Here is a 144179-nt window from a genome sequence, read left to right as displayed (position 1 = left end):
AAATGACGGTTATTAAGATTATTTGTGTTCATGCTGAATAGAGGCAAGCGACCCGCAACGACAATGATGGCTGCACATAGCAGCAAGGTCATTCCCAGCCAAAGAAGCACCCATTGGCCACCGTGAGCCTGCATTCTCTGTCCGTCACCTTGCGCTTCGTTTGCCTTCCAGCAGGGTCTGCCTTGATCTGAAGTGCCCAGACGGCACTTTGTAGACATGGCAGCAACTGAACACACAAGCCGACAGATGGATCTGAATGACTTGAAGTAACCTGTCAATTCAATGAAACAAGTGTTATTGATTTCTGGGTTTTTTCCTCCCCACTGGTTGTTCACCTGAATTGAAAGGGCGTTCTGTGAAATTGATGGCACCAGCCAGTTCTTTTTAGTGTGATAGAGACAAAATGATAGTGTTCCAGAAAATGAATGAATCTGCTCATTAAAGAGAATGTTCATGCGAATAATTTTTTCCTATGACAGTGGCTTTCCTCCTCCGCTCCTTCTGCATAGGGAACCGGGAAGTATTTAAGGGGCTTTTCATTGCATGTCAATATGCTTGACAAGCTGGCTCCCTTTCCATTTTCTTACTGTTCTTGGGGACTGATTAGATGGCAAAAGGAATCCACCAATCTCTCTCCCCACACACAGACTTTTGCCAGTTCTGAGTCACTGAAACCACTGCATTTATATATCTCCCACTACCATCATTAATCAAACACATAAAAGCTGATTTTCAATGTTAAATGAAAATGCAGACTCTCAGGCAAGTCAACAGTATGCCAATTCTTGGGGTGATGATTCACACACCTATGATTTCTGTTTTCTTCCCCGAAGGCTGCTTTTTATGGATTTCAGAAAGCACCACACTTGTTTTCATTGACAGCAATGAAAAAAACAGATGTCAGGACAAGGACTGGAAGGGTAAGGGGATGAGGTGTGTGTAGAATGAGAAGAAATGGAGAGCTGGGTCAGGTGTATTCTGAAACCCTTCTTTGAGTTGCTGAGCCCTTAAGCTTCCCCCAGCCACAGGGAGAGACCGGCTTGCTGAATCCTCTTTCAGGAAATAGATTCTAGTTGAATTTTTATTGACTTTCAAAAAAAATCAATCTCTCTCTCTCTGAGTCTTTGCTGCTGTCATTGCTACCCCAAGGTTGTGCTGAGATCTCAGGGTTATTGCAATTAGCAGTGCAACTGAAATTATCACATACAATGAAAGAGAAAAAGATCCTAAGGACTGGGGTCTCACTCACCATAAAGCTCCATATGTCAGTTGACTTGCAATATGCAATGCGTTATTTTGCATTTTTATGCATTTTATATAGTATGGAAAGTCTCATTCCTGGAAACTCATATATAATACTGTGTGACATCAAGGCTGGGTGGACACAATGCCAATTTTTAAAAATTTGATTTTCTCCTCATATTGACATTCTTTATGGTGCACAAAAGATAAGGCAGGAAATGAGCCTCCCTCATTGAAAACTAATGAGGAACTGTGAATTTGACTATGAGACACTGGAGAGTAGATAATATCTCAGTGGTGTTAGGAGAACATCCCTCAAAATGAGGGATGAGTAAAATGAGTAGGAACACTAAAAAATGATTTAAAAAAAAAAAAAAAGAAGGCCTCTTAGCAAACTAGAAATAGAGAGGAAATTCCTTCAGCTGCTTTTTTAAGAGTATCTACTAAAACCCCGCAGGGAGTGCTGTCCCTAACAGTAATCACTAAAGGCATTCTCTCTGAAATGAGGAACAGGGCAGGGAAGCCTGTGGCCAGCACTTCTTCTCAACATTGTGTTGGAGATCCTGCCAGCAGAGTAAGAAAAATAAAATATGCAAGGATTGAGGACAAAGAAACAAACTGTCATTTTTCACAGTCGATGTGATTGTCCACAAAGAAAACTCGAGATAACTTTATAAATAAGTAGAATTAATAAGCAAGCTCCATACCACTGTTCAGTATCAAAGTCAATATGCCAATATCAATTGGCTTTCTATACACAATTCATTTAGCCGACAGATATTTATTTAGCACTTTCTATGAGCCACTGTTTAAGGTGCTTACGTGTATCAATGAATAAAACAGGCAAAGAGCCCTGCCTTCTTGAGCTTACCAGTCAGAGACACTTAGAAAATGTAATTGAAATGAGCAGGAACAGGAAGGCTAGACGGTCAACAAAGGGTAGGAGCCTCGTGAACATTAGGGTTCTCATCCTTGGTGGTTTGCTGCATTATATTATTTACCAAAATGAGTACCTGCTCTTGGATCATCAAAGACGGTGGTAAGAACTCAGACTAGCACAACAGTCAAGTTTGGCTTTTGTTTAACAGACAAAACATTTTTTATAATATCATACCCCTAAAATTTAATATTGTTTCAATACAGTCATGTGTTGCTTAATAACGGGATACATTCTAAGAAATATGTCGTTAGGCAATTTTGTCATTATGTGAACATCATAGAGTGTATTTACACAAACCTAGATGGTGTAGCCTACCACACACCCAGGCTCTATGGACTAATCTTATGGGACCACTGTCAGATATGTGGTCTGTCATTGACTGAAACATTGTTAGGTGGGACATTGTAATATCTACTGTTAAGCAATCCATATTCAAATTTCCATAATTGTCCTAATAAAAGTTCTTTATAGCTGACTTTTAAAAATCCAAGATCCCATTAATGCTCACACACTCATTTGTTTGTCATATCGTTTTGGTCTCTTTTGACCTGCAACAATCCTCCCACTTGTCCTTCAGCTACGCTTTCTGGGTTCTAGTAACCACTCCTGCTTCTCACCCCCTCAGGTTTCCCGTTGTTTCTAACTCCAGAATACTGGATTATAGATTGTTGATGTTCCTGAACTGTATTCATAAAAAGTCCCATTATTAAACTCTCCTCAAATTACCTGGATTTTTCCTGTCAGGGCCCTGACCAATGCAGGGAGAGACTACGGAGAGAGAAGGGACCCAAGGACTGGGACTCGGGACAGTCAATGTAACAGGCTGAGAAGAATAGGAACAAGCAAAGAAGACCAAGAAGGAGCAACCAGTGAGATGGGAGAAAACTCAAGAAAGTGTGGGCATCCTGGACACCAAGTGAAGAAAACATTTTAGGAAGAATGACCCACTGCATCAGTGGTGTTGGTAAGCCACGTGAGGCGAGGACTGACTGAGAACATGCTATTGGTTTAGCAACATGGAAGTCATTGATCACCTGGCAAGAGCAATTTCAGTGGGATGCTGGTGGAACGCTTCCATGTACAGCAGTCACAGATAGAAAATGAGTGTAAGTTCTGCTAATCTCTTCCCAATGGCAATAAGTAATCATAGTTTCTGAAAAATTAGATAGAAAGCTACATTTAAGCCGTGTTTACTCAGCACAGCACTACCCAAATGTACAGACTCCCAAATAATGATAATGGCCACCAGCAAACCAGCACTAAGAGCCATCCTCAGGGCCAGGTGCTTTGCGTATATTGTTTTGTTTAATCTTCATAATAATCCCTTGAGATAGAATTATTACCGCATTGAACAGATTCATCCAACAGATATTTACTAAAAACATACTATGTTCTAACTACATCAGTAATCGAATGAGGACATGTCTGCTTTAATGTGACTTACATTCTGGTGTTAGGGTTCAGATGAGGGACTGGGACACAGCTAAGCTACATCATTTCTCCAAGTGCAGAGAGCTAGCAAGTAGAGGAGCTGGAATTGAAATAAAACACTGTTCTTTCCAGCACATTTTTTGACCTCAAAATAGCAAACCAATGAATTTACAATTAAAAAGTTTAGGGGCCGGCCCCGTGGCCGAGTGGTTAAGTTTGTGCGCTCTGCTTCAGTGGCCCAGGGTTTGGCTGGTTCTTATCCTGGGCGTGGACATGGCACGGCTCATCAAGCCATGCTGAGGCAGCATCCAACATGCCACAACTAGAAGGACCCACAACGAAGAATATACAACTATGTACTGGGGGGCTTTGGGGAGAAGAAGAAAAAATAAAGAAGATTGGCAACAGATGTTAGCTCAAGTGCCAATCTTAATAAATTAATTAAAAAAATTCTTTTAAGTTCGTTTAAAAAATAAACATTACTTTAAGCTTTCTATATGATAAACAGGATTGCCACCACAAGTGTCAATTCTATATTCAAATATGAAACATTCCATTGCCCAATATTTGTCAAGGACGAAGATAAAAAGCTCAAATATCAAGTAACTCTGTCCAAGAAACCCAGGAGTTCACTGCATTTGAACTTCAAAGGCAGTACAAACACACACACACTCAAACACACACACACATTTCTGTCTCTTACACATACACATGCTTTCATGTTATCTCTCTGGGTGGGATGGGGGAGTGATCCAGGCATCGCGTGTCTTTGAGCAAGTCAGAGGAAGGAGTGGATCCTAGAAGAAAGTACACAAAGGCATCTTACAGAGCTGAAAAGTCCCGTTTAGATATTTGTCTAATGGTAATAATTATAAAACCCACGACTGCAGGATTCCCCAGATTCCTCCTGAAACAGAGCCTAAGGAGTTAGCCGCTGCACACCTGGGTCTTTCCTTCCAGCCACGGCAGGAGGGCCTGCTTGCTGCACGGGAGAGAGGAACAGGCTTGCTCATGGGGACTGCAGGTCTGTGAGGCAAAATAAGAGGAAAGTGATAAAGAGCCTGTAAATTCCATTTTTATGGTTAGAAAAGTCTCAATGCTCCATTTATTTATTTTTAATCTTCTGGGTGGATGTCTTTTTTATATAGGCATAAATGCCCGATTGGGCCTCAACTAATCAACTCTAGGGGTTTCTGATTCCACCCAGGTATGTTGGAAGATAGCACGCTTTTCTAACTTGATTACTGGGCTTTGGATGGACTGCACGTCCTGCTGCCTTCTGGCTTTTATTTTTAATCTCTGTGAGCTCTGTATGCTCAGAGAGAAACTTTCAAAATCATTTATCTTAAGCTCTCCAGCTGCTGCCTCTCATTGTGTGTGTCCAGCTAGAAGATGAAATTCCCACGAATAAATCTGGGTTCTAGGCCTTCAGCTAGCTATCCAATACATCCTTCCTGATAGAATTTGCAGAGTTTCATACTTTCTAGAAAGGGAAGAAGAAAGGCTCCCTTCATTGTTGACCACCTACTGTGTACCAGATGCTGTAACAGACACCTCATAAACATCAATCCCCATTTGTTATTTCTATTTCACAGACAAGAAAACCTGTGGGAGATCCAGTTAGTAAAAGGCAAAGATAAGATTTGTTTAGACTATCAGTTCCTTAAATCGGATGAGCAGTTTCCACTTGTCTGGTAGTCTTATGTGCCAGAGATTGCTCATTATCCCCCAGTAACCATTCTCCCTTCTCTCTCAATTTTAGCTGAACAAATGGTTTCCCAAAACCAAGGTTACATTTGTCAGCCTTCCTTGCAACACAATGTAGTCACGTAACAAAGTTCTGATGAATGGGAAGTAAGTGGAAGTGGTGTGAGCTTCCTCAAGTTTGCTCCATCAAAAGAAAATGGTTTTCCATTGGTCTATATGTCCATCTTTATGCCAGTATCATATTATTTTGATTATTGTAGCTTCATAATATATTTTTCAATCAGGAAGTATGATGCCTCCAGCTCTGTTGTCCTTTGTTAGAATTGATTTGGCTATTGGTGGTCTTTTGTGGTTCTATATGAATTGTAGAAATTTTTTTCCTATTTCTGTAAAAAATGTCTTTGGAATTTTGGTATGGATTGCATTGAATTTATAGATAGCTTTGAGTAGTATGGACATTTTAACAATACCAGTTCTTTCAATCCATTAACACAAGACGGCTTTCCATTTGTTTCTGTGTTGTTTAATTTCTTTCATCAATGTTTTGTAGTTTTTACTATATAAATCTTTAACCTTCTTAATTAAGTTTATTCCTATAGAACACAATGGAGATCCCAGAAATAAATCTACACATATATGGTCAACTAATTTTCAACAAGGGTGCTAAGAATACACGATGGGGAAAGAATAGTCTCTTCAACAAATGGTGTTGGAAAAACTGGATATCCACATGTAACAGAATGAAATCAGACCCATATCTTGCACCATACACAAAAATCAACTCAAAATGGATTAAAGATTTAAATGTAGGACCTGAAACTGTAAACTCCTAGGAGAAAACATGGGGGGAAGCTTCATGTCATTGGTCTTGGCAATGATTTCACATATGTGACACTAAAAGTAGAGGCAACAAAAACAAGAGCAAATAGGACAATATCAAACTAAAAAACTTCAGCACATCAAAGGAAACGATCAAGAGAGTGAAAAGGCAACCTGTGGAATGGGAGAAAATATTTGCAAATCATATATCTGATAAGCAGTTAATATCTAAAATATGTAAAGAATTCATGCAACTCAATACTAAAAAATCAAGAAATTCGATTTAAAAATTATACCCATCACTAGTCCATACCCCTTTTCTTCTCTTATCCTGAACTCTGATCAGGGTCTGCCCTCAGCACTCTCAAAACTCTAGAACGCCCGCAAAACGACACTCACTTGCCTGGACCTCTTAATTAACATCCCGATGACGAGCTGAGTAACAGCGATTTCCTCCTGTCTACTGCTTGCTCTCTTGCTGAACACCAAACAGTGGAAGGGTAGCCACAGGGATCGCAGCTCTTTCATTGCTTCTTGAAAAAGAGACAATATATTTAGGAAAATGTCTTCCTCTCACAAAGTTCACTCTGCTCCAGAGGGTCTATTTTATCCTCTCTTTATCTTGACCACTCCTCCGCGGCGTAATCAGAATGCCCCAAGCTATTCCTAGGTAGAAATGTGTGTCTTTGGGGGAGAAGTCAGGCTTCTGATGCCCACACCTGGTCAGGCAACATACAAAGCATAGATCTACCCCAAGGGCCACCCTACAGTTTCATTAAAGTGCAGTGGACCCACATCAGAAATACAGGACACGCACCAATGGCCTGAAATCACATGGCTACATGTTGTTTCTGAAGGCCAATTGCCTTCTCCACCTCTCCTCCAAATGTTGCCTTCACAAGCTGTGAAATTCAGCCCCTAGACTTGACTTCCTATGCCTTGAATGATGCTTGGCTTTCAAAATTCCTTGCACTCTCTGCCTCCACAAGGCCAGCCATCTGTCTTGGCTGAAAAATTCTGCGTTCACAAAGGATGCATTAAACTCAAGGCGTTCCATTTCCAAAGACATATGCTACATTCTTTCTTTTCCTTTTGTATATATTTTCCTAGATAAATAAAGTTCCAGCTCCATCTGGAAGATCAGAGAAACTCTGCCCTCACTGAGCACACTTCTTGTCTTCATACCCAGGGAGGTCCTTGGCCCCAGAAGGCAGTGTGGCTTGGTGGGAAAAGCATGGGTCTTGGAGCCCACATCCCTGGGGTTGAATCCAGATTCTCCAAATCGCTAGCTGTGAGTTTGAACAAATTATTAATTCTTCCTGAGCTTTGTTTCACCGTCCGTAAAATGGGGATGGTGGTCACACTACTTTGCCAAATTAGCAACAATGCACATATGATATCTGGTACTTGATGTTAATTCAATAAGCAGAGGTTCGTATCATTGATCCTGACAGAATACAGAAGTAGTTAACAACTTGAGATGTTGCGCCAGCAGACCTGGCTCAGCAGCCACATCAATAGTATGATTTTGGAAAATTTGTTTAACCTCCTGAGTTTATTTCTGTGTCTAGAAAGTATTAGTGGCAACTAATGTACTTGGTGAGAGGATTAGAGGTGATTTTGTAAAACACTTAGCATCTGGAATGTGTTATGATCCTTGATGTTGCAGTTATGATTATCTGGCGCCTTCCCAAACACTGACTAGAATGCTTCTTCTCAGCAGAATTACCTACCAGGTCACTTTGAGAGACTACTACATACCTTGAAGCCCATATTTCCATTTTGCCCACCCAGCAGCTGAATCCCGGGTTTGAGGACAAGAAAGAGTTTTCACTTCCTTATTTTCAGTTCATCAAGGATCTTTGTGGGCTCTCTGAAAAATGTCTTGGTTACCACATCCAATCTTCAGAGTGACCTAGAAAGCTGTCAGCCACAGGTGGGAGAGTGGTCCAGGGAAATTATGAGCCTGAGGTCATGGAGGCTTGTAGGGCTGAAAGCCCAGAATAATTCAATGCTATCTGCTTTTAAGGGAACCAATAAAGACTGCTATTGTTTCTCAGGCAATGAAGTCTCTGCCACACAGCACCTGCTTCCTTCGAAGCCTATCGAAATTTCCATTTATAATCTTCATTTTAAGCCCCAAGTAATGTTCACATTATTGAGTAAAACCCTAAATCGTCCTCCAAAAGAATATTGTGCCAAATCCATCTATCTGAGTCCTTGCTACTGAACTGCTCATCTTCTTGCCCAAAGGCAGCTCTTCAATCAATTCCTCTGGCATGATTACTAAAGGGAAAACAGTCAGCTGAGTGAGTACTCAAGATCTGAGGAGGATGGGAGGGGAAGAGTTAGCCATAAAAACACATCCAATCAACTCGCTTTGATTCACTTGAAATATGGGAGATTCTGAAAGGGACCTTTCATGAATAAGAGATTAGAAAAGGACGACACTCAGTTAAATTTCCATGACCACTCATGACAAAAGCCAACCTTATATCCAGCTGAAATGAATATACATAGGGAGACACTACACAGAAAGAGTTGAAAATTAAATTATTTAATTTGGAAAGCACACACTTTGTATCAAAACAGAATTTTATGACTGTGCCATATATGTTCATTCATCAATACTATTTCAAATGATATTTGTGATCATGTCTCAAGAACTTTAAGTGTTGGGCTTTCCACAACAGAGCACTCAAGTAAGAAAGAGATGAAAACAAAAACAAACAAGCAGATGCTCCCTGGCATGGCCATCTATATGGAACGATAAAGAAGGGGAACTTCCAAAAGGTATCCAGGATTCAAGGATTAACGCCCCACGGGTGATTGTGAGATTGTGTCTATGATAAGCAGTCCACAATATGCATACTCATGCCTGGTGCATCTGTAAACCAGAATAATCATCACATATATACATATGATAGTCATATATATACATATAATAATACATATTATGTAATATACATATAATACGTATTATAAAATATACATATATACATAATAAACATATATATCACTATTGCACATGGCAGCCATATATATATATGTGTGTGTGTGTATGTATATATATGTATATGCATACATAGCGGGGCCGGGGCAAAGTCGTCTTAGCACTGACATCCTTGGCAACCTAATTAATAATTAGTATTATATTAGGCAGTGGTGATTCATAGGCAGTGTCTGTTTCTCTCTCCAAACTTGAATATCTGTTAAAATACATTCAAAAGGCCAATAATGGGGACATTTCTTATTAATTTTTTATTTAACATGTAATACACTGGATTTATGGATCTATATCACATATATTCATCTTTTTTAATTATCTTGTTTGAATCACTGTCCTTTGCTTGCTTTAATTGTCAGAGATTGAATGTGGTGTCTAGCAATCTCTAACTCCAGCATCCCATCCTTAGCCATCCCCACTCTACTCCCCCCAGACAAAACAAATCTACCTTAGAACCTGTGTCCCATATTCTTAATTAAGCTTTGTGGCAAGATATAAATCTGGTCAAATAATCCTGTAATGACAGTTGCTGATGATGCTTACAAATAATTAACAGAAGAATTTTAAGAAACAAATTATCACTCCAAATATCTCTGACGAGTGCACATGAAACATGTTTGAAAATCAGTCATGTCATAGGCCACGTGGCAAATCACAGTAACTTTCTCATTAAGTTCTGGTGGAATTGGGACCTGGTTTCCTGTAGGATGGTCAGCTGGATAAAGCATCCTTATACCGGATTTTTCTTGTTTTCTTCATCAGTGCCACTCTCCTACTCCCTGGGTTCCATCCCAAATAAACCATCTGTCCACAAGTCCTCGTCTCAGGCTTTGTTTTCAGAGGAAACCCAATCTAGAATATGATTTTTCTTTTGCACTTATTGTCTCCATCCTGCTCGATTTGGAGTCTACTCCAAGCAGTTTCTCCTCAGTGCGTAGATTTGTCCTGCAAGGGAGAGAGATGTAGTTTGTTAGTTTTGAGAGCTCACAGGATCCATCCACTCTAGCACTCACCTATAAATTGAAGGTTGTGAAATGCTCTCCAAGGGTTTCTGTTCTCAGACCAGTCAGTTGCAATTTCTTGTGAAAATGTGTTAGCAATTTTGAGCTTTTTAGCTCGCAGATTTGTCAGAAACCCCTTTGATTTCCCTTCATTTCCCTGTAGTTGCTGATATCAAGCAGGTTTGGTTACTCTATATAATTCATGCCAACCCACTCATATGTGGGGGTGCACGTGCATACTTTCTCACCTGGCTTTTATAGTAGACGTTGTCTGTTCATTTGGTTTTACTCTCCCAGTGGCATTCCATTTCATTCTATTCCATCCCACAGCCACACAGTGTGGAAAGGATCTATTTAGTAAAGGATCTACAAAATCGGTGATTGAAAAAAAATAGTGATTATCACTTTACAAGACTCGCTAAAATAAGTTATAGATGAACTGAGATAAACGTTAAAATGTAAACATAAGAAGAAGAAATAGTAGGCAAACATGTATCTTATTTGTGAAGTGGAAATTGTTTTTCTAAGCTTAAAACTCTAGAATGCAAAGAAAAATCATGGTAGACTCTTCTATATAAAAATTTCAAAACCTGATATAAAAGAAGGACAAACAAATTAAATGACAAACAACAAGCAAAAAAATATATATTAGTAGTCAATATGGCAGGCAAAGGATTAATATTTTTAATATATAAATGCTATGAAATAAGTCAGTATGGATGATACTAAAACTTACAGAGAAAAATGAGCATAAGTCATGAACATGTAAATTATAGTAAAAACTATAAATGTCTAATAAACACATGAGTAATTTTCAAGCTCCCCAGTAAGCAAAAAGTTGCAAATTAAAACAACAATATAATATATTTTTCCCAAAATTGTCAACTTTTAAAAACCAGGTAATATTTTTTCCTAGCAAGGATGTTGGAGAACTGACATTTTCAAGGACTACTATTAAGAATTAAATTGTACAATATTTCTTTAAGGCAATTTGGCAATATGTATTAAAAAATGTTAATGCCGTTTGGCAAAGTAATTCAGCTATTAAGACTGTATCTTAAGTATACAGTCAGAAAAGCAGACAAATATTTGTGACATGAATGGTCATGTCAATGTCATTTACAATAGCAAAACATTCAAATTATCTAAATATCTAAAATAGAACATTTTGTATTCATTAAAATATATTATGTAACGATTAATTATATCTGTATATCCAAATATCATAAATATATTATTGAAAGCCCAAAGTAATATACCTTCATTTTATTTGAGTTGTGTGGTTTTGTTTTCTTCCTTGTGCTTTTTCCTATTTTTCAAGTTCTCTAATATGGGCAAATGTTGCTTTAATCATAAAGAAGTAAATTAAACAATCAGAATGTTACTTAGTAAAATATAGAACAAGAGCAAAATAAGTAGTCTATGAAGGTATGTTATATTTTCAAGCTGTTGCTAATTTCAACGCACCACCCTTCTCCATTACAAGGATGAACCTGCCTCCACAGAATAAATCTGTCTACTCATCATGGCACCCCCACCCTGGAAACGTTAGAAAATACTCTCCAATTTACCTGTTTCTAAACTCTTTGAGTACTATAGCCCTTCTCTTTGTTCCTGTTAGGTCACTCTTTTTTATTTAAGTCTATTTTCAAATCTTGGTTAATGGCATCACCATGTACTCAGTCAACCTAACTGGATCCTAAGATATCTCTAATTTCTTCCTGTATTGGGTTTTCACTCCCTAACAAGTAGGACCTTGGAATGCTGACTTAGATGTAATATCCAGGAAACTTGAATTCGCCTCAAATAGGGAGCCTCAGCTGTGGGTGGGATTAGCAAGGGAGTGGTCCAAGAAACAGTGACTCAAATGGCTGCACAGACTGTCCAAAGAAGAATCATGTGAAAGGGCTAGGTCAGTGGCTCTCATACATCTGTGAAATGTGTTAAAATACAGATGCCTGAGTTCCCCCACAAGAGATGTTCATTCAAAAACAGGCCCACCAAAGTTACCAGTGACCTTCTTATCACTAAATCTAATGGATACTTTTTAATACTCATGTTGACTGAACTCTCAGCAGAATTTGACACTTGCCAGGAAAACTCTCTCCACTGGGCTTCTATGGTACTATGCCCTCCTGTTTCTTCCCTCCTCCCTGGCTAAGTCTTTTCATCTTTGCCAGCTCCTCCTACACTTTTTATTCTGTAAGTGTTCAGGTTCCTTGAAGCTCACTCCTCTTCTCCTCTTGCTCCACAAACTCTCTGAACACTACCCTATCTTCAATTACTATAGACATGCTAAAGACTTCCATAGAGATAGCTTCAGTTTTAGTACTCTCTTTTGAGCTCCTGGCACAGAGTAGTTGACTAATAAATGCCCATTAAACTAATGAGTGAATAAATAATAAACATTGTTACAATGTATTTGATTGTATTTTTGATGGGTAACTTCTTGGTGACATGGAAATCATCTTTATCTCATAATCAATATCTCTAATTCATTGCTTTTTTCTCTCCAGCTTTACTGACATATGATTGACATACAATTTTGTGTAAGTTTAAGGTGTACAATGTGATGATTTGATACATGTATGTATTGAGAAATGTTTACCACAATAAGGTAAGTTGACACATCCTTTACCTCACATAATTACCCTGTTGTTGTTGTTATTATTGTTGTTGTTGTTATTGTTGTTGTTGCTATGGTGAGAATATTAAAGTTCTACTCTCCTAGCAACTTTTAGGGGAACAATACAGTATTGTTTCCAATGAATTCTTTATACCCTCAGTAAATCCCACACCAGAGTTTGGAAATTTAGTATAAACTTTAATCAAAGAGTTTCTCTTAGATAATCTGTCTTCATTTTGACTTGTGAATTAGCCATCTCACGCATCTTTGCTCATCCCACAGTACCTAGTACAGTAATTATAGTTGAAAGTGTTCATGAAGATTTATTTGTTGTGCATTTGCTTTCGTTTGTCCCTTACTTTCCCTAGAAGAGGCCAAAAATGAAATCTGGGATATTTCCATTTGATGCAACCTGATGTAATTTTGTATGGATTGATCCCACATAATAAAATTTCTAAATTTTTACCTTTTTGCTTTGAACTATTACACTTTTGACTATATTCTATGCAGAAATTACACATATTACAAGTGATATTTGTAGAAAGAAGAGGATATACGGTTTTGATATACTCAGTAATGGAAATCAAACAATTAGAAACTGTCATAATTGCACAGAAATTATATAGAAAATAAACTCCTTAAGAACATCTACATAATCAATGTTTTTGAATGAATTTCTAAGTACAAAATGTGTTTGCTTTATTATGTATCTTACTCTGCTTCTTATCCTTAACTCATCTCATTTCTTCCAGCAATAAGACTCCTTTGTACTTTTTTTTTCAAAGACTTTAATGATTTATTCAGGAAGAGGTCATAATTCTTAACCAGATACACAAAACATATGAAATATGAAATTCCAGTTCTAGTCCTTACAAACCATTGAGATAAAGCAATTTTTATTCCATTTTCTTCTTTTTTACTACCCAAAGAGTAATAGCTAAATATTCTATTTGTACTTCTTAGAGAGTAATTCAGAAAGAGAGATCCTTTCTTTAATAATTTTAAACTGTAGAGATCTCCCCAAAACTACCTCCAACCCACAATCACTCCCATCACTACATGTTTTTTATCCACATCAAGAGAAGTATAATTCCAAAATAACAGATAAAAATTTAGATTGGCTGGTATAATAAACATGAACCCTAACTATTTCAGAATCCTACTTTCTCTCTACGCTCAGTGCACATGTTTAGACTGGCATGAAACAGGGGAGACTATGTATAGATCCCTCCTTCACTTTTTCCTAGAATACAGACTGCCCTGGATTAGTGGAGTCAAAATTTTACAGAAGATTACTCAGATGTGTAAGAAAACACAGCTTCTCTGTCATATAATTGGTTTATCTCTCTCCTGAGCTCCTACTCAATGCAGAAGTACAGGGGAAGATGAGGTGGGTGACTGACGCAGGGACCTAAACTTATCAATTAAAGTAATGTGTCTCACTTGTTCTAAAGAAGTAGCTCTCAATATTTTCCTTCCTTTGAGATAAATCACCTGTCTTCTCCAAATGACATTCTTGATACAGTTTGCTTTTACCTGATAGGATCAACAGCACACTTTCACCTCAGAAATGAGGTAATCTGACTCAGGAAAGAAATGAAAATGAAAGAAAAAAGTCATTTCTGAAATTAAGACTAAACTAGAAGGAATGCAAAGCAAATAAACACAATATAATGAGTTAAAAGAAATAGAAGGTGAAAAGAGGAATTTTTTTTAATTAGAAAGAAATGTAGAGATAAAAAGGACTCAAGAATATGTGACAAATACCGAAAATGGACAAAGAAGACCCTTTATATAGATAAAAGGAGTCATAAAAGAAAAAAATCCAAAACAAGAGAACAGAATAAATACTAAAAAATATAATTCAAGAAAACTTTCCTGAAATTAAAAAAAGAAAATTTGAAGGTACGTACTGAAGGGCCGTACCATGTACCTGAGAATAATGACCCAGAATAATCACAAAGTCATATTCTAGTAAATTACTAGACTTTAAAGAAAAAGGAACAATCCTGTGGTCATCTAGGCAAAATCAGTAAATAACATATAAGGGAAATAAAAGTAAACTGTCATTGGAATTTTGAATATCAATGTTTATGGCAGAAGAAAGCGGAATAACATATTCTAGACTTTTGAAAATCCATGTTTATGGAAGAAGAAAGTAGTGTAACATATTTTAGACACTCAAGGAAAACTGTGAAGCAATTGGTATATAACCAGCTAAACTGACTTTCAAATATAAAGGCAGCAGGCAAACTCACATGGCAAGAACTTAGGAAATATTGTTTCCATGAGCTGTTACTGAAGAATATACTAAAAAATGAGCTTCCAATTGATTAGAGAGAAATCAAATATGTATTAAAGAATGAGTCAGTATGAACTCATGAGATTATATAGCATATAGTATACAAAGCTATATATTAACTCTGCCTCGTAAGAGCCTAGAAACAATTAACACTCAGAGTATGGTCTTAAAATACCCATTCCACCAAAAAAGCCTAGAATTTATTGTGGAAAATGACTGATTCCAAGTCTAGGATAAGAAATTAACAAGATGAGCCTAGTATACCAGACAGCAAGGAACCTACTAAAGTCATGTTAAAAATACTCAGAAACCAACCTGAAGAGGCTCCCACCAGGCAAAGAGGAACAATCTGAGTTTCAAAGGAACAATTGCAATTAAGTTCATTAAGTTCATAACGATTTTAAAAATCTAATTGTTCTTCTAAGAAAGACAGGAAACCAATTTATCATCTTGAAAACTATTAAACAAAGGGAAAAAATATTCATTCTGCCTTTCTATATAAACTACACCACTCAACAGTCAAATTGTAGGTGAATGAAATGTCTCTTTATAAAGAGTTCTACAATAAATAAATTGCAAGAAGTGATAGAACTAAAATATCACTATGTTCAAATCCCAGTGAATTACTGAATCCAGGCATTGAGCATCATCAGCTGCTAACATCACAAAAAAGGAGTGACCAGACGTGACGTGCCTCCTCATGACAGAATAAAGCACCATCCAAAGTGTACAAACTTTCAGTTATAAGATGAACAAGTTATGGGGATCTAATGTACAGCATGGTGATTATAGTTAATAACACTGTATTATACACTTAAAAGTTGCTAAGAGAGTAGATCTTAAATATTCTCATCTCAGAAAAGAAATCCTAATTATGTGATGTGATTCAGATGTTAGCTAAAAGCTACAGTGGTAATCATTTTGCAATATGTACGCGTATCAAATCAACACATTGTACCTCTTGAACTTACACAATGTTATATGTCAATTACATCTCAATAAAGCTGGGAGGGAAAGAACACAGCACCACCTACTGTCTTGCCAAAAGGATTGAATGTGAGTTTGATCAAGATTTTGGATCCAACTACCAATTTGCAGGAAATAAAAAGGATTGAGGAAAGTGTTGAATTGCACCATTATCATGCAATAAAAAATTTCACACTGTAGATAACTCTTCAGGTCAAATGCAACAGATAAATTTTAAGAGAAAAAAGGGATAGAGGGAAAACTTGAGATTAAAAGAGATTTAGTTGTTTGGTTTTTTTTACTTTTGTTTTTGTTTTGTTTTGTTTTGCTGAGGAAGATTTGCCCTGAGCTAACATCTGTTGCCAATTTTCCTCTTTTTGTATGAGAGCCACCTCCACAGCGTGGTCACTGACAGATGAGTGGTGTAGGTCTGCACTTGGCAACCAAACCCAGGCCCACAAAGCAGAGCCCACTGAGCTTAACAACTGGGCCACCAGGGCTGGCCCTAGTTGTAATTTTTTAAAATGTGCAAGACTAAACTTTAGTGTCTAGTGATGTATCTGGATAATAAAAATATTTAAACACAAATAACTGATTACTAGATGAGTTTATATTACCATGTTAATATAGTGTCCTATTAAGGAGGCAGGTGTTGAGACGTGGATGGCCCACCTGGAAGGGCTTCTGGTGTGACCAGCAAAGTGCTATTTCTTGAACTGATTGTTCACTTTATAACTCATTAAGCAATCCTTTTTTTTTTTTTTTTGCATCTTTTGTATCAGGTTTATTTTAAAATATAAAGTGTTTTTTTTAAGTCTATGCATTTAACCACTATTCTTTATTTCCCCCCATTATGCTATTAAGACAGACATAGAGACCGTATGATAAATGCCAAACTGAAACATAAATAAGGCTGCATTTTTTACACTAAAAATTTGAGTCCAAAACAAACTGAACAAGTAGAGATAAAGAAGATGTAAAGTTTTCATGAGAAAAAGTTGGGGGTTTTCTTTTACAGTAAGCTCAGTGTTGTGTTAACCGTGTGATAGAACAATTCCTGACAGATAACTGATCTTTGGCCACATTAACAAAATTGCTAAAGCTAAAACCAGAGAGATGATGGCTGCTCTCCACCCTGTTTGAATGGAAAGTCGAGCATACTTTCACAGGGACATTGACGGCAAGGTTGCTCCGAGGAGCTGGACTAGAGAGTGAAGGTTCTCAAAACCATATTCTACAAGGGATAATGAAGAAACTAAGGATCTTTGCTCTGGAAAGACTAGACCGAAAGACATGTGTCTGTTAACTTCAGACATTTGAAGAGTAACCTGTTGAAAGACAGAATATAGTTGTTCCAATTGGTCCCACGATCAGAAGGTGAAGAGACAGGGAGACAAATTTTGCCTCATAAAGAGTTTTCTGACCATCAAAGTCTGAGGAAATGTGATGAATTGCTTTAGGAAGTACAAGGTTCTTGTCACTGGAATTCAGCCATAGGTGGGATGACCACTTGGGGATGGCTAATATATAAGCATTAAAAGTTTGGCTAAATGAACTCTATAGGTCCTTTTATCTCTAAGGGTCTTTGAATGTGGATTATTCTGCATAGCACAAGGATCACCTGGGACCAGGAGTTAGAAATAATGTCTCGCTTGTTGTCTATTCTTACCTAACTTCCTCACCATGATAAGAGTGAGCCATGAGAAAAAAAACATACCTTTTTTTGTCTGAATTTTAAAATGCTACCAAAACTCTACACTTTATACTGTGTAATAGAAACAAATTTGAGGAGTTTGGCTCCTGGCGAGAAACCTTTGTGTGATTTTTCAGGCCCGAGAATAAGCAATTACAAAGGCTTTACCTAGCAGGAGTCTTGGGGGAAACTGCCCTGCCCACACAATGCTTGGTGTACAGCCAGTGTGTTGCAGGCTCTGAAGGAAGTTGCGGTCAAGGACTCTAGCCCCCCTCGCTGGCCACGCTCTTAGGCATAACTGCATTCCAAGCCCAGGCACCTCCATTTGGAGGTCTCTTTATTGGGAAAACTTGAAGACATTTTTTCTCACACTGACTCAGTATCCAGTACTTTTCCACTTCTAGCACCCCCCTTTCTCCCTCCTTTCAGCCACCAGACTAAACATGAGTCTGATGATGTTTGTATGCGATCCATAAAACTATAGGAGCCATTAAACTGAAGGAGCCTTTTGTTCAGGGCTCCCTCAACAATGAGACGACCCCCACGTCTGCATTGATCCACTTGAATCTCGCCAGCTGCGCCATTCCACGGGGAGTATGGAACAAGGGGATTTGGTACTTTATCTGGCTTTAGCCTCTTGCTTATACTATCCCAGCGAGTGACTAAACACTTCACTGTTTCTTTCATTTTGGCTCATTGCTTTAGTTGACTTCTCTGACTCCTGACAGCTCAGCTCTCTAGAGCTCAGCTGAGCTCCTGACAAAACACACAATCACGATAATCATGCTTTAAAGATATGTGGGGTTAATTTTAGATCAAAGATCACACATCATTAGGAAGCATTCCTGCACTTAATAATAAATGCTTTCATGCTTGTTAAACCTCCTAAGAAGAGCCACTGCAGCCAGACAACCTTATTTTCTATTCCACATCACTACAGCTTTGATAGCTCGTCTGAAATCCATTACCAATGGATACAAATCTTACTACACACATATATGTTAATTTGAGACTCTCTGGTTGTTTATATGTCTTGTCCATTCAACTTCCCTGAGGACCTCCCACAAGCTTCTCTTCCTGTCCTTAGCAGCACCCGGTGAGTCTCATCTTACCTACTATTCAAGCTAGACCTGTAATGGGGGGTGGAAATGCATTACCAATCTGCCTATCACCCTTCCTTCCGGGGAAACATCCTTCTTACATTCAAGTTATCAAGGTGGGGACAATACTGACCACTCTATAGTCCCAGAGATGGCCATGTGACCCAAGTGAGGCCAATAGAGGACTCCAGCCCTATGGCCATAATGACTGTTTCAGAGATTGGCATGTAAGCCAGGCTGAATCACAATCTTTCCAAGGATTTTTCTGCCATGGGTATGAGGAAATATTATTTCTCTTCTTCTGGAATCTTGAGTCGTAAAGTCTATAAGATCAAGCTGCTTGGAGACACTTTCCTTCAGTGGAAAAAACTGGGTGCTGTAGGATTGAATGAGGCCAAGACTCAACGGAAACAGAAGAAGATAGAGAAAGAGATTGAGAAATTGACATTTGGGGTCCAATTGTACCTAAAGTGTACCCCAATCTTGTAGTTACATGACTCCATAAGCTCTTTTTCCTTTGTTTTACGTCAGTGTGAGTTGAGTTTGTCACTTGCAAACACAAGAATTTTGATTAATACATACAGTACATCACAGTTGTATGTTTGTTTAACACAATGTTTTCCTGGATAATTGTGTTAATGAGACAAGATCTGAAACTAAAACTGTAAAGTAAAGATAATAGCATTCAATTAATTCTGTCACATATTCATTTATTCAATTGTCATTATGTAGGGTAAGATTTGGGAGGGAGGACAAGAAATCATTCATACCATAAACCTCTGATATCTGGATTGAAAAATTCTGATCTCTATAAGATGAATATATAATATAGCTATTTCTGCTTGAGAAATAAGTGGTTTCTGCCTAATTTTGAGTTTTTGCCTTATTGTGTGCTCTGAATCAGTACTTCTATGAATGGAAAATATTAATTCTCATCAGAACCCATTTGAATTCCGACAATAGTCGTGATTTGTATTTGCATCTAATTACATTCTACTAAAAGGGACAAATTTGGATGTAGCAGAGACTGGATCCTGTTGAGTCCTGAAGACGTAGGGAGTCTACCACAATTAGAGGAAGAGTCCAGGGAATTGGAAGAGGGTAGGTTCTTGGAGAGCATCACATTTTCACCACCTGAATGTAATACAGGGTATGGATGTAGGACTCAGGACTCAGCATTTCTTGGCCCTGGGTTCTCGCGAAAGTAGGGCTTCTCTGAATAAACACACATGCACATTTGCATGCTTTTCAATACAGCATTCACACACATATACACTCATACACACATGCACTCAGATAGACACACTCACACATACACCCATACTTTCTTTCTCTTTCCTTGCTCCTTAAATACCTACAAGTGACTGGCTACATTTATTATCGAAACAATTAAAAGTATGATTAAAGAAGCTAAAAAAGTGTTAACGTGTCTACAGATTTATTCATTTCATCTATCCTCTTTTATCTGCTCCAAGTCTTCAACATCTTTAAAACAGACACTGTATGGTTTATTAAAACATACCACTCCCACCCCAAATTTCTGATGGCTGCTTTAGATGTTTTATACAAACATTTACAGTATTTTTTCCCACATGCTGCTGGGAAAAAAAGTTTTATTTGAAGAAGCTTCATGGCAGTCCTGATTCCTCTGGTTCTTGCATTAATTAATTTCTAACAAGTTTTTCAATAGCTTTGGTTTCAAAATCCTGCTGCGTATCCACATCCCCTGGGGAGCTTTCTGGGAAATCCAGGTGTGAAAAGCTCTGCTCTACAGGCTTGTCGCTTGCAGTGTGGTCTGAGGACAAGAGGCATGGGCAGCACCCGGGAGCTTTGCAGAAATCTGCACTCCCTGGCTCCACTGCAGACACACTGAATTGAAATCCGCAACAAAGATCCCCCGGTGATTCTCTGCACACTGGTGTCTAAGAAGCATCTACAGAACGTGGTCAACAGGCCCGGTCTCTCTTTTCTCTATTCCTCATATCCAAAATTCTTATTTTTTCTACCTAATTAAGAACATTATGTAGTGCACTTAAATTTGATTTATCCTTCGTCCGTACCTTGTTCCCAAGCTTGATCTTCCTATATTTCTTGACCTTTGCTTCTTATGTAGATTTTACTTCCCAGGCTGTTTCATCTTAGCTGTGACATTGTCATTCGTTTCTTGTTAACTAAATTTTCAAAATCGTTCCTTTGACAGACTTCCCAGACGCTTGTCTGCCTTTCATCTTTCTGACCAGCTTAAATTTTGACTAACATGGAGACCCCATTTCTGGTAAGCTCTCAGCCTAGATGCAATGACCTATTCTGATTTCTAAATTTCATTTCTAGGAAATTGTCAGTCAATATCCACTTTCTAACTGTTTCTACTTGATTTCAAAATGTCTGGATAAAGGTGATTTGTTAATCACTGTGACATTTCATCTTCCTGTTGCTGGATGTTTGGTGTTACTCAAACCTTCTTCTCGAGAATGCTCAATTTTTCCCTTTCCATCTGGATATCTTGATGTTACATTGATGCAGAAGACCGCAAACACAAAAAACAGTGATTGGCTGGTTATAATGATAGCAATGAAGAGTAAGCAATAATAATCAGAATGTGAGGGTTGTTTTGAATGAATTCTGCCTCAGTGTCTTCACTTCCTTATTTCCAAAGATCTTCACCTCCACTCCCTTTCAGTCACCTCTTCCATGATCAGACCCTGGGCTAGGCCATCATCGGGAATTCTCCACCTCTGACACCCTGATTGCCAATTTCCTGCTGTCTGATCAAAAATCTTTCATCTGTCAGACTTGTATTCCCTCGTTCGTGCCTGTTGACCTTGATTCTGGCTAAATGACCCAGAACATGAACTCAGCCTTTCAGCAGGTTCAAACTACTTAAGAACATCATCATTTACTGAGGTGATTACTGAAAATTTTATGGAATCACATGGAAACGTTGCATCACGTATGGTTCAATATTACTGTTCTCCAAAGTCCAGACCTCCCCAAAGAGGTCTCTACACTCCTCACTCCCAGTGCTTAACCCACAGACTCCTCTCTCTGACGCTGCCTCCTCTCCTAGTCAAGATTTCACTCAAGCTATCTCATCCATTGTGCAGGGCAAGTCTATTTGGCTCTGAGCTCCTGCTCCCAAAAAGCCAGAGTATCCATTGACACCATTATTAGTGACTAATATGCTGAAAACGTTCAGAAATGCAAGACAGGAAAACATACGTGTGAGAGATGAGACCAGAAGGCAAAGAATATGGAACAATGGAAGAGCTCATATGAAAAGGTTTTGAGAACAAGTCCACTTGAAATCTAGATGCATACGCACTCCTTATACCTCAGGTTGACCTAGGGTCTTTGCATCACCAGTCCTCAGCGTATGAAAATTGTATGAACTCACTACAACTGAAGTATTACTACTGGCAGACGTCCATCCACCAGGCCTCACAGCATAGAGGTTAGATACAAAGAATTTGGAGTTTGTCTGCCTCCTTACTAGCTCTGAGCAAGCTACTTGACTCCTCTGTGCCTCATCTCTACAACGGGGATGATAAAAGTACCTGCCACCAAGGGTTGTGGTGCAGGTTACATGAAACCATCTGTGCATAGTGCTTGGCACAAAACCTGGCCCAGTGTAAGCACTAGATGCCTTTCAGTTATAGTCAAGATAAGCATTGGTTCTAAACTCTTTTCTGAAGGGCTCACACTAAAAACAGCATCTTATTTTGATAGCTTTCTCTTTTATTTTGACATAGCTTCTGTGTGGACCAAAATATAAAAGAAATAAAGACATAGAGTGAGGTAGAGATAGGAAATTATTGCAGAAATAGACTCTAAAATCATATCAATATTGTCAAGGAAAATGAAAGGTCATCCAATTTACCCTCCTGCCTTCACTCAGGTCCACAACCAACTTATTCCTGGCAGACAAGGGTAAATTTTATTTTCAAAGGAAGTTTTAGCAGAAATTTGGCATTCTCCCTGAGTAATCAACTTCTGACTAGAAAATGCCAATCCTTATATTCTAGAAATGGATGGATGCATAGAATGAAACCTGAATGGTGAGTGGGCACAGAATTGACCAATGTCCTGGTCTTTTATTTACAGTTCTGTTTCCTAATTATCACGCATGATTTGCAATGAATAGGAAACAACTGCCAAAAACACTGTCCTTTCACTCATATGTTCTTGAAAAAAGTTTGCATTGTATCCTTGGTTTGCAAAACCCTTGCTGCTAGTATAGTCTTGTCCATCTAAATTTGTAAAAATGATGTTAATAAATATTAACTATGACTGCCACTTCAAGAACGGACCTTCAACAATTACCCTTGGGGGTGCCAGCCACTGGTAGAGTGGTTAAGTTCACGTGCTCCACTTGGGCAGCCCAGAGTTTTGCCAGTTGGGATCCTGGGCACAGACCTAGCATCACGCATCAGGCCATACTGAGGAGGTGTCCCACATAGCACAACCAGAAGCATTCACAGCTAGAATACACAACTATGTATGGGGGGCTTTGGGGAGAAGAAGAAGAAAACAGAAAGATTGGCAACAGATGTTAGCTCAGGTGCCAATCCTTAAAAAGAACAAAAAACAATCAGCCTTGGTTGTGGGGGGATCGCTCTGGCCCTGGTGTGGAGGAAACATAAGAAGGCATGGGCTGGAAGCAGCAAGACCAGCTCTGAGGCTGTGCGGTAACACAGCCGAGGAATGCTGACAGCCCACACTAAGCAGCACGGTGGGGATGGGGAAAGGGGAAGGCTGGAATGATAGCAAGGAAGTAGGGTGACAGGACATGGTGACAAAATCTTTCTGTCTAAATTTTTTCATTTGTCTTAGTCTTCAGTGAAAAATAGAAAAAACTTCCTATCTTTATACCTGGCAGTACATTATACTGATATAGTCCTTCAGGAGAAGAAGAGGAGAGAACTAATATTTCCCGAATGTCTGTTAGGTCTTTGTACCTCTTCTCTATCTGTACTCACCCCCTTGGTGATTTCAACCAATCTCACAATTTTAAATATCTATACACTGGGGCCAGCCCCGTGGCCAAGTGGTTAAGTTTGCATGCTTCACTTCAACGGCCCAGGGTTCATTGGTTCAGATCCTGGGCACGGACCTACACAACGCTCATCAAGCCATGCTGAGGCGGCATCCCACATAGAAGAACTAGAATGACTTACAACTAGGATATACAATTATGTACTGGGGGGCTTTGGGGAGGGGAAAAAAAAAACAAGAAGATTGGCAACTGATGCTCAGGGGCAATCTGTCTCACAAAAAAGCACACCTTAAAAATAAATAAATAAATATCTATACACTGAGGGCTCCAAATTTCCTACATCTAGCTTTAACTTCTTCCCTGAACTCTGGGCTTACACACGCAGCTGCCTACCTGACTTCTCCACCTGCATGCATCTTAGGCATCTTAAACCCAACATGCCCCTAAATAAATTCCTGATCCTTCCTCCAGCCTGCTCCTTCCTCAGTCTTTCTCATCTCAGTTATTGGCCTATTTATCCTTAAATGCTCAGGTCAAAAAACTTCCCATCATCTCTGACTCCTCCTTCTGTTACATACAGTTGGCCTTTTTTATCCACGAGTTCCAGTCAGTCAGAAAGTTCTGTTAGGCTTACCTTCAAAATATATCCAAGAGGACTCCTTTTTTCCAGTACCATGGGCTATATTATTCAAACCAACCCTAAAAACAAAAAATTTGGAACAAAATACTTTTTAAAAATCTAAGAGCTGAAAAAATAATAGGAAATCACAAAAACTGAAGAGAAAGCTATAATTCAGGAACAAAAAAGGCAAAAAAAATTAGATATCTTTGGCCTGATGATATATGCCTATCCCAGAACATTTTCCTTGTGAATACTATTAACATTATGGGGTTACAATAAGAAACTCTCCCTACAATGTTGGGACCTTAAAGGGTCTACAGAGTAAGGCTGGTCCAGGAATGGATCGGCCCTCACAGGGAACCACACCTGAGCTTTGCTCCTGGGTCATCTAGTGAATCTCAAGCTTGAACTTGATTTCAGTTGATCTCACACTGGTAGCACCCCCATGCCTAGCAGAAGCAATGACAAATCCTATCTGGATGAAGTTTCCTTAATTAGTTATAGGCTTCAAATTATGCCTACTATTTTTTTTCTCAAATAAAACATCCATTATCCAGTCAAAAATAACTAAGCACACAAGGAAGCTAGAAAGAACCGGCAGAAGCAACAGATAACACAGATTCACAAGGCTTAGATATAAGAATCACCAAGGAGTCTATAATGTAATCATGCTTCCTATGTTTGAATAAAAAAAAGACAAACTTGAGGATCTCTGCAGGAACAGAAAAACAAATGACAAAGCAGATAATAACAGGATTTTATGAAAATAAAAACACAACAAAATTTAAAACTATATGGATGGGTTCAAGAGCAGATCAGACACACTTCAAGAGAATTAGTGAACTAGAGGATAAGTCATAAGAAATTATACAGAATGTAGCATGGAGAAAGAAAATGGTTAGTAAGCATAGTATAGAGGTGGCCAGCTGGGATGGCTGGCGGTTGTGTGGAGGTGGGGACGGGTGCCGCCTCTTTGCCTCATTGTCCTCTAGCACTTTCCGGACATCACACAGGTCACCACCACCACGAAGATCTGGACTTCAGAGCATGTCTTTTACCACCCATGGGGAACCATTCCAACAGCTGCAATGCAGACATACCCAAACCCTGTGAACCCAAGTGTGCTTTGGGTTGATGTATTGAACAGACATATAGATCCCTTTGGAAAACTGCATTGCCATAGATTTCTCAGCACAGAACGGAACTGCCTTCCGTTGGGAATTCCTTCCACTTATTGGTGCAGTAAGAACCAAAACACATACTCAAGAACATTCTGTAGTTGATCCTGTAGAGAAAATAATGAAACTTAAATCTACTAATTCATTTATAAAGACAGTTTCAGTATATAAGAGACATATACAAACCACATCCTCAAGACCCAGGAAAAATTGTTTTGACTCAAGAAGTCATAACGACTGTGAAAGGAGTCAGTCTCAGCAGTTACGCAGAAGGACTAGGGGCAAGTACAGTATCTTCCAATGCTAATAAAGACTGACATGCAACAGAACGGGCAATACATAAATTAAATGCCGAGACTGAAGAGTTGATGGCTTCAGCAAGAGGAAGATGAAGACACCTATGGCAGCGGCAGCATTTGTAGAGAAATGATAATGAAAATTGGCATACAACATTGGGTCCCCCAAGTGTCTCTAAGCTGGCAATATATTTGCTATTTTAAAAATACAGCTACATTTTGGGTATAATTTTTTTAATAACCTGAAGAAAGGCTATGTGACTTCTGACCCAAATAAAGAGATGCAGGGCTTTTACATAAAAGGGATCATCCGAAATTAATGTTGTTCACAATGTTCATCTAATTTTGAGGGTTCCAGCATCTATGTGAAAATTTAACAGTTTTTGAAAAAAGTACTTTTAGATTAGTATTGGCATATTTAATCTCCTGAAGGTAGGATTTTAAAGGTTTTCACACATTGCAATCTCTCTGGCTTTGGACCAACCTCAGAACCAAGCAGAGCCACCTCTCACGGACATACGATTGCCCGGCTGTGGTAAACTTCAACAGCTGGCTTGAAGGCATTCACTTTAAAGGGAGAAATTGTATAGTTTTAAGTATTATATGTATTAATTAGTATAAAATAATCTGCTCTGGGGCTGGCCCGGTGGCGCAGCGGTTAAGTTCACACATTCCTCTTCGGCAGTCCAGGGTTCGCCGGTTCGGATCTCGGGTGCGGACATGGCACCGCTAAGCAAGCCATGCTGTGGTAGGCGTTCCACACATAAAGTAGAGGAAGATGGGCACGGATGTTAGCTCAGGGCCAGTCTTCCTCAGCCAAAAGAGGAGGATTAGCAGCAGATGGTAGCTCAGGACTAATCTTCCTCAAAAAAAATTAAAAATAAAAATAACCTGCTCTGTTATAAACCATTAAAAACCACAGTGTTTTGATTTGATGCTTAAATGATATTTTTGGAGTGAAAATTGTGACCAAATACGGTTTTATCATATTAATGAGACTGTATGAATTTGCCAAAATGTTGTAACTTAGTAAAGTTATCACCTTCCTTCAATTTGTACTTCCAAAATCTTTACGATATAGTATGCCATACTGTGGGCTGGTTATGTTAACTGACAATAGTCATTACCTGAGAAATAAAAAGGAAGGTTAGTTTAAAAAGTAACAGAAAAAGTCCGTAGTAAGAAAGTCTCACACACATTAAATCAGAGTTCAACAAAGGGTAGAGAGGGGCCACCAGATGGCCGAGTGGTTAGATTTTCACGCTCTGCTTCAAGGGCCCAGGGTTTCACCAGTTCGGATCCTGGGCATGGACCTAGCACCACTCATCAGGCCATGCTGAGGCGGCATCCCACATGCCACAAGTAGAAGGACCTACAACTAGAATATACAACTGTGTACTCTGGGGCTTTGGGGAGAAGAAGAAAAAAAAAGGAAAAGATTGGCAACAGATGTAGCTCAGGTGCCAATCTTAAAAAAAAAAAGAGTAGAGAGAGTGAGAAAGAAGCAATACTTGAGGAAATTGTAACCACTTTCTAGAACAACAGCAGGACACCAATCACATAGTCAAGGTCTGTGAATCCCAAGCAGGAAAATAAAAAGAACATCTTGCTAAGTCAGAAAGCCAGGAAGCACTTACAGACTAACAGAAGCAACACAAAGAGACACAGGGGCCGGCTTGAAGAGGCTTCCACTGAACAAACCTTGAGACAATGTGAACGTTGAAAAGAATCATGGCTATAATTACCTATAATGCATTTAATAAATAAAACTCCATGAGTGTAGTGTGAGCCCACACTGTGTGTGAGTGAGAGAGAGAGAGAGAGGAGACTCACCGAGAGGAGCCTCAGCCAGGGCACTGGTGGAACCCATTGGGGAGCCCCTGTGTGGTGCTGCTAAACTCACTGGAAAATGGTCCCCAGGGGTGTGGCTGAAACTTGCTGCCGTGTGAACACCAGTGAGTGTCCTGCATGCCAGAAGCAAGAAGAGAGGAAAGCACCCTGGAAACAGGAAGAGAAGTCCCTGGCTTCTGTGTTGTCCCTCCACTGACAAAGCCTAACACTGGGCCACCTGGCAAAGGAGAAACATTTGCAGGATCTGACAACAGAACCACAAAGCAGAGCAAGCGAAGGTGAATCTGGAGCTGAAAGGCAATGAATATATATACATAGCCATCCATATATATGGATATAACACACATGTATATATACACAAAACACAGGTTTATGCAACAAAGTTAACTATATTTAAAACTGAAGTTGAAAGCTTTAAATTTAATATATGTTTATATGCGTATGTATTTTGAAAGACATTGACATATAAAGGTGCATTAAGATTAGCTTTAAAAGTCTAGCAAAAACTAAACTTTTTCAATAAGTCAGAAAAATACTGATCTTTACGTATACATTTTTTTCCAGCTTTAGTGAGATACAATTGACATATAACATTGTGTAAGGTGTACAACGTGTTGCAAAATGATGAACACCATAGCATCATGTCACATAATTACCTTTCTTTTTTGTGGTGAGAACATTTAAGCTCTACACTCTCAGCAACTTTCAGGTATACAATACATTATTATTAACTCTAGTCACCACGCTGTACATTAGATTCCCAGAAATTATTCATCTTATAACTGGAAGTTTATATTTTTTGACCAACATCTCCTCATTGCCCACCTCCACCTGCAGCTCCTGGGAACCACAATTCTAGTCTCTGTTTCTACAAGTTCGACTTCTTCAGATTCCACATATAAGTGACACCATACAGTATTAGTCTTTCTTTGTCTATTACACTTAGCATAGTGCCCTCCAGGTCCATCCATGTTGTCTCAAATGGCAGGATTTCCTTCTTTCTCAAGGATTAATAATATTCCATACACACACACACATATATATATATACATACATATATATATAAAAAATACACACACACACATATATACATATGTATATATACACACCACATCTACTTTATCCGTCCTAAGTATACATTCTTTGGGCCTTTACCACTTTAACTAATTTTAACAAAGTTCTTTATTTATGAAAATTTAAAATTTTTAAATAATCATTGTTTCTTCTTGATGTACCCTGTAAAAACAGTGTCTGTAACTATTGCGCCTTTAGATAATTTTGCCATACACTCATATCTGACCACTCTTCATTTTTGCCTTTTGCCTTGCATTTTGCTCTTTATTTTGCCCTTTGCCTCTGCATTTTCAAGTTTAGGCTTGAATTCAGAATAATAAAAATATTAACATGTCTATATATTTAAACTATCTTTGGGTTTTTTGGGATAGTCACCAGGTAACTCAAAGATTTGCTCCTTCATCTTATAAAAGAAAGGATCGTAGAAATAATTAGGTTTGTTTGACATTCTCCAAATTTTAGATGTCATAACTTTAGATAAATGTATTTCAGTGACTGTGGGGGTTTTATCCAAGTTAAAAGAAATATACTCTTGTTCAATCACAAATATTAGTATAATAAATGTCTATAATAGATGGAAAAGAATAGTCTCTTTGATAAATTGTCCAGGAGTAGCTGGATATCTATAGGAAAAAAAAAATTGCCCTTACTTCACCCATATTCAAAAACCAGTTGTAGAGCTAAATGTGAAAGGCAAACAATATAACTCTAGGAGATGATTTTGGGGAATTTCTTCATGATCTTTGACACATGAGGAAAAGAAATTGATAAATTGAACTACATTGAAATTAAGGGCTTCAGTTCATCAAAAGACACCATAAAGAAAGTGAAAAGGCAAGTCACAGAATGGGAGAAGAAATTTTCAATAAAAATAACTGACATAGGGCTTGTATGCAGGCTACATAAAGAACCCCTACAAATCAATAAGAAAAAAATCCAATAGAAAAAGGGAAAATGACTTGAAGAGGCACTTCACAACATAGGAAATGTAAATATTAAATAAATATATGTAAAAGTGTTCAACCTCATTAGTAATCAGGTAAACGCAAATTAAAACCACCCTGAAATATTGTTACATAAGCACCAGAATGGCTGAAACATAAAAGAATGAAAATAACAAGCGTTGGCAAAGATGTGAAACAATGGAATCTTTCACATGTTGCTGGTGAGAATGTAAATTGAACAGCCACTTTCAAAAACAGTTAGGGTTATCTACAAGAGTTGAAAATATCCATACCACAAGATCCAGAAAGGTGTATATCCTGATATATACAGTCATGCACTGCATAACAACATCGTGGGCAATGATGGACTGCGTATACAATGGTGGTCTCATAAGATGAGTACCATATTGCCCAGGTGTGTAGTAGGCTATACCATCCAGGTTTGTGTAAATAGACTCTATGATGTTCGCATAATGAGGAAATCGCCTAACAATGAATTTCACAGAAGGTGTTCCTGTCATTCAATGACGCATCACTGTATATATGTTGTCATTCATATATGTATATATCTCCAAATGTTATATATAATGTGTACCAATAGATATGTGAAAGAATCTTCACAGCAGCATTATTAGAAGTAGGTGGAAAATGGAGACAATCCCCAAAACCCTCAATATGCAATAGTTTTACAGAATTGGGATCTATTCATGTGATTTGAAGTTGTACAAATATAATACTAAGAAAAATAAGCTGGACACAAAATACATACTATATGAGCTAATCTCTTTAAAATTCAAAAAATAGGCAAAACCAACATCATGCTTAGGTGGAAAAACTACAAAGAAAAGCAAGGAAGTGATTCTCATAAAAGTCAGGAGGGTGGTGACTTCTAGGGGACATGGTGGATTTGGGGGGAGTTGATGCTTCTGCTTCGAGCTGGGGAGTGCTTACACTTATACAATGAGCTGCTACGTCTCTGTTGATACACTTTTCTGAATGTACGTTATATTTCACTATACAAATGATCATTAATAGTCTTTTTATAAAGTCTTAAATTATGTAAGTTACTTCACTTTTCTGAACTTCAGTTTTCTCATCATCTTTAAAAAATATAACAATATCTATGGTATTATAAGAGCTTAGGATTCTGGATATCATAATACCTCAACATAAAGTTGCTCTCAATTTCCCCTCCACATCCAAATGCTGAGGGTGGAGCAGCTCACAGGAGCAAGAAAGGTTCTCCGCACCATCCTTTTCCCATTTGCCTTAATCCTTGGGGCCATTCATCTGTCTGGGGGCATGGAGGAGAGGGGGAAGAGCCTTGACACAGCCAGGGGAAGTGATTTCTCTCTCTCTTTCTCTCTGTCTCTTAGTCTTTCTCTCTCCTCCCCTGCCATCTTCCTACTAGAGTTTGCAAAGACCAGCTTCTTTGAAGTGGGGACGTATGTCCACCTCTACTCTTGCTTCCCTACGCCCTTGGGTTTCTGGTAGAAAATATGATAGCGTGAGATGAAGTGGACAGGTCCGTGGCATCCTGCAAAGCTCATGTTATAGAAAAAAAAAAAAAACCAAGTGAAGGAGGGTCAGCAGGAGCACAGAGATCTTAACTTGCCCTGCTTGACTGTGACCCATACAGGGATCCTTTGTGCTCACCTCTGCTGCCACCAGAAGTCTCACCTCTAATAGGCAGGAATAAAGTTTTACTGTACCAAGTCCCCACAGGGCAATAATAGTAAATGGCCAACCCAAGGGGGACATATGAATGAATTTCAGCTACATTAGGGATTAAGGATTTTGGTGGTAGAAACTATCATGTCTAACATGGTTTACACAGGAAGATACTTTCCAGGTTCCAGACATCCTGACTACCTTACAAATTTCTCTATATACTCATTTTCAAAAAAATTAATATGATTTATGATTGTGCCTTCTAAAAATATTTGGAGTTGTTAACTAAAAGCCAGGAAAAGCATACACATTAAAAATAACCAGAAAAGTAATAATGATTTTAAGAGAAGATAGTAGCTGTTATCAGGTAACTGGAATAAATTGGTTACTGTGGTTGAGGACAAGATCAGCTGCCAAGACTCCTGGCCACTCAGTGTGGTGAAAGGAACAGCTAGCGTTTCCCCACAGGGCAGTGACCAGAGGACCGGGCTGGGAGGAGGGCCCTTGCTGCCAAGGAGCCCAGGGCATCTGCAGGTGCTCTAACATCCCTGGGCCTGTTTTCTCCTCCATAAAAGTGGTGAGATTGACTAGATTACATTAAAATCATTTTTAGTTATACAATGTTGTGATTCATCCTTGATTCACTGATCAATATTTTTAAACGCCCCAGTTCATTCAGAGAAGCAATTTATTTTTCCTGGTATTGATTTGTAGCGGGAATTTGTCACAGAGTTTTTCATATAAGGCACATTGAGTAACTCAACAGATGATGTGCCTACTATCATTTTGCAAAGGATACAGAAATGCACACTTAGTTAGCTTTTTTCCCCTCTATAAAACTTAAGGAAAAAAATTAAACTCAGTATTTCTTAAAGTTTGTTTCATTAGTCCTGCAAAATATAACCTGAAAATTAAAAAAAAGAAAAGCTTTCTGGCATCAAATACGGAGAAAAATTCATAATGCACATTAGCTTACCAAAGCTCTGTAAAGGTAGAGAATAAAGAGATTTTTAAACCTAAGTTTCTCAAAACTTTTCATTTGCATTAAACCAATTAATACTTAATAAGAAATGGACTGAGTGTGTTTTCTCCCAAATTTCATATGGCAAAAGCCTAACCCCCAATGTGCTGGTATTAGGAGATGGGGCCTTTGGGAGGTAATTAGGTCATGAGAGTGGAGCCCTTGTGAATGGGGTTAGTGCCTTTAAGAGGCCAGTGAGGGCTCTCTTTCTGCCATATGAGAATACCATGAGAAGGCAGTAGTCTACAAACGCAAAGAGGGCTCTTGCCAGAACCCAACCATGCTGGCGTCCTGATATCAGATTTCCACCCTCCAGAACTGTGAGAAATCAATTCCTCTGGTTTATAAGCCATGCAGCCTATGGTATTTTGTTACAGCAGCACAAATGAACTAAGACATAATATAACTAGTGTTCTGAAGAACTTGCTGTAGAAAATGCTAATGCTCCATTTCTCTTTTCTCCCTTCCAACGAAAAAGTTCAAGAGATTTAACCACAAATGTTGCCTCCACCTCTTCATCTCCCACTCCAGTGGGGTGTTCAGTTTCTCTACTCCAATGAAATGATTCTTATCAACATCAAGAACAACCCTCACCCTCTCAACCCTGTGGACTGGTGTCTGGCCCCATCTTCCTCAGCTTATCAGCCGAATCCAGCAGACAGCTGCTCCTGCATTCTGGAGGCAGTGTCTTCTATGGCATTTGTCTTGTGCTTTGTAGACTTCATTTTCCATCACTGCTTTCCTTCCCAGCATCATTGTCTGGTTCTTTCACCCCTACAGACTTCTAAATGTGGCATTCCTCTGGGCATTCGCTCATCTCATCTCTGCCCCATTTACATTCTGCCTAGGTCATCTTTTCCTTCCCCACAGTGTTAAATGCCATCTTTGGGCTGATGGCTCCACAATTTTCTCTCCTCTCAGCCCTCTTGGTGTCTATTCTCCCAAGTACTTAGCACTGTGCCAGGCACAAAGCAGGTATCTGATAAATTTTTGTGAAATGAATGGATGAATGGATGAATATGATTTTTCTGGTTTCTTAATCTAATAGAGTCCCCTCACACTGTTTTCTGATGATATGGTTGGGAATACCTAGAGTCTAGAACACCTAGAGAAAATGGATTGTTAACAAAGCTCTTAGATGTCTCTCTGAAGGATCAAAGCTTCAAGGGAGGTTTGGGTAAGAGCTGGATGGGGTCATTCTCAACCTACTTCTCTGAAGAGTGCCCTAAATGACAATTCTGATATGTTGTAATTTCCAAAGATGGCCATAAAAACACTTCCCATCTCACATACTCTTCTTAAAGTGTGATTCTGATGCTCCTCCTCTGGATAGGGAGAGTCTATATTCCCTCCCTCTTGAATCTGGGAGAGCTTACAACATTAGCAGAAATAACGTTGTCTTACCAGGTCTCTTGAACAAAGAAATAAACAAATAAGAAACAAGGCTACATCATAAACGGCAATACAGCTTTCACCTGGGTCTCTTGGGATGCTTGCTCATGGAACCCAAGTACCATGAGAATGCTCAAGTAGCCACATGGAGAGGCCATGTGTAGGTATCCTGGCCAATAGTCTCAGCTGTAGTAATAGATGAAAGCCAGTATCAGCCACCAGACGTGGGAGTGAGGAAGCCTTCTAGATGCTTCTAATCCTCCAGTTATCAGGTACACCCAGCCTTTGAGTCTTCCTAGTTGATGTCCTTATCACATAACAGAGATAAGCACCCCCAGATCTCCCCCATCCAAATTCCTGACCCACAAAATCTGTGAGCATAATAAAATAGTTTTTTGAGGCCACTATGTTTTGGGGTTTTGCTAGCAGCAATAGTAACCAGAACACCAATATTCTTTGTTGTTAGTTATAAAATGACTCCTAACCTCTCAATATCAGTTGGATAGGTGGCAGTATTGACATAATTGTCAAAATTGCAAACAACAATCCTGTTTGGATCAATAACAGTCCTTTCACTTCTGTATAAATGTAACATGCCACAGTGAGCTAGGCCCAGCCCATGCGGGCTTATGATGTACACAAAGCTAGTGCATACATCTCTTCCCCACCAGCCAAGAAGGAAGTATTTATACCATAGAAATTGGCAAACACTGCAGATCAGGGTTTTTTCCCCCATTCCAGAGAAGTGGCTTACCAGCATACCACTGGGAATGTGTGGCTTTACTTCTTGATCACAATATTTCTGCTTTATTGCAAAAAAAGAAAAAAAGTTTGACTTTATTGACAGTTTTCCCTCCAGGTCTGCTTTCAGGCCTGTCTGTGATGTTCTAAGAGCTGCTCATGAGCCTAAGACCTGCAGGTTGGCTCCTCTTGCTCTAACACTCTCTGCAAGGACTTCCACGTGGGCTGTCCCATGCCTGCAGTGACCCTGACATACAGTCATAGGCAGAGGTGGAGCAGGCCCAGATGTTCCGGGAGGGGCTGAATGCCCCATGATTCCCTAGGAGAGAAGGGGTTTCCTCCCTCCACTTAATGTGTGTCCATAGAAAGCTCTCCTGCTGGCCACAGCTGGGCTGCTAAAAGCCAGCAGGCTCGGCACTGCTGCCATTTCTGATGGTAAGGCATGGCAGGCGTCCTCCATACTCCTCTCTGTAGTGGCTGAGGACCACACATGTGACTGAGACATGCACAAAAGGATGAATCAGGCCCATGCATTGAGCCTTTAATAAAGGCTTGTGGAATTGCATTAAAGTCAATTCTCTCAGTGCGCAAGTGGTACTTTCTGGTGCCACTTGAATAAATTACATCTCCAGTGTATTATTTGCATAGCTATTAAATATCTTCATTATTAGGATAGGAAATTGAGCAGCAAGGGAAGAAGTATTAAGCCCATGTTTGATTAACGAAGTGAGAATGCTGGAAGTAAAACCAAGTTTTGCATTCATTCAAACTAGAGTTTGAGGAAGAAATATTTTAAACTCTTGTGTCATACACGCTCACATCCTCATATCAGCAATTCTGCTTCTAACAATTTATCCTACAGATACATTTACACGTGGACAAATTAACAAAGAGGTATTATAAGGATGTTTATTGAGGTATTGTTTGGTTCATCAACAGGTTACTAGTTTAAAATGTGGCAATCTGTGCAATGAAATTTTAAAAGAAAGATTTTTTAAAAGGACGCAGGCCGGTATGTATTCATATATGAACATCTTTGAAACACATTAAGTGAAAAAAATCAAGGCAATGAAATCTGTATGTAAGATTTCAAATTGGCTAGAAATAATACATTCATACATGTGAGTACGTGCACGGAAAATGTCTGAAGGGAAGCAGGAAAAACCACTGGAGGGAGTTAGGTTAAAAGGACAAAAAGTTTGGAATGGAAAAGAGTCTCACTTTTCATTGTGTATGGTTTTGTTCTATTTGAAATTTTTTACCAGAAGCATATACTTTTAAGAAGTCACATCACTAACTCAATAATAATAACTTAATATGACCTAATAAAATAACTTAGTTTGCCTGAAATCCATTTAGACAATTTTATTATCTTCATTTTTACTCTGCCTGAGATCTTTCAGTTCTCAACTTTAGCTATTCAACATGCCCTTGTAGATTCACTTCGACCCCAAGCAGCTCACAGAGCCATTTTTCCAAAAAAGGTAAGTCTGTTTTGTTTATCACTTTATCCCCAGCACCTAGAACAGTACCTGGTGCACAGTAGGGGCAAATAAATAATCAAAATATATAGCATATCAGATGGTGGCTAGTGCTGTGAAGAAAATGAAGCAGCGTCAGGGAAGGGTGAAGTATAATTTTTAAAAAGATGATTAGGAAAAGTTTTATTGATAAGTTGATATTTGAGTAAAGACTTAAAGGATTTAGTAAAGCAAGGCATGAGGCTATTGGGAGTAAGAGATTTCCAGGCAGAAGAGTCGCAAGTGCAAAGGCCCTGAGGTGGAAGTGTGTGGATCAAGCAACCTGCTGAATTTCTTTTAAACTTTACACTTCAAATACACACAGATCATTCCTGAACTTAACACATGACTAGGAATATAATAGATTTGATCTATGGCATCATTTCTTTAATCCCCATGGCTAAAGACACTAACCAAGTAGAGAATTTTATTATCTCAAGCAAAAGGAGATTACTGTTGTAAGGGGACTGGAGCTGATGTTAGGAGCCCAAGAGAATGGGGGTGACTCTCCCAAGAAAGCCTGGGTGATTCCTCTGAGAACCAAAGTTGCTTGTTCACAAGTTGCAGATATGCAGGGCAATTTTGCAAATGACCCTGAGCCATAAGATGTGAGCCCCCTTTTTATGGACATTATCCCAATAAGGACACCCAGTCCACACCCACCTAATAGAGTAATCTCTTAGCTCATTTTCCTGGACTCAGGTTCATATTGCCTAATTCTCAAGCCTGATTTGGGTTTGCAACTGGCTGGACTGGAATCAACAAACCTGTCCAACACCTGCTTCTCCAACACTGACTATGAGGCAGAGCTTCTCCTCATTGCAATGGCACCTGGTTTCACTTTCTGTCAAGGCTTTCTGATTCTCACCTACTTCCTCGCGGATCGCATCCTACTTGACCTCCACATAGTTGACACTCTTGCCGACCAAGCCCCTTCCCAAAACTCTCACCTACTTTGGCTTCCATAACATAGTTTCTCACTAATCTAGGATCTTTCCTAGTCTCCTCCTTCCTGTGCTCCTCCCTTAAACAGCCATGTTCCCAGGGTCTGCTTTAACTCTTTTCTCTTTCCCCCTGGCACTGGCTTTCACTTAAACGCTCATAACACTCTGCCTATATTAATCCACAGGGAGAAGTGAGGCAATTTCCGCCCCTTCCCCACCTCCACTGCAATTGTAACTTACAAATAACATCATCTGCTGAGCATTAAATTGAAAAGCCAATAACACGGTAGATAATGCTAACCACATCTAGAAAAAAACAAAGAGATTGTGGGGAAACACAAAACCGAAGCTATTTGTGTCTGTCCAAGTCAAGTCAAGCTGGCTTGGGAATACCTTCATCTGCAAGAAGCACAACTGGAGTGGGATTTTTAACTAAGAAAGCTGAAATCCGAACAATCATAGTTTGCTCTTCCCAAGGAAAGGCTCTACTAGAAGGACGTGGTGAGTAGGTGGCCTAGAGAAAGAGTAACAAGACAGTGCAGCTCTGTCTACGTGCTCAACACACAGCCCAGAGGAGAAGGAATCGGTGTAGCCTCACCTGAGAGCTCCTCTCCACGGTTCACACTCTGTTCTCACATCCACCCCCACCCCCAGCCCCACAGTTTGCCTGAAGTAAGCAGTCCACAGCCAAGGTACTTAAGAAAAGAATCCCACCTTTTGGTATGTGGGCAAGAAAGAAAAAGTTGAAAAGCCACCAACATTCCAGCCCCCACCTCAGCCCCTTCCCCGACCCTGGTCCTCAGGTGGAAATTCTCCGTGGGCGCAGGCGTATGTCTTCTCAAGCTGATTGTGGCTTACTGCGGACGTGACGTTGTTGGCTCTTCCAGGACCACGGTTCATCAGCTTGGGACTTCCTCTCTCACTTCTAGGGAGAGCAAAAGGAAGAGGTTGGGATCTTGAGACTAGGAATCTGGGAATCAAACCACATGAGTTCAAGTCCCAGCTCGGCCACTTATCGGTCATGTGTCTTTAGCAAGTGACCTGCCTCACCGTACTTCCACTTTCTTGTCCACAACTGGGGATAAATAGAGCATCTAACTCACATGGTTTTAAGCATTCAATGAGTTAATATATTTGAAGGGTGTGGACCAGCGCCTGGCTCAGAGTTAAATTCTCAGTATCATTCTAATGGGCAGGGAGGAGCAGGAGCAAGACCACAAATGTCAGCAGTTCTGAGCTCAGAACATTCCTTGTGCCTCTCCCAATTTCTGCTCATTAGACCAGAGCTTGCTTCTCACTGATTCTTTTCCCCCAAGGCAATTACAGCAGAAGCATGGCGCTTATCTCTCTCTGGTTATTTTTTTCTAAGACCCACCCAGAAGAGAGGAATCAAATGAATATTTGCTAAACTGATTTATCTTTCTGAGGGCAAAAAGTTTAATAAATTAGAACGTTCTTCCAGCTGGTTCCTGCGGAAAGCACAAAGTTACCTTCTGAATTATGATCTATTTTGAGCTAAGTATTCCTGTCGAAATGCTGAACATTTCCATAGGCTTGTGTTTTCCTTTGTTTATTTGTTTGCTGTTTTGTTTTTATAAGGGAGAGAAACCATTTTTGGAAAATAATTCTCATATATAAATGAATCCTTCATTATTCTTATCCCAACCTCAAGTTTAGTTATACACAAACAGAACTTTAAGACACAGCTTCAACAGTATCTGGAAACATGTACATGAATATTCTGGACCAACAATTCAATAAGAATCATTCATCTCACTTCCCTGGCTTGGATTTTATGCTCACCAAGCAGCCTTCTGACTACAGCTTGTCTTACAATAATTTGTCTTCAGGCAGAGAATGTATTGAGTGGTGAACTTAAGTCTTCGGGAGAATTTAGTAGTTATATTTCTCACTCTAAATTAACAAATTGACACATTGATTGTACATCAATCTCTTGTGAGTTAGGTGCATACAAAACAGCTCCTAAAACACTGGCTAGTTCTGGGGACATGAGCAAATTAGAGTTCCCTATCCTCTAAAGCTTCTAGAATGCTGTGGCCACACTCAGATGTGATTGCCATTTTGTGAGTCCCGACCGGAAGACCTCCTAGTTTACCTTTATAGCATCTCCATTTGGTTCTTAGTTACAGCAGCAACGATCACAGTGACATCTCCTGCTTTGATCTCTCTCTGCATCTGCCCAATGGCTCCTAACTTAAATGTCCCACAGACATTTCAAGCTCAACCTTTCCAAGATGTAATTCATAGTCTTGCCCTGCAAGTCCATTCTTCCTGCTGCTCCTACAACTGTCGGGAAACCATAGAAGGGCTTTAAGCAGAGTAGTAACACGATCTGGTATGCATTTCTATAAGAGTTCTCTACCTGGTGCAGAGAATAGATTGTCAGAGGGCAGGAGTGGATCTAGGGGTGCCAGTTAGAAGGCTAACGCAGTCATCTAGGTCAGCAACGATGTTGGCCAGCACTGAGGAGGTGACATTGGAGACGGAGAGAAGGGACAATTTGAGAAATATTTGCAAGGTATGTTTATGATGATTGGATGTGAAAGGTGGGACAGATGGAGGTATCAAAGAGGACTCCCTGGTTTCTGATGGGTGGTGGGATCATTTACTAAAACACATGGAGGCAAAGCAGCAGGTTTGGGGAGGAAGATCACAATTTCTGTTTTGGACGCATCGAATTTGACACATCTCGGAGACTTGCAAGTGAAAATAGCTTGTAAGGAATTGAACTTAGGGTTGGAGAAATGGGTCAAAGATACAAATTTAGAAGTCGTCAACATATTGATAGTACTTGTATTCATGAGCATGCATAGGATCACCAAGGAAATGAGTACAGAGGGAGAAGAGAGAGAGAGAGAGGAGCTAGAGCAGAGAAACTCCAATACTAAAAGTCAAACTGATCTGTGAGATCTGGCAAAGAAATCTGAGAAGCAGCATCCAGAGCATGGGAGGAAAACCAGCAGGGGTGATGTCAAGAGAAGGGAGTGCTCTAGGAGGAAGGGCGTGGCCGCCTGTGTGGGCTGATGCTGAGAGGTCAAGTTGAAGTGTCTACAATCTTTCTCTTGGGAAAAATTCCATGATAGAATTGGAAACTGTTTATTTTAAAAAAACAACTCTCTAGCTAGCCATAGATTATGTTCTGAAGCACAATGTATATCTTAGTTACATACAATAAAGAAACTTTTCAAAAATGATTTATGCAGCACCAAAATAAGGAATTGAAAAAAAAATTGTTCATTTAGAAAGGTTGTTATTGCAATGTCAGACATTTAAATGTTTTCAAATATCTCAATGTTTGGCATCATGTAAACCAAATGGGCAGATGTTTGGCAGTCTTTTTTTTTCATGAATCATTTAGCATCATGTGCAAAACTAAAACTTTCCACAGCTCACTGACCTACATTCCCATCTTTTTAACTTAAAGCCAGTAGTTGCACCTTGATCTTTTTGGTTTACGCACTGTTGATTTCTTAAATCACTTATAACACCATTTGTCAGTGTTCCCAAACTCACAGATAAAATATCACATGCCTTCCCTCCCACCATGAAACCAAATCCAGATAAATTTTGACTCAGTAGCATAAGCCCTCTGAGATCCTCATATCGGGCTTTCCTTGTTTCCTAGGTGACGAAGCTGTGCAGCTAGTTACTATTCCAAAGCACACAGCCAGATTCCCAACACTCTGATACATTCCATTTTCTATTCAGTTTCATCCCCGGGAGAAAACTCGGGGGTTATACGGAATTGCGCATTTAGACTTGCCCTTCTGGCAAACATTAATAGGATCACGGAATCTCGATGCAGAGGGAGACCTAGGGAACTCACTGAATCCATCCACTCGGCTTCAGCGGGGCAACAGTTAACGCAGCCCGGAGGAACCAAATAATCCTCATATTTAAAAGGCAGCTCCTTTCCCCTCCAGAAGAGAAGATTCTATGACCACCAACAAACAATTCTCAGTGCTTAGCAACCTCTACCTTGGGAGAATCCTGGGGTGAAACGGCATCAACAACCATCACAGTAGGAGATTGCTTGTCAAAGATAGACTGGGAAGAATATGACCTAATTCACCTAGAGATGATTCAGATATAATACTTTGAATTCTGGAAAATATTATGGAAAAAAAGCATCATAGCACAGCCAGTTCTCAATCTAATGTTTCCTCATTAGATTACTCAGCCAGGAAGAGTCCAGGGGTCACTTGGGTCAATTCTTGAGGGGTTGTGGGAATTAACCACTGTCACTCAGTGTACCCTTTATTCATGCTTGTTCTAGTAAGTAAATCTCCCAGTGGGATAAAACTTAATTATTTGAACCGTGTCTGCTCTGTTACATATTCTGCCTTGCCCATGATGAATGCTTTAATAAAACTGTAAGTCTTTTTTAAAAAGAAAGTGAACATCTTTGAGAATTTTTCAATTTCCCCCAAGGGATTATAAAAGGCATCAGAACGTTCATAGCCCATGTGCCTATCACTCTTTCAGCAACATTTGCAGAATACCTACTGTGCGCTAGGCGCAGTGTTAAATGCTAGGCATAGATGCGTCTGTTGTAATGACACTCACCATATGTCAAGCACTATTAGACCGTGAAGGCACAATGGTGAGTGGAATCATCTGGTCTTCACAGAGTTTATAATTTAGAGGTGCAAAGAGGGAATGATCAAAGACCCACACAAACAAATATAAAATGGCCACTTTAGGGTCCTCTGAATGCATAAATAGGGGAATCCATCTAGTAGGGGAGGCAATGATGATTAAGAGGTGGTCTGATGACCAAGCAGCAGTCATCCAGGTGAAGATGGGCCAGCAAGAGTATTTCAGAGAGAGGAACTAGCATAGGTAAAGGTTCTGTGCCTGGAGAAGGAGCACAGTTGGTCGTTTGAGGGACTAATGATGGCCAGTGTATTAGAAGCACAGAGAATGCAGAGAGAAACAAGTGGGGGTGGGGGCAGTGGTGACACATGGTTGGTACAATTCTGGTCTCCGTTCTAAGAGCAGCAGGAAGCTATTGCCATCCTTTAGGCTGTGGAGGGGATGACACAGCCAGATTTGCCTCAGAGGAAGAGCTCTCTGGCTACAGTATGGCGACTGGGTGAGAGAGGCAGGAATGGATATGGGAAGCCATTTGAAAGACTAGTGAAATAAGCTAGCCTAGAGAGGAGGGAAGAACAGACTAAGATGACGGCAGTGGAGCTGGAGATGAAAGAAAGATTTCAGGGCACTTCTAGCAAACAGAAATGCCAGCGCCTGGTGAGGAACTGATAAATGGTTAAAGGAGAGAGAGTTTTCAAGGATGATATCTAATCTCTGGCTTGCATACTCGGACAGATGGTGGTACCATTCATTGTTATGAGAACAGGGAAGAGAATCATGGCAGGGGTGAGGGTGGGAGGGTGGAGAGGGTGGGGGTGGTGATCGTGAGTTCAGTTTGTATAACTTTAATTGGCAGTACCTTTGAGACATCCAGGAAGGACGTGTGCCAGGGACGTGTGCACACACAGGAAAGACCACGTGAGGACACAAGGAGAAGATAGCCATCTGCAAGCCAAAGAGAGAGACCTCAGGAGAAATCCACCCTACTAACACCTTGATCTTGGACTTCTAGCCTCCGGAACTGTAAAAAGCTAAATTCCTGTTGTTTGAGCCACCCAGGCTGTGGTATACTTTGTTACGGCCGCCCTAGGAAACTAATATAGGCAGTTGGAGCTGGGAAGATTAGATCACTGAAGGAAAGTCTGAGAATGAGAGGAGGACAGAGGGCCAACCTTTCCAAGTCTAGATCATTAGTATGATGGTGATCCTATTTATGGTGACCTGGCCACAATTCCCAGAAGACATGTCTACCTTCACAGGGGCCCAGAGGGCCGTGTCCTGAGTCTAGGGTTTCATCGTCTTCTTAAATTTCTGCAGCACTTTTCCAGAGGTTTTTGCGCATTCCGTCTCATTTCTCACCCACCCCCCAGCAGCTGGAGGGGAGTCGTGGGCATGTTGTAGGATGTCTGGCCTTGGACTCCAGGTCGCGTCCCTCCACAGGAGGCTGAGAGTTCCTGGGAAGGCTCCAAGGCAGGGCAGCTATCTCCGCTCTCCCTTATCAAAGCGGAGTCATTTATATTTTACTGAGATTATTTTCCAACTCAACAGTTTAGCTTTAGTTTCAGTTATCCCATAGCCATCTGCTCCCCTTATGCCTGCGTGTAAGGCTAGTGGCTTTCTTTGTCTAAGTAGATTTGTCAATAGTTTATAATTTTTCTTGTCATGATCACAATATTTATTTTTCACATCAGACAGACTCTTCTGGAGACTTGGAAGAAAGATTTTGTGCGTGTATCACGTCTCTCTTTAACCTGAAATTTTTGTTTCTGGAAAATCTTTTTTAAAAAAAGAATTAAATAAAAATGAATGAACAAAACTTCCTAAACCAACATGTATTCCAGTTGTTTGCTGTTGGATACCCTAAATTCATATTCCACTTAAAGAACTATATTAGATCAGGCTGGACTTAGAGCCAGTGGTCCAGAAAGTTTAGCCTCGCGCAGCAGAAATGGCCCAGCTTCCCTCTAACTTGAAACTCAAACCAGGCAAACTCAAATCCCACTCCCAGGAGATTTTTATTTCTATCTGTTTTCAATCTCTAGCTCTTAAAGTTCTTATCTTAAAGCTACTTATGTTCTGTGGTTCAAAACCCCTGGCCCCCTCCGAATTATTTTTGACCTTCTTGATAGCCAATCTCTTTCTTTCAACAGCAAAATTGATGCTCCTTGTTTATCATCAGATTATTTTGAGATTTTTTTTCTCCAGCAAAGAGCTTTGATATTCCAGGCCCACCCTAATGGCTGATGGGACCAAGCACCTGTCAGGTGTCTGATGGGGTGTCACGGGGCCCTTTGAGGAAGGTGAGGCTTGGTGGGAAGGCCAGTCCTGTCCATGGGGCCTGGAGCATGATAAAGTGCTCTCTCCTGACCTTGAAAGTGCCATTAGGCCAGCCACTGCTTCTGGTTTGTTCCACAACGTGTCCCTGGAACCCGTCTACCGCCTGGCCCACAGTGAGTGCTCAATGAATAAATGGATGAATGGCCTTGTTTTCTAACACAACAACACATGCAACAATATGAACAAAGACTCAAACGAGTATTGTAGATGAAATACAACATGACAGTGCTGTTCAGACCTGTCTGAGGAAAAGGATGAAGAAATCAGTAACTTCTTGTATTTATGTGCTTCATTGTTTCCGGAGCGCTTTGAGGCTCCTGTGAGATTCATATCAACAGCCCCATTCTAAGGAGGACAGAAGTCTCGCCTGGTTTTCATGAGGATTAAAGAAATCACGTAGGTAAAGCCCCTACCACAATGCCTGACGTGTCGTGGGAGATTTTAAAACAATTGATCATCTATGCTTTTCCTCTAGTGACATGATGGATTTGCACCTAGAAGTCAGGATTCCTGGCCTGTTACACTTCCTGCCATACCTCAGTGTTCCTCCCACTCTGTCCTCTGACTGTGATGGGAAAATCTTTAGGGCAGCAGGCAGGGCACCCTAAGCAGACTGGTGATGCTCCTCTGCCCCCTCCTTACAGGGGTGAGGGAGGAGGGCATTGTACCCCCGTGATGAAAGTGACCAATGCTAACTAGCTGGAAATCGAGCCCGGGAATCATGTAAAGGTGATGGACCAGACACCCACGATGATCACTACAAAGTCCTCATGCCGATTAACTGCTGACAGCTCTTTTACCAACCGTGACGCTCCCGGGGCCTGAGGACTGAAGTGGGAGCCCACGTATAACTAGACTACGCCTGCTCAGAGGGAAAGTGATTGCTCTTCAGACTTCTTTTCCCAATAATAAAGGCATCACTGCCTTGCTATCAGACACTATACTGATGACAAATGACAACACTTGTGTCCCCTGTGGCCGAGGGGACCTGAATCAATGCATCATTTTGAGAGGTAGCCCCGGTTTTTCATCTGGTCTGACCTTTCTCTGGATATTTGAGAAAGACTGAAACAATTTAAGTAGCATCTCATTTCCTGCGGCCTTCCTTCTAATGGCCGTGCTGCTTTCACCCTGTCTTCTCTGGGCTTTTTCTTAGTGCCATCTTCCTGAGGATGTGACTGGCCCACCCTTTAGCCCTCCAGGTAGATGACATGGGCTCCATCCACACTGAATGGGTCACCTGGCTCCTCCACTCACTCACTGGCTGGCCTAGAACAAGACACTTAAGTCGCTGGGGTTTGGTTTCCTCGATTGTAAAATGGAAAAATAAACCCACTTCCCAGATCTTTGTCGAGGATCAAATGAGGTGACAAATATGAATTGTCTCTACACAGAATAGATAAGGACAGGTTCCCTTATGACTGTAAGAATAACAAGATCATTATACTTACTTCTCTGGCCAGTTTTATCACTCCCTTTAATCTGGTTTCATTGACACTGCATTTGTCCTTCTACTTTCCAAATAGCTATAATGGTCTATTGATTTCCTGGAGACGTCACATTTATGCAGAAATGCCTCACTATTGTCCTTGCCGTGCTGCGTTCTACCAGTCACCCAGCTTTCCTTCATCCACCTCTGATCGAATGCTTGGTGCCCTCCCCTGCCTCACAACTGCTGGGGTCTCCACTCAACTGCTCTCCTCACCTCCACCCCCATGCTGGGGCTGCTCCCCTTACAGTCACTCAACACATGTTTATTGTTCTGGGGACTCTTCCAAGTGTTGGGGTTGAAGCAGTGATCAAAACCTGGTCCCTGCTCTCACGGAGGTAACATTCGCAGAGTAGGGTTGGGGAAGGAAGAGCAGGTTGTTAGTAGATGCATCTATTACATGTTGAGTGTTGGTAGAGTTACAAGAAAGAGTAGAGCAGGGTAAGGGGATTCTGTGATGTAGGTTTAGTTGGGACGGGCTCTCTGATGAGGGGCCATTTGTAGAGAGTCCTGAAGGACATGTAGCAGGAGGCTTGCAGAGAATCTGGGAGAAAGTATTCCAGGGAGAAGGAACAGCAAGTACAAAGGCCCTGAGGCAGAGGAGGGCTAAAATCTCTCTGCGTAAGAGAGCTTTCCCTGACAGTCCAATTTAAATTATCTTCTTTCTTTCTCACGGTGCACTATTCTTCATAGTGTTTATCTCCATTTATGCTTTATATATATTTGAATATATAACTTACTTGTTTAATTTAGTCTCCCCCTCTGGATTATAAACTCTATGAAGGCAGGCATCATATCTGTTGCTGTTTTCCCTGACTTGTATATCCAGAATTCACTCTCCTGTCTGATATGTAGTTATTGGATGAATGGATGCATTTACAATGGTCATCAGTGGCATCGTGCAGTAAATCACTCACAATGTTCCTTTTGCCTCATGTGAGAATTTTCTTTTAGAAATCAGTACATACCGGGGAGTCTCCCTTGAAGAGCCAGCATGCTCCTTTCTTTCAGCTAATGAGCACCAGTTGAGTATAATATATCCATTTCTGTTTTGTGTGCGAGGAATTTTACACTCAGAAGGACAATTCAGTTAAGATTTGGCATTGCGTGTTTACCTCTGTTTTTTCTTGATGATAAGATTGCACTTCAGTTCTTCTTTTGTTACTTGGATCCCTCTTTTGTGTAATTTAATTAAGGTGAATCAAAAAGTAGTGATATTTAGGTAGCGAAGTAGGAAGGAAGAATAGGAGGGAGAGGAGAGTGAGAGAGAAAAGAAAATATATTCCTTTTCATGAGATCACCTGTTGCCCAGAATGACACTGCTTTGCAAGTTGAGACTTGGCACATGGCTAACTCATGCTCTAAATGTAATGACAGCTGCCTGTGACCTGTGGTGGGTGTGGATCAGAACCCATGCTAAGTATTTACATAGACACTCTCATTTAATTCACTGCAATGCTACAGGGTAGATATCACTAGCCCCACTTACAGATGGATAAATTAAGTCTCAAAGAGGTTAAATAACTTGCCTTAAAAGAGAAGAAAGTAGAAATGAGTGCCTTCCAATGACTTGTACAGGGCTGTCAGAATAAAACCCAGATTGTTCCGATCCATCTCACCCTACTAGGAGACGTGAGCTCCTCCAAGAGTGCTCATTAACTCAATGACCCTGAGGCAGAGAGGGGTACTTCACAAACATCCTTTATCCCTTACTGCAACATCCCCTGAATGTAGATACATCCGATCATGTTTAAATTATTTTTATAAAAATAGCAAAAGATGCATGACACCGATTGTAAACTGTCAAGTTGGGTGGTGAGAAGCCACTCAGATCTGCGCTGAGAAAGGCGATAATGAATTCAGTGTTGGCAATTCTGAGGAAACTATAAGAAAACACCTAGGTGTTCCAACTGATCCCAGAAGTGACACAGATCCTTCCTCGCCTTCACGGTGCGATGGCGTATTACTGGGCGCTCAGAACCCGGCTCAGGAATTTCGGGGCAATTCCTGGACTCCGAATTCCGGGACTGTGGGCCCAGGGGAGGGAGGCGGCTCCCACGCGCACACACTCACACATACACTCACTCACATACCGCATGCGGTCACAAAGCACAGACGGGCACACGCGCTCAGCACAGACACAGAAGAGAGCACCCACAAATACATACCTCACCCACCCACCCACTTCGCACCACAAACACCCAGGCGCACTCCACCTCACACACCTCGTCCACTCATGCACGCACACCACGCACAGGCGCACAGGAGAGCTCACGTTCATGTGCACACTCGCGCGCACACGCTCACACCCGGTGCACACACCCTTTTACGCAAGCACATTCTCTCATGCACATGCACACATCCGCGCGCACACGTTCATAACCCGCGCACACACACTTTTACGCACGCACACACCCTCGTGCCCTTGCACACACCCGCGCGCACACGCTCACACGGCCGAGCGGCGGCGAGGGGCGGGGCGGGAGCGGCCGCCGGTGCCCGGCAGGGTGCGGCCAGGAGAGGGCGCGACGCGGGGACGGCGGCTGGCGCCGGAGTTGTTCGCCCGAGCCCGGGCGGCGAGACGCTCAGAGGGTGCCCTGCCAGCTCCGGCTCGGGTCGGCTCGGCTCGGCTGGGCTGGGCGGCCCGGAGGGAGCGCGCCCGGGGTTACGCCCGCGCCCGAGAGTGGCGCGCGGCGGGGAGGGCGCCATGGACCCCAAGGCGGGCGGCGGCGAGGAGGATGACTGTGTGGACTCGGGCGCCGAGACCGGAGGGTGAGTCGCGCCGGGCCAGGCCGTGGGCGGGCAGCGCTCCCCAAGTTGCGCGGCGGCTTCTCCCCAGTCCGGGACGTTTCTGGACCGCCTCGGCGGAGCCGGCGCCGCCGCGATGGGACGGAGCCGTAGGGGCTGCCCCTCTTGCCGGTCCCCCGGGAGAGCTGGAGGGGCTGTGGCGTGCTCGCTCCCTCCTGGGCCGGCCCTGAGGGCAGAGCCGCGTGGTTCGTGGCTTCCCTGGGCAGGGCGGGCCCCACCCCGGGAGGAAGGAAAGCGGAGGGACTTAAGGTTCAGAGTAGCCCCCCCCCCCACAACCCACCCCACTCCCACTTGCCCTCCGTTATCACTGAGACGATGTGTAGTACCAGGCGAATGCAGTGTCCCCCTGAGACCATCGTTAGAGACGAGAGATGCTCTTGCACTTGCTTCGACCTTCCGCGAGGACTTTCTTCCTGCAGCTTCGGAGCCCCCTGGAGTCCGGGATGGGGGTTTGGGGATGAGCAGAAGAGGAAAAGGGGGTAGGACACCGGCGCCTAAAAGTCTTTCAGAAGTCGTCTAAGAGGATGACATTTTTCATTTTATGGCTTTATTGTGCTTGCCGAGATCTCCTCACTCCTCCAGTCCCCCACCGAACTTCCTCACCTCTGCGCACCTGTGCCAGGCGGAACCACCTGCCTTGGGTACGGGCGGGATGAAGATGGTGCTATGACCTAGCTCCGCTTATTTAAAGAAACGTCCTCTTTGCTTCAACGGACTCAAACAATTAGCCCAAACCTTTGGAGACCAATTAGCCCTCTTCCAACAACACCATTTTCCGGAATGTCTTTTAGGAGATGAATGTCCTTGTCAAGGCTTCCATCCAGCCCCTATCTCGAGAATTTCCCTGTGCAGAGTCAGCGCCACATCCAGGATGCGGCACCGACCCAGGAGGAAAGGGTGTCTTTTCCTAACAGGAGTAACCCTGGGGGAGGGCTGGAGCTGGCCGGACAACGGAGGCTCACTCCTGGAAGATTGACGAGGTTTAGACTAATCTCAGGGTTTGGCAACCCTGGGACGGCAGGAGGAGAGTCCAGGGCCAGAATGGACCCAGGGATCTGACCTGACGCCGGAGTGGCTCCCTATGCCGCTGGTTCTGCCTGTCCAACCCCACCCTCCCTTGCCACCTCCACCCACTCCCAGCCGAAATCTGGGACTTCACACCCTAAAGCATTTGCTCTGCAATGGGCTTTCCCTATTTGGGATCACCTAAACTTGTGATGCGTTCTGGCTCACTGCAGAACCCAGTCACATTCCCCTGGAGTAACCTGACTCCAAATACTGAACTCCCCTGCTTTTTCCCACACTCTGTATATGGGGCATTTATCAACTTTAATTGAACATCCTTGGCCTTTTTTTTTTTTTCTTTTGCCTGCCTCTAGTTAGCTGGACTATGAATAGAAGAAACAAAGCAAAATTAACAGCTCATTTTCAGCTGGGTTAAAAAATCATCAACTGAGCCATTCGTTTTCAGTTTGCAGAGCTCACCTAAAACAGATATTTTTTCCAAGGGCTCTCTCTGGAGAAGTAGAGAGGAAGCCCTAACCCAGGAATATCACCCAGGATCCCAATGAACAGCATGACAGCTGCCAGGGCTCCTGGGAGGGGCTTGCTGAATATACTGACACTAGGGCTTCTGTTCTCTGCTTCTGTCACTAAAGTGTATAGTTGCAACAGGACAGAACTGTGTAAAGACTTCTTATTGCCCCAGTAGCATTGTTAAGCTAAAGATAAAGGTAAAATGGCGTGCATTAAATAAAATAGTTTCAATGTATGCTTATTAGTCCTGTATTTGCCACATAGTCACATATCTCTTGAAGTTTAGTCTAGTTAGCAAAAAGCTGTTCATAATTTCTCTGCTTCCCCAGGCCTCGCATCCTGTTACCCTCTCCAGCTTTCATAGAGCTACCTGTCGAGATTGCATACAAAGCATCACTACATGTTTGCTATTTGTTTTTTAAACGCAAATCTGATCATGTCTCTCTCCCTTCCAAACTTTTAGTGGCTCTGTCATCTATAAAGTGCAAAGAGTTTAGCGTGGCCTACAAGCCCCGATGTTACGGGGTCCCCCTCTCTCTCTGGCCTTGTTTCTTGGCAGGTCCACCCTTGCACTCTGCATCCAGCCATAGCCACAGGGTGTTTCTGATTCCTCACCTTTGTCAAGCTGCCCTCTCGGCCAGCTATGCTTTTCTCCACCTGGCATGCCTGGTCACCAGGTGAAACTCTACTCTTCTTTTAAGACTCAGCTTAAGTGACACATCTGCTAAGGCAGGGATCCTTAATCTGGGGTCAACGAATTGCTTCAAGTTGTATGAAAAATGATGTGCTTTGTGAATTTTTTTGAGAGAGACTTGTTTTTCATCAGATTCTCAAAGTAGCCACTGAGCCCCTCCAAACCAAGTTTGGGCAGGGTGTGAGAAGTTTCATATTCAACATGTTGTGTTTGAGGTGTTGGGAGACATCCAAGTAAAGATGGTGAGCCAGCAGTTAAGTATGTTTATCTAGAGAGGAGGTCAGAGAGGAGGTCTGCATGGTGACATCGCATTTGGGAACTGTCAGCCTAAAAATGGCAGTTGAAGCCCTAGGAGCAGATTAAATCAACTAAAGGCAATAGCAAACGCCTACCTAGCATTTACTCTATGCCAGGTACTGTCTAAGCCTTCACGTGTTTCATTAACTCATTTAATCCTTCAACAACTCTGTGAAGCAGGTACTACTTAAGACCAGCCTTGAGAAAGTACAACATTTAAAAGTCAGGTAAAGGAAAATGAGCAGATAAAGGAGCCTTATAAAAAGTAGGCATGGAATTAAAAAAGGAAGAATGTGATATCCTAGAAGCCAAGGGAAGAAAGGAAAAAGAAGTCAACTGTGCTACTGAGAAACTCAGATGAGGAATGTGATGTGTCTTCTTTTTAAATGGAGATGATGAAGCGAAGATAGAGTAATATTTGACAGTGGAGCGGTAGAGGCAGAAGCCAGATCAGCGTGGCTCCAGGAGGGAGTGGAAGGTGAGGAAGAGGAAATAGCTAGAACCCTTTGTCTGGAAAAGGGAGGGGTGAGGAGAGGCAGTAGCTGGAGGGGAGAGTGAGTGAGGGAAGAGTTTCCTAAACATAGACAAGAATTGGGCAATAAATGCTCATAGGAAGGATTCTATAAAAAGGGAAAGGATAAAGATATAGGAGAAAAACTGATGATCTATAATGTCAGCTTTCTGAAAAGGTGGAGGTAGAGGGACATCAGACCACATGTGGATAGACTGGCTTTGGAGAAGAGGAAGGACATCTCTCTTTTTACAACTAAAAGCAGAGAAGGGAATTGGGTTCCCCTTCCATGCAAATGAAGCCCCTCTCCCTGAGGAGAATGGAGATTTGGAATAGTTTTTTGGGACATTGAGTGAGAACCCCATTGAGTTTAGCGATGACGTGTACCTGAAGGTACCCGTCGACCTTGCTATTTGTTTTCCTGCAGCAGTGCTCAACTACCCAGGGGCAGGCAAAGAGACATAGTGGTTGGGATCATCAAGGTTTGGGGGAGAGGGATGGTTGCTAAGCTGGTGTGAACAAGACATAGGAGGAACAGATTTGGAGGTACTGTTTGAGCTGATTATCCATCCTTTCAGCAACATCATCAAAGAGATGGTTCCAAGAAGCCTGGGTCTCCAGCACACTTCTCACATAGTGAAGTTGCCTCTTAAGGAGCCGTTTGATCTATAATTCTTGTTTTCTGCTCAGATATTTTCTTTTGCTTGAAATGCTACCTTTGCTGTCTGACCCACCTAATACAAGCCAAGACTAAAAGCAAATTAGTATTCTTCTGTGACGACTGATGTCATTTTGAAACTCCCATTCTCCAAATCCACTTGAAAGCAAACTTGTGCTTCTGTGTAGTTTTAGAAAAAACTGGCAAGTCAGCTATTGACCATAGTAAATTATCTTAAGAAACAGAATCGCTTAACAGAGAGAAGGGCAGTATTGTTTACAAATACCCAAATAAAAGAATAAGTAAGACAAACGCTCTTTAAGGGGTTTTCATTAGGGATGTCTCCCAGATTGACTTCTAAGCCACTCTTTCAAATACAACCATACTTGATGGATTATTTTCATTAAAAAGTTTGACTGGCATTGGGCCCAGCCCGGTGGCGCAGTGGTTAAGTTCGCATGTTACACTTCAGTGGCCTGGGGTTCACAGGTTCGGATCCTGGGTGTGGACCTACACAACGCTCGTCAAGCCATGCTGTGGCAGGAGTCCCACATATAAAGTAGAGGAAGATGGGCATGGATGTTAGCTCAGGGCCAGTCTGCCTCAGAAAAAAGAGGAGGATTAGCTGCACATGTTAGCTCAGGGCTAATCTTCCTTTGACTGGCATTAATGGACCTCCACTTCTATGTCAGCTGTCACTGATCTTTTGAAAACATAAGGTCGTACCATATCCTTTATCTTTGGGTGACCTCCAACTGATACTTTACTGTGATGTAAGAGAAAACAAAAAAAATTCATGGATCTAGCATTTATAAACAGGTGGATGCGAAAGAACAGATAGAATAAATTTTAAAATGGGACAAGTTTAAAGAAGAGTTAACAGGGGAAATCTTGCGTAGAAGACAAGATGATCTATCAGGTACTTTATTATCTTTGTGTTCAGGTGGAGCTAGTTAGCTCTAAATTACCATGGCATCTAATTCAATGGACTGAGAGTTAACAGATGGGGTCCATGATGCATTGAGCTGATGTTGTACAGAATTGTCAAGATCAATATTACTGAAATGCCAGGATCAATTCTTATGCCAAGATTTTCCTGGAAAAGAGAATTTAGGACGGTATCTGTTTTATATATATATATATAAAAATTGACAAGTAGGCTGCTGACAGTCTAAACTATTTTATGTGCAGACCCCTTTATATATAATCCCTATATGTATAGTTGTAATTAAAATACAATCAAGGGACTGCATCTAACTTTCTGTTCCTTATTGGCACAGATACTAAATCAATGTACTATTTGAAAATGTGTCTATTATATGTGTCAGGTGTGTGAAAATGTATAATCCTTGCATTATTCTCATCCGTATCGTGTGTCCATAAGTTTTTCATCCTAAAATTCATGGATTCACCTTTCACGGTTCATTCTGGCAGAGATGAATGTCTTATGCAGAGCCAGCTGGGTAAATTCTTAGGGTGTGAGACCAATAAACAGGATTCCCAAGACACATACCACACTGTGGTTCCTTCCTACCATAAAAAAGCTGAGAACTATGTACCCCTCCAGAGAATTGTAGTTCAATATCTGAAGTTGTTTGAACCTATTTATGCACAAAATTGTCTTAAACTTTACAAGTTGGCTTTCACTGGCAGTATTTCCAGTAAATAATCTTTTGAGGTTATTTGGAATGTATTTTAAGAGCTATAAAAGTGTTCATACGTCAACTCAGTCCCTAGTCCCCCCATGATAATTTTTCTGAGGAGGAGTAAATATTAAGCTGTATTTGTAAATATCTCATTGCCATGTGCTTTGCAAAAGTGAACAATTAGGAACAATAACGTAGCCAACAAAAGGGACGTGGTTGAATAAATTATAGTATATTACTTCATTTGAAATTATAATTACAGGAACTATGTAGCAACATTTTATGGATGGTGTTTAGTGAAAAGAGCAGTTTAAAATTGTATCTCTGTCATTATGGCAACTGTATACAAATTACATAAACACGATCAGGGGCTGGAGAGCAATGTGAGGTTTTAGGTGACTTTTCTTTCTGTTTTCTTTCTGTTTTGATGGTAGACAGGGATGGAAGTTGGGGTGATGGATGAGACTGCAGAGCTGGGCAGAGGCCATCAGTCATGGAGAGAGGGGTTTATGTTGTACGCTGTCAAGCTTGCGCTTCATCCAGAGAGCGACCTGATCAGATTTGTGCTTTGCAAAGATTGGCTGCTATAAGGGGAAGGAATTGGAGCAGGGCAAGGGTGACAATCAGGAGAGTGACCTGACCTGGGCAGTGCCTTTAGTCATGATAAATACAGAGGGATTCATGGCAGGGCCATTAGTTATGCTAGCACCTGTCCTTAAATACTACTGTTGCATTTTAAGATTCTTGCAATATGTTTCAAATGTAAATTTCATTCTACATACATATCCATCTGTATGCAGATCTTTAAAATGTATGCATATGTGAAACCCATCTGCCTTGGGAGTATTTGGAAAATCATAGTTGAAAATACTGACAAATTTTTAATAATAAAATAAATAGTACTGTTGCACATTCTTATTGAACGTTTTATCTGAATTGTTGTGAAATTTCTTTAGAGTCTGTCCATCTTAAGGTGGTCATATTGTAATGGAATTGTTTTGCCACTGCATTTACCACAGTGGATGTTTGTTGAGCATTCATTGCATTTATATATAGTTATATTTCTAAGTATTGTCCTAAACTTTATTTAAATCCTGCCTGGTTCCAGAAAAAATTTAATGCACCGATGATGGGGCTAAAAATCCTGAGTTTCAGAGTGTTACTGACCCTTCACTCTCCTCTCTTCCATTTCCCTTAGCCAGCATGTCACCATGCCGTAAACAGTCCATTCTACCTCCCAGCTCCTTCCTTGCCACTGCCCTGCACACCTAGGTCAAGCCCTTGTCATTCCTCACCTCCTGGTCTCCTTACAAATCGTATCACTTTAGCTTCCTAATCAACAATATAAAAAAAATTGGATTAGATCTAAGCGGATGCAGTTTGTCATATATAAAGGGATATGCAAATGTGAGTAGTTGTTATTTTTTCCAGTTTTAAAATTCATTGATTCTATGACTGCTAAAGTATTTCATTTGAAGAGAGAAAACCACATGCTGTTTTTCTTCCATTTTGCTCCTCTACCAATAAATCAGTGCATCACTTTGTGTGAGAAATGTAGGTTATTTTAGCTGATAAGAGGTGTGCTCTTTAGGATTTTCTCTTAAGGTTTTGTATACACTTTTTTAATGTGGTAAGAAACTCAATAGAGTGAAAATTGGATGATTCAAGAAAGGCAACATGAGACTAAGTAAATAAAAGGAGTGTATATCTGTAAAATTAAACGTGATTAACCACTTCATTTGCATAACTATGTCCCCTAACTACCACCTTGGCAGAATAGATCCCTACATGCCTGAGAGAGTAATTTCCTACAGAGAATGACTTTGGGACACTGGTGAGGAGAAAACCAGTAGCTTCTATGCCGAATACACTGCCAGAGAGGGGAGGCTTACCAGCCACACAAGTAGAGCAGAAACTTCGCAGAGATTCAGCAGGCAGAGCCTTGGCCGGATTCCCATCCTCACAGAGGCCCAGTGCCAGCAGCTGATTTTTCAGCATAGAAACTAATGGGTAATTTCACCCTGCCCCTAACCTTGCCTCTTCCCTTTCCCCATCACAGCCCACATCCTGTTACTCTAATATCCAGCAGGATTTCTTCTCCGAGGGAACTGAAATCTGTCAGACATCATTGTGCCTTTGTGTTTCCTGATGGTCAGCCAGACCTTGACCACGGAAACCCTCACAGCCAGGGTTCCCGCTCACTCTTGCCAGGGTCCACCAGTCCTCTGCTTGTGTCAACAGAGAAACATTTCCCCATGGCATGGTGCTAACATTTGAAGGTACTCATTTGCAGTGCTTTCACCTTTTGGAGCATCATGAACCCCTCTGAGGATCTGTTGAAAACATTGAGCCTTCTCCCCAGGAAAAAAAGCTTCATTCAAAAGTTTGCCAGCAAATTTAGGTGGTTCAGGATCCACCTGGTCTCCCATCTCGGAGATTCACAGAACCCTTGTGAAGGACCCTTGATTTCTAAAGTGCCTTTGAAGTTTTGCTTTCAAATTCAGGCGCAACTTTACTTTGCACGAAACAATCCTGAGCGCTACAGTTTTTAATTTGTGGCATTTCTTTACCAGTTAAAAGCTACTTACCACTGGCCGTTTAAAACTCTAGCTTGAAAAAATCATTTGGATAAAAAAAAATAATGTCTAATCCTACTAATACTAAGGTTTTATGTTTCAGGTCTGACTACAGCCACATGTCCTCCACCAGCAGTAAGTATGGTTTAAATGTCCTTCAGCACTGTCTTCGCAGTCCCCTAGGTGTCAGCCCCATGTATGTACACAGAGAAGGCCATCTACGTAACCCCTGCTCTAATAGTACGAATCAACAAAGGTATCCTTGCCAAAGAAAGGGATACAGGATCCTCTAACTCTGGAAGTAGAAGCTTTTCCTTGAGAATTTGATTGTACGTTGATCTCAGGACTAGATATGCCATTACTTTCCCTGTGAAAACTCAGCTTGAAGGAACTAGCCCGTGCTTTATTAGCACGCATGCTCCTAAAACACCTCCTCTGAAGAATCTGATATAGCTCATTCATTCAACAAACATTTATTAAACAGCTGCGCCCACAGGCTAACAGCTCAGAGCACATTCATCGGATCCATGGTGGCCCCAATATGTTGGGCAAATTTCCTCCCTTGTATTTCTGTATCTGCAGGCAGCTGTCATAGACGATTATTACATATGCTAAAAAAATGATTGGGAATATGTTTATAAGCATACTCTAAGCATAGAAAAAGGTACCTGTATTAAATATTAAATCACAAGTAAATCTATTCATGGGAAATTAGGCCTTATATCTAGGAACAATTTACAGTCATTGAGATCACTACATAAATGACTAAAGCCATCCAGATTGATTAAACACTGTAAAATAACAAAAAATGGTCTTACAGTAAACGCCCAGATTTTTTGAATCAGTAAGTACTAAATTGCTTTGTCCTCTCTATCCTGTTAAACTCTCAATTCTAAATAGTTCCCAAACGGAAAGACAGTTAATTAGATTATTCTATTTATTGATGTTCCGGCTTAGTTTTCCACTGCAATAAGAGACTGTGCAGAAAGCTGTATATCTGGAATTGTAATTTAGTGTCAAATTATATTTAGTGATTAGTATAACTGCACTGGGCTATTTCTGATCATTTCAGCCAACTGGAGACCCAACATTGCCCCTTAGTTATTAAGAACCATTAGTAATAATGAGAAGAATGCTCCAGTGGTCTGCGTGCACTCCCTGAAGCTTTTGCATTCCTAAAATCAGAGGCTGCTCTCTTGAACTCTCTCTCAGTGCCGCCGTTTTCATTCCACTCAGTTTTGCCCAGAGGCTGCATTTGTTTAAGAATGATTTTTATAAAATACTTGCCCGAAGCCTTTGCTCAATTTGTAGCCCTCAAATCAGTCCTCTGGGTCACAACAAAGCACCTCTCTTGTCAGAGAGACTGATAATTTGTTTTGGGATGTTTTCCTCTCCGTTATTTTAATTGCACTCTCTGAGTTGGAATTTCTCTCAGTGCAACTGGGATCAATAGCCTTTTATTGCTCTTCCTTTTCTCTTTAAATATTTTGTGATTCCTGCCTCACTCTTAATTGTTGGGGCCTCTTGGAGAGTGAGGATGTGTATGTGTCTCATATTTCGGTTAGGAAATGCATTTGGCTACAAATAATAGAGAAAAAATAATGACTTAAAGAAGTAGGGTTTCTTTTTTTTCCTCTAACATTAAAAAAAAATAAAAAGTTCAGAGGGGGCAGTGCAGGTCTGGTGAGGAAGCTCCTTCAATCATTCTCTTACACCATCCTCAGCTTTTGGCTTCCATCCTCAGGGTTGCCTCAGGGTTACAAAGTAGCTGCCTCTGCCATAGCCATCACATCCTTGTTCTCGGCAGGAAGAAGCAGTGAGTGGATACTAATGGGCCCCTGGCTGTCTTTGCCTAGTATATTGCCTGGCCTGCCTTTCCTCCCAGCCAGGAGCATAAATCCTGGCCACACCCATACTCAGGAGAAGGCCCCTTAAGCAGACAGTGAAAGGTAACAGGGTGGACCCTTTCTGAAAAGAAACAAAATTTTTAAGTCTAGAGTCTTAAGTCTATCCTTTAAAACATAGTTTTGACAGTGCTGCAATAATAAAAAGTACTTTCCAAGTCATTATTAAAAATGGAGCTTCCCCGCAAATTAGATAACCACATTCCAAGGACTGAGTTTAGAGAAGTTAATAAGTTTACTATCAATCCTGAATGCTTCAGTTTCAGGGTCACTCTCCCTGTCACAGCCAACTTGGTGCCAGCACCTCCTGTGTGACCAGCAGGGCCCAGAGGACTGACAAGTCCTGGTTTCCACTTGTCGGTCCTGGGAGCAGCTCCTGCCTCTCATTGTCCTTCCACTGCCTTTCTCAGCCTCTCTACACAGAATGGCTTGTTTCTGAATGATTCCTGATTCCTGATTGGGATTTGAGGATGGGTTCTGACCATTCACTGTTAGGAAATGGATGTTTCTATGTCTGCGAGTGCTTCTTACCCAACGGTCACATAACGCTCCTTTACGTGTTCGTTCCTGAGTTCACAGGGCCATAAAGGCTTCCTTGGGGCGAGCTAGGGTTTCATCTGTTTGTGCAAGTGGTTTTCATCGTGGCTGGAATTGTTAGGGAAACTTCCTCCAAGAACACTAGTCACCCTATTTAGTCATCATCTCTTCCCTTTGAATGCAGGGGCTGCCTCCTCCTGCCGCATGCCCCTGATGGCAGAAAGGTCGTCACCAAGAGAAAGCACAAGAGCAGTGGTGTGGGATTTGGGTGTCATAGGGCCTAGTCCTGCTTCCAGCATGAATTATCAGTGTGTGCTCTCAGGCAAGTCACTTACCTTCTCTGGGCCTCAGTTTCCTCCTCTGTAGAATGAGGTGGTTGGGCTGGATGGTCTCTGAGCACCTTTCCAGAAGCTCTGGGGTGTTAAGAGGTGAATGTCTTAGAAACTCCTCTAAAAAGAGAGAAGAAGGGAGGGAAGAAAGAAGGAAGAGAGAAAGGAAGGAGTGAAGAATCGAGGATTCTGTACCTTTTTTCTTTGTCCCAGAATGAGAGTCTGGAGAAAGGGCATCCTCTCTGGTGCCCTGTAGCATTAAACCTGAAGGGAGGGCTGTTCAGAATCGATCTGAGCTTTGGTACTGTGAGCTGCCTATAAATAAGTTGGTGGCGGTGGAGACATTGTGGTGAGGGGCAGCGGCTGCTTTTTATCCCCTTCCCCTCCAAGAAAGGGACAAGATATGGGGCAGGAGATGGCATATGGATTGCTGGGCATCCTGTTTTTCCTCAACCTCATGCGTCATGAAATTGCATTTCTGCTGACTGTGTCCAAGGTCACTTTCAACTCTGGGGGGAGTGGCTGAGGGTGCTTCTTTAACGGATGGTTTGGTTTTGAGTGGGTGAATTTTTTTCTAGTTGTGACTGGTCCATTTGCCTTTTTCAGATTGACAGGGCAGACTGGCTTTTCCTTGCTGCTTTCCACAAAGCTAAACACACTGTTAGCACTCAGGAGATCTCAGTAAATCATAATGCTTCCTAAGGAAGATGAATGTAATTTATACTCTCAGAATTTCAGGTTGTGTTTCCAGAAACCTGGTTAGGAGATCATCAAGCCACTGTGTATAATTTGCATTCTTAAGTGCTTTAAATAAAAAGGGGAAATGTTATAAACAGGATAAAAGAAAAACAATAATTATACCAGGTGAAAAAAAATCAACTGTGCCATGTAATGCTAATGAAACTCCCATCAGGTATGATTGAATATATCCATTCAAATATAGATTATAATCATACTTGAGAGTTGCTCTTAGAAGATGCTGGGGCTTACAAATGATATTCTTAGGACAGTATAACATTTCTGGAGGAGCTGCAGCCCCAGGACATGCCAGGAGGGGCTGGTCAAAGAATTAACTAGTTCTCTCTATTTGAGGCTGTTCTCCAAGAGCCTCTCCTCTATTTGCCCTCTTAATTTGGGCCCTAAAACTGTTCCTTCTCAAAACTCAGGTATAGTCATTAACTCTTTCCCTGGCCCTTATGACCTGCCAGTGACAGCAGGAACGCCATCGTACTTTTCAAAGCACAAATGGTAAAAGATCAGTTTAATGATGCAGATGACCCTTGGCAAAGCCCTGAGGAATTCTCTGTGTTTGAAATTGTGGAGAAATGGCCATCAACAGTGTGTTCTCCTGATATGAGCCCAGGAGCACAAACAAAGCTATGCAAAAAGGCACACGACATGGGTGCGCGGGAGTCCCTGACTCTGTTTCACAGCCCACCCAGGCCTCAGGTTCCTGCCCTCCTGTTTTTTCCCCTAGCTTTCTTTTCCTAGCTTCCTGTTCTGTCCTTCCAGTGACTCAGGTAGCTTCCCCGCTTCCTGCCTACATTCTCCCTGCTGGCCCCGAGCGTCCACAGGCTGTAGGTTGGATGGAGTTCTGTCCCCTCAGCTTTCCTGGGGCTGCAATGTTGGTGACCTGCCCTTGAAGGCAGCCCTGATTAGGGCCACTGGTACTGCGGGACCCTGGACACACCCTTATCTTGAGAAGAAAGAATCAGGTGGATGGCAGGTGTTTTTCAAATAGGAGAGTTGGGGTGTCTTGGTTAATTGCAAGACACTGTAGCTGGTCTCGAGCCACCAACGGGGCTTGTCAATTCTGCCTCACTGCCCTGTCGAGGAGGACATTTCATCCTTCCTGAGGCTGCCTTTTCTCACAGACACTTCTTTCCACATAAATGCTGTCTTCTCCCTTTCATTTCTCAGCAGTTGCATCATTTCCTTGCAGTTTCAGGATACTGAAACATAATACGTTTTGACTTGGTCTTTGGCCACATCTGTGCCTCCCTTCAGCATGGAGGGAAAGATAAACTCATTGTGATTTAATTAATAAACAAATATAAGGAGCATTAAAGGCAACACGTTGAAAAGATATGATTGCGTACTATAGAACTCATCACTCGTGGGGAATATTTAAATATATGTGATCTGTGTCTCCATATCCAAGAGCTAAATTCAGACATGGGATAATAAAATAATCATTATTTTCTTTCTGTTTTTGTTAGAGGAGATGATAACTCATGGACAGACTTTGTTCATTTTAGAGCCAGTTTTTATCACATCTCCGAAAAGGGAGGATCATCATTTTGGAAGAGGTGGTAATAGCCAATTTAACTTTGATCCATTTGTAAATTTCATCATTTTCATCTTTTCTTCTGTGTGCAATACTTTCCTCATTGTAATTTTCAGAACAAATGTTCTTTCAGCATCTTATTCCATAAGATCTAGGTAAAACTCAAATCTATTCATTAATCCTTAAGAAGAACAATTTTAGCCACTGAACTTGCTTAATTTTGTGATCAGCCTGGAACTGGCAAGGTACATAAGTTTGCAAAAAAACTAAAAAAAATCCTCCTAGTCCATCCCCAGCTTCACACTCCTATTGCAGTAAAAGCATCAAAACAAAAAAAGTCCCTGATTTCCTCTAAATCAGAATACAGCCTTTTAGACAAAGGTAGTTATGGACGGTAACATGGTCTTTAGGGACCAACCTGACAAGTACCTGAAGTATCTCAGTTCGGGTCCATCATCACTTTCGCTCATTTTCTATTTCCGCAGTTTCCAAAGGGCTCATTAGTAATAACTAATGATGTTGTTTAACATACTGTTGTAAACCTCATAGTTGACATAAAACAAATCAGAGCCTCGGGGAAATGGTATACGTATTTCCAAACGGAGGAAAATCAGGGGTTTGGATTTCTACTCTCCACGCCATACAGCCAGGAGCACTTGAGTGTGCAGCTTCCAACAAATGAAACTGCATAAGACCTATTTCCATTTTTATTGTGTTTCAGACCCTAATCTTGCACAACAGTCATGTTCACTTGTAGAACTGTTCTCACGGGAGATTCAGGGTGAGCTGCTGCACGGCTGGAATAACTCTGCAGCCTCCTAGAAGGGCTCTCTGTGAGTGGCCCTGTGCTGGACAATGGCGTCACTGATGGCACAGTCCTTCTCAATGTCTGAAATGGCTGCTAGAGATCAGTCAGCAGCCATTAAGATGTTGTGCACGTGGACGGATCAGTATGATTTCCTTGTGCAGTCTATCCTCCTTTGTGGCCCTGCCTTCCAAAGTGACTGTAAGATGAAAGCTTTTACTCGGAAGTACCTTTTGCATTCCCTGGTATGGGGCCTCTGGTACCCCTACAGCTACTGCTCCTGTAACTGTGTAAGAAAGAGCCCCTAAGGCTTCTTCCCTCCTCCTTGGGATGCATTGGCCTCAGTCCAGCTTGCACTGACTGTGGAGAGAGGGCCCCACTGCTGGTGGCTCTTCCCGTGCCCCCAAGCATTGAGGCTTTCTGTGGCAAGTTTGGCTTCAGATTTGAGATGCTCATTATGTTCCTGGACCTTCCTCTTAAGGCTGGAGCCATTTAGTGTGTAGCTTGTAGCTAACACTAATAAAAAGGCCACAGTCCTGGGTGTGTCATTTTTGGCAGGTCCTGGTCTCGCAGCCACTCAAGCAGGGGCTTAGCCGCAGCCTGAGAGCACAGAATGCCAGCTGGTGCAGGTTGGGGTATCTACTCACTCCCAGTTTGTCAGCTGCCCAGGGAAGATATTCTCAGCCTGGCAGAGCACAGAAAATCACCAAACCTGAAAGCTTGCTTCTCAGAGTGTGGTCTCTGGACCACAGCATCAGCGTCAACCTGAGGCTTGTTAGAAATGCAGAACCCAGGTCCCCTCAGAGCTCCTGGGTCAGGTGAGTGTTTGTACTGAAATTTTGAGGAGCCCTGATCTGGCCCATCTCCCCATTAAGCAAGATCACTATTAAATCGTCCCTGATAGATGTGGTTTTTCCAAATTTTTTACCTTTAGATTCTCATTTTTAATGGTATATAGGCTTTAGGATTTGTGTTATGTCTAGATGAGAGAAATTTTCACTTGATTAATATTTGAATGGTTTTATTGATATTTAAAAGAAGAATGTTGTATTCCTCCACTGAGTGGTTTATTTTAAAACATCGGATGTGTCCTTTTTCAGGCAAGCTAGAGGTATTCGTTTGTTTGTGTGGGTGTTTTTTGAAAAGCAGGTGGCAGCCTGATCTGTAGGATCATGGAAGTAGCAAGCGACACCTCTGAGATGAATGAAACCCCTAATGCTGGAAGCGTGGTGCACTTAGACTGTTGTTTGATGGTGTGCGCTCTATATATTCAAAATCCTCTGAACGGGGACCTGAAAGGCTAGGCAATATTACCATTTGACACTTGATAAGAAAAAAGCAATAACCAAAGATACACATCAGGAAATCAAAGGATGAGGACAATGTACCACAGAGACAACAACTTTGATGCTCTGCTCTACTGCCATTCGTTTCCAAAAAAATATGATGTAGTCTCTCTAGCTTCAAAGATAAGTTTTAATTGTGTGACTTCAACCACATAGAGAGTGCCGACTTCTACCCAGGATATGACAGAAAAATGGAGGCAGACTCCTCATGACCAGATTTTCCCTGAGATGCTGAAGTGACACTTCAGGGACATCTGGTCTACCAGGGTTGTCAGGACACCCCACCCCAAGGGAGGGAACAAAAGCGAGTAGCTGCTACTGTACATTCCCCTGACGTGCCTGGTGCTTTTCTCAATTTTAAAATAATTATTACCCAAATAATTCATATTCATTGTAGAAAAGCAAAAAAATACAGATTAGCAAAAAGAGGAAAACTTAGAATCCTACCATCTAGAAACGACTAGGAGTTATAATTTGGTGTCTGCCTTTATAGATTTTTTTTTCTGAGCATCATTATATTCCTATAGATATGTATTATTACCAAAAAATGTATTGTATAGTTTTATAGTCTAATGTTCTCACTAAGTATATTGTGAACATCTTTATATATTAGTAAACTTACTTCTACAATAGTTTGCTTAGCTATACGGTTGTCCATTGTATTTCTGCACTGTGCTTGATTCACCAGTGCTCTCTTGGTCCTAGAGGTTATACTCACTTTTTCACTATTGTAAAGCAGCATTGCCAGGAATATTTTTGTGCTAAGACTTTGTGCATAGTCTTCATTATTTCCGTAAAATAAATTCCTGCAGTGGAATTGCTAACTTAAAAAGCGTATTTACTTTTTAAAGCTTCTGATCCCTATTGCTGAATCATTCTCCAAGGGCACCATTTCACTCTCCCACTGGCGTGGATGAGAGTGCCAGGGTCTCATAAAAACTGTGATTTTTTTATGAACAAAAAAGGATAGGGATGGACACACACACACAGAGAATAACAATGAACGAAAGTGCTCTGAAGAGGGGCCAGCCCAGTGGTGTAGTGGTTAAGTTTGTGCGCTCTGCTTCAGTGACCCAGCATTCACAGGTTGGGATCCTGGGCACAGACTTACACACCACTCATCAAGCCATGCTGTGGCAGCGTCCCACATATGAGATGGAGGAAGATTGGCACAGATGTTAGCTCAGGGACAATCTTCCTCAAGCAAAAAGAGGAAGACTGGCAATGGATGTTAGCTCAGGGCAAATCTTCCTCACACACACACAGAAAACATGTAAATTATAAAAAGAGAGATTCTCAAGTTTTGGAGACGTGCAAGTTGAAGTCTTTTCTGTGGCTCTCATTGAGAGTATGGTACTGATTACACTCCTGCTCTGACCTCGGGCAGCGATAACAGCCACAGCAAAGCCATTAGTGCTCTGCACAGGCTTTATGGAAAGTGTTTCCCACTCCAGGATACAATTTCTATCTTTATTCGTCATCAGTGTTGTTGCCGTTAACCTCTGAGGGGATAGCATGTTAGAAATATTTGGGGAACATTGTGCAAAAAGCTGAGTCGTATCCACTAAAGTTTACGATATTCAGAATTGGCCAGGAAAGCAAAGAGGCTCCCTTCTTTGTAACCTTCTCTCCTTCCTCCACATTTATTAAACTTCTATATTGTACAGCACTCTGGTTATGTAAGGGGAGGAGTATTCCATCTAGTCTCACTCCCCCTTTTATTTTTATCTTAGCCTGACATCTTCTGACATTATTATTGGTTCAAAAAGGTAGTGAAGCTGAGCTATTCAATCTGTGCTTGAAAGACCTATTTTTCCTTCTTTGTAACAAGAATAGTGGTGGGAAGTCTTTCCTTTGTCTATTATAGGGAGAATTAGGCTTCCTCTGTGAATCTGTGCTTACTATTTCATTGCCTCAGGCTAAGATGAGCATAGCGAGTCTAAAATGTGCGGGGGTCACAGATAACCTAGACTCAAGTTGGAGGTCCTTCTAAGAGATGGCGTGCTTAAGGGGTCCCCATCAGTTGGGTTATAACACTTCCACTATCTGTCAAGAACTCTTTAAGAACCTTCTGTTATAGTGTGTGTGAATTTTCACAGTCACAAGCTCAGGTATCAAAGGAGAACTGCTGTATTTTTCTCTAATCGAGCTGAACTTCACTCATGAGCTGCTGCCCTCGCCCTCTGGCACAGTTCTGTTCTGCTCTGAGATCCCCACCCCTCCAGGGCTCAGCCCAGTTCAGTACATGATCCTTTCTCGGAAACCTTCTGGCATTCAGACATTGGTCGGGTCCCTTGCAGTCTTCTTCCCACCAGAAGCCCAAACTTGACATCCTCTGAGGTGTAAAAGCCACCCTTGCAACATCACACATTCTTCTGCACTCCAATTCATGGTGTGAATGCTGCTCTAGGCTTTTACCCTTTCTTGACTCAGAAAAGCTTTTCTGTCTCCAAAACCCCTGCCCTTGCAAAAGAGAGCCTTGCCCTTCAAGACCATTTCCTCTGCTGTGATCTGAAAAAATATATACATTCAAAAACTTAATTAATGGGTCTATCTGGCCTCACCCTCCCTGAAGCAATGAATAGCCCAGACTCTGTAGGTAGAGGCTACAAGGCAATAAGAAAATTGTGGGAAAGGAAAACCTTGGTTATGATCGCTGAAATTCATTCACTGCATCCTTTAGAACTTATTTCCCATTTTATGTTTTTCTTGTATTTCTCCTGTGTGAACATCTTGCCTCCCCAGTTAGGTTGTGAGCTCCTGAAGGGACCGTGTCTCCTGCTTTGCAGTCCTGGCTGCTATTAGCAGGAGTAGACACTTCAGAGCCGGGGAAAGCTGCAATACAAAGGGGATAACCCCAAATTGGGAGTTGGGAGATGTTTGTCCTCTTTCTAGACCTGCCGCTGCCTGACTGGTCGACTAGGGCAAGTTGCCTGATGTCATCTGTAAAATGAGGGGCTGGACTACATGGCTCATCCACCTTTAATTTTCTTGTCACGTTCAGTAAGCTTGTTCTTCAAACAGGCTTCATGGTACATGTTATCTAAGGAAACAAGGACCAGGGACATGTCAGTGTCATATTCATATTAGCAAAACATTTGAATATTTCATTGAATTTTAGGCCATTCCCTATGCTGCTAGTTTGATGATGAGCAGAGCCAGAGCCAGATTTAGTCAGCAATTTTTCTACTACAGCTCAGGATATATTTTATAAGCACATATGTAGTATTTTTTCCTAGAAGTGTTGTAATAGCTATTCATTGCTCATCTGATTTCTCAACATCCTGCCAGAATAAATCCCTTTGTAAAATAAATCTTCATTAGTGTAATTGTGAGGATTCCTGCTGCCAGCTCTAGTGTAAGATGGGGAGGTCTGGAGTTCCTTGATGAGCAAATTCTTGGGATAGGTTTTGGTTAACATCCTCCTCTTTTGTCTGTTTTGTTTTGATAGATGTATTTTACTTCTTAAAACAAGATGAACATTGTAATCTTGTTGTTTGCAAGCCCTGCTGCCTCGTCTCCAAATCTACAGAGTTTTATTGAAGTCCTAGCTCTCTCAGGATGACTTTGCTACGGATGAAAATGACAAGACATAATGTGGTTTAGAAAGAACTGAAATTACTGTGTAGAAAAAAGGGTTCTGTGTAAAATACTAGAGTCTCTTCAGTCCTTCTGAACTCTTTAACTGTTCTACACAAGGGGTCTTAATACAGCAGGAAGCATTGGACGTTGGTGTGCATCAGACCTATCTTACTTCTCATAACCATTCAAAATCATTATAGTCCTAAGGACTTAGATAACTATGGTACAAGTGTTTCTAGCTGCCTTTGTACCTTCTAAGACTAGTTTCTTATCAACCTTCTGATCCTCTTCCAGCATTTATGTCAAGCAGCGTTGGCGTTTAAAGTGTCTTTGCCGTTCCTCTCTGGGTAGTGTCTGGCCTTTGCCTCTCCCTCCTCTTCTCATCCGGAAATTTGTTTCAGAATGTTTAGAAATACATTTAAAGGGGGCCAGGCTGGTGGCACAGCGGTTAAGTGTGCATGTTTCACTTTGGTGGCCCGGGGTTTACCAGTTCGGATCCCGGGTGCGGACATGGCACTTTTTGGCAAGCCATGCTGTGGTAGGCATCCCACATATAAAGTAAAGATGGGCAGGGATGTTAGCTCAGGGCCAGTCTTCCTCAGCAAAAAGGGGAGGATTGGCAGCAGATGTTAGCTCAGGGTTAATCTTCCTCAAAAAGAAAAAAAAAAAAGAAATACATTTAAAGTAAAATAGATGTCCCACTTCCAAGTGGAGAAAATTCAGGATATCTGCAGTATCTGCTTCACTTTCCATATTATTTCTTTCTTAATCATGTCCTGGTTTCAGAATAAGCTCAGGAATACAAAGCACACATCCACATGCCTGACATTGTATCTGCAACAGAGGATGAAAATGGAGAGAGCAGTCAAATACTACACTTACAGCAAAGCCATACTTCTTGCAAAAGCTTGTGAGGCCCTAAGGACCAGAAAGATTCCTTATTGTTCTCCTCAGTCAAATGAAAATATAGGTTTTGGCTTAGCCGTTCAGCCTATATTCAATTCTTCGGTTACAGGAAAATTCTATCAATTCGGGCTGAGATAGAACCTTATTATCTAAGCTTATGAATGCAAATTGGATCCCCTATGTTAAAACTCTGCATGTCACCTCATTGCCACCAGATTCCCACTATTTCCAGCTCTGCATCTAATTTTGACTTCAGTTTGGGACTGGCACCGGGGCCAGCCTTGCAATTTTCACAGTCCAAACTTGCAAGTCAACCAAAGGCCTTGTCAAAATCATAAAATTACTAAGAATTAAGAAAGTCTGTGATTTTATCTTAAGTGTTGGCAGGGCCAAAGGGGATTGCTTCAATTTTTTTCTCTAGTTCAGAGGTATAAGGAACTGGCTTTACTTAAAAAAACAAACAAACAAACAAACAAAACGAAAAAAAGAGATGAAGGCAGGTTATTCATTACATTCAGGATGAATAGACCCTCCCGGTAAGGAATTTGGAAGCCCCTTTCTGAGAGCATTTATTTCAGGCATTCCGAGGAAACCGTGCAGCTTAATGAGGGGAGGCTGGCCCTCTTGTGGCACTTCACAACACGGTGGGTTTTGTGTTCATTGTCCTTCTGGAGCCTCCTTCCGTCTCTCTTTCTGACCTAATCCTTCTTCACAGAGTCACCCTGTGCCCTGGGCTTGTCTTTGCTGCCTACCTGAGCCACCACCTCACCTGGGTTTGCTGCCACTTGATCATGTGGGGCTGGTTGACAGAGCAGGTATCTCAGCCCCTGCACTGATTAGTGCCCCAGAGAGGGGCTTTAGAAATGCAAAGAAGGAGTTTATTCGACCTCATGCATAGGAGATTAGAGGGTCTCAAGCCAAGCTCCGGGGCCAAGTTGCCTAAACCAAGCAGCCTGCCACAGCTGGAGGTGCCCTTGTTCAGACTCTGTTAGCCTCCTGGGGGCTCTGGGACACTGAGGTGCTGGCAGTACTATTGGCACTGGGATGGTGCATAGCAATTATTCAGTTGATGGTAAATGGTTACAGCTGCTGCCTTGGAAACCTGTTGCTATATCCACATTGAACGTGGGTTAGTTTACTGAAGGGGCTTTGCGCTTAGCTACCTGACTGCATCTTATATATGTGTGTTTCTTGCCTGTCTACCCCACTAGATTATAAGTTCCAGGAAGGCAGAGATTCTTTTATTTCCCACTGTTTCCTACCGTGCCCAGCACAGAGTAGGTACTCAATAAACATTCTGTGATTAAATACATGATTGCAACTGAATTGCCAGTGGTCGTTGGTAAATTGTGGATAAAATGACAGAGACACCAATCATTCCCAAAAATTCTAGAAAGAGGTATCTGAGCTTGTTATATCCTGAGACTGAGCCAAGCATTCCCTTTGGAATGAGAGATCTGGACCTTCAACTGGACAGACCTGCTGCTGGGAAGGAGGTGCTTTGGGGACACGCCGGTTTGCCAGCTCTGGGCGGAGGGCCAGTCTAGAGGCACCAGACAGTGCATGCAAAGCTGGTGGGAGGCCCCAGAGTACAGAGAATGGCAGTGAGGGGTCCCGGTGCAGGCAGCCCTGCGGTAGCCCAGTGGGAGACCCAGCATCAGCATGTCTGTCAGCAGGCAGGAGGACCTCACTTCCCTCCCTCTCCTCCACCAGGCTCAAACCTAGGCTGTCCGTGTAGGTCAGGGATGGCCAGAAACTGCCCAGGTGTGATGGTCAGTCCATTCACAGCAGAACCTCCCACCCATGTTGCCCAAAGGAGCTAAGGCACAGTTTGAGAGCCCAGCCCAAGCAGGCTGAGGTTTGGGGCAGGAAACCAACAGGATGATTATAAGGATGGCAGACTTGAGAAGCAAGAAAGCGTGCTGGTGAGAAGCAGAGAGACCTCTGTCTTCTCTACATGAAGGGCCTTTGGCAAGTCAGTTAACATTTCACCTGCAAAATGGGGGAGAATACACTTTTGTCATGGTGTTGTTTTAAAGATTAAGTGAGATAATATACATAAAGCTTTTAGGACAGTGTCTGGCAAATAATAAGAGCTTACCGCATGGTTATTATCATCTACATTGTTTTCTGTTAAGCTTAAGAGACCAAAAAGAGGGATATACAAGAAAGGTGAAATATTGGGGAAAAAATGTAACAAACACTCAGGTTAGTAGTATACTTTCTGCCTCATAGAAAGACTGAACTCGTGTAGTGCTGTACTTAAAGTTGTTTTTATTTTATGTTATCAGAGGAAACTCTAATTGTATATAATCAGAGGAAAAAGAATCTTGCTTCTCCTCTTGGGAAGCACAGATTAATTTGGAGGCTTTGTTAATGTTGTGTGAACAGCTCCCATCCTCCAGCCAGCCCTGGGGAAGGCCGTCCGTTGCCCAGTTCGTTTTGGCTTGTGCTTTCCCTGAGCAGGTGCTCTCTGAACTCCTTTGAGAAGACGTGTAATAGATACGATAAAGGCAGAGCATTTCCCACAGTCGCGGTGTCTGCTTCTCCAGGGAGCCGGAGACGCTTTTCATGACAATCAATTATTCACCTTTTCTGTCCTTCCCCTCAAACACTTGGTTTCCTCCCTGGCTCCACAGAAGCAGATTTTCTCTGGGCGTGTGTAACCCTAGCACCCGATGACAGTTTGCAGCTGTATTCTGTGGCTCTTTGAGCCTGTTTATTCCAGGGTCACGTGCAGTGGGCACAGGCTGGCAATGGCCAGAGCATGCTAATGCCACCACTCGTTCTCCTTACTTGTCTTGGGCCAGGAGTTTAGCCACTTACATCTCCCTGGCTCAGGCAATGCATGGGAGCTCTGGGGTCAGGTCTGCATCTTCCTGTCTTGCTTGCTCTTGGCTGCATCCTGAGCTCCCCAGGCGAGCTGGTGCTTGGTCAAGTGCCTTTCGGCCCCACCCCCTGCTCCAAGGCTGGGCATCTTGCCCTTTTGCAAAGCTGTAAACATTCATTCATCCATGCAGGCTTCAGCTTGGCCTTTGTTACTGCTCTCTGGGAAACCTTTGTGTGGCCGATTGAGGTAGCTTGATGCTGAGCACCCTGACAACTCTGTCTGGGAGACTCAGAAGCTACCTTACCCCAGGCCTCTCCCAGCCCCGGCCTCTCATGCCTGTCCACAGGCCTTCTCTGTGTCACTTTTCTGCTTTTCTCTCCCTGTTGCACCCACCTGTAGTGCTGGCCTGTTTCAGTTGCCCTTTAGGGCAGTGCTCAGATGTAAAGACTTGGGCATGTGCCTTCAGGGAGGTAGTTTCTGGATTATTCTTCCTCAGAGACCCAGGGCCAGAAGAAAGAGATGTAAATGTGTGTCCGCAATAGGAAGCTATTGGCTGGTGGCTGAGAAGCCAGCCCATCAGAAGGAGGCAGGAGAGCAGTCATGGGAGGTGAGGTAGTAGCAGTGTGACCAAAAATGGCTGGAGAGTGACAGCTGCTCATTCTGCTGTGAAGCACATACAGAGAGGGTGAGCACACTTCTCCTCAGAGCCGCGGGGTGACTGTGCACGGAGAGCTCACATGCTCTGATGTGGCCTTGGCAGGATGCTTCACCTCTTTGTGCCTCGATTTTCTGCTCTCTAAAATGGGGACAATAACAGCCCTCTCATCCTTCTTAATGAGGATTAAAGAATTAATACATGAAGAATGCCAAGAAAGTACCAGCCCATGGTGAATGTAAGGCAGACATATGTTAGCTAACATTGTACATGGCCATGTGCATACCCTGAGAGTGGGGTCAGCATCTTAATGGGACTGCCTGACTGCTCTGACAACTCCTTTTCCCAAATACTCTTTCTGCTCCATGTGTCCTTTTTTCCCTCATAGAAATCATCTGTAATTTTCTCAAGTAAGTTTCTTTATCCCCAAATTGTTCAAAGCCTTTCTGCCCCTTTCTGTTTGTATTGAGCGCTCATTAACATTTAGCAAAGTCACATGTCTCTACTGTTGGGAGGTCCAGGCACCATGGAAAAGTGAAATATTCGTTTTAGGTGATTGTGGCATCTTCTCCTCCCTTTACTGGAGTTCCTGACTGGCAGAAAATTTCGTTGGTTTGCATTTTCACTACTTTTGTTTCAACTGCACTTCTGCTGATAGTGGTGCTAATGTTCAATGAATCAGAAAGTAGCCAGGTGAGCAGAAAGAGCAAGCAAAGAAAAGGACCAGAATAATCCATGAATTCCGATTGTTTTTTAAGCCATCATCATGAATTTTCACAGATTCAAATCAATATGGGGCACACACTTACAAGTAACTGCATAAAAGCAAGAATATGGTCTAAAGGTAACTGGCCCGTTCTTAAATTCAGCCCATCACCTCAGCAACGCACAGGTCCAATTGCCAACAGGACACCCCTCCTGAAGTCATTTGGTCATCTCAAGGCAGCATGGCCAAAGTGGAACTCCTTGTCTTTCCCCACAAACCTACCCTTCTTCCTGTCTCAGGAAGAAGTATTTCCTGTCTCAGTTAAGCATCAGCATCAGGCCAGTTGTTCAAGCTAGAAACATCAAGGTACACTCCTTTCCTGCTCCCTACTCCAAGGCCTATGCACTCCAAGTCTGTCACATGTGCTCCTGAATAGGCTGTGAATCTATGGCTCTTCTGTATACCTACTGACTCTGCCTGCATCTGTAAGTATTGCTGTGTAACAACCACCCCCAATGACTTAAAACAACAGTCATTTATTATTTCCCATGTGTCTTGGGTCAGCTGACGTAGACCAGGCTCACCTGGGTGGCTCTTGCCACATGTCTTTGGGTGTCTGAGGTTGGCTGGTGTAGGTGGGGCTCATCTAGGGTGGTTCTGCTCCACATATCTCTCATCCTCCTTTCTGGCGCCAGTGGGCTGGCCCAAGCATATTCTTCTTGTGGAAATGTTAGAGAAACAAGAAGATAAGCCAAAAACACATGTCAGTGATGTGTCTTTCAATTGGCAAAGCTAGGCATCTGGGCTAATCCAAAGTCAAAGGGTGAGGAAAGGCACTTCACCCATTTAGTGGGAGGAACTACAAAGTCACAAGGCAGAGAGCAAGGAGACAGGGTAGGATAAAGACCTAGGGCCAATAATGAGTTTCCTACACTGCCAGGTCCTTGTTATCTCTTGTCTAGACTCTGCACTCATCTTCCAACTTCTTACTTTGCCTATAATCAACCTCCCCCTAACTTGGTCCCAACATCCCTTTATTAAAACTTTCCAAAAGGTACAAACTTCCAGTTATAAAATAATTGTCAAGGGGATGTAATGTACAGCATGATGACTATAATTAATAATACTGTATTGCATATTTAAAACTTGCTAAGAGAGTAGATCTTAAAAGTCCTCATCACAAGAAAAAAATTTTTGTGACTATATATGGTGACAGATGTTAACTAGACTTATGCTGTGATGATCATTCCACAATATATACAAATATCAAATTATTATGTTGTACATCTGAAACTAATATAATGTTATATGTCAATTATATCTCAATTTAAAAAATTGTGCTTTTGTAACAAAGCCTCCTTTAAAACCCAAAAGGATGGGGTTCGGAGAGCTTTGGGGAGAGTGCTGTGCTCTGAGGGATCGTGGAAGCTCTGCACCCTTTCCCTATACCTTGCCCTATGTATCTCTTCCATCTGGATGTTCCTGAGTTATACCCTTTTATAATAAATTGGTAATCTAGCAAGAAAAACACCCTTTCCCTTGCCCCTTATCACTACCAAATTGAGCTGAGGCCCTGTACAACTTGGCTCCAATCCATTTTTCCTGTGGCATCTGTTGCCATGTTTCAGAATTACTCACCACCCCCTTCCAAATGTGCTTGTTTTTTTGCACAGTTCTGAGCCTTCATAAACAGTGCTCCCTCTTCCTACAGTGATCTCGCCCACATCTGAGGTTATTTTAAGTGAGATGTCATTTACCTTCAAGGCCCAGTTCACATGGAACCTCCTCCGGAAAGCCTTCTTGGAAGCCCTTTAGAGAAAAAGTTGCTCCTTCCTTTGTCGTGTGGTAGTAAATTGGAATTGCATAATGCTCATATTTAGCTCATACAAATTCGGGAATACATGCTCAGCCAGAAGGAGGGAGGGAGAGAGGGAGTTTAAATAATTCCACCCACCACTCTGCTGTATGATCATGGGGGTACTGAGACTTGACTTTGCTGTTACCGTAGTCATCCTTAGGTTCCAGAAGACTCTCGAGCTCCCAGAAACCTCTTGTAGAGTAAAAGGTACAGCCTGCTTGGTGGGGGTTGGGGGGTGGGTCTCATGCTTAATGATACAAGACTATTCTTTCATAACACAAGTTATGCAGCAAGCCTGTTATTTCATCTGGTGCTCAACCAAAGGAACGTCTGTCTGGCCATGTTGTCTTGTTGCAGGTCAGTACCTTCAGTACTACACTGGAAATTTAAGGGGCTTTCAGTGGTAATATCATCTACAGGTGATTTTTACCTCATGGTGACTTTACAATCCAACTCCCTCCTAAGATGCTACTCTACTGTATTTCCTATAGGCATATATCAGATTGAATTTCAATTTTTCATGTCTGTGTTTCCCAACTAAATCATGAAGTTCTCATTTGTGGCTTATGGTTTCTGTAGAGGGCTACTGCCTGTGGTTGGGCAGGTCATGCACTGTACAACTCGAAGGGAGCACCATTCATGCCAGAGGCTATGTAAATAGACTCCCGTAGTATTCAGTAGTACCCACTTCCTTGTCCCAGTGCCTGGTATCCACTGATTGCTCCAAAAAATATATGAATGAATGAGGAAATGAGAAAGAAGACAACAATAAACTGAACTAACTATTCCCAAGTGAGATGTCTAACAGAGGGTGAAAATTCAGAGAGCTTTTGATCCAACAAAATTAAAATCATGTTATTAAAGATGCATATGATGAAATGTACCTGTAAGCCCACTTGGAATGTCTTGTTCACCTACAATAAAAAAATTACCTTTCATCCTGTGAGCTGATCGAGGTTATGGTTCTTAAAAGCATATCACACTTCTCAAACGTTATTGAGCTCAGGATCACTCTATGCCTAACACCCTAGTGGTCATGGTGAGGTACGTGTGTGAAGACAGGTCTAGATTCCAGATGGATCTAGTCCCCCAAGCCACAATAGACTTAAAGATTTCTTGATTTCCCTTGGATGAGTCGTAAAACTTATATAAATGCAAATAGAGCCATCTTTTAAAAAGAACAAGCCTTCATGAAGTTATCTGATGAAATATGCTGAATATTTCTGAATTAGAAATATGCCAGGGTGGCCAGCAAACTGTTCACCCCATGGGAAAGTGTTGCCAACTTAAACAGTCAACTTCACACTTGGAATTCTATGCTTCCAGATGGTCTGGCAGAAGACATAAGGAGGGTAACTGACCCATTTAGGATGCATAGGCTTCTGAGTGGACCTGGCCTGGGGAGAGGCCCAAAAGGCAGCATTACATGGGTAGTAATGGTCCCCCCATATGTCCCCCACCCCTAACCACAGTTAAGCCCTAACCAGTAAGCCGTGACAGCAAGAACACTGTGCCCAGCATTGTTCTTCCCTTTGTTTCCAGCAACGAGATGATCAGGACCAGGCGTCCCACCATAAGGACACTGTTGGCCTCCAGCCAGAGCTTGAGCTGTCAGTTAGAGGACGTGCCTAGCACAGGGCATGAAGAAAGGATTCCATAAATGTTTGTTAAATGAATGAACAGAAAAAACCAATGAAATAAGCAAACCAGGGGAGTGCAGTGGGACAGGGCACATTCATGGTGTGAGGCTTCAGGAAATAATAAATAGTGTACACTTGATGCTACAGCATCTTCTCTGATGGGCCTGTTATCCCTTCCAGATCAATGGAGGCTTGGCTTTCTGGAGTCTAATAGAAAGTACACTCAACCTGATAAAGTACAGCACCATGGTTTTCCTAACGCTGCCCACCTTGGGAACCATTTGTAGCAATAGTTCTTTAGTTTTTTGTTGCTGTGGTGCTGCAATGGTAGTTTCTGCATGTGAACTTGAGATCATAAAATCATAACGATCATGAAGTCAGTTCAGTTAGAATTTAGCATGTCTTCCTGCCCAGGCCTTGCATGTCATCACAGGACACCTTAATGAAATAGCCACGGTTTCTGTCTGTGTGTGTGTTCCCAGGTGAGCTTTCTGTGGAGGAGGCACAGGACCCTTTCCTGGTTAGCATCCACATAATCGCAGACCCAGGGGAGTCCCAGCCCCTGCAGGAGGCCATCGACAAGGTCTTGGCTTGGATCCACCCAGATCTGCAGCTGTTCAGGGTCTCTGAAAGGAGGGCATCCCGGCGGCGCAGGAAGCTCCCCAAGGTGGCACAGCCGGCGCTGGCGGTGGTTCTCTTTCTGCAGGAGGAGTACGGCGAGGAGCAGATCCTGCAGCTGCACCGCACGCTGCAGCGGCCGCCCTGGCGCCACCACCACACGGAGCGCGTGCCCGGCAGGTTCCTGCCCTACCTGCCCTGCAGCCAGGACTTCTTCACGCTGGCCCCCGGGACCCCGCTGTGGGCCATCCGGCCCGTGCACTACGGCAGGGAAATCGTGCGCTTCACCATCTACTGTCGCCACGACAACTACGCCGACATCCTCAAGTTCTACGAGCTGATCCTCAGGCGGAGCCCCAGTCAGAAGAAAACGGACTTCTGCATCTTCCCCATTTTCTCCAATCTGGATGTGGACATCCAGTTCTCCCTGAAAAGACTGCCCAGTGACCAGACTCCAGTCCCCACCGACTCCTCCGTGCTGGAGTTCCGAGTCAAGGACATCGGTCAGCTGGTGCCTCTCTTGCCCAACCCCTGCAGCCCCATCAGTGAGGGGCGCTGGCAGACAGAGGACCACGACGGGAACAAGATCCTTCTGCAGGTACCTTGGGGGAAGTCTGTGTGTGTCTATTTTTGGGGCAACAGAGAAACAAGTTAGTTGGCTCTGCCAGAAACCCTAAATTAATACCTGTGACAGAGCAATGAATTAAGACAAAGGAGAGATCAGTGACCCTCTGGCTCTTAGACCAAGTCAGGGCGTCCATACTCTACTAAACGCAAGAGAAGCATGACAGGCTCTTTCCGTTGGTTCTTTTCACTCTACTGTCACGGCCATGTGCTGAGCTCAGGCAAGCAACTGCCGGTTCCCCTGGGTGTCTCTTCACCCACCTGTGGGTGAGCATCCACTAAATGCTCAGGGCTCCTGGGGATTTCAGATGAGCTTATATCCCGGGGAACTTGATATTAAAGATTCCTGAATCTGCTCCCTCACGCTTAGGGAGGTTTTAGCAATGTATTCTTGACTCCCACAGAGGAACTGCAGGAAAACCCATCTATGAAAATTGTGAAATATGTTGACATTCAGTAGAGAAGGTATCTGTTCTCTTCTTCCCTCGGATGCCACCTCATCTTCTACCCATCCCCTCTTCTACTGCTGGGCAGTAAGTTGTTAAAATTCAGTAGTCACTTGAAAAATGACTGTCCTAAACGTTTTAAGGAGTAAGCAATGCCTTTGGAGCTCTGGTCTTGTTAAGTGTGGGAAGGTGTGAGTGAATTCATTTGAGGAAATGGATGCAGCGAACTGCCCTGTCCTTTCCCTTGGTTAATGCCTTCCCTCAATTACCAGAGCCCTTTCTCCTCCATTCCTTCCAGTGATTGTCCAAAACTCTTTAGAGATTATTAATTAGACTCTAGAATTCAAAATTGAGCACCTAGGTTTAAAACATCCTACACCTGGCCCTACCTGATGACTACTTTCCACCCCTGGCTTTCTGGGATTGACAGATAATCCAGTTCCAACCATACAGGACCTTGTTTTTCTGAAAAGCCTCTGCCTCTGGCATCTCTGGCATCTCTGGCATTTCATGTATGGCTACCTGAAAGGAGAAAGTTGATAGCAAATTAGGGGACATTATCTTGAAAGGTGGTGATTGTAGCTGCTTGAATCGCAGGTAAAGTTTCATAGTTTTTGTTGGTTTGGGCATTAAACATCAGAACTGTAATCCACATACCACAAAATGAAGTGAGGATTTGGCACATGTCAGATAACTGGTTAAAACTACAGCCAGGCCACATCGCTCAAGTCAGAAAGGTCACCTTAAGATACTTACTATTTATAGGACATAGATAATTTTCAGATTTCCCTTAGAACTATGCAGATTAGAAACTAAATAATATTGCTTTATTATTCAGTGAACTGAATGCTAGCTAGCATTTGCTCTTTAATCCCTTTTGAAATGTGAGAAAAATTTTTTCTGTGTTTGAAGACTGCCAATTCTTTATGCAAAACGTGATGCAGTTGCATAAGTAAAAGTTAATGAAAGGATTTTGTTTATCCTAAAAGACTAAAATAAATGTGATTGTTTCCAAAAGGACTGCTTCCTTTTTGCAGTAATTAGAATATTTTTCTCGCTTGATCCCTATAATAACGTAAATGAAAGAATAAAGTATGAAAGCTCGGCCTGGGCTCTGCTCAAAGGAACCATTGAAAGAATATTTCAAAGAAGATCCACATGTTTAAATGGTTATAAAATCTGTACAGGTGCAGGCTTTTGAAGTTAGAGCATCAAAGTGTGAAAAGAGTAAGAAGAAAGATTTGTGTCTTGCGTGTCAGGAATGAAGCCTTTGTTCCAAATAGTAATATGCTGAGGAGTTAAGTTAATATGGGTAGAAATGAGTAATGGCCCCCTCGTAGTCCTTGATTATGGCTATCTGAACAGGCTGCTGTTGCTGCATCACTGCAGAAAGCCGCCTTGCACTCTAGCGTGAGATGGACCTGCCCATCTCTTTAAGTCACTTTTCAGTTTTAGTCTTTAGCACAATTAGGATAGGTAGGTCATGGGGGGAGGAGCGTAATTGAGAGAACGCCTTTTTATCCGCACCTTTTTATTTAGCAATGTGTTTCCCAAGTTCCATTTCCAACTGTAATTTTTAATATAAGTGGTTTTGTTCAGGTGAGTGGCATTATACACTGAAGGATATCTTGGTTGGGTAGTTTTCAGTTGCTTTCTTAACATATAGATTGCATTTTATTTTCTCATCCTGCCCCATTGACTTAACATTCCGTATTTCAGAAACTTCCTCCTCCCATTTAATTCCTCTGGAGGAAAAACACTGAGGGGTTTTTCTGGGAGCTACCGAGCCTCTTAATAAGAATTTGGAAATGGTTTTTCCTAAGATCTGATAAGATGGAAAGAAAGACCTCCTCCTCGTGAAACTCATCCCTCTTCTTTCTTGGCATTGCCTGGTTCAAGGGGAAAGGCAGGAAGGCACGTGGATGTGGAGTTGCTAACATCAGAAGTTGCCCAAGATGCCTCTGGAAAATGCACCCTAGAAATTTGCATTAATGCTTGATGGTACTAACCTATAGCTTTCTGGAGTCAAGGCCTGTGTTTATGAATCTTTCCACATCCCCTAGAACTAACATAACATTGTACTTTAAAGATGAAAGGTTCTCTCTGTGTGTTTGTCTTTACTTTTTATTGAAGAATAGAATACATACAGAAAAGTGCACAGGTCATAAATATACAGCTGAATGCATTTTCACAGATTGAGCATTTGTGTAAGCTGCACACAGATGAAGAAACACAACAGAGACAGAAGCAGAAGAGAAGACCTCTCCTCCTCAGCTCCTGGGACCCCTTCCCTTAAAGGGACATATCAATTCCTCTGTATTGCACAAAAGAGGGGAAGAAGTACCTAGTCAAGCAAGTTGGGAATATGGCTATGTTAGCCCAGAGGGAGGCTGGGCAAAACAGGGTAGTCCCCACCTGCAGCTCCTGGGGCCTTGGCTTAATCCCAGAGGGAGGGATATACTTTTAGATAGCTCCCAAAATTTGTTTCTCTCAGCCAAGCTTTTGATAGTGAGTGACAGTGAGCTTGATTTTTTTTTTTTTTTGAGAAAGATTAGCCCTGAGCTAACATCCACTGCCAATCCTCCTCTTTCTGCTGAGGAAGATTGGCCCTGAGCTAACATCTGTGCCAATCTTCCTCTACTTTTTATATGTGGGATGCCTGCCATAGCATGGCTTGATAAGCCATGTGTAGGTCCATGCCTCAGACCTGAACCTGCGAATCCCAGGCCGCTGAAGCAGAATGCATGAACTTAACTGCTACACCACTGGGCTGGCCCCAAGCTTGGCTTTTTTATTTAAGCCAAGTGCCTGGAGTACACCTATTGCATGTAGCTGGTAAAGGACAGAGTCAGAAACACTGTGACTCAGCTGGGTTATGTGTTGGCGTCTTCTTAGGGAGCTGACAAGGGCACAGGCCTGGCGGAAGGTCACCTGCCTCCTTTGGAGGCCTGCCATGGCAGCGCCATGGGCAGAGCCAAAACTCTCTTTAAGAAGTGATTTGGGGGGCTGGCCCCGTGGCCGAGTGGTTAAGTTCGCGTGCTCCGCTGCAGGCGGCCCAGTGTTTCGTTGGTTCGAATCCTGGGCGCGGACATGGCACTGCTCATCAAACCACGCTGAGGCGGCGTCCCACATGCCACAACTAGAAGGACCCACAACTAAGAATATACAACTATGTACCGGGGGGCTTTGGGGAGAAAAAGGAAAAAATAAAATAAAAAAAAATATATTGTTTAAAAAAAAAAAAAAAAAAAAAAAAGAAGTGATTTGGGGGCCGGCCCGGTGGTGCAGCAATTAAGTTTACAGATTCCGCTTCAGCTGCCTGGGGTTTGCCGGTTTGGATCCCAGTTGTGGACCTACGCACCGCTTGTCAAGCCATGCTGTGGCAGGAGTCCCTCATAGAAAGTGGGGGAAGATGAGCACGGATGTTAGCTCAGGGACAGTCTTCCTCAGAAAAAAGAAGAGGATTGGCGGTAGATGTTAGCTCAGGGCAAATCTTCCTCAAAAAAAAAAAAAAGTGATTTGGGATCCAGCCAAACACACAGACAAAGGCATAGTTGAGGACCCAAAGCTCAATTCCACAAACAGAACGTGGCTGCAATTTTAGGCTGGAAAATTTTGAAAGCAGGTTGCTCCATGTCTTCAAAGTAGTGAGGCACTTTAGCAGTGGTGTCTAAGCCTTTGGAAGACCTCTTCCATGGAGGATGGTCACCAGCTGTTCTTTGCGTCCTCATAGGGCCGAAGAGGAAATTAGCTTAAACAAAAGGTTTTAAGTAAGAGTTAAAAGACAAGAAATCCTGACACGAAGAATTGTGACCTATTGTAAGAGTTGCCAGGCTCAGTCTCTGGGATTGTCTTCACTGGAGAGCTTTTAAGATTTCATTCAGATCAGCTAGTTTATTTGTCTTCATACAGCAAGGAGATTGACTAGACAATCAATCGTACAATACCGGAGACATTGGCGCTGTGGGCACAGGAAGACGGATGCTGATAAGGATGTAATTGTGAGACTGAGTGGGCTCCAGAGACTTTAAAAAAATTGTGATTTAAGTGTGATTTAATTGTGATAAAATGCACCTAATAAAATTTACCATCTTAACCATTTTTAAGTATGCAGTTCAGTGGCATTAAGTACATTCATATTGTTGTGCAACTATCGCCACCATCCATCTCTGGAACTCTTTTCATCTTGCAAAACTGAAACTCGGTCCCCATTAAACACTGACTCCTCGTTCTCCCCTCCCCCAGCCCCTGGCAGCCACCATCCTGCTTTCTGTCTCTATGAGTTTGACTCCTTTAGGGACCTCATATAAGTGGAATCATACAGTATTTGACTTGCTGAAACTTCATTTCCCAATCTGAAAATTTAGGAGACTAATTCTTACCTGCAGAGTTACTCAGACATTTAGAAAGAATGTCTTTGAAGTGCCCCCGGACAGGACTCAGTAAACAGTAGCTGCTATTACACAGAGTGGATTGGTTGATGCTGGCCGGCAGGGGGCAGATGGTCATGAAAGGCTTCTTGGAAAAACAGATGCCTGAGCAGAGTTGAGCTGAGCTGAGGGTGAGTGTGGGTCCAGGGGTCCTGGGGAGGCCCAGGGCAGCAACAGGCACAAAGGCGTGGGCAGGGCTGCCAGGCCAGCCAGTGGCCAGGGCTCCGAGCTGCCATTCTGAGGGTAGAGAGGTGTTTGGTGAGAAACCAACTCAGGAAAGGGCAAACAGTTCTTCAGTTGCTTAGGCCAAAAATGCCAGGATCATTCTGAGGCCTCCTCTTTCAGGAGACCCTGTGTACTCCACCTCCAAAATACAGGCAGAATCGAACTCCTTCTCATCACTGCCGCTGCCACCACGGGCTTGGAGCCACCGGCATTTCCTCTTGACCAGCCTCCCAACCAGTCACCTTATTTCTGCCCTCACCTCTTTACACTTAGTTCCCCCTAACATTTAAAACATGTCACACTATGTGACTCCTCTGCTCAGAACCCCCAGGGCTGTCCATCCCACCCCACAGTGGCCAGCAGGGCCCAATGTGACTCGCTGTTCCATTCTTCTGCTCGCCTCTGCTCCCCTCAAGCGGCCCCAGCCACCCTGGCCTCGTTGTTGATCCTTCAGAATCAAATCCCTGGGCCCGCTCTGCCCCTCTGCCTGGGGCGCCCCTCTGCCTGGGACACCCCGCAGCTGGCCACATGGCTCGCTCCTTCACCTCCCTCAGGTGTCTGCTAGGGTCCCCTCATTAGCAGGGACTGCCCTGGCCACCTTGGGAGAAACACTCTCCCTCTCCGGCTCTCTCACGTGGACACGCTAGCAGCTGTCCTCTCTGCCCAGCTTTCTCTTTCTCCGGAGCACCGTCACCTTTGAATGTGCTGTGTGTGGACTGAATCATAGGTTCGTCTGTCTCCCCCACTGGAACACGGGCACCTCAAGGCGGGGACTTCATCTGTTTTGCCCACTGCTGTGTCCCTAGTGCCTCTGAGAGTGTCAGCATGTTAGACTCAGTGTTTGAATGAATAAAGGAAGGAAAGAAGGAAAGGTAGGCAGGAGGGGAGAGAGGTGGGAGACTTTGGGCTATTGTGAGCATGCCCACTAGAGGCAGAGTGAGCAGTGGAAAGGCTCGGCATGGTGGTTAGGGGGCGGTTGGGGACAGGGGACATAGAGTGACGAGGGCCCAGAGGAGGAGACGGGGACAGGAGGTACCTGGAGGGAGGACTCCTTGGGCCATGGTGTCTTCTTACTGACTAAGCAGGACTCCAGAGAATAGGGCAAAAAGGAGGTGTTGGTGGCCTCCCATGGCCTCTCCCTGCCTGAACCAGGCTGGAGGCCCTGTGGGCCAGCTTCTCTTCCATGCAGGAAACAGTGGCCATGCTGATGGGAGCCCTTCTCCCCTCCATCCGGCCATGGGAGAGGCCCTCCTTCTCCCAGGGGAGGTTCCAAGAGTAAGGGGAGGCTCAGCCAGTGTCTCTGAGGAGGCCAGAAGACACACACGACAATGGTCCACCCTCCAGGCTTGGCGTCTCTCCTTCAGAAACAGGGACAGACCGTCTCTAGTTGTCAGCTTCTTGTCTTGGTATAAGCTTCTGCAGGGAAGAATTGACCCAAGAAATAATAATGATGTGACAACGCATCTTCATAGCTTGCTTAGTAGGTGCCGCAGTCTGGGCTAAGCGTCCTCTAATACCTTACTTAGCCGTCTGAGCACTTCTGCCAGCTGGGGACCCTTCATAACCTCCCTGCAGATACACACCCTGAGACTGAGACCAGGCAGCTGCCACTCCTTGTCTACCAACAGCAGATGGGACTGGGAGCGGACTTAGGCGCATTTGACGCGTGAACCCACGGTGCCTGTGCCGCTCCCCGTCCTTTCCCAAGCATCCCAGTAGGGGCCTGCGCGTTCCCTCTACTAGTGCTTCTCGGACTTCAGCAGGCATGAAGATCACAGATTCCTGGGGCCTGCGCCAGACCCTCTGATCCAGGAGGTCCAGGGTGGGGCCTGAGATGCTGCATTTCTAACCGGCTCCCAGGTGCTGCTGCCAGTAGCACCCTCTGTGCCCGCTCCCCAGGCATAGGATGTTCTAAGGCAGGTCTCCCCATATCTGGTTACCACCACCTGGGGCGCAGTCACTTTTTAAAGTATATTATAATTGTACTTAGTAGTAGCAGGCTCGGGATGCAACATCAAGAGTACAAGTCGCTGTATTGTGGTGATCATTTTGCAATAGGTACATACATTGAATCATGTGGAATACCTGAAACTAATATAATGTTATATGTCAATTATATCTCAATTAAAAGAAAAAAAGAATACAAGTTGCAAGAGGAGTCTGGAGGGTGAGCAGAGCTTCCTAAAACTGGTCTTATCCTGTTCCCAGCCCCAAGCCTGATGTCCGATGCACAGCAGCTGCTCAGCAGACGTTAGCTTGTCCCTCCCCCCCGGTCTCTGATATTCTCGGGGCAGCGGTGCAGTGACCCACGGGGCAGGGCATCCATACGTGGAGGCAGGAAGACACCACATGAACAGGAGGCCACTGGGCATACCAGCTGGCTACACCTGCCCAGGGATTGTGGCTCCTTGTCCAGACTCTGAGGAAAATCGCTGTTTTCAGTCAACCACATCGCCTGCACTGGGCTATTTTACCTGTGAAGATTATTTAGGGTGGTTGAAAGTCACCCCTAGAAAATCATTTCCCAGAGCGTCGTCTGGGTTTGATATTCCTACAGATGTATAAGTGACATCATAGCTCTTCAGGCCTGGAGGGAACAGTGATTTTCTTTTGGGGGAAAAAAAGAAGTGAACTATGATTATAGGCCTTGGCAGGACTTGGAGGGAGAGCTTCGAGGCAGAGGAAGGAAAGGAGGAATTTTAAGCATCTTTTCTTTCCCCCTTGGCCAGCCTGTCTCACGTAGCTTATTTAGTTTGGTTTGTCCATGGCTCTGCTTCTGAAGGGGTCAGGTTTGGTGGTTGATCTGGAAGAAAGTTCTGCAGTTTCTGCGTGTGGCGGCCGGGGAAAAAAAGAAGAGCATAGCAGGTGTCTTCTGGGAGCCAGCAGTTGGAAGTTTGGGCTCTTCATCCCACAGATCTAGACTGAATCCTGTTCTCCTGGGGGCCTGACAGCTGTCAGGTTGGCCCAACCTTAAAACACCAGGCCAAAAAACCTACTTTAATTTCCAGAGAATTTTCTTCCCATGTTAATATATTTTTTGTTACCTTCCAATTAGCCATCCTATGATGTTTTCATATTTTTATTTTTATTATATTATATTTTTATTAGAAAGTAATAAAACCAAATTGCCCAAAATTTTTTGGAAATTAGAGACTTTTTAAAATTATCACTCTATTACTACTACTGTAACAGAGCATTTTGGGACATTTTCTTCTGGGTTTTTTGTTTTGTTTTGTTTTTGGGGGTTTTTTTGGCATATAAGCTATATGTATCAGCTTTTTTTAAAAAAACATTTTTTTTCACTTTTTCTTTCTCACTTGTTCCAAACAGTGTAAGAGAAGTACCTTTTGCTAAAGGGCTTCAGACCTTTTGGTTAGTTTTCTCTTTCCCGCTACCACCCCACAGCCACCCAAATGGAAGATTGGACAGCACTTTGACTTAAAGGAACTTCCCCCGATTCTTGGCTTCATGCTGAGAGAACGAGCCCCTGGGCCTCTGGAACTTTGTGCAAAGGGAGTCTGTGTCTCCCTCTCCGTACTCAGATACAGCTTTGCCATCCAAAGTCTGGGTCTCACTAGTTTGGATTTTTGTCACCTCAAAAGAGCCGCTTTCTTCCCAAGGTGGTTTAGAAGGGGACATGTGTGAGGATCCAGTTAATATGTACCAATGTCACTGTCACAGTGCCTGCTGACAGCAGGCTCTCAGTAAACACCTGCTTTAAAAAAATAGCCCCACACTGCACACACCAACCAGCCTCAGAAGTTTAGAACCATCCACCCAGGCCACGGGGAAGGGCGAGGGCTCCTGGACCCACTCTAGCCTCTGCTGTAGGGGGCGGGAGCCAGGAAGTCTGCAGGCCCTCAGGCACGAGCCCTAACCTTTCCCACTGAGTGGCCTCTGGCTGTGACCTCTCCCTTTGCTGTGTGGACCAAAGGTGGGGAGGGTAAACGGTGGGCCGTCAAGGAAGGCAGGAGGGAGTGAAGGGCCTTGGTCATGGAGAGGGCAAGAAGCAGCAGGAGGCAGAGCCTGGACAACCTCCAGGCTTGGACCGCAGGGTGCTCCGTCCATCTGCTGCTGAAAGCTGAAGTTGGCCTGTGTCCACAATGCCAACCCTGCTCCCAGGAGACCAAATGTGACTCCAGATCAGGCAGAGAGCACTTTCTCTGTGTGCATTTTGCAGCACAGGAGGAAGCAGCCGGGTTTGACAGTCCTGCTCTCCCCCAAGAAGACCTAAATGCTCTCAGCCTCTTTGCCCACCTCCCTGCCGCCTAGACCTCACTGCATCTTTGCCCACCTCCCTGCCCCCTAGATGCCTCTTCACTAGTCCTTGCCCTGCCAAATACAAGGGCATCGTGTATCCCCTGGCTGACGAGTGACCATGATTAACAAGCGATGAAGCAACATCTCCGTGATGTCTTATGGTGGGACTCTCACTTAGCCAAGTGACCCTTTTCTAAATGGGTTTCAGACTCAGTGACTTATAAGTAGGGGGGAACCTGGTTAGAAAAGCATAGCATTCCACCTGGGCATGCAGGTATCTTCAATCCTCTTTGGGAAGGAAGCAAGTCAGCAGTATCCCTCATTTCACTTCTACTTACTGAGAATGTTGTATAATGCTGTTTAGTTTTATTATTTTACTTCTTCAATACTTTTTAATGTCTGTATTTGACATTTATAAATTATATATTGCCTTCTAAAAATATTTTGTCAACATATATATTGCAGGATAGTTGTCCTGATTAAGAGATCAGAAAGCATAGAGAAAAGGGCAGAGAGAAAGGAATTGGGGATTAAGTGTGAATTTCCTGGAAGCCAAAACAGAAAGAGAATCACAGTTTTGATTGTTTGATCAAAAAAAAAAATCCAGCTCTGAAAACACAAACTTTTCTGGGTGCTAAATCTCAGTAGGTTCCTTTTACAAGAATCATTCAAGATAACAATGGATGGTTTTCCACCATGACTTTTGGAAGATGCAGAAATGTTTTTCGTGTATCCATGGATAAGGTCAAGGGTGACTGATGACTTTAACCATTGATGTAACCATTACATAACTATTGATGTCTTTAGGCCAGAGCTGCTGTCCTCTTTGCTCTGAAACAATGTTGTAATGCCTATGATTGCTATTTATCAAAGAGTTCGGAAGAGGAAATAAATTAGAAATGGCATAAATAAAACCTTATAGTGACAGGATGGGAGCAACCACTCTGGGACCCATGAGGTGCCCTCTTTCCCTGCCAATTGTGCATCTTCCTGTTCTCATAGGGTCCCTCAGAACCCAAGCCAACTCCTTTTCCTGCATCCTCAGGGGCTCAATCCTCACGACCTGAACTCCCTCCCCCAGCATGTCAGCCTGCCTGTGTCAATGGGTTCAGTGGCCCATGCTTTAAGATGTCTCTTAACTGAAACTGGATAGAGCTTTAAAATTGTATACACTGTATTATCTTCCATAGCAATGGCTTCCACTTATTAAGCATATATATATCTACATCTCTCGTAGTCCAGACATGTTATATATATATTTTCTTTAAACCTCAAAAGGTAAGAATCACTTTTACTATTTGCATGTTAGAAAAATGATGATCACAAGTTTGGCCTCTGAGCCAAGGTTTGCGTTTGTATGCCGTCTCTTCCAGATACTAGCTCTATGACCCTGGGCAAGTTACTTTCCATCTCTGTGCCTCAGTTTCTTTATCTGTCAAATGAAGATAATAAAAGTACCTTGTAGGACTGCTGTATCAACCAGGGATCCCTTAGAGAGGCCTATGAGTGATCTAGCATAAGGACCACACACAGAATTGGGAGCTTGCAGAGAAGGTTGTGCCCCTGGTGTTGGACCTAAGATCTCCCAGGTCAGCTAGGCCAACAGTCTGGAGAAAAAGCTGATGGGAAGTCAAGGAGATCAAGGACATTCTGGAACCCATGAGGACAAACTGGAACCCAGGTCTGTCACCACTTCAACTTCATGAGGTGTGGTGACCTGAAGAGAAGCTGTCACCCTTTGTCATGGACCTAAAATGCACATGTTCAGGGCCAGGAGAAGCTGAAAATTGAACTCTAGTGGGAGCTGGAGGAGCTGCAGGCCTGAGGCAGCATCGTGCCCACAAGGTAGGACAGCGTGTGCAAGCCGCCACAGTGCCTGGCACCCTGCTCAAAACTTCAGAGCATGAAAAATGGCTGCTGCTTCATTTCCACTTCACATCCCAAGCTCATTTCTCTTGTGACTAACCTTTAACAGAATCATATGGGGAAGGGAATCCGGGAAACATAGTTCCTGTGCAGCTAAGTTGACACAATGTAAAGCCAAATTGGTTATGGGATGAAGTGATTAAAATATAGGGAAAAGATTTATTTATTTTTTATTTTTTCCAGTTTTATTGAGATATAATTGACATACAACACTGTATAAGTTGTACAGCATAATGACTTGACTTACATAAATTGAGAAATGATTACTATAATAAGTTTAGTTAACATCCGTCATCTCATGTATTTACCAAAAAAAAAAAAAAAGAATTGTTTTTCCTTATGAAGAGAACTCTTTGGATTTGCTTTCTTAACAACATTCAAATATACCATATAGCAGTGTCAACTATAGTCATCATGTGGTACATTACATCCTTAGTATGTATTTATCTTATAACCAGAAGTTTGTACCTTTTGACCAATTTCATCCAATTCCCACACACACCCCCAGCCCCCACCTCTGGTAACCATCAATCTGTTCTCTGTATCTATGAGTTTATTTTGTTTGGTTTTTGGATTCCACGTATAAGTGAGATGATACATTATTTATCTTTCTCTGTCTAACATTTCATTTAGCATAATGCCCTTGAGGTCCATACATGTTGTTGCAAATGGCAGAATTTCTTTCTTTTTAGTGGCCAAATAGTATTCCTCTTTGTGTGTGTGTGTGTGTGTATGTATACCACAACTTCTTTATCCATTGATGGACTCTTAGGTTGTTTCCATGTCTTGGCTGTTGTAAATAATGTAGCTGTGATCATGCAGACATCTCATCAACACAGTGATTTTCTTTCCTTCAGATAAGTACCAGAAGTGAAATTGCTGGATCATAGAGTAGTGCTATTTTTTATTTTTTGAGGAATTTCCACACTGTTTTCCATGGTGGCTGCATCAATTTACATTCCCACCAACAGTGCATGCAGGTTCCCTTTTGTCCACATCCTCACCAGCATTTAGTACCTCCTGTCTTTTTGCTGATAGCCGTTTTAACAGGCGTGAGGTGATATCTCACTGTGGTTTTGCTTTGCATTTCCCAATGACTAGTGATGTGGAGCACCTTTACATATATCTGTTGGCCATTCATGTATCTTCTTCGGAAAAATGTCTATTCAGTTCCTTTGCCCATTTTTAAGTTGGGTTATTTGCTACTTTGCTATTGAGTTGTATGAGTTATTTATATATTTTGGATATGAACCTCTTATCAGACATACGGTTTACAAATATTTTCTCCCATTCCTTAAGTTGTCGTCGCATTTTCTTGAACACTTATTTAGCTGTGGAGAAACTCTTCAGCTTGATGTAGTTCCACTTGATTTTTTATTTTGTGGCTTGTGCTTTAGGTGTCTTATCCAAAAAATCATTACCAAGACCCATGTCAAGGAGCTTTTTTCCTATGTTTTCTTCTAGAAGTTTTATGGTTTCCAGTCTTACATTTAAGTCTTTAATCCATTTCAAGGTACTTTTCTGAGTGGTATAAGATAGGGGTCTAGTTTCATTCTTTTACTTGTGACTATCCAATTTTCTAAGCACCATTTATTGAAGAGACTTTCTCCAGTGAGTATTCTTGATTCCCTTGTCAAATATTAGTTGACTGTATATGCATGAGTTTATTTCTGGATTCTCAAGTGTGTCTCATTGATCTATGTGTGTGTTTTTATGCCAGTACCATACTGTTTTGATTACTATAGCTTTATGATATAGCTTGAAATCAAGAAATGTGATGCCTCCAGCTTTGTTCTTCTTTCTCAAGATTGCTTTGGATATTCGAGGTCTTTTGTGGTTCCATATAGATTTTAGGACTGTTTTTTCTACTTCTGTGAAAAATGCCATTGGAATCTTAATAGGGATTACATTGAATCTATAAATATCTTTGGATAGTATGGACATTTTAACAATATTCTTCCAATTCGTCAACCTGGGGTGCCTTTCCATCTATTTGTGTCTTCAATTGCTTTCATCAATGTCTTATAGTTTTTAGTGTAGAGAACATTCACCTCCTTGGTTAAATTTATTCCTAAGTGTTTTATTGTTTTTGGTGCTATTGTAAGTGGGATTGTTTTCTTTATTTCTTTTTCAGATAATTTGTATATAATAGTATATAGAATAATAGTATATAGAAATGCTATTGATTTTTGTATGTTAATTTTGTATCCCGCAACTTTACTGAATTTATTGATTAGATCTAACAGTTTTTTGGTGGCATTTTTAGGATTTTCTATATATAAAATCACGTCATCTGCAAATACAGACCATTTTGCTTCTTCCTTTCCAATGCTGATTACTTTATCGTTTTACTGCCTGATTGCTCTGGCTAGAACTTCCAGTACTCTGTTGAATAGGAGTGGTGAGAGTGGGCACCACGGACTTGTTCTTGATCTTAGAAGAAAAGCTTTCAACCTTTCACCATTGAGTGTGATGTTAGCTGTGGACTTTTCATTTATAGCCTTTATTATGTTGAGGTACTTTCCCTCTAACCTAATTTGTTAAGAATTTGTATCATTTTGTCAAATGATTTTCTGCATCTTTTGAGATGATCGTATGATTTTTTCTTTCATTCTATTAATGTGATATATCACATTTATTAATTTGCCTATGTTGAACCATCCTTGCATCCCAGGAATAAATCTCACTTGATCATGGTGAATGATCCTTTTAATGTGCTGCTGAATTCATTTTGCTACTATTTTATTCAGAATTTTTGCATCTCTATTCATCAGGGATATTGGCTTGTAGTTTTCTTTTCTTGTAGTGTCCTTTTCTGGCTTTGGTATCAGGGTAATCCTGAGCTTGTAAAATGGGTTTGGAAGTGTTCCCTCCTCTTTAATTTTTTGGAAGAGTTTGAGAAGGATTGGCATTAATTCTTCTTGAAAACTTTGGTAAAATTCACCAATGAAGCCACCTGCTCCTGGGGTTTTCTTTGTTGGGAGATTTTGGATTACTGGTGTGATCTCCTTACTAGTAATTAGTCTGCTCAGATTTTCTATTTCTTTGTGATTCAGGCTTGGTAAGTTGTATGTTTCTAAGAATTTTTCCATTTCTTCTAGATTGTCCAGTTTGTTGGTATATAGTTGTTTGTAGTAGCTTTTTATCCTTTGTATTTCTGTGACATCAGATGTAATGTCTCCTCTTTCTTAATAATTTTGTTTATCTGAGTCCTCTCTCTTTTATCCTTGGTTTGTCTAGGTAAAGTTTTTTCAATTTTGTTTATATTTTTAAGGAATCAACTCTTAGTTTTGTTAATCTTTTCTAATGTTTGCCTGTTTTGTATTTCATTTATTTCTGCTCTAATCTTTATTATTTCTTTCCCTTAGCTAAATTTGGGCTTAGTTTATTCTTTTTCTAGTTCCTTGAGGCAAAGATTTAGGTTGTTTATTTGATCTCTTTTTTTCTTTTTTTTTTTTTTTGATCTCTTTCTTGTTGTTTATGTAGGTGCTTATTGTTATGAACTTCTGTCTTACAACTGTTTTTGCTGAATTCCATCAGTTTTGGGATGCTGTGTTTCCATTTTCTTTTGTCAAAGGTACTTTTTGATTTCTCCTTTAATTTCTTCTTTGATCCGTTGGTTGTTCAGGAAACTGTTGTTTAATTTTCGTGTATTTGTGCGTTTTCCAGTTTCCCTCCTGTTTTGATTTCTAGTTTCATACTGTGTGGTCATAGAAGATACGTGGTATGATTTCAGTCTTGAATTTGCTGAGACTTCTTTTGTGGCCTAACGTATGGTCTATCCTAGGATATGTTCCATGTGTGCTAGAGAAGAACATGTGTTCTGCTGTTGTCAGATAAAATGTTCTGTGTATGTCTGTTGGGTCCATTTGGCCTATAGTATTGTTCAAATCCACTGTTTGCTGACTGATTCTCTGGATGATCAATCCATTGCTGAGAGTGTTTTACTAAAGACCCCAACTATTATTTATTGGTATTTATTTCTCCTTTTAGCTCTGTTAGCTTTTGCTTTATATATTTAGATGCTCCAATGTTGGGAACATACATATTTAAAGTTGTTATATCTTCTTGAATGATTGACTCCTTTATCATTATAAATGACCTTCTTTGTATCATCCTACCATTTTTAATTTAAAGTCTATTTTGTCTGATCCAAGTATAGCAATCCCTGCTCTTTTTGGTTACCGTTTGTTTGAAATATTTTTTTTCCATCATTTTACTCTCAGTCTATGTGTGTCTTTAAAGCTAAAGTCAGTTTCTTGTACGGCTAAAGTTGGTTTCTTGTAGATCCAAAACATTGGGTCTTGTTTTTTCGTTTTTTCCTTTCAGCCATTCTATGTCTTTTGACGGGAGAATATAACTCATTTACATTTAAAGTCATTACTGAGAGGTAAGGACTTAATCTTGCCATTTTTGTTAATCTTTTCTGGCTGTTTTGTAGATCCCAATTTTCCTTACTTCTTATCCCGCTGTCGTTTTTTGTGTTTTGATGCCTTTTGGTATCAGAATGCCTTGACTTCTTTATTGTGTTCTTTTTGTGTAATTACCACAAGGTTTTTCCTTGTGGTTACCATGAGGCTTACATAAAATATCTTAAAATTATGACACACTCTATTTTAAACTGATAACAGCTTGACTTCAATAGCATTCCTAAGCTTTATACTTTTACTTCTCCCCCTCACACTTTCGATTTTTGATGTTACACTTTGCATATTTTTTATATTGTGTACCACATTAACAGATTACTGTAGTTATGGGGTATTTTGGGGGTTTTTTTGGTGAGGAGGATTGGCCCTAAGCTAACATCTGCTGCCAATCTTCCTCTTTTTGCTTGAGGAGGATTGTCTCTGAGCTAACATCTGTGCCATTCTTCCTCTTTTTGTATATATGGGATGCTGCCACAGCCTGGCCTAATGAACAGTGTGTAGGTCCACACCAGGGATCCACACCCACAAACCCCAGGCTGCCAAAGCAGAGTGTGTGAACTGAATCACTATGTTGCCAGGCCAGCCCTGTGGTTATTTTTGCTACATTTGCTTTTTAACTTTTAAACTAGAGTCGTAAGTGAATTATGCACCATTGCCATATTACAAAATCTAACGGACTATGTATTTACCATTACTACTGAATTTCACACTCTCTTCTTATGTTTTTATGATATTAAATATCATCCTTTTACTTCCACTCAAATAACTCTCTTTAGCATTTCTTGTAAGGTAGGTCTAGTGCTAATAAATCCCCTCAGTTTTTGTTTCTTTGGGAAAGTCTTTATCTCGTCTTCATTTCTGAAGGACAGTTTTGCTGGATATAGAATTCTTGGTTGACAGTTTCTTTCTTTCAGTATTTTGTATATATCATCCTATTCTCTCCTAGCCTGACAAGTTTCTGTTGAGAAACCTGCTGGTAATCTTATGGCAGTTACCTTGTATGTAACTTGTCTCTTCTTTCTTGCTATTTTCAGAATTCTTTATCTTTGACTTTTGACATTTTCATTATAATGTGTCTTGGTGTAGCCCTGTTCAGGTTCAACCTATCTCAGGTCTTTTGGGCTTCATGGATCTGGGTGTCCATTTCTCTCCACAGGTTTGGGAAGTTTTCAACCATTATTGCTTTAAATATATTTTCTGTCCCTTTCTCTTTCTCATCTCTTTCTGGAATTCCCATAATATGGATATTGTTTTTTTTGATTGTGTTCCATACGTCTCTTAGACTTTCTTCACTATTTTTCATTCTTTTTTTTTTTTTTTTTTTTTGATTCCCTGACTGAGCAATTTCAAATGTTCTGTCTGCTAGATCATTGATTCTTTTTTCTGCACGGTCAAGTCTGCTTTTGAAGCTGTCTATTGAATTCTTCAGTTCACTCATGTTTCTCAGCTCAAGGTTTCTGGGCTGTTTTTGTTTCTGATTACTTCTATTTCTTTGTGGAACTTCTTATTTTGTTTATGCATTATTTTTCTAATTTTTTTTAGTTGTCTGTCTATGTATTCTTGTAGTTCATTAAACTTTTTAAAGAGGATTATTCTGAATACTTTGACAGTTCATAGATCTCCATTTCTTTAGGGTCAGTTATTGGAGCTTTACAGTCATGTGTTCCTTAATGATGGGGATACATTCTGAGAAATGTATCATTAGGAATTTCATTGTTGTGAGAACATCATAGATCTACATACACAAACCTAGATGGTATAGCCTACTACACACTTAAACTGTATGGTACTAATCTTATGGGACCACCATCATATATGCAGTTTGTTGTTGACTGAAATGTCATTATGCAGCATATGACTGTATTAGTTTCCTTTGGTGATGTCATGTTTACCTGATTTTTTGTGATCCTTGATTCCTTACATTGGTATCTGTGCATTCAAGTAAGCAGTCTCTTTTCCAGACTTTGCAGGTTCATTTTGGCAGAGACAACTCTTCATCAGTCTGCTCACCTTGTTGGACATGTCAGCTGGTAACCTACTTGTGCCGGTGGGGCTTGCTATCAGGGTCTATCTTTGGACAAGGCCACTGCCCAGCCTCTGAGGTCACAGGAGGGCTGCCACTGGCTGAGAACATTGGTTAGGACTGTTGGCTTGGTTCCTGACCAAGCAAGGCCAGAGGATGGGCTCCACAGTTGTCTGGGTTCTCTTGTCAGGCTTTCTAGATGGTCAGGACTGGGTACTATACTCTGCAGTAGGCAGGGCTATGAATTAGCTTCCCTGCTCTGGCAGGGCAGCAGAACAGGCCCCAAGGCCTACATCGCTCATTGTTTGGGGACCCAAATCAAGCTAGACTGTGCACTAAATATCCTGGTCAGATGGGGTTACCAGTTTTGCTCTGCAGACAGGAAAGCGCTGTGCCATGCCTCTGTAAGCAGGACTGTAGGATGGGCTACACAGCTTTTCATGTCCTCTATTTAGGTCCCCTGGTCAGACAGACTGAATACTGTATTCAGCAGTAGGTAGGGCAACAAATTAGTTTTCCTGCCCAAGCAGGGCACCCCAAGGCTCTTGTTTGGGGGTCAAATTAGGCAGAACTATCCATCACATTTCCTGGCCTGATGGGCCACCACCCTAGCTCTGCAGATGGGTGGATGCTGGCCAGTTATCCACTCAGTGCTGCTATATCAGGGTTGCAAGATGGGCTACACAGATTTCTAGGAGCTCTGGTTAGGTTTCCAGGTTGGGTCGGACTAGTGGCTGTCTTCAGCTTTAGGTGGGCTATCACTTTCCCTGCATGGTTGGCACTGCAAAACAGGCCCCAGGGCTGGCAAGGCTCATTGTTTGGGAATCAAATTAGACACCTACACACAAAGCATCCTGGACAGATGGGGCCACCATCTTGGCTCTGCAGATGCAGGGCCAGTGGTCAGGTTCTCCTCTCAAGTGCCACTGTGATCAGGGCTGCAGGGTGGGCTTCTGAGATTCCCAGGAGCTCTGGTTGGGTTTCCTGGTTAGCAGAGTTGGAGGCTGTTTCAGCACGGGGCAGGGCTACAGGTTAGCTTCCCTGCCCACGGGGTGGGGGATGGAGTGATGGGCATGCAGAGCATGCCCCAAGGCTGACACAACTCTTCTTTGGGAGCTAATCAGGCAGACCCGTGCACCGAACTTTCTGCCAAATGGGGTTCCCAACTTGTCTCTGCAGACAGGCAGAGCTGCTAGCTGGGCTTTCTGCTCAAGTGCTCCACCCAGGCAGGGGAGTTAATTCATAGCCCTGCTCACTGCTGAGTGGAGCTCCTGGCCCCACCCTACCACAAAGCCTTCCAGAACACCTGGGAAGTTGTTTGGAGTCAGCTCTCCAATTCTGTCCAGGAAGGGGAGCAAATTCCTAGCTCTGCCCACTGCTGAGGGTAGCTTCGGGCCCTGCTCAGCCCTGAAGCCTGAGCTGAGCTCCTGGGAAATGGCTTGGTCCAGCAGCACTTGAATCTGTATATTTCTTGGACATTTTAGTAATATGAATTCTTCCAATCCATGAGCAGGAATGCTTTTCCCTTTACTTGTGTCTTCTATTTCTTTCATCAGTGTTTTCCAGATGTCAGTGTACAGGTCCTTCACCTCCTTGGTTAAATTTATTCCTAGGTATTTTATTCTTTTTGATGCAATTGTAAATAGGATCATTTTTTTATTTTTCTTTGTGATAGTTTGTTATTAGTGTGTATAAACACTACAGATTTTTGCATATTTATTTTGTATCCTGCAACTTTATTGAATTTGTTTATTCTAACCATTTTCTGGTGGCGTCTTTATGGTTTTCTATATGTGATATCATATCATTGATATTATTGACAAGTATTGACAGTTTTACTTCTTTCTGATTTGGATGCCTTTTATTTGTTTTTCTTGCCTAATTACTCTACCTGGGACTTCCAATACTATGTTAAATAAAAGTAAGGAGAGTAGGGGGCTGACTCAGTGGCACAGCGATTAAGTTCACATGTTCTGCTTCAGTGCCCCAGGGTTCGCCGGCTCGGATCCTGGGTGTGGACCTACATACTGCTTGTCAAGCATGCTGTGGCAGGTGTCCCACATATAAAGTAGAGGAAGATGGGCACAGATGTTAGCTCAGGGCCAGTCTTCCTCAGCAAAGAGAGGAGGATTAGCAGCAGATGTTAGCTCAGGGCTCATCTTCCTCAAAAAAAAAAAAAAAAAAAAAGGAGTAGGCATCCTTGTCTTGTTCCTGATTTTAGAGGAAGAGCTTTCAGCTGTTCACTACTGTATATGGTGTTAGTGGTTGGCTTCTCATATACAGCCTTTATTTTGCTTAGGTACGTTCCCTCTATGCCCAGTATGCTGAGAGTTTTGATCATAAATGGATGTTGTATTTTGTTAAATGCTTTTTATGCATCTATTGAGATGATCATATGCTTTTTATCTTTCGTTTTTTTAATGTGTGTATGACATTGATTGATGTTGAACCATCCTTGCACTCTTGGAATAAATCCCACCTGAACATGGTGTATGATCCTCTTAATGTATCGTTGAGTTCAGTTCGCTAATATTTTGTTGAGGATTTTTGCATCTATGTTCATCAGGGATGTTGGCCTGTAATTTTCTTTTCCTGTGTCATTGTTATCTGGTTTTGGTGTCAGGGTAATCCTGGCCTTATAAAATGAGTTTGGAAATATTCCTTCCTCTTCTGTTTTTGGAAAAGTTTGAGAAGAATTGGCATGAATTCTTCTTTAATTGTTAGGTAGAATTCACCAGTGAAGCCATTTGGTCCTGGGCTTTTGTTTGTTGGGAATTTTTGGTTACTGTTTCAATCTCCTTATAGTTGGTCTATTCCTCATGATTCAGCCTTGGTAGGTTGTATGTTTCTAGGAATTCATTACATTTCTTCTAGGTTGTCCCATTTGTTTGCATATAATTGTTCGTAGTAGCCTATTATGATCCTTTGTATTTCTGTAATATCAGTTGTAACAGCTCCTCTTTCATTTCTGATTTTACTTGGTTGAGCCTCTGTTTTTCTCTTGATGGGTCTAGCTAAAGGTTGTCAATTTTGTTTATCTTTCAGAATACCACCTTTTAGTTTCATTGATCTATTCTATTGTCTTTTTGTCTTTATTTCTGCTCTAGTCTTTGTTATTTTCTTCCTTCTACTAACTTTAGGCTTCATTTGTTCTTCTTTTTCTACTTCCTTGAGGTGTAAAGTGAAGTTTTTTATTTGAGATCTTTCTTGTTTCTTGATATAGGCATTTATCTCTATAAACTTCCTTCTTAAAACTGCTTTTGCTGCATCTCATAAGTTTTGCTTTGTTGCATTTCCAATTTCAATTGTTTCAAGGTAATTTTTATTTCTCTTCTGACTCCTTTTTTGACCCATTGGTTGTTCAGTACCATGTTGTTTAATCTCCACATATTTATGAACTTTCCAGTTTTCTTCTGGTAATTAATTTCTAGTTTCTTATCATTGTGGTTAAAAAAGATGGTTGATATGATTTCAATCTTCTTAAATTTCTTAAGGCTTTTTTATGGCCTATCCCGGATCTGTCCCAGATCTATCCCTATATATCCTATATGATCTATCCCAGAGAATGTTTCTTGTGCACTTGACAATTTATGTACATGATGTTGAAAATTCCAAAATGTGTGTTATTTTAGTCTATCCCAATGTATTATCTGAACTACTTGTCGTCAGAAATTTCAAATAGATTTTCCTCCCTGGCACCTCGAAAGAGAAAGATATCTTTCCAAAACTGAGAAGCAAATAAAATACCTAAAACTACAAGGCTGAAATCACACCTAAATCATTAAGTTATTATAGGCCACCTGTTCATTTCCTACCAATTTTCAGGAAATTAGGTTTCACCATCTTAGCTTTCTTCACCTAAGTTTCTTCACCTAGCTTTCATATAAATAAAATTTTTTAAAATGTCCTCTTTTTCTGATCCAAAAGATATTCAAATGATATAAATGAGAAATGTAATTTAGTTAAGAGAAAGCCTACTGTTGAATCATCCAAGTAATGATCTGAAGTGTAAGGGCTAAGAGGCCTTCTGTTAATGTTCAGCACTTGTCATCTCCCTATTGTGGCCAAATAAGATGTTCCCTTCCCAGTACTCCTTTGTTGAGAGCCTCCCCCACCATTCGCATAGATACAGCTGAAATGCCAGGCTAGAATAACCCAATCCTGCCTCCCAGCTGTAGTTGATGTATCTAGACTACAGTGATGCACCACATAAGGACATTTCAGTCAGTGATGGACCATGTATATGATGGTGGTCCCGTAAGATTAGTACTATATAGCCTAGGTGTGTAGTAGGCTGTATCATCTAGGTCTGTGTAAGTACACTCCATAATGTTCACATAACAACAAAATCACCTAACTACACATTTCTCAGAACGTATCCCCATCGTTAAGCTACGCATGACTGTATCTGTACACTGATGTCATTTTGGCGTTAGGGAAATGGTATTGATTGGGAAAGAAAAGTTAGTCTCTCTCCAGATGGCTGAAGCTTTAATATGTAAAGCTTTGGAGTGGTCAGCAGCTGTGTTACCACCACACAGAGAAGGCCACCCTGCCCTGAGAGAGAAGAATGGTTCTGACCTATCAAAAAAGGCCAGAGAAGATAGGGCTGGCCCCGTGGCCGAGTGGTTATGTTCGCGCGCTCCGCTGCAGGCGGCCCAGTGTTTCGTCGGTTCGAATCCTGGGCGCGGACATGGCACTGCTCGTCAGACCACGCTGAGGCAGCGTCCCACATGCCACAACTAGAAGAACCCACAACGAAGAATACACAACTATGTACCGGGGGGCTTTGGGGAGAAAAAGGAAAAAATAAAATCTTTAAAAAAAAAAAAAGGCCAGAGAAGAGAAAGAATGGGCCTTATTGTGTATGAATTCTTAGCTCCACCTATTCCTGTGGCACGCTGCACTTCTGCATTCGTGGGTGTCTCCCTAGTATTCTTACATTAAATCTCCCTTTTTAATAGTGTGAGATGAGTTTCTGTCCTTGACAACCAAAAGAGTAATACATTCAATCTTAAAAGACAAAATTCAATTTTGATCATCATCTTTTAAAGGACTCTATAAAGGATCAGTGTAAACAGTTGAGGAAATAGTAAACAGGATCAAGGAGGAAACTTCCAGGGCTTTGGCTTTTGTGTGTGTGTGTGTGAGGAAGGTTGGCCCTGAGCTAACATCTGTTGCCAGTCTTCCTCTTTTTGCTTGAGGAAGATTGTTGCTGAGCTAACATCTGTGCCAGTCTTCCTCTATTTCATGTGGGATGCTACCACAACGTGGCTTGACGAGCAGTGATAGGTCCAGGCCCAGAATCTGAACCCACGAACCCTGGGCCACTAAAGTGGAGTGCCCAAACTTAACCACTATACCACTGGGCCAATCCTGGGCTTTGGCATTATTGAATAAAGAAACAATTTTATATGCATGTCCTAATGCTATTCAAAGAAGGTCTTTAATCTTCTTTTCATCAGAGGTAATGGAGTTAGGTCAGAACTAATACTTTTCCTGTTAGACATAACTCCAAACTTGTGCTGTGCCACTGGTTTGACCACCCTTGGCTGTGTGTCTTTGTTCAGGAGAGAATCCAGTTGCTCAGCCCAGTGTTTTTCTTGCTTTCTCTTAGATGAGGTATCCACTCTTGGTTCAGTCACTTAGCTGGCAGGAGCAGGATCATGTGGCATTAACAGGCCCAACTGCGACCTCGGCAGAAGGCAGAGACTCTAGAGGCCTGTGGGCCCATGAATGGCCACAAGAGCATGCCATGTTGGAAGCCAGGACATGAAATTGCTTTCCAAGATTCTCTTAAGTCTAATGATGTTGATAGTTGAGTTATGAGCAGTTTAGCACCTTTTTCTCCTAAACCTACCTCTCTCTTCAATTGCCTAGCTGCTTTGGGGTCACTCCTGTAACATTATTTGACATGTCGCATGTGAATTTAGCTGGGCCTTCCAGGCTCAACTGGCTCCTCCCTTCCATGAACCCAGGAACACCTGGTGATCAGAGGACTGCAGAGGCAGCAAAGCCCTGAGAGATGGAGAATCTGATGAGTAACATGAAGAGAAACAACGACGTGCAGAGCTGGTGAAGCAGTGATGGAAGTTAGAGCCACAGTTGGAGAGGAGGTTGCAGCGTCTGTTAGTAGAAAGCAATTAGGTAATGATTTGACTTACGTACAGGGAGATGGGCCAGGAGAACAACCCCTTTAAGTTCTGGAATTCCTGTTAAAGCAGCCATAAAAGAGGGGCCTACTTGTCCCTCTTTGTTGGGACACCTCCTGGCCAAAATAGCTGTCCATGTGCAACCTCAGTCAGCTGGGAAAGCAACACCAAATTGTTTGGAATGACATGGTTATCGCCTTAGTGGATATTTATGTTTTAATCCCAGAAAAATTTATCATTAAATATAGAAATAAGTAAACAAAGCCTATAATATTAACATTTTTATGTTAGGGTCAGAAATAATTTGTTCATGTTTGGTATTTTAAGAATTTGTTGTATTTTAGAGAATTTGGTCTATTAGAACAAGAGATCAAACTTGTGATTCCAATTTGAAATGTAATTTAGAATTGATTTATATTTGCAGCTTTATGTTGAGAAATATAAGGGTAAAGTTTCAGTAAATTTGTAACATTGAAATATTTAAGAGGATTTAATATTTGCCATATTTATATGCTTAATTGATTACATTTACAAGAGTTATTTAAGTACTTAAAAGGTTTTGTTTAACAATGAGACCACTGAACTACTTCAAAAGAAAATCAATACATTAAATGTATAAATGCAGTTTAAGATGTTAAAGGAAATTAGTTAATTAAGCTGCAAGAGCCCTTTTGAAAGTGTGTTAATTGTTTTTTGCTAGATTTATTAGTAGAGTAATAAGATTTGGGAGTTGAACTCAAATCAGTAAGTTTAAGAAAAAAGAGCTTGAAATTGGATAATTGCTTGGATATTAATTTTTCAAAAATGGATTCCGGATATTTTTCTATGCACAAAAGCAGATCAGAAAACCTACATTGATACTCCAGAATTTTAACTGAGTAACTAATAGAAGGTTAGTTTAATCCTAGCCAGAACTAGTCCAAGTACAGCCAAGCCTAGTCCCCAAGAATGGAGAAAATCCAAGGACCCAGCTAGTGAACAGGGCGAGTTCGGGACCAGTGAGACAGTTCTGGGGACCCACTCTCACTCATGGTGTTCCAGGAGAGGTCCTGTTTACACAGGGCCCACCCAGATCCTGTGGAAATGGTGATCTGGGCAATCCCCTCAACCATCCTCTGCAACTTCAGGGTGGACCCAACCTGAAGCAGTGACCCCAGACCCATATTCATCCTCCAGCCCTGATATCCCAGCAGGTTAAAGTGGCTGGTACTTCTTCAGGCAAATGGCCAACTGACTACATGTCAGGTTGTCACCATATCTGAAAATGCAATCCTGAAATGACTCATCCTTTACAACATATGAGGATACTTGCATTCCGTCTCATCTTCAGGGAAAATGCTTGTTTAATTGACCTATTCATTGCACATCTATCAACTTGTCCCATCTCTAGGTCCTTCTGTTTCTGCCTCTGTGTCTTGAATAGCAAGTACCTCAAAGACAGCATTTTTTTTTAATTTAGTATTTTTACTTGCTTTTCACTGCCCAAGAAAGCCCACACACAGTTCTGGCCAGGAGAGCACCTGAGGACGCACTGAGTACTGCAGCTTTGCGAATAACAGTGACAACGAGTTCTTGACGTATTCCTGGCATACTTCTCATTAACCCACGAAGCTTTGAGGTGCTGTCCTAAATTCTGTTTGCTGAGTAGAGGCATTGTTATTACAAGACTAATCTCAGCATTCAACATTTTTCCCCAGTGAGGCAGATTTATGGAGAAGATTAGATTCATCTTTGCTCTTTAGACACTACAATGACAATGACGTCCGTGTGTTCTGAGAAAGGCTGGACGGCGCGTTTGTTTAGCCTGGGTCTTTGTTCTGTGGGGCGGTTAGTCGATCTCTTCTGATGTAGGCAGCCCTGTATTTCTGGACTACAAATATATTCAACAGTTTTTTTCTCTGTTTTAAGTGAGTTAACAGATAATACTGCAAGAGGAAACTTACGTAAGCCATAGCAATGGCTGGAACTGATGAGAATTCAAGGCTGAAAAGCAAGTTTTGTTATTAAAACAGATTTGCAGATAAGAACAAAGTGAAAAATTATTGAGAGGGGAACATGGCAGTGGAAACTCATTCTTCGGAATTCCCATTATCCATATCATTTTCCAGGCAAAGGTTAATGGAGAGGACAAGTTCAGTGTACTTTAGCCAAAATAATTATATAAAATGAGGAAAAAGTGAACGCTAATCTAATTAACATAGTAGGGGGTAAGACAAAGAGAAAAGAACATTCCTGTGTGCTGGCTCTGCCTCTCCCACCAGCTTTCCCAGGGAAAATTGTACAAGGCACAATTTTCTAGGTCTCTGTTTTCGCAGCTTTTTCATAAACACAGAGTTTTGGAGCTGGAAGTTTGCAAGAGTTTACTTCACAGAGTAAGAAGCAGGGTTTTTTTTGAAGTCTTGAAGATATATACTATCTAGTCATTCAGAATATCACTTTCAGTAGCCATAAAAATAGGTACTGGCCCCAGACACAAGAGAAAGAAAGACAGGTGTAAGGGAAAATCAGAAAGTTGGCCTAAAACAGTCGTCCCTGTTCTGGCTGCACATTAAAATCACCTGGGAAGCTTTTCAGCTGATGCCTGGGTCCCACCCCAGAGATTCTGTTTCCATTGCTCTGGAGTCGGGTAGTTTTTAAAACTTCCCAGGTGATTCCTATGTGCAGTCAGGATTGCAAATAACTGGCCTACCTAATACAATAAATTCTGTTCTCATTTCTGCTCCTCCTGGCATGATTTCATGGCAGCCTTGGTTTTGAGGACTCTTTACCAGAGTCTGTTCTGGCAAATATGTGTATTCACTGATCCTGATGATGGTGTTGGGGGCTGAAGTTGAGGGCGGACAGGAGGGGGCCAGGATGACTGGCAGTAGTCTGGTGGTAAATGTAACCTTGGCCAAGTCCACTGAAAGGTTTTGAAGATGTATGGTAGACCTGACTCATTGTCGATGCCCCATTTTAGGTGTGGTTCCATTTCTGGTATATGGGCAGCTGCCTTAGCCTTGCAATAGCTCTGCCTTTGAGTTTTGATAATCCATTTTTATTTATTTATGTCAGACCACAGTCATGGGTGCCAGTTATCCCTGAATTAATGGTTGGCGTCGAGGCCAAAAGACAAAGAAGGAGTAAGTAGCCTACACTTGAAGTTCAGAGAAGCTCCAACTGTGAGACCAGCCATTTCCCTCTTCAAGGCATGCTGGGTGGCCCAATATAGCAACACTGGAACTCCTTCCACCCCTACCTCCAGATAAGAGGGCTGGGGGCATGTCAGATTAATAGTTTATCTTTGGGAGAACACATCACCTCTGGTCCCTACAAGATCGAAGGTCCCCAAACTATGCTCCCTTCCTGGCCTCATGAACTAGGGGACTAGTGATTGTCTCTTGTCTTTATCATTCTAGCCACTGAATCACCAACACTTGATTCCCCAGGCCAGGTGTTGCCAGGGTCCTGAGGAAGGGGTGCGAAAGAGACGGCCAAGCTAAAAGGGAGATGAGGCAGAGTGCATCCGCATTGTTTGTGCCTAGGTGAAGGGGTGGTAATATTGGAAAACTGGCTTAAAACTTTGTATAAAAAGCAGTTGATGGGGCCAGCCCAGTGGCATAGTGGTTAAGTTCGCGGGCTCTGCTTTGGCGGCCCGGGGCTTACCAGTTCGGATCCCAGGCACGGACCTACCCACTGCTTATCAAGCCATACTGTGGCAGGTATCCCACATATAAAATAGAGGAAAATGGGCACAGATGTTAGCTCAGGGCCAATCTTCCTCAGCAAAAAGAGAAGGATTGATGACAAATGTTAGCTCAGGGCTAATCTCCCCCTACCCCCAAAAAAAGCAGTTGACAGGAGTCAACAAACCAAAGACCATAAGCCAAATCTGGCCTGCCACCTACATTTGTAAATAAAGTTTTATTGGAATACACACACAGCAGTTGAATCCCAAATCAAACACCTCTTCCTCGTTACGTCAGAAGACTGAAGTTTCTTCTCTGAAAAGGTTACCGGCAGACCTAGACCTGAGGATACCAAGCACAGTTGAGGGTTGGGGTTGCTATACTGAACCCAGGAGAAAGAAGTGTAGTTCTGTATCCTTGACAGCAATCCACCAGCCCAACACTCTCGCCCACTGGCTTCAAGAACACAGGCTGCCACGGTTCTACACCTGCCCAGGCAGGAGACTGAGGGAGACTGGGGAGGACTGGCAGGCTGGTGGGTACTGTACCAGACAGTGCAAGTATAGAACATTTCCATCATTGCAGAAAGTTCTATTGAACGGCCCTGCTCTAAGAAATAAGACTCAGGGGTAAGATTAGAACCTTTTTTTTTTCCATTATAAGCTTTGTAGAACTACAAAGCTCTATCCACTTATCACTTTATAAAAATAAAAATTTAATTAAAAAAATCATGGGGAGGCATTCCCATAGAATTTTGACCCCTGAGTTTATGTAAGGGCATTATGTTTCCATAATACAAGAGGTTAGTAGTGGGTTAGTTTTCGTGCCCTTCCCGTGCCTGGGAACTTTCGGCAAAGTCTGTAGACATTTTTGGTTGTCACAATGTCGGTGGGAGGGGAGGGGTTCTTCTGGCATCTGGTGGACAGAGGGTAGGGATGCTGCTAAACAGCATCCTGCAATGCATAGGACAGCCCCCACAGCAAAGAACTATCTGGCCCAAAATGTCAATTGTGCTGAGATAGAGAAACCTTGACTTATACTAAATCTCTAAGATTCTAGTCAGGCTCTCAAATATATGTGTGTGTGTATTTTTTTTTTTTTTTTTTACTTAAATGAATAATCCTGTGGCCTGAAATGTAGTAATTGGCTAAAGTTCAGTTCCACAGGCTAGCATTACACCCTCAGTGTGCTAGAAAACCAAAAGGAAGAATTGAAGCAATTATGTGGAGAATTCAAATCAAGAATATCTTTTCTCTTGACTGTTACTCAAATAAGTAAAAATGGGATTTTTAAAAATTATTTTTTATTGAGATATAATTGATATATAACAGTGTAAGTTTCAGGCACACAACATGTTGCTTTGATAACATTTATGTAGTGAATATGATTACTACAGTAATGTTGACTAACGCCTTTATCATATCACAAAATCATCATTTCTTTTTTGTGTTGAGAACAGTTAAGATCTAGTCTATTAGCAACCTTGAAGTTTATAATACAGTATCGTTGACTGTAATCACTATGTTATACCTTAGATCTTCAGAAGTTATCCCCTAGTTACAAGTTTGTACCAGTAAATAACATCTCCTCACTTCCCCCACCCTCTGGTAACCACCATTCTACTCCCTGTTTTTACAAGTAAGTATTTTTAGATTTCACATATAGGAGATATTTATCTTTCTCTATCTGACTTATCTTGCTTAGCATAATACCCTCAGGGTCCATCAATGTTTTTCAGATAATCTCTTTCAGATAATTCAAAATGCAAGGGATTTCTGTAGGTTGATTTTATATCCTGAAACTTTACTGTATTCATTTATTCTAACAATTTTTCAGTCGAGTGCTCAGGGTTACTTTTTTTAAAAAATTAAGATATAGGGGGGCCAGCCCGGTAGCGCAGCAGTTAAGCACATGTTCTGCTTTGGCGGCCTGGGGTTCACTGGTTCGGATCCCAGGTGTGGACGTGGCACTGCTTGGCAAGCCATACTGTGGTAGGCATCCCACGTATAAAGTAAAGGAAGATGGGCACGGATGTGAGCTGAGGGCCAGTCTTCCTCAGCAAAAAGAGGAGGATTGGTGCAGATGTTAGCTCAGGGCTAATCTTCCTCAAAAAACAAACAAAAAAAATTAAAATATAATTGACATGTTACATTATATTAGTTTCAGGTATACAATATGATGATTTGATATTTGTGTATATTGCAAAATGATCACAAATGAGTCTGGTTAATATCCATCACCAAACATGGTTACAATGTTTTTCTTCTGATGAGAACTTTTAAGATCTACTCTCTTAGCAACTTTCAAATATGGAATACAGTATTATTAACTATAGTCACCATGCTGTACATTATATCTCCATGACTTATTTATTTTATAACTAGAATTTTGTACCTCTGGGCCCCTATACCCATTTCACCAAACCCTCACACCCACCCCTGGAAACTACCAGTCTGTTCTGTGTATCCATGAGCTCAGTTTTGGTTTTTTTAATTTTGTTTTTTTGTTTGTTTGTTCTACATTTAAGTGAGATCATTTGGTGTTTGTCTCTCTCTGTCTGACTTGTTTCACTTAGCATAATGCCCTCAAGGTCCATCCATGTTGTCACAAATGGCAAGATCTCCTTCTTTTTTATGAGTGAGTGATATTCCATCATGTACATATACCCGCTTTTCTTTATCCATTTATCCTTTGATGGGCATTTAGGTTGCTTCCATGTCTTGGCTATTGTAAATAATGCTGCAGTGAACATGTGTGTGAAGATATCTTTTCAAATTAGAGGTTTCATTTCCTTTGGATAAACACCCAGAAGGAATTGCTGGGCCATATGGTAGTTCTATTTTTAATTTTTTGAAGAACCTCCATATTTCCATAGTAGCTATACCAATTTACATTCCCACCAACAGTGCATAAGGGTTCCCTTTTTTCCGTGTCCTCATCAACACTTGTTATTTTTTGTCTGTTTGATAATAGCCATTCTAACAGGTATGAAGTGATAGCCCATGGTTTTGATTTGCATTTCCCTGAGATTAGTGATATTGAGCACCTTTTCATGTACCTGTCGGCCATCTGTATGGCTTCTTTAGAAAAATGTCTATTCAGATCCTCTGCCCATGTTTTAATTGGATTGTTTGGTATTTACTTATTGACTTGTATGTGTTCTTTATATATTTTGGATATTAACCCCTTATCAGATATATGATTTGCAAATATTTTCTCTCATTTGGTAGGTTGCCTTTTCATTTTATTGATAATTTCCTTTGCTGTGTAGAAGATTTTTAGTTTGATATAGTCTGTCTTGTTTATTTTCGCTTTGTTTGCCTTTGCTTTTGGTGTCAAATCCAAAATATCATCACTAAGACTGATCTCAAGGAGCTTACCACCTGTGTTTTCTTCTAGGAATTTTATGATTTCAAATTTTACATTCAAGTCTTTAATGCATTTTGAGTTCATTTTTGTGTATGGTGTAAGGTTATGGCCCACCTTCATTCTTTTGTATGTGGCTGTCTAGCCTCCCAACACCATTTATTGAAGAGACTGTCCTTTCCCCATTGTATATTCTTGGCTCCTTTATTTTAAATTAATGGACCATAAATGTGTGGGTTTATTTCTGAGCTCTCTATTCCATTCCATTGATCTGTTTGTCTGTTTTTATGCCAGTACTGTACTGTTTCGACTACTATAGCTTTGTAATATAGTTTGAAATCAGGAGGCGTGATGCTTCCAACTTTATTTTTTTTTCTCAAGATTGCTTTGGCTAATTGGGGTCTTTGGTGGTTTCATGCAAATTTTAGGATTGTTTTATTTCTGTGAAAAATGCCATTGGAGTTTTGATAGGGATTGCATTGAATCTGTAGGTTGCTTTGGATGGTATGGACATTTTAACCATATTAATTCTTCTAATCCATGAGCATAGAATATCTTTCCATTTATTTTTGTCTTCAATTTCTTTCATCAATGTCTTAGAGTTTTCAGTGTACAGGTCTTTCACCTCCTTAGTTAAATTTATTCCTAGGTATTTTATTCTTTTTGATGTAATCGTAAATGGGATTGTTCTCTTAATTTCTCTTTCTGATAGTTTATTATTAGTGTATAGAAATACAACAGAGTTTTATATATTAATTTTGTATCCTGCAACTTTACTGAATTCATTTATTAGGTCTAACAGTTTTTTATCATAGGCTTTGGGGTTTTCATTATATGATGTGCCATCTGCAAATAGTGACAGTTTTACTTCTTCTTTTTTGATTTGTATGCGTTTTTTTCTTTTTCTTGCCTAATTGCTCTGGCTAGAACTTCCAATACTATGCTGAATAAAAGTAATGGGAGTAGACATCCTTGTCTTGTTTCTGGTCTTAGAGGAAAAGCTTTCAGCTTTTCATCATTGAGTAAGATGATTAGCTGTAGTCTTGTCATATATGTCCTTTATTATATTATGTTCCCTCTATACCCACCTTGTTGAGAGTTATCATCACGGATGGATGTTGCAGTTTGTCAACTGCTTTTTCTGCATCTATTGAGATGATCATATGATTTTTAGCCTCATTTTGTTAATGTGACATATCACATTGATAGATTTGCAAATATTGAACCCTCCTTGCATGCCCGGAATAAATTCCATTTGATCATGGTATATGATCCTTTTAATGTTTTCTTGTATTCGGTTTCTAATATTTTGTTGAGGAATTTTCCAGCTAAATTCATCAGGGATATTGGCCTGTAATTTTCTTTTCTACTGGAGCTCTTGTCTCATTTTGGTATCAGGTTAATGCTGACCTTATAAAAGAGTTTGGAATTGTTCCCTCCTCTTCTATTTTTTGGAAGAGTTTAAGAAAGATTGGTATTAATTCTTCTTTAAATGTTTGATGGAATTCACCAATGAAACCATCTGGTCCTGGACTTTTGTTTGTTTGGATGTGTTTTGATTACCGATTCACTCTGCTTATCAGTAATCATTCTGTTCAGATTTTCTATTTCTTCATGATTCGGTCTTGGTAGGTTTTATGTTTCTACGAATTTATCCATTTCTTCTAGGTTGTCCAATTTGTTGGCGTATAATTGTCCATAGTTGTTTCTTATGATCCTTTGTATTTCTGTGGTATTCATTTTAACATCTCCTCTCATTTCTGACTTTATGTGAGCCTTTTATCCTTTTTTCTTGGTGAGTCTAGCTAAAGCTTTGTCGGTTTTGTTTATCTTTCAAAAAACCAGCTCTTAGTCCTATTTATCTTCTCTATTATCTTTTCAGTCTTTATTTTGTTTATTTCTGCTCTGATCTTTGTTATTTTTTTCTTTCTGCTAACTTTGGTGTTAGTTTGCTCTTGTTTTTGCAGTTCCTTGAAGTCTAAGTTAGGTTATTTGAGATCTTTCTTGTCTCTCAATGTAGATATTTATTGCTATAAACTTCCCTCTTAGAACTGCTTTTGCAGCATCCTGTAGGTTTTTTTACGCTGTGTTTCAATTTTCATTTGTCTCAAGGTTTTTTTTAATTTCTCTTTTCATTTCCTTTTGAATCGTTAACAGTTGTTCAGTAGCATGTTGTTTAATCTCCACCTATTTGTGATTTTTCCAGTTTTCTTCTTGTATTTGATACCTAGTTTCATACCATTGTGGTCAGAAAAGATGGTTGATATGATTTCAACCTCATTAAATTTATTGACTTTGTTACCTAACCTATGATCAATCCTGGAGAATGTTCCATGTTCATTTGAGATAGGGTTTTCTATATAAGATCATGTCATCTTCAAACAGATAACTTACTTCTTCCTTTCTGATATGGATGCCTTTTATTTCTTTTTATTGCCTAACTGCTTTGGCTAGGACTTCCAGTACTATGTTGAATGGAAATAGTGAAAGGAACAGGAAATGTGTCTTTTTCCTGATCCTAGAGGAAAGGATTTTAACTTTTCATCATTGAGTATGATGTCAGCTATGGACTTGTCATATATGGCCTTTATTATACTGAAGAACATTACTTGTGTACTCAATTTGTTGAGCATCTTTATCATGAAAGAATGTTTTTTGTCAAATGCTTTTTCCGCATTTATTGAGATGATCATATGATTTTTATCTCTCTTTCTATTAAAATGGTATAGATTTATTGATTTGTGTATGTTGAATCATTCTTGCATCCCAGGGATAAATCCCACTGGATCATAGTGAATGATTTTTTAGTGGCCTGTTGAATTTGGTTTGCTAATATTTTGTTTGAGAATTTTGGCATCTATATTCATCAGGGATGTTGGTCTGTAATTTTCTTGTAGTATCTTTAAATGGCTTTGGTATCAGGGAAATGCTGGCCTTGTAAAATGAGCTTAGGAGGGTTCCCTCCTCTTTAATTTTTTGGAAGAGTTTGAGAAGGATTGGCATTAATTCGTTTTTAAATGTTTGGTAGAATTTACCAGTAAAACCAATTGGTCCTAGGCTTTTTTGCATTAGGTAGTTTTTGATTACTGATTCAATCTCCTTACTTAATTTTCTGTTTCTTCATGATTTCCTCTTGGTAGGTCATGTTTCTAGGAATTTATCCATTTCTTCTACGTTATCCAATTTGTTGGCATGTAGTTGCTCATAATCCTTTAGATTTCTGTGGTATCAATTGTAATGTCTCCTCCTCATTTCTGATTTTATTTATTTGAGTCCTCTGTCCTCTTAGTTCATCTGGCTAAAGGTTTGTCAACTTTGTTTAGCTTTTCAAAGAACCAGCTCTTAGTTTCATTGATCTTTTCTGTTGTTTTTCTGGGCTCTCTTTCATTTATTTCACTCTAATCTTTGTTATTTCCTTCCTTCCACTAAATTTGGGCTTAGTTTGTTCTTCTTTTTCTAGTTCCTTGAGATATAAAGTGGGGTCGTTTATTTGAGATGCTTATCACTATATAAACTTCCGTCTAGAGCTGCTTTTCAAGCATCCCTTGGGTTTTCATATGTTGTGTTTCCATTTTCATTTGTTTTAAGATATTTTTTATTTCCCTTTTTATTTCTTCTTTGACCCATTGGTTTTTCACGAGTGTGCTATTTAATCTCCACATATTTGTGTATTTTCCAGCTTTCCTCCTGTTACTGATTTCTAGCTCTATACCATTGCATTTGGAAAAGATACTTGGTATAATTTCAGTTTCCTCAAATTTGCTAAGTCATGTTTTGTGACCTATCATCTGATCAATCCTAAAGAATGTTTCATGTGGGCTTGAGAAGAATATGTTTTCTGCTGCTGTTGGACAGAATGTTCTATATATGTCTGTTAGGTCCCTTTGGTCTAAAGTGTCATTCAAATCCATTATTTTCCTATTGATTTTCTGTCTGGATCATCTATTCATTGTTGAAAGTGGTGTATTGAAGTTCCCTACTAGTAGTGCATTGCTGTCTATTTCTCCCTTCAGATCTGTTAATAATTGTTGAGTATTTTTGAAATATCTTTTTCCACCCCTTCACATCCAGCCTGTGAGTGTTCATAACACTTGAGTTTCTCACAGGCAGCATATAGGTGTTGCTTTTTTATTCATTTAGCCAGTCTGTGTCTTTTAATTGGATAATTTAGCCTATTTACTTTTAAAGTAATTATTTATAGCTAAGGACTTACTATTGCCATTTTATTAATTGCTTTCTGATTGTTTTGTAATTCCTTTCTTTCTCTCTTGCTGTCTTTCTTTGTGATTTGATGATTTTTTGTTGTGGTACTTTGATTCTTTTCCTTTATCGTTTGTGTATCTATTATAGGTTTTTGCTCTGTGGTTACCACGAGGCTTTCATAATACATCTTATAGTTATAGCCATCTATTTTAAGCTGATGACAACTTCAACTGTACAAGAAAATTCTACCCATTTACCTGCCCCCCCACAATTTATATCGATGTCCCAATTTACATATTGTTATATTGAGTCTATTAACATAATATTGTAGCTATAGTTATTTTCAACACTTTAACCAGTATGTTAGATTTCAGAGTGATTTACACATCACATTGCAGTATGACAGTATTTTTAATTTGACTATATATTCACCTTTACCAGTGAACTTTATATGTTTTCATGTTACTAATTAGCATCCTTTTATATCAGGTTTAAGAATTTCTTTTAGCATTTCTTGTAGGGCAAGTCTAGTGGTGGTAAATTCCCCCAGCTTTTGTTTGTCTGGGAAAGTCTTTCTCTCTCCTTCATTTCTGAATGACAGCTTTGCTGGGTAAAGTTCTTGGATGAGTTTTTTCCTTTGAGCACTTTGAGTCTATCATCCCACTCTCTCCTAGCCTGCAAGTTTTCTGCTGAGAAATCTGCTGAAAGCCTTTTCAGGATTCCTTTGTATATGATGATTCTTTTTACTTTTGCTGCTTTCAAGATCCTCTCTTTGTCTTTGATTTTGGAGAGGTTGATTATAATGTCTTGGTTAAGATCTCTTTGGTTTAAATCTGTTCAGGGATCTTTGAGCTTTCTGTATCTGGATGGCCATATGTCTTCCCAGATTTAGAAAGTTTTCAGCCATTATTTCTTTAAATAAAATTTCTGTCTCTTTCACCTTCTCTTCTCCTTCTGAGACTTCCAAAATGAAGATATTTTTTCTTTTTATCATGTCCCACAGTTCAAGTAGGCTTTCTTCACTCTTTTTCATTCTAATTTCAAAAATTAGTTTCTTTCCTAAGTTGTTGATAATCATTTCAGTCAGCTACTTCTAAGATCTGTTCATTGAACTATAGCAAAGAATATTTCTCTTTTGAAACTCCTTAAATTAGTAATACTTAAATCCTGGTGATCCTTTGTTAATATAAAAATCAATTTAGTCCACCCCTGTGTTTTACAGCCAATAGCATAGTAATTCATGAATCATACTGAAAAATAAATATTCAGGGAAAAATGCAGAACTTATACAGAGAGAAAGCTTTGCATCTGAGCATGATATGCTCCTTTCATGAGTCTTCTTTTTCAGTTTTACAGATTCTATCATTAGATCTGTCACCCTCAGCTCCCGGTCCTCAGATATATCACCTTGATCTTCTCTGTTGTTCCTCCTTAAATGGCTCCTCTTTAATGTATATCAGATCAATAGCCTGCTTGTTCTCTAGCAGCTCCAGGTGCTCACAGTCCCTTTCTAATCGTATCTTCTGTGATACTTGCCACATTTTTCCAAGAGCTGCTACTGATATTGAACAAAACTAGTCCGTGAGGCACCCCCTCAGATATTTTTTGATTTGAAAAATTTCTCTCTATCATTAGATGTTGCTACCACTTTCTCATAATACCAAAGTCCTCATGATCTTTTTCCTATCTAAACCAAATAATAACTGTTGGTATTTATGAGGTTTGATATATATGTATACTTATACATATATATGAGCATCTTAAAACCCCCTTGATAATAAGCAATTTTAGAAGATATGTATTTTTATCTCACATGTATTCATGTATTCCTTTACTCATTCATTAGGAATTTATTGAGTGCCTATTATGGGCAAATATGAATATTTATTTAAACACATAAGTGCAGGTGTTAGAGGTCAATTAACTCAGCTCCTAAAAACCTTACAATTCCAAGTAAACATTTTACAGTTAACCCAGTTCCTCTAAATACATAAATATACATTTCTGCAAAATATCAGTTGTTTGTTTGCTGTAGTGATTTGTAAGCTCAGGTTCAACTGAAAAGGACAGAGACTTAAAAAATAGTGGCTTAAAAAAATTATGGCTTAAGAAAAATAGTTGCTTATTTCTCTCTCCAATACATGGCAGCCCACGGTCCTCAGGGATCCAAGCTCCTTTCTGTTCTGTCCTACACACTCTGGTTCAGAATAACTGAATGTTGTGCTATACAATAAGTACCAGCCTTAAAGGAAAAACAATAAATGACTTTATTAAAAATAAGAACTTCAGTTCATCAAAAGACACTAATAAGAGAGTAAAATTGCAAGCCACTGACTAGATGATGATATTTACAATGCATGCATCTTTGAAGAGAAGTGAATCCAGAATATATAAAAAGAGCAGGCCCATCACTACCAAGGATGTCCAACTGGCCAAGAAACATGTAAAAAGATGCTCCTCAGACTGATATCATCAGTCATCTGGAAAATGCCAGTTAATACCATGATGAAATAACATTACCTACCAGAATGGCTAAAATTAAAAAGAAAGATAACACCAAATGATGGTGAGGATGTGAAAGAACTGGAATACTTATCAATTCCTGGTAGAATTACACATTGATGCAACTAGTTTGGAAATTCATTTGGCAGCAACTACTGAAGCTAAAAATATGCTCACCTTTTGCCCCAGCAATCATGCTTCTAGTTATATGCTCAAGTGAAATGAGTGCATATTGTTCACAAAAGAGGGGAAGTGTCTAGATAAGGCTTCACAGCATCACCTTGAGCTTGGTCTCTTAAGATTGGCAGGTGTTCCCTAAGCAGACAGACAAGCATTGGGACAGCATTAAGTCGTGGAGATGTAAGCCAACCTCGTGTGTTTGGGAACAATAGCAGTTCCAAATGGCTGAGCACACAGGTTACAATTCCAGAAGGATGCAAAGCTGAAGGGGGGTGTTCTGCCAAGGGATTTGACCAGGTTTGTATTTAAAAAGATCACTCAGATATGTAAGAGGGTGAAGCCAGGAAGGCTATGTAACTTTTGACAGGGAGCCAGTCAGGGTAGATGGTTATCACTTTGCTGCCATTTTGCCAATTCTGGAGAATAAGTACTTTTCTTATATTCTGCATTATCCTACCTGTCATTCTATAAGGAATGGAATTAGTATGTTCCTCTATCTAATGATTCTTCAGAAAGTCTTGCAATTTCATAATGACAAAGGGGAAAGGAATTGATAAATGATCATCCAGCAAAGATTTGCCTAAACCACCATCCTGTGTGTCCTAGAATCTTTGATGGTTTTCAAACTTCCTACCTAGAAATGTCACTGATTTGACAAAATGTGCACAGGTTATGTTTACTTTTAGAGTGCATCTTGCCTTTTTCTCTAACTCCTCCTCCTCTCTTTTTACTGACCATTCAAAAAAGACAACATAGGGTTCTAGTTCAGGATGACGACATAGGAAGATACTGAACTCACCTCCTCCCATGGATACCAAATCTGCAGCTACATATGGAACAATTTCTTCTGAAGAAAACCCAAAAACTAGCTGAGCAATTTCTAGAAGTTGAGTAAACAAGAAAAAAAAACCCACATTGAAGCAGATGTGAAAGGCTGAGACCCAGTCTTGCCATGAACCCCAGCCCCAGCACAGCAACCCACAATTGGGAGAGATCTCACAACTCCAAGCCTCTCCTTGAGGAGCAAAGTATTTGAACCCCACATCTGGCACCCAACTGTTAAGACCTGCACTTGAGAGAAAAGTTACCAAAAGATCTCACCTTGAAAGCCAGTGGGGCTTATGCCCATGAGACCCACGAGGCTATAGTCATCTGAGAAATTGTCTTAAAGGGCTTGCGTAGAATCACCCACCCCAGAGCCCAGTACAGAGGCAGCCACTGAAAAGCATCCAGTCTTACTGTGAACGAGGCCTATTTGGTTATCCTAAAGCTTCAGCCTAAAGGACAGGCATCAAATTTAACATACCTCCAAGGACCCACTAAAATTCTCTTCAAAACAGAGGTGGGTGAGTACCATATTTGCACTCTCTCTCTGCCTCCTTGCAGGTTGCCAGTATCTCCTGGAAAGGAGCTTGTGCACTTGTGCCCTGACTTTTGCAGCTGCCACCCAAGGGACAGCCCTTGATCGCCTGGCTCTGGTGGGCAGTGGAACTTACACTTGCAGGTCCCACAGGACTATAACAAATGGAGAAAGAGCTCTTAACTGGCTACACCCCAGGGCACAGCAGAGAGGCAACAGACTGAAAAGCCCAGTTTTTCTGTAAAAGAAGCCTATTAGCTTATCTTCATAGCTGTGGCCTGCAGGACAGGCTTCTAATTAAACACACATATAGGGGCTGACTAAAATCCTCTCCAGAGACCAGGGAAGCTGACAGGTGCCATGTTACTACTCTCTCTCTCTCTCCATGCTTTCCCTCTTCCCAGCTCCAGGCCACCAGTATTCTGAGAAAGAAGCTTGTGTACACATATGGCGTCCCAGCTTTTGTAGCTACTTCCCTGAGGACATACTGATCCCTTGATAGCCTGGCTCTGGTGGCCAGCAGAGCTTGTGTTCACAGGTTCAGCAGGATGATAGCAAACAGATAGTTCTTAACTGGCTATCATCCCAGGATTCAGTGCAGAGGGAGCAAACAGAAACACCCATCTCCCAGTCTTTGCCTGGAAAAGGTCTATTTACACACTTTAAAAGCTGCTGCCTGAGGGTCTGGCTTCCAATCAGCCTGAATCTAGGTGCTGACTGAGATCCTCCCCTTTGGGACACTGACAGGTCTTGGCACACTCTCAACTTCCTGGAGCCACTAAGAATAAAGTAGGCTACTTAGATAAACACAAAGGTCTAAGAGCCAACTAAGAGGTAGGGCAGGGTTGAACGCTAATTTCATCTCCTATGTAAGGCCACTTCTTCAGATTTAGAGAGGTGGCTATTTTCTTTAGTGCATAGAAACCATCACAGATAGTCAAAGAAAATGAAGAAACGCAGGAATATTTTGCAAATGAAAGAACAAGATAAAATCTCAGAAAAAGACCTTAATGAAACAGAGATAAGTGATTTACCTGATAAAGAATTCAAAATAACAACCATAAAAATGCTCACTGAGCTCAGCGGAACAATGCATGAACAAAGTGAGAGCTTCAACAAAAAGATAGAAAGTACTGAAGAGAAGTCATAGAGCTGAAGAATTCAATAACCAAACTGAAAAATATACTAGAGGGATTCAACAACAGAGTAGATGAAGCAGAAGAAAGGAACAGTGAACTCAGAGGCAAGGCACTGGTGTTCATCCAATCAGAGCAGCAAAAAGAGAAAAGAATAAAAAAAAGTGAAGATAGAAACCTGGGAAGTGACAAATAAGTGGAGACTAAACAACATATTACTGAACAACCAATTGAAGAAATTAAAGGAAAAATCAAAAAATATCTAGAGACAAATGCAAATGAAAATACACCATACCAACTCATATGGGCTACAGCAAAAGCAGTCCTAAGAGGGAAATTCATAGCAATACAGGCCCACCTTAACAAACAAGAAAAATCTCAAATGAGCAATCTTAAGTTACACCTAAAAGAACTAGAAAAAGAAGAACAAACAAAGCCCAAAGTCAGTAGAAGCCAGGAAATAATAAAAATTAGAGTAGAAATAAATGAAATCGAAACCAAAAAAAAAAAACAATAGAAAGGATCAATGAAACTAAGAGCTGGTTCTTTGAGAAGATGAACAAAACTGACAGGTCCTTAGGCAGATTCACTAAGAAAAAAAGAGAGAAGGCTCAAATAAATAAAATTAGAAATGAAAGAGGAGCAATTGCAATGGATACCACAGAAATACAAAGGATTATAACAGAATACTATGAAAAACTATATGCCAAAAAATTGGACAATCTAGAAGAAATGGATAAATTCTTAGACTCATACAACCTCCCAAAACTGAATCAAGAAGAAATAGAGAATCTGAATAGACCAATCACAAGTGAAGAGATTGAAACAGTAATCAAAAACCTCCCCCAAAATAAAAGTCCAGGACCAGATGGCTTCTCTGGAAATTCTACTAAACATTCAAAGATTTAATACCTATTCTTCCCAAACTATTCCAAAAGATTGCAGAAGATGATGAAGAAGAAGGTGGAACATTTCCTAACACATTTCACAAGGCCAACATCACCTTGATCACAACACAAAGACAAGGCAGGCAAGGACAACACAAAGAAGGAAAATTACACGCCAATATTGCTGAGGAACATAGATGCAAAAATCCTCATCAAAATATTGGTAAACCAAATACAGCAATACATCAAAAGGAGCATACACTGTGATCAAGTGGGATTTATACCAGGGACACAGGGATGGCTCAACATCCACAAATCCAGCAAGGTGATATGCCACATGAACAAAATGAGGAATAAAAATCACACGATCATCTCAATAGATGCATAGAAAGCATTTGACAAGATCTAACATCTATTTATGTTAAAAACTCTCAATAAAATGGGTATAGAAGGAAAGTACCTGAACATAAAAAGGGCCATATATGACAAACGTACAGCCAACATCATACTCAACAGGGAAAAACTGAAAGTGATCCCTCTGAGAACAGGAACAAGACAAGGGTGCCCACTCTCGCCATTCTTATTCAACATAGTACTGGAGGTTTTAGCCAGAGAAATTAGGCAAGAAAAAGAAATAAAAGATATCCAAATTGGCAAGGAAGAAATGAAACTCTTGCTGTTTGCAAATGACATCATTTTATATGTAGAAAACCCTAAATAACCCATCGGAAAACTATTAGAAATAACACCTAAAGCAAAGTTGCAGGGTACAAAATCAACTTATAAAAATCAGTTGCGTTTATATACTCTAATAATGAACTAACAGAGAACTCAAGAATAGGATCCCACTTACAATTGCAACAAAAAGAATAAAATATCTAGGAATAAATTTAACCAAGGAGGTGAAAGACCTACACAATGAAAACTGTAAGATTCTATTGAAAGAAATCAATGATGACATAAAGAAATGGAAAGATATTCCATGCACATGGACTGGAAAAATAAACATAGTTAAAATGTCCATAATACCTAAAGCAATCTACAGATACAAAGAAGATATATAAATAGCCAATAGGCACATGAAAAGATGTTCAACATCACTAATCATTAGGGAAACGCAAATCAAAACTACAATGAGATATCACCTTACACCTGTTAGAATGGCTATAATTACCAAGACAAAAAACAACAAATGTTGGAGAGGATCTGGAAAAAAGGGAACCCCCATACACTGCTGGTGGGAATGCAAACTGGTGCAGCCACTATGGAAAACAGTATGGAGATTTCTCAAAAAATTAAAAATAGAAATACCATATGACCCAGGTATCACACTACTGGGTATCTATCCAAAAAACTTGAAATAAACAATTCAAAGCAACTTATGCACCCCTATGTTCATTGCAACGTTATTCACAACAGCCAAGACAAGGAAGCAACCCAAGTGCCCATTGATTGATGAATGGATAAAGAACATGGTGTATATATATCTACATGGTATATATATATATACATGGTAGATATATATATATACATACACAATGGAATGCTACCCAGCCATAAAAAAAACACAAAATCGTCCCATTTGCAACAAGATAGATGGACCTTGAGGGTATTATTGTTAAGTGAAATAAGCCAGACAGAGAAAGACAAATACTGTATGGTTTCACTCATACATGGAAGATAAACATGTGGACAAAGAGAACAGAGTAGTGGTTACCAGATGGGAAGGGAGTTGTGGGGTGAGCATAAAGGGTAAAGGGGCACATATATAATAATGTACAACTGAAATTTCATAATGTTATATACCATTATGACCTCAATAAAATAAAATTTAAAAATAGAAGAGGAGAGAAAACTTCCAAACTCATTTTATGAGGCCAGCATTATCCTGATACCAAAACCATACAAGGATGCTACAAGAAAAGAAAATTACAGGTCAATATCCCTAATGAACATAGATGCAAAAATCCTCAATAAAGTATTAGCAAAGTGAATTTCAGCAATTCATTAAAAGGATCATACACCATGATCAAGTGGGATTTATCCCTGGGCTTCAAGGATGGTTCAACATCTGTACATCAATCAATGTTATACACCAGAAAATCAAAATGAAGGATAAAAATCATACTATCATCTCAATAGATTCAGAAAAAGCATTTGACAAAATTCAACATTCATTTATGATAAAAACTCAAACTGAGTATAGAGGAAATATATCTCAACATAATAAAGACCATATATGACAAGCCCACAGCTAACATCATACTCAATGATGAAAAGCTTTCAGAGCTGTCTTGTTTCTAAGATCAGAAACAAGACAAGGATTCCCACTCTCACCACTTTTATTTAACATAGTATTGCAAGTCCTTGTCAGAGCAATAGGCAAGAAAAAGAAAAGTCATCCAAATTGGAAAGGAAGAAGTGAAACTGTCACTACTTGAAGACGACGTGATATTATATAATGAAAACACTGAAGCCTATGCCAAAAAACTGTTAGAACTAATAAATGAATTCGGTAAAGTTGTAGGATACCAAATAAATACATAAAAATCTGTTGCATTTGTATACACTAATAATGAACTGTCAGAAAGAGAACTTGAGAAAACAGTCTCCATTTGCAATTGCAGCAAAAGAATAAAATACCTGGGAATAAATTTCACCAAGATGAAAGATCTGCACATTGAAAACTGTAAGACACTGATGAAAGAAATAAATGGAAAGACATTCCATACACGTGGATTGAAAGAGTCAATATTATAAAAATGTCCATACAACCCAAAGCACTCTACAGATTCAATGCAATCCCTTTCAAAATCCCAACGGTATTTTTCACAAAAATGGAACAATCCTCAAATTTGTATGGAACCACAAAATACCCCAGATAGCCAAAGCAATCTTAAGAAAGAAGAACAAAGCTGAAGGCATCATGCTTCCTGATTTCAAACTATATTATAAATTTTATAGTAATCAGAACAGCTTGTTTTTATGGTATTGACATAAAAACAAACACGTAGATCAATGGAAGAGAATACAGAGACCAAAAATAAACCTGTGCATATACGGTCAATTAATGACAGATGAGACAAGGTTATACAATAAGGAAAGGATAGTCTGTTCAATAAATTATGTTGGGAGAATTGGACAGCCACATCCAAACGAATGAAACTGGACCACTATCTAACACCATTCACAAAAGTTAAAGTGGATTAAAGACTTGAACATAAGACCTGAAACCATAAAACTCCTGGAAGAAAACAGGCAGTAAGCTCTTTAAGGTTGGTTTTGGGGATGATTTTTTGGATTTGACACCAAAAGCAAAGGCAACAAAAGCAAAAATAAACAAACGGGGCTACATCAAACTAAACAGCTTCTGCACAGCAAAGGAAATAATCAGCAAAATGAAAAGACAACGTACCAAATGGGAGAAAATATTTGCAAATCATATATCTGCTAAGGGCTAATATCCAAAATATATAAAGAACTCATACAACTCCATAGCAAAAAACCAAACAACCCAGTTAAAAAGTGGGCAGACACAATAAAAAATCCTAGCCTCGGTGGTTTCCTGCCACCTTTTTCAGGGAACCAAAGGAGGATACAGCATCACGTCTATGCCATTCTTGGTAAAACTCATAATCTGAAGTGAATCATGAAGAAACATCAAACAAACCCCCAATGAGGGACATTCAACAGCTGTCCTGTCCAATACAGTAGCCACTTGCCACATGTAGCTATTTTAATTAAAATGAAATAAAATGTAAAATTCAGTTCCTCAGCCATACTAGCCACATTCCAAATGTGATTTTCATGTGGCTATCATATTGCACAGCACAGATATAGATTTCATAATTTTCTATCTTCCCAGAAAGTTCTACTGGATAGTTTAAAAAAAAAGTTATATTGAACAGCACTGATCTGCAGAATAACTCTTCAAAAATGTCACGGCCATGAAAGACAAGACTGAGGAACTGTTCCAGTTTAAAGGACAGTAAAGAGACATGACAACTGAAAGCAACGTGGCACCCTGGGTTGGACCCTGAAATAGAAGAACATCAGTGGGACAAATGCTGAAATCTTACTAAGCCTTTTGGACTAGTTAATAATATTCTATCAGTGTTAGTTTTCTTGTTTTGATCATTGTACTGTGGTTATGTAAGATATAAACATTTGTATTATTTTTGCACCTGTTTTCTAAGTCTGAAATTATTTCAAGATGAAAAGTAAAAAGTAAACTAAAATTTAAAAAGAAAAAAAAAGTAGGCAGAGAATTGGAATAGACATTTTTCCACAGAAGACATTCAGATGGCCAACAGATACATGAAATGATGCTCGACATCACTAATCATCAGCGAAATGCAAATCTAAATCACAAAGTGATACCTCCTCATCCCTGTTAGAATGGTTATTATCAAACAGACAAGAAATAACGTGTTGGCGAGGATGTGGAGAAAAGGGAACCCTTTTACACTGTTGGTGAGAATGTAAATTGGAGTAGCCAATAGACAACAGTATGGAGGTTCCTTTAAAAATAAAATTAGAACTACATATGATCCAGCAATTCCGATTTATCTGAAAGAAACAAAAAGCCTAACTTGAAAAGATATTTGCACCACACCCCATGTTCACTGCAGCAATATGTACAATAGCCAATACACAGAAGCAACCTGAGTGTCCATCAGTGGATGAATAAAGAAGATATGGTATATATAAAACAGAATATTATTCAGCCATGAAAAAGAAGGAAATCCTGCCATCTGCGACCACATGAATGGACCTTGAGGGCTTTATGCTAAGTGAAATAAGTCAGACAGAGAAAAGCAAATATGGTATGATCTCACTTATATGTGACATTAAAAAAAAAGAGCCAACTCACAGATACAGAGAACAGATTGGTGGTTGCCCGAGGTGGGGGTGGAGGGTGAAAGGGTGAAGGCAATCAAAAGGTACAAACTTCCAATTATAAAATGAATAAGTCCTGGGGACGTAATGTACAACATGGTGACTAGCGTTAATAATACTGTTTTGTATATTGAAAGTTGCTAAGAGAATAGATTAAAAGTTCTCATTATAAGAAAAAAATTATCGTGATGGATTAACTAGACTTATTGTGATGATCATTTCAAAATATATACAAATAGTAAATCATTGTTGTACTTGAAACTAATATGTCAATTATATCTCAATATAATTCCTTAATTTTTTTAATGAAAAAATTTTTTTAATTTTTTTAAAAGACAACATTGGCTTTGCCTGGGGGCAGTATTCTTAGTGGGTATATGAAAACTACCCAAAGGACAGTGACAGGAGAAGAAAAATGTGATGTTTTTCTTCAGAACAAAAATCTGATTTCTCATATGAACCCACTGCCCAATTTCCTTGAGACTGCCCCTAATTTTTAGTAGTCCCTGGGTTAAAAGGTCCATTGCTGGCTCATTACACAGCAGACAAGGCCACACTAGTTGTGATTCTGCCAAGGACAGAACAAGAGGAAATGACCTTTGTAGGAAAGAGGAGGTGTGAGGGTGAGGGCCATGAATCGCCCATGAGACGGCGCCCAGGGGCTGAATCACCTTTCCTCGGGAGTCTATCCATGTGCCAGGGAGTGATCCTACTGACGCCCAGATCCTGGAGAAAGACGCTGCGGCTCAGACCTCTTTACTTCCCCAACTGCAGACTGCCTGCGCGTGAAGCTGCACGAGAAGCTCATGAGTCCATTACTGCGTTTCTATTTTTTGGTGATTTCAGAGACGTAACCAGATCTCCCTGGCTGTTGCCTTAAACAGATTCACTTATATAACGCTATTCTGTTCCTTAGAGAAAGTGCCATAAATAGCCAAGAGGGGAACTACTGGATTCCAGTGAGTCAGCTACCCTGCACTGCTTCAAAGAGAAGGGAAGCCGACGCTGAAGCACACTGCTGCTGTCACTGGGAGAGGCTCCGGAGGGCAGCCTGAGAGCTGAAAGCCAGGGTGGGAGGAGGCTTCCGTGGGAGGAGGGCATGCAGTGTTGTTTCACTCTGGAAGAGTCCACGGGGCAAGAGTGTCCTGAAACTCCGACAGTGATTCATTCTCAGCCTCTAGTCTTCCCAGGAAAGTCAGACAAGCAGACAAGAGAGGCCAGAAACAGCCCCCGCCAGGGCAAGGGGGCAGAAAGAATCTCCATCCTTTGCATGTGCAAGTTGTCTCTAGGACAGACAAGACCCCGCTTTTGGAAGCTGCCTTTTCTGCCTCTGGACAGAGCTGGAGAATACCAGCAAATCTACTGCGGGCACATGCCCATGCACATCAGCCCAGGGCCCAACTCGAGAGCTGGGGGTGCGGAGGCTCTGCAGCCACCCTCCTCCAACTCCCCACCCAGAGTCCTGCACTGTTGCCAGCCAGCGCTGTGCCAGCTGGAATCCCACCTGCCCAGCAGGCACCTCCATGGTGCACATGGGCACCCCTCTGGTGAGAAACACTGGATGTCATCTCTCTTCAAAGCAGCAGAGTTTAGGATGTATCTAGACTCCTGCCTTCATGATGCAGTAAAAATAAGATGGAGCACGGGTGTGTTTCCGTTAAACAAGCACAGTGATGAAAATCTCTGCAAAACAACCAAGTATTCGTCCTTGACCAGTTCTTGATTTTAAGTCAAATTTAACACTGCTCTGTCCCTGACAGTGGAAAGATCCACTTGTCCCCTAGCGGTTCCTTGCATGGGAAGCTTGGCCTTCTGCTTCTCATGAAGCAGTGCTCACAGAGGCTTCAGGCAGATGCAGACTGCAGTCATGCTCACCAAGAGCATGCTCCTCGAGTAAGACGTCAAAGATGGCAGGTACAGGGTGGTGCATACTTATCAAGGAAGAAAATGACATTGGGGTCCCCAGGGGAATTGGCCCTTGGGAACAATAAGATAGACATTTTAATTAATCAACATTGTCTCCTCCTGGAAGCAGCCTCCATACCCAAGGATTTCCTTCTTTAAAGAGCTTCAGAAGTTATTTTCTCTTACTTAGCCAAACTCAAACAATTGAGAAAGTTAGTTTGTCTCTTCAACAGCCATCCGGCTGTGACACCTCTCAGGCACACCTGGGCCTTCTGAGGCTGCTCCTTACCCCGTCCCGAAGGGGTGACTCTTCATTCATGCTTAAGCTCCTCTACTATGTCAGGCACTGGGCAGGACATGTGCTGAGCAGGATCTCCCTCGTGGAGCACAGAGCTTTGCAGAGATCATAGGTCATTTGCCAGAGCAGTACTGGGAGTCAGAAGGGTAGGGTTGGGGTTCTGGGGGATGGTGGAGCACAGAGCAGAAGGCCCTGGTGAGTGGATCCTTCGCCAGGAGGAACCAGCTCACCTCAGAACCTTCCTCACCATATTCCGCTAGGTCCCCCATGCACATCAAATCTGAGGCTGCTCCGGACAGATGTGTCTTGATGAGAATGGCCTTGTGGAGAGTGGTCTTTAGAAGAATCATATCTTACCCAGTTACAACCTGTACGAACATTTTGCATCATATTCTTTAAGGACGTATAATTCAGACCATCATAAATCTCTTTAATTGCTGCTCTTCGCTTTTAGCTCCTTAAGCCACCCTTGGCAGAACGACTTGGGAGTTTCAATGTGCTGTACAGAGCCTGAAGGGCAGGAATAGGATCAGCACATCATGGGGACAAACGCACACACACCTCCCACCGACAGAATGTAAAGACTGAGGATTAAGGAGAAGATCAGGAAGCTTGGACAGAGAATGCTGAATATCTGAATCAGTGATTGAGAAGAAACTCATGCAAGCAACTGAAAATGTGACGCATTTGTCCCAAATTTTAAAAAGTGAAAGACTACTGCAGTATCTTCTAAATGGTCTTCCTACCACCAGAATTGACCCACACCTTTAATAATCCATTCAAGGCTGAAATACACCAGTTGGGAAGTTCTGCATAAAAGACCCTCAGTTAATGTTGGTTGAAAGAATGAGTCAGTCTGTTTATAAGATTAAGAGATATCTGGAATTAGGCAAACAAAGATCTTAGAAGTCAATGAAAGGAATGGTCATATAGGAAAAACATAATTAAGATTATCTATGACCCCAGCAGAAGGATAAGTGTGGGGATTTCTTACCTACGTGGTCAAGGCCTCCTTGACCAAGATGGCATTAGACTCCATTCCTAACTTGACCTTCCATCACTGCTTTTCATGTACGTGGACTCTAATCAAGCCAAACTGCCCACTGACCCCCGTAAGTCCCTTGCTTACCTGCCAACAGTCAGCCTGTGTTTGTGTTGGACTCTCTCTCCTACACAGCCTCCTCTCCAGCCGTGCCATCCACTAGGAGGACAGCTGCCCTTCTCAAAGGCTCACCCAATGGAGCCACCTCCATTGACTTCTCCTCTGCTCCCACAGGACAGGCGCGGTCTCTCCCTCCTAGCTCTATTATTGTGCCTGTCATCACATTCTCTTGTTGGGGTTTTTTCTTTTTGTTTTCTATCCTTTGGATGAAATGTAAGTTTCATGTCCTTCTGAGTCCTTCTCATTGTGGTTTCCCCTCCTTTACCTGTAATAGGTACACAATAAATGTGTAGTACATTGAACCAAGCTTTCCAAGTGGCTGTCGGAAACCAGCTTCCTGTTTAACAGGGAGGCAGGGGTGTTTGTTATCTAGGAAGGGCAAGTGTCTCTCATAGCCGGCTGGGTGCCAGGAAATAGCCCTTATAGCAAACCACACTCAGAATCCTTTTCTTATTTCAGGGATTCATAAATCAGGTGATCCTATACTAAATAGAGCCAGACCCACTGTCCCCAAATCCATTATTTAATTGAAACTTTGCCTAGAAAGGTTGGCCTGCAGGCTTGGGCACGGAGCCAGACCAGAGGGAGAATCTGAGAGAAGCAGACCCAGGTGGGAAATGTGCATTGGAAGAGAGGCCCCCAGTTTTGTGCAACAGAATCAGGTTCCTGGGGAGCTGTAGTAAGGATGGGGGAGAACAGGAGGACAGGGGTGAAATGTGAAAGGGGAAACTCCTTGTCCCTGCCCCCTGGAGCATCCAAGGGCTTAGTCAGTAGTCACCAGCTCCCTTTCCTGCACAGTTTCTGAAGGGCACAATGTAGAGAGGAGTCCGGTTCCTAATAGCAAATAAATAAGTGCTAATCTCCTGATAGCCCCTCACTCATTGAAGATTTACTTCCCTAAACCATGGGTCACCCCTAGGATGTCCTGGCCATCACACGTGTCCTGGAATCAAGTCCCTTGTTGATCTGATCTGAGATAGTCTGCATGCCCCAGCCTGATCACTTCCATCCTCTTGTCAATAACGTTTCCAAACAGTGGTGCTTTGCTTGGAGGGGAACAAACCCTTCAAGCATTCTTCTTACCTTTCATGGTAATTCCTATCTCCTCTGTCATGCTCAGCCAGCCCTCATTCTTGCGGCTAATCTGTTGAGCACCCTTGCGTGTGCACCTGAAGTGTCATTCCTTTTGTGACAAGGGGCTGCTTCCCCTCCTAGGTTCAGAGATGTCTCAGACTGAGAAGTCTGGTCCATGTTCCCCCAAGCTCTGCTAACTCTGTGCCTGCTTTATAGTTTGGAGAATGAAAGTTCTGCTAATGTTTTATTGCCACAGCGTTGCTGGAAGTTTCCAGTTATTAAAGTTTGTTTCATGATGTGTTTAACAATGAATCCCTGTGCCCCGGGTGACCCCCCAGTCCTGCACTAACGTGATATGTCCTCTTTCCCCTACAGGCACAAAAGGTACACAAGAAGTTTCCCAAACCCAGCAGAGCTCACCACTCAGAGCAGAAACCTGATTCCATGCCTTCCCCGAGCGCCACTGCACTGAGCTGTACACCTGGCAGCAGCCAGCAGCCGCTCCTGGACAGTTCACACCCAGGGCTCAGCCAGACGGGCCTGCCTACTAGGCACCAGCAGGAATTTGCCAGACGAGCCAGCGTCCCTCCCAGCCTCCCATGGTCTTTTCAGAGAAGCAAGTCCTTGTTTTGTTTGCCTACAGGAGACCCCTCCCCAGCCTCCTCAGCTGTACCACAGTGGTTTTCAAACACAGGTGCCCCAGGGCACAGGGCATCGGAGTGGAGGCACAGCCAGCTCTTCTCCATCGATGACTTAGAGGGGGCCCAGGAGACAGACGTGGACACGGGCCTACGGCTGTCCTCCTCAGACCTTTCTGTGGTCTCTGCGTATTCTGCACCTAGCAGGTTCTGCGACACTGTGGAAACATCCCTCACCTCCGAAAGATGCAGCAGCCACTGGTCAAAGCACAAAGGTTCCAGAGAAGGACCACTGCCCACTGGGAGTGGGGTGGCCACAGAGACCTCCTGGGCTTCCCTCCCTTTCTTCACCAAAGGGCCTCCCACCTCCTCGGCAACAGCTGTTGCTGCTCCCCCAGCTTCCGGCGCCTCCTCACTCACAGAGTCATCCCCAGAGCTCCCTTGTGAGGCTCCCAACGCCAAGCAGACTGGCAGAGACGACCCACCACCTCCAGCATTGCCTGGACCTGGGGACAATGACACGGAGGAATTCTACATCTGAGCACCCTCTACTCTTGTTTTTCAAGTAAGCTCAGACACACAGGCTCAGGCCCCACTGTCCTTCTGGAGTCTGAATGCCACCCAAGTTCTCAGCCCCGCTCCCCCAGGTCTGTCTGGGATCTAATTTCCCGTTTCACGGGGATCGTTAGCACAGTTGCCATTCCTCCGATTCTTACTGAGAGGTGGTATTTTCTAGGGACTTGGTGGGAAAATACTGGCGTTTTTATGCAAATAAATTTTCAGCAAACTTAAGTTGTAAAATAGATTTTTTTTGAATACTCGATTCCATTTGAGATATGGTTTAGTGTGCTTATACAATTTAAATGCTTCATATGATTATTTGAAGTGAAAAGAAAACCTAGTCAGCTGGAGCTGATTTGGCAATTTTTCATGCTGTGAAGGAGAAACAATTAAGGCCAAAATGTTGAATGTCGGAAAGATCCTAAATGACCTGAGCCAGAGACTAGTGCACAATAGCATAATGTGCCCCTTCCAGGGAACAGTGGCCCTAAGAATTTCCAAGTACTGCTTACAGTAAAAATCAGCGTGATAAGACAGTAAACATATATCAGACTACAGTAATACCACCCCTGGAAACCATGCAACCTCTGAAAATCTGGATTTTCACAAAAGTGGCTGATATGCTTTATAGGGATTTAGTATGAGTAACAGACTGTTGGTGCATTTAAAATGTGATTTGAGTTGCAAAAACTAGATTTGCATACACCTTTCAACAACCCACCTACTGTAACAAGTGAGGATCTGTAGGAGCCACGCCGCTACCTGGATTTATTTGGGTTACTGGGGCGGAATCATTCGTTGGAGTTACAGAGTGACAGAACAGTAGACATAGTGGGTAGTCTTAAGATCCTTCCATTTTAAAAACCACAACCTAAGGACTGTGTGTGTGTGTCACATTTTTTACTGTTTTCTCCAGTAAATGTGCATCATGTACACTCTGTCTTTTTCATTTTTAAATAATTTGTAACATTTTAACTGGCATTTCCATTGCACAGGTTAATAAATGCCACCTCTTCTCCAAATGGAAAGCTTTACACGGGATGCTGTCCTGAACACTGTTGCATTGCCAGCCTTCTGTGAGTGCACAAGAGCCTTAATTAAAGCTGGAGCTCTAGCCCCCACCGTGGCTTTTCCTGCCTCTTGTCTGCCTCTGTCACAGTGTGAACAGTATTTGAGTCTCACCTCTCTCGCACTCCAGTAAGGGTATGTTTACAATGCCAACCTCAGCAATGCCAAGTGCTGGCATCGGGGGCAGTGCCGAGCTGTCCCTGGATGTTATTTATGTTTGGGAAAGAGAGTGGATTTGTCTTGCTCATTTCCCAGTCTGGTGCTCCTTGCCTGAATTTCTCATGGCTCTGTTTTCCCCTCGCTAGAAGAGCCCACACCAGCCCAGACACAGCCTCAGAATCCTTTTCAACAGCCCGCTAGGCAGCCGTTACCAATCATCAGACTTGAGCTGAAGCCTCAAGTCTTTCCCATCCCTGTAATGAAAGCCTTAGATCCTGCCCCAAATATCCTGGATATTCCAGGACTCTGAATTATAATCTTCTGCTCTAAATTAAGTAAATAAAAATATGGTCTCTTATAATTCTAGACCAGGATTGAGCAAACTTTTTCTGAAAAAGGCTAGATAATAAATATTTTAGGCTTTGCCAGCCATATGGTTTCTGTTGCAACTACTCAGCTCTGCTGTTACAGCATGAGAGCAGCATGGGCAATATGTGAATGAATGGGAGTGGCTGAATTCCAATAAAACTTTATTTTCAAGAACAGGTGGAAGGCCAGAGTTGGCCCAAGGTCATAGTTTGCCAGTCCTTCTGCTAGACTGAGGTGGATTCAAGATCTCAGTCACAGTCAACAATAGAGAATCTAAGTCTGCAGCTCTCAATTGCTGTGGTGCAAGAGGCCAAAAAGTGGGCTCCTGAGGTCACGCCAATGACTCCAGAACTACAGGGCTTAGAACAGTGAGAGGCTTCTTTCTGCAGGGATGACTCCTAGAAAGCCACTAGGTGTCCACCTCCTGCCTGGAAATGTGACACGCAGTCAACAGCTGATGATGAAAAGCAGCGTGCTAACATTAGGGAAAAGGAGAAAATTCAGAGGTGATGATGCAGCCTCCAAGGAATGGGCAAGCTCACGAGTAGCGAAAGTCAATGAGGCACAAACAAGTGGACCAACTGCCAAGTGATGGCTCCTCCTGCCTTTACCCTTAATCAGTACCCTTAGTTTAGTGTACTTGCATGCACCCCCAGGATTGCTTTAGAGCTCAACTCTAATGCTCTCTGGTCCCACTCTTTCTCAGCAACCCACCTTGGCACAGTCCAGTCTACCAAACTGATTGAACCCAAGGATGTCAGCAACACCATTCAAGAGCAGAAAATGCAAGATGCTCCCATAACACAAGAGGAGAAGGGAAGGAAGCCCACTACAGACCACATTCAGGTCCTCCCCTCTGCTCTCATGCTATGGTCAGAAATGGCAGTCACTCTGTGGAGAAGGAGTCACAGAGACACTACTGATAAAGCACTAGCTTCCATTTCTGGCCATACCCTAGCATTTTCCTCATCCAAGAGGGCTCCTGACACCCACTGGTGAATCTCAACTCTTTTGGATTATTATTGTTGTGATAGATGCTGACATACTACAGGTGCTCAATAAATTTGTCCAACTAAAAAACACTGAGGTTGTCTCATAAATTATTTCCCTCCTAGATTCAGCTCTGTGATGTAGGAAATCTAGATTTTAGCCCTAGTTTTTTGTCATTTAATGAAACCCAGCCTCTTGTCTCCTTGACCTTGCACTTCCCCCTGGCACTGACCTGTTGGTAAGTGGCCTGGTCTAGTTCACAGCCCATCCCTTCTTTGCCTCTTTTCCAAATAAGACTCCCCAGATTACCATTCATAGTCCCACTGTGGCCTACCCTAAATACCACCTAGTATCTGCTTTAAAGATCAAGTGTTTCTCAGTCCATCCCTAACTGACTTGCTGAGCCCTACAGAAATCATTTTGGGTCACCTCAGTTGGGTCACCTGTGGATGTGGGGTGGTGAGCCACTGAAGAAACTTTTGTGATGGTGGGAAGGCTACTGTGTTGTTGGACAAAATGGACTGTAGTGCAGGGTGCTTCTTGAGCCCTGAAGCCTGGAGGCAGGAGGAACAGTCACATGGAAGTCTGTCAGACTGCACTGTTTAGTGCGTCCCAAGGAGACCAAATGTTTACCTGTGTCAGGAAGACCCTTGAGCCCGTGGCTGATATCTTCAGCCCCAAGGAAGTCACAAGAAATGCAGGGATCTTCTCATCCCCCTCCTTGGGTTTCTACAGATGAGCGAAGTCTCCAATCCACAGGTAAGAGGCACCTGAGGAGACACATAGAATTCCTGGAAGAGATGTTTAAGGGCAAATGAAGCTAACTGTGGCGAGCATCTCCATCCTCATACCCTCAGAACGATGTCAATGACCAGTTCTGGCCAGTGATCCCAAGTCCGAATAGCTGAATAGTCACCTGGTCTGGACATAAATACCCCTTATGATTTGTAGGATTCCACTTCTCTTTTCTTCTCTGGAAATACGGGTGATCGGATGCTGCAGAGGCTTGAGAAAATAGCATGAGAAATTGACGTGACTAAAAATGGATTCTCAAAGGAGACATCTGTCACGCTTAATTATTATAACAAATGGATCCATGAGGGGTCAAGAGCCTGAATTTAAAGATTTTATATAATTACATTCTTCCAACTTCTACTGATGGCTTTTTACTAATCTCAGGCATAGAGGTCTAGATGCAAAATGGCTTTAAATGACATAATTTCTCTAAATGCATAATGGAGGCAAAGGTGAATGATAACATTGGCATTCTTGGGTCTTTTTAATACTCGGTTTCTATTTTAGAGGTATGATGACCATTGTCCAGTGATGTGCCCAATATCAGGAGCAATATGTTCATTTCACATGGAAGTCACCAGAACATTGGATGAAGCTGAAAAGGCCCCTTTCCCGTGCCCCTGTGACATGCTCCCTAAACTCTGCATTTGTGATGAGGGTCCCGCCTGCAGTTGCCTTGGATGGGGTAGGAAAATGCAGCTGCCTCCATAGACGAGGCACAGCCCCCAACTGGCCTGGTCTGGTTGAGAGTTGCCCCACCCCTTTTGAAACTTTGATCTTTTAAGTTGAGCATCTGAAAGAAGCCAGCCAGGCTCCCTTAGGTCAGCTCTGCCCAGTCGCTAGAACTAAACCCATAGCATTTTGGACAGGAGCAATGTGTGTGGCACAGTCCAAGAAATGGCCAGCAGGACAGAAACTTTCAGGCCAAATCACCTCTCTAAAGACAACTGTGGGAAAGCTTTGGTGCCACCAGGTGGCTGCCTTGCCCAGGAGGGTCAGCAACTGCCCTTTTCATTGAAGAAGACTCCACAGGGATGAACAGGAGGAAGACACTCACTTAACTTTTATTCTTCTGCATTTATTTATTTCACTTCTACAAGATATTGAGGCAACTGAAATTAAAACCACGTAAGACGATGCAAATAGAAAATCAGGGCTAAGAAGAAAAGAGTCTATGAATATGCCAACCTAAAGAAAAATATAACTGCTGGGGGTGAATTTCCTAGAAGCCAAAGCAAAAAGGAAAACATGAGTAGCTTAGGAGTTCTCGTTTATGGTCAGAGAATCTAGCAACACTGTCTCATATCATTGTGATTTACGTTGCCTCAAATATCATTCTTCAACAGAAACCAAGTTTTTCTCAGCACAGATTTCTAAAATCACTTTCTCAGAAGGGAATTTTCATCAGGGATTTTCTCTGTAGGGTTACTAATTTGGTCCAAATTGATAGCTTTCTTGACTGGAGGATGGAATTTACAAGACCTGGAGGAGGAAGCACAGCCTCAGCTTTGGACGAGCCTCCCCAGACATCTCCAGCGGCACCATGGGGAGAGAGAAATTTGGCCCTCGGCAGAAAGTCTGGAGCCTGGCTTCCTCCAGTCTCCTGAGGCCAAATCTGTAGTTGGGCAAGTGGAGGGCAGGTAGTGAGGCTGACATCCCACTGAGAAACTGGAGGCTCCTACCCATGGTTCTAGCCTGTGTGGATAGAGTCCATCTCTACTGGAGCCCCCTTCCCACCCTCATCCATGCTCTGTGGTTTCAGTCAACTCCAATTCTCTGACCTCCCTGGTTAAAAGAGGCATCTGGCACCTTAAAGCCCTTCCAGATGAGTTATAAATCCCCTCCCTGAGACTCCTGGAAATTGGTAGGAATTTGGATCCCTGCACCTCTTTCTTCATTACTCTGAGTGGACTTGCTTATTCATTCAACAAGCATTTACTGAGGCCCACTATGTGTCAGGCAGGGGGCTAGCTGCTGGGCACCCAGGATTGAATGGGACAGACATCATCGCTCCATCACGGAACTAACCTCCTACTGCCATCAGTACTAGTTACCGTTTACCTGTAGATTTTATAGTCCTCCTAATGGAATTAACCTCTGCCCCAGTTACCTGTGGAGCCTCAGACGTTGACATCAATGGACCTGCTTCCAATTCTGACCACCCTCCCCCACTTACTGTGTGAAACCTGGGCAAGTTATTCTGCTTCTCTCTGCCTTGGTTTCATCATCTGTGTTTTACACAACAATACCTACCTTGGAGAGTCATGAAGAGAATTAAATTATATAAACATAGCAGATATTAATTAAGGTTGATGTTCTTTTCCCTTCCTCAGGCGACAGAATGGCCACATGTCCTGCCCAGCAGGCTCCAGTCCCCTTCACAGACTCCCCGGTGCAGGGGAGGGCAGACAAGTTCTGGCTTCAAGTTCTCCTTACAATCAGCAGTTCTACCATCCCCTCTCAACCGTCTCTCTGGACAGAATTCCACCCGACAGGAAATCATCTTTCCATCTTCACACCCTCAACCTCCCTGGCTTTCTCTTTCCTCCAGTCAAGCCACTGCCAGCAAAGCCAGACCTTGGTGTTTGAAACCGCTGCGTGCTGCTCCTTCTCCCAGATCTGCAGCTCTGAGCTTCCCTCCCTTAACCACTTCCCTCTTGCTCCCTCCACCACCAATCCCTCAAGCCTATGAACCCTGTTCTCCCTTGTCTTGACCATCCTCCTGCCTATCTACTCCCCTCTCCTCTCTCCTTCTGCTTTCCAGACCTGCCCGCCCCACCTGGAGCCCATGGCTGACCCTTTCACCACTGCTCTCTGTAGCATCTGCACCTCTTTCCCCACCCCCTCCCCGTCCTGTTGCCTCATTGGCCAGGCACCCAGCCGTCCTGCTGGTTGCTCTGTTCCCACCCCACAGCTGCCAGACCACACTGTGCTGAGTCACTCCCATTCACCCGACCCATCCACGGCTACTTGGCCAACCTTCAATCAACTCTTACAGGCTTCAGTTGACCGAACATCTCAAATGCCCCCTAACCTGCCTTGGTTTGCCCTACTCTCAGAAGCTCACCTTGTTCTCTATTCAACCAGGGCCAGAATTGTCCGTTATCCCCTCAGGCTCCCTTCTTATCACATTAGATGTGTCTGAGTCTAATGAGATAAGAAGCAAGAGACTAATGAGTAGAATGGCTCTACTGCCAGGTCCTCTGCCCTTGGAAGTGGTCTAAAGACTGAAAATGCAGCCTGGCACAACAGAGGACACTGAGGTGTGAGGCAGGAAGACTCCTCCTCCCATTTCCACCCCAAGGATTTATGTTCTGCTTCCTGCAAACAGAACCTCCTGTGCCCAATTCAAGTAAATCACCCTGTGCCAGTGGCTGTCCATAAAGCTCAGGGGCAGTCTGGGCCCGTGCTCATCACCTAAGCCAGCCCTGCAGACCTGCAGTGACCCCTTGCTCCTTTGGTCAGTGTCGGGAGCTCACAGCCCTGCCCCTGCCTTCCCAGGAGTGTTTCCCTATCAGCTTTGTCCTTGCTGGACGTGGTTAACTGGCTGCAGCTACAGAAGTGGGCACTCCTGGGCACCTGGCAGCAGGCTCCGGATTGTGACCCACCCACGTGTGACCATCCCCAGGAACTCTGCCTTGTCACAGTTCTGTTCCGGGTCCAGCTCACCTTTGCTCTCAGATTTGATAAACGCCGGAGCTTTCGATCAGGCGTGCCCCAGACTTCCGCTCCTGCCCCGCATGCGGAGCCCTGCCTCTCTCACACCTGGTCATGCTCCTTCCTGCTACATACCCCACAGTGTACAGGTCTGCTTTCCCTGTGCCCCCAAATCAGTGTGACCCACACCAAAGTACCACCACACACTTACACACTGGAAAGGACCAGCTCAGTCTCCTCCAGGATTTCTCAGTTCTGTGAACGATTTCTTCTCTCTCCTCATCATTCACATCCGTAAACCAGGAGTGAAGCACCAGTTACAGTAGAAAGAAACAGGGTTTTAGAGTCAACACATGCCCGGATCTGAATGTCATCACTGAGACTTCCTGGCTGTGTGACCCTAATCAAGATACCTCATTTGTCATCCTTGATTTCCTCATTTGCAAAGTGGAGCGAGTCAGAGCTGGGTCTAGGGTGAGGCAAGTGAGGCACTCACCTCAAGGGCAAAATATAAGAGGGCACCAAAATCTCAGCAGGATTAATAACATTATAAGGAACCAGGCCTCCTTCACAGGGTCCTTCGGAAAAATAAATGAGATCCAGGGGCAAAGCCTCGACAGCAAGAGGTCCTTTCCACCTTTCAAACTAACAAGAGTTTTTGAAATAATACTCAGTTTATGTTTACTCGTGGCTTTTAGCAGTAATTGGTACAACGTTTTTGGAAAGAACGTGGCAATAGATATATCAGTAGCCTTAAAAATGTTTATGCCTTGGGGCTGGCCCTGTGGCCGAGTGGTTAAGTTTGCGCGCTCCGCTGCAGGCGGCCCAGTGTTTTGTTGGTTCGAATCCTGGGCGCGGACATGGCACTGCTCATCAAACCACGCTGAGGCAGCGTCCCACATACCACAACTAGAAGAACCCACAACGAAGAATACACAACTGTGTACCAGGGGGCTTTGGGGAGAAAAAGGAAAAAATAAAAAATCTTTAAATGAAGCATTTCATTAAAAAAAAAAATGTTTATGCCTTATAATTCATTTTTCAGAACTCCATCTCAAGGAAACTATCCAAAACAGAGGTAAAGACTTCGGCAGCTGTTTGTCCCCAGATATTTTATAATAGCAAACCGTTGGGGGGAAGCCTGACTGTGTGTGTGTATATATATATTAGCCTCAAATATGTAAAACAATGCAGAGAAAAACACATTGTAAAGAATTGTGTCAAAGTATAATAGTTTTTGCTTCTAGGTTGTGGAATCATGGGTGGCATTTTCCTGTTTCATTTTCCTTTTTGCACTTGACGTATTTTCTATGATAAACACTTATTAATTTTATAATTAAAAAATAAAGATAATGAAACTAGGAAATCCCAGCCACCTTTGGGTGTTCTCCAACTTCACATCATATCTGTCCCCTCCTACTTATCCATCCTCTCCAGGTTCTAGATGCTTCTGTTCCTTCCTTTCCCTGCAACCCTAGCTACACAGGTGGTGCAGACTAGTGATTAGAGCTTCTAATCCTGGCTCCTTCCTTACCAGCTATGAAGCCCTGGACAAGTTCCATACCTTCTGTGACTCAGTTTCCTCATCCATAAAGTGAGGGCATTCAAATACTCACTTCGCCTCTCCGGGTATTTGTGTTCATGGTGCAGAAACTGGCCTCGTGGACACTGCGGGACTGAAGAGCAAGGATGGAGCAGGGCCACAAGAGACCCCTTCCCCATGTCACATACCATATAATCCTCCTACACTCTAGTATGTCTAGTGGGGGGAGAGCAGCCCTCAGTTATAATTACAGTGGAATTTCCCAGAAGAACACAAGATGATAGTTTTGAGTCAGAATTAGTTTCATTTAAAGAAAATGAAGAAATATTTTTGCACCCTTGAGTTTGTCTCCTGGGAGTCTGCCCACTACCCAGCGTGTTATGAACTGTGTCATCACTCTCCTGGGCTATGGCTATAGACTCGCAGCTGATCTGCATGGCTCCAACAGCTGCCCACTCTTGTCCATCTACATACAACTGCCAATTAAAAAAAAAAATGCTTTGCACACCCTCCTGCTCAAAACCCTCCCATGGCTCCCTCTTGCCCACCAAGCAAAAGTGCCCTCTCCCCAGACACACTGTCAAGGTCTTCACCACCTGGCCTCATCATCTTTTCCATCTTAGCACTTACTCTCCTACACTCCAGCCAGACAGGCTCTTAACTCTCCACTAAATACACCTTGTGCTTTCCCACCCACGTGCCAAAGCTCAGGTTGTTCCCCCAACTCTCTGCCCATCAAAATCCTACCATCCGCCAAAGCCCAGTGCCAACACTGTCTCCTCCAGGATGGCTGGCTGGTTCTCACTGCTGAAACACTCATCCCACTGCCGTAATGTGCTCAGATGCAGTTGTCCCTGACTCCGGACAGATCACAGAACACTTAGTCTCATAGTTGTTTAGGTACAAGTCTTATCTACCCAAGCAAATCATAAACTAGTCCTTGGTCCAAAGCAGTACCTCAATAACTAAGATCTGAATGAGTGACGTACTTGCTTGTGGCACAGCCCCTCAGTGGGCCTAGCTGGTGCTCCTTTCATGATAAATCCCCATTTTTCACATTCCCAGGCAGAGGACCCTGCCCCGATCAGACTGCTCATTTGAAGATTATTTAATCCAAATCCAAATGTCCTGGAGGGTTGAGAGGGAGAAGTTGTGTGCGGGGGCCGGGGGGGGGGGGGGGGGGGGGGCAATTCACGAGGCCGTCCTGCGCAAGTCCACATTCGCCTGAACCTGAGCCACTTCCTTTCCTTTCGGCTTCAGTGCCGTCGCCTGAGTGCTTCCAGACTGAAGAAACTTTGACTTTTCTAGCCTGCCCATATGGGCTTTTCTCTCCCTCTTCCTCCCTCACCTCTTTTAAAATTTTAATTATTTTTTTCTGGGCCTTCAATTCCCCCTTTACGTATCTCTGAGTCACCCCATCCACACCCACATTTGGATCCCCGCGCACCCTGATTTGGACCCAGAGTGAGTCGCGGTTGCTACTCTGTCCTCTAAGATATTTCCTGTCTTTACAAACATTCGGGGACCTGCTCACAGAACCTTTTTCCAACCTAGAATTTACCCACATTTCCCTACAGAAGTCCTATGTGTGCATAGCTATTTTTAAACTTTACACCCACAAAACTCTTGGCAAAAACACAAACTGAACGGATTCTAAACCCAACTGGCTTAAATCCACATGTTTGGAAAGGAATATGAAGATGGCACGAAGGCGCTTCTTTGCTCTCTCTTTCGCGTTTGTCAGGTCGGAACTGGAGCCCCTCGAGGCGGGGCCAGGAGTGCAGGGACTGGACCTGCCTCTCTGCAGGTCCAAAATCACTTCCATCGTTGCCGTCCCAAATTTCCCTCAGGGCTGCACCTCCAAAAACACGAGGATAACACCAAACAGCAAATGAGGGGGCTCTCGGATGGGGCTGTGCCCCGAGACTCTCTCGGAGCTGCAGCCGCTCCCCGGAGCGGTGGTTCCCAAACCCTGTCACTCGCTTTGCACCCTCACCCTATCTGCATACTGACTGTGCACTTACTCACTCATTTTTAAAATCAAATGGAAAACTAGAAGACTCTCCAACACTAGGTTACCAGGCAATGTGGCGCAATAACCCAGCACTGGGGCCAAAGGATGATGGAGGAAGAGGGGGCAGCTGGCCTGTTTCAAGGGGCACTGCTACCTCTCTGAGCTCAAAGCTCAGCTCTTTCCTCTCAGCACAGGCAGGACATTGAGGCCACCTGAAAGTGTGCAGTGAAAAACCCTTACAACACGACAGACACTGCAGGAGCTGGCTTTGCATTCACAGCCCAGGGCAGAAAAAAAAAGGAAGAGGAGAAAGTGATGGAACCCATTCATTGGATCATGTCACTGTCCCACTTAAAGTCTTTCAGTAGCTTCCCATTGCCTTTGGACTAAAACTTCAATTGCCTATCCCCGGGCCACAAAGCCCTGCATGATCTGACCCCTCCCTCTCGAGCCAACCTTGTCTCCATCTCCCCTCTGCCACGCTCACGGTGCTGCAAACCCATCAGACTTCTTGCAGTTCACTAACACTCCTCACAGTCTTTGCACATGTAGTCCCCTCTGCCTGGGATGCTGGTCTCCCTGCTCTTTGCACCCACATCTCCTTCTTGTTCTTTTGGTTTCGGTTTAAATGCTATCTCTGCTAAAAGGCCCTCTTGACCATCTGTCTCTGTCTATCTACCTATCTACCAATCCATCACACACACATGCATTTCTTTCCCTCCATTCCTTTTATTCTCCATCTCAGCCTCTGGCCTTTTTTCCTTTGTGATATTGATCACAATTTATAAGTGTCTATATCTGTGTATTGCATTATTTTTTATCTGGCACCCTGACTAGAACACCTTCCATGATGGCAGACGCTGCCTCTAACTTATATGTCATTGTGCTTCAGGGTCTGGCATTTGAAAGGTGCTCAATAAATATTTGTTGAAGGGATGAAATGAATAAATGCCTGCACAAATGATGAGCATTTATCAGATATTTGTATGATTTTAGTCCACAACTCGAGGGTACATGATCTATCAAATTCCTTTGCTTCTGCAGTTAAATGTTATCTCCCAAAGCACCCACCTGTGGTTCCCATAGGGAACACTGGGGGACCCACACCCTCTCCAAGGACCACATAATAATGCAGGCATATGCCGTACTGGGAAACCAGGGAGGAACTGGGGCTGGTCCATGGTGGTGGCCATTGTGGCTACCGGAGTCTAACTCTGGTCTTGAGTGTGACAGGCACTGTGGCCCAGGCAGGCTCAAAGAAACCTCACAACTGTCCGTCCCACTGTTCTCAAACCTTCCTGTTATAGCATAGAGACATAAAAATGATCAAAGCACATCCATACCTTTTAGAGGTTCACAGTCTACCAGTAGAAAAAACCTTTAAAACACACCCACCCTACAACAAGATAAAGGCAATGACACAAATAAGAACCATTCCAGATTGTCCAGAGGAGGGAGGTGTTCCCGCTCTTCCTTGAGAACTAGGAAAAGCATCCTGGAGGAAATGAATGCTTGTGCTTGGTGTGAGCAGATGAATGAAAGTTCATCATGCTGGAGAAAAGGGATACAGAGTAGCCTTGGTGAAGTTGGAAAAGTTGGAGCACACAAATGGAGAGAGTCCGGATCCAGCTCTTAGTGTGAAAAAAGAATCTCTAGTGACAGAAACGGCCTCAACATCATTGTCAACAGATATTGACCAAACCTACTTTGGCTGTTGACCTGAGGGTCACAGAATGATTGCCAAGGTCTCTCCTTGCTATAGGAAAATGAATACAGAGAGAAATAAGGCATTAATTTAACCTTCCTTAGAGAGTCCTTTTAAAAGAGAAACTACCCAAAGTACCACCAAAGACAGGCTGTACCACAGGGAGTCCAACACAATGTGCGTTCACTTGATAATGGACACAATTACCTTGGCCGTAGATCAAATTTATGATGAGTTGGAGTTGTCTTTTTTTGTGCTGAATGTATGCTTGAGAGTTCATCAGATCCTTCTGGAAATCTGCCCATTGTTGTTTATAGAACTGAATCATCATTTAACCAGTTGAAACGACTCTAGCTTTATTGCTGTTACTTTGCTTTTATGAGATCCTGTTGATCATATCTATCCTTCATTTACCACTATGCCCTTGGTCAGCCAAGAAACCAGCCTACCTCAAGGTACCCACTGAAAAATACACTCCATGTTAATAATGATAAAATAAACAGTGGACATTTCTTGAGAACTCAATGTGCTGGGTCTTGTGCTAAGTACTTTATATACATGATCTCATTTAATCTTCAATGTCTGAGGTTGCAGTTTTACATACAAGGAAACAAGCACAGAGATGATAGGAAGTTGCCCAAGATCACTCAACTAGCAAACAGTAGACTGTCACCTTTCACTCATTTTTCCTTTTAAATAAATATGCTGAGTATTGCTAAATTGCATCAGAACATGTAAAGTTATATATAATGAATTCTCCTCTAGGAGTCTACAATATAGCAGACAAAGTAAAACAGCCCCCAGGTATCTAGAAGGAAGAGTGAGGTGTGAGATGAGGGACACGAGCACTGTGTTCTTGTAGAAAAGTGAGGAATCACTCCCGTGACAGCAAGTAACAACTGAGCTGGGTTTTGAAGAGGGGTAAAATTTTAAGAAGAAAGTGTGAGGAAGTCCTTTCCAGCAGAAACAGTTCTTAAGTCGAGCTTCCCCGAAACAGGAATAATTAAACCAGCAGCAGCTAGTATAGCATAAGTTATTATTAATCATTTATTATTTTGTTAATAAAATATTAATGCATTTTATTTACATATTCCAATATTTTATCACAAGCACAATTCACAGCACTGTTCTTCTCAGACACAACAGCTAAATGAATCTGATGGTAAAAATCTGGTAGGAGGAATACATAGTTGTTTGGGACTGAATTCAGGTTTCAGAAGTTATAAGCAGATTCTATTAAAATTTGACCCCCATGACTTAATTATGGTCATTCCCCAAGACTAACTGTAGAGAAGACAGTCTCCTTTTAAATAGGAAAGTTCTGCTTGTATCAGATGGATGCGCGAGTGTGCCTGGCTGAGAGTCTGACTCTGCCTTTGGAAGGCAGTCAGGAGCATCCATGTACAACATACGAAAGACCTGGTTCTGTGAAAGTCAAACATACAAAACTTCAGGCCCATCCATGGTCAGTGCACTTAGGACCATAGAGTCCCATTTGAAGTGTCTTTGTCACACGCATGATTTGACAAGGAGACCAGCTTTTCCCTCTGCAACCAGGGAGGCCTGGGGAGGGAATGAGCCTCCAGCCCCAGTCGAGAGCCAAATTCGTCTCACCACTGGGATGTCAGGAGCAGAAGGAAAGAAGAAGGGGAAATAACCACAGGGTAAGAAGAGCAGGAAGGATGGAAGGAATCGCCAGCTCCCACAGAGCTCCTCACTGCTGTGGCCCCCAGAGGGTGGGGGTGAAGCCTCGATGGGGTGCCCCAATGTTCCCGGGAGGCCTTGACTCAAGCCTGTGCCTTCAGCTCCGATAAGGCTCTTTGCATCCTCTTAGGTTTAAAGGGGGGAGGGGAAATTAAATCTCCACAGGACCCCATGGAGGCCGTGAAGGATGACGTTTTAAAACTCGTATCACAAACAAGGGCAATCAGGCACAGAAAGGAATAATAACATATGCAAGATCAGACAGTTTATAAAAGTCAGATCTGTGACATTTTCAACAAGGTCAAAGGTTGCTGTAAAATTTTCAAAACAAAATTAATATTCATTTGCCCTGTTTGAGATGTTATAATGTTACTTCTAGAATTAGGGAGAGACAAGGAGTAGGAGTGGAGTAGAGGGCTGGGAGGATGAGGTTGAGCCCAGGGGTCGTCAGAACTAATGAAGCTATAATGATGAGGCATCTGTAGCATGCAGGCAAACGAGGCCCTGGCCCCACACATGGATTTCACTCTTGAATGAGGGCCATTTGCACAGTCAGATCTTGTCACTGAGTTCTCTTAAGTCATCAGAGTTTGTCCAGCTGTTCCCCAGCTAAGTACAATCAATTTGGGAATGTGCATCTTTGATTTTTATATAACAAATATAGGGTCTTTGAAGCAACCACCCTGCCTGCCTGGAGTTCTGTCTGCTCATTTCATCACACTGCCTGAGATTCCCTCCTGCGTCCTATCACCTCTAGACAGCATAAAGATGGCACCATAGTTAAGACCATTCTGCTGAAATGCAAATGTCTCCACTGCATTTGCAGCTCACTCCCTACCACGTATCTCTAGCAAGGCGCCATAAATCAGCATGTTCTAAACAGATGAACCAGAAATACCCGAAGAGGAGATTTGGACCACATGGAAAGGGAGGGCAGGATGAAACATTTAAACACTAAGGAAAAATGTATGATGAAGGAACAAAGACATACGAATTAAGCAGAAGCCGTTTTTGTGTTACATGGAATAAAATGATATCTTTGCAAAAGTCTTGCTGAAGTTATGGCTGATACTGATTTTTTTTTTTATTCTTCCACCTCTGTCCTATCCAAATTACTGTCTTCAGGGTCACCGTAGCACTCCCTAATTAGAGCCACTGACAAAGCCAATGTCCAGTGTATAAAGACCACGCCATATTCTGGAAAGACAGCACTTGACCCCTTTGCTGGCTTCCAGAGGATTCCAAAGTCCCATGGAAGAGGACAGGTGAGAAAACTACCTCTACATGAGAAGGAAGGAGGAGCTTTTACTTCTAGCCATTTCCAATCTTTTATTTTTCATCTTTACGCAGAAACAAATTCTAAAATAACCAAATAGGTTAAAAGAGGAAATACATGCATGGGTCGCTAGAATAGCTGCCCTTTCATTTACTGAGCATCAACTGTATGCCAAGCTTTGTGCTAAATGCTTTACAAACGTTCTCTTTTTAATCCTCAGAACAACCCAATGTGATAGGTTTTATTTTATTTATTTTATCCACAAGAAAACTGAGATTTGGTGAGATTAAGTAA

The 144179-nt window shown here is 41.9% G+C and overlaps 1 protein-coding gene, 2 long non-coding RNA genes and 1 pseudogene across 6 annotated transcripts; 2 read left to right on the top strand and 2 right to left on the bottom strand.

Moving 5' to 3' along the window:
- The first annotated feature begins 21091 nt into the window (after positions 1-21091).
- Positions 21092-26057, top strand: LOC100054037 (PRELI domain containing protein 3B pseudogene; annotated as a pseudogene).
- A 9455-nt stretch (positions 26058-35512) lies between these two features.
- On the bottom strand, positions 35513-41140 carry LOC138918515 (uncharacterized). The gene is made up of 2 exons (XR_011427956.1): positions 40929-41140; positions 35513-38006 (listed from the first exon to the last, which is right to left on the bottom strand). It is a non-coding gene; the product is annotated as an uncharacterized lncRNA (long non-coding RNA).
- A 6648-nt stretch (positions 41141-47788) lies between these two features.
- Positions 47789-129726, top strand: FAM124A (family with sequence similarity 124 member A). Of its 4 annotated transcripts, XM_023621548.2 has the most exons (5): positions 48046-48296; positions 56354-56385; positions 76118-76851; positions 127782-128609; positions 129601-129726. In XM_023621548.2, the coding sequence occupies exons 1-4, from the start codon at positions 48232-48234 to the stop codon at positions 128583-128585; spliced, it is 1635 nt and encodes a 544-aa protein (XP_023477316.1). In that variant the 5' UTR covers positions 48046-48231; the 3' UTR covers positions 128586-128609; positions 129601-129726. The 4 variants fall into 4 exon arrangements, with proteins under 4 accessions (XP_070096406.1, XP_070096405.1, XP_023477315.1 ...); XM_070240305.1 differs by lacking the exon at positions 56354-56385 and having other exon boundaries at positions 47789-48296; XM_023621547.2 differs by lacking the exon at positions 129601-129726 and having other exon boundaries at positions 48042-48296; positions 127782-128836.
- Positions 129727-130345: 619 nt separating this feature from the next.
- On the bottom strand, positions 130346-138653 carry LOC111768578 (uncharacterized). The gene is made up of 4 exons (XR_002801006.2): positions 135855-138653; positions 132043-132196; positions 131825-131961; positions 130346-130676 (listed from the first exon to the last, which is right to left on the bottom strand). It is a non-coding gene; the product is annotated as an uncharacterized lncRNA (long non-coding RNA).
- Positions 138654-144179: the final 5526 nt, after the last annotated feature.

The sequence above is a fragment of the Equus caballus genome, chromosome 17 (assembly GCF_041296265.1).
Source record: "Equus caballus isolate H_3958 breed thoroughbred chromosome 17, TB-T2T, whole genome shotgun sequence".
NCBI classification, from domain to species: domain Eukaryota; kingdom Metazoa; phylum Chordata; class Mammalia; order Perissodactyla; family Equidae; genus Equus; species Equus caballus.
This window is presented reverse-complemented; position numbering and strand designations above follow the sequence as displayed.

Coding starts and splice junctions, on each gene's coding strand:
- FAM124A (XM_070240305.1), top strand. CDS start 47,804: ATGTGCACACTCGCGCGCACACGCTCACACCCGGTGCACACACCCTTT. Junction 48,297..76,117: donor TCGGGCGCCGAGACCGGAGG/GTGAGTCGCGCC, acceptor GTGTGTTCCCAG/GTGAGCTTTCTGTGGAGGAG. Junction 76,852..127,781: donor GGAACAAGATCCTTCTGCAG/GTACCTTGGGGG, acceptor TTTCCCCTACAG/GCACAAAAGGTACACAAGAA.